The sequence below is a fragment of the Trichosurus vulpecula genome, chromosome 2 (assembly GCF_011100635.1).
Source record: "Trichosurus vulpecula isolate mTriVul1 chromosome 2, mTriVul1.pri, whole genome shotgun sequence".
NCBI classification, from domain to species: Eukaryota; Metazoa; Chordata; class Mammalia; order Diprotodontia; family Phalangeridae; genus Trichosurus; species Trichosurus vulpecula.
Genome location: NC_050574.1, coordinates 219,138,932 through 219,283,110, shown reverse-complemented (window position 1 = coordinate 219,283,110; position 144,179 = coordinate 219,138,932). Strand labels below are relative to the sequence as shown.

Sequence of the window (144,179 nt, the reverse complement as noted above, 5' to 3'; positions counted from 1 at the left end):
GTACATGTATAGCCTTTATCAGATCGCATGCCATCTTGGGGAGGAGAGAGTAGAAGGAGAAGGAAAAAACTTAGAACTCAAAGTGAATGTTGAAAACTAAAAACAAATAAATGAAATTTTAAGAAAAAGAAAATTCACACATAGTATCACTGAATTGTAGTCTTAGATCTACTTCTCTATTTTATACCTCACTCTACCACTGGGGTCTTTATATTTCCAGCAACCTAAATATTGCCTTAATCACAAAGAGGCCAGCAGTTAACTAGATATAGATTAAAATGGGAAATAAGGTAGGGAGGTAAATGTTTACCAAAATGTTAGAATTTTGGGACTCCTAACTAGGGGTTGGGAGCAACTGTGGTTGTATGCCGAACTTTTCATTTAAAATAAATGCACTAAAGAAGGAGAAAAGGGAACCAAATGGACCATAATTTTTGCCCCTACAATAAAAATGAATTAATTATTATTACTGGGTTTTAAAAGTATCTTTTGTGTTTATTTAATTTTTAGATATTTTCATTCCCATATAGATAAGGCTTTGCATTTAGAGAGAGTCTGGAAGACATTTCTCTGATTAGAGTTGAGCAGACTGATTAAGCTATTGCTCAGTAGGAAACTAATTTTATGATTTCTCTCACTTTATGAAAGGCATTTCTGTACATCTCCTAAGTATCATCTGGTACAAAAAGTTGACCCTTGCAGTTTGCCACACTCTCAATTGCATCACAACTCAGATGAAAAAGTAATTGGAAAATGTTAAAGAAAATAAATAAAAATAAAATAAACATAGATGATATTACATTTAAAAAACTAAGTGAGTATGTGGTCCCCACAAATCTTTATGCATAGTTTAGTGGCCCCAACTTCTATTTGAGTTTGATGCTACTATCTAGTAAATTGGTGTTTTTTTCTTTTTGTTCTTGTGAGAGGCATGTTGAGTTTGATATTATTTTCCTTCTCCATGAAAAGTGTGTTACCTGATACTGATTTTAAGGTCCTAGGAGTTGTGGGGGCAGGGAGCATGTCTTCTGTTGCCTAGATAAATACGGAGCATTTAGATTTTTAGGTTTTTTTTTTCCTAAGCCAGATTCATAGTATTGATTTATTTCAGCCAAAGCAGCACATTATTGGAGGCAAAATAAATTCTACAATAAAGCTAAATGGATTCTTTATTTTTTCAGTTAACAAGTATTTATTTTCTCTCCCTCCCATTACCAAGCATTCACATAGTGGTCAGAAACAAGCAATACAAGGACACCCTCAAAGTCTCTTTTAAGAACTTTGGAATTGATTGTGTAACATGGGAGATACTGGCACAGACTCAACCAACATGGCATGCCCTCTTGAGAGAAGGTGCTGTGTTCTATGGGCAAAGCAGAATTGAAGTAGCTCAAAAGAAATATGAGATGCACACATTTAGAGAATCCACCACAAATGTTCACATGGACTATTTATGCCCAACCTGTGGTAGAGCATTCTGAGCTCATTGGTTTGATCAGCCACAACTGGACACACTATGACTTAACTGTAACAGTGATATCATTTTGGTCTTCTTCAAGAATGAAGGACGACAACCAGTTAATCATTTCTTTAAATATTAGTGATGTGGAACATTTTCAGATAGCTATACATAGCTTGGATTTCTTCCCTAGAAAACTACCAACTCATATCATTTGACCATTTGTCAGTTGTAGAATGGCTAATCTTATATATTCAAATCACTTCCTTATATATCTTGGAAATGAGACAGCAGAAAAATTTGCTGCAAAGTTCCTTCTTCCCCACTCCTAGGTAACTGTTTACCTTGTAATCTTAGCTGCACTGGTTTTGTTTATGCAAAAAACTTGAATTTTTTAAAATCAAAAATGTTCATTTTATCATCTGTGATTGTTCATAAACTCTTCTCTGTATTCACAGATCCAAAGGATTTTTCCCCTTTTTTCTCAATTTCTTAAAAATGATGTAACCCTTATATCTAAGTCATGTATCATTTGAAGTCCATCTTAGTATATAGTGTGAGTTGTTAGTATAAACCTAATTCAGTCAGATTGATATCCAGTTTTCCCAAAAGTTTTTGTGTGTGTCTGTGTGTGAGATAGAATATTTACTTTAGTAGTTACTTCAGTAACTGTGAGTAGTTACTTCAGTAAATGCGGTCTCGGTTTTTCAAACACTAGACTGCTAGATTCGTTGGTTTGTGTATGTTGTATACCTAATCCTTTCTACTGATTTACTTTTCTTATTTTTTAACCAGTATCAAATTATCTTAATGATGCTTTGTAATATACATTGAGATCTGGTACTACTAGGCTCGCTTTGTTCCCACTTTATTTTTTCATTCTTTCCTTTGTCATTCTTAACCATCTGCTTCTTCCAATGAATTTTGTTATTTTTTTCTAGTTCTTTAAAGTAATTCTTTTGTAGACTGCTTTTACTCATTTTTATTATTGCCTAAGTATACTTATAAGAAATTAATATTTCTCTAGTTATTTAGTACTGTTTTTATCATTATAAATATTTTTATAGTTAAATTCATATATTTCCTGTATTTATTTTGTAAGTGGCCTACCAATATTGTATATATTTTGTAGTTATTTTAAATGGAATATGTCTATTTCTTCCTGCAGAGTTTTGTGGCCAATATACAGAAAAACTGGTAAATTTTATAGATGCATTTTACATCCTGTAACTTGGCTGACATTATTAATTATTTCAGTTAATTTTTACTTGTCACCTTAAAGTCTTCTAAGTACACCATCATATCATCTTTAAAAATGATCATTTTGTTTCTTCGTTGCCTAAATTTATTCCCCCAATTTATTTTTTTTTGTTTCAGTGCTATAGATAGAATGTCTAGATCTGTATCTAGGTAGTGGTGATAGCAATAGAAATGTTTACTTTATCTCTGATATTGGAAATGACTCTTTCATTCCCACTACATATGAAACTATCTCTTCGATTTAAATATATAATTCTTTTATTAATGAAAGATCTATTTATTGTTATTTTCTAATGTTTTTAGGAAAAATGGGTGCTGTGTGTTTCCAAAAATGTTTTCCTGTATCTTTTGACATAATCATGATTCTTATTATTCTTTATATTAATATGGTAAAGAGTTTTTGTAGAATTCTTAATATTGAACCAATTATTCATTTCTGATAAAAAGCCAAACTGTATACTCTGTGATACATTGCTATAAGCTTTTTGCTAATATTTTCTTTAAAATATTTGCATCAATATTAATAGGGATATTGGTCAATGGTTATCTTTTTCTGTTTTGACTCTACCATGTTTAGGTATAAAGATCATATGTTTATAATATTAAGATTTGGGGGCAGAGCCAGGATGGTGGAGTAAAAGCAGGGACTTGCTTGAGCTCTCCCCCAAGCCCCTCCAAATATCTATTAAAAATTCTAGAGCTATGGAACCCACAAAATGACAGAGTGAAACAGATCTCCAGCCTAAGACAACCTGGAAGGCTAACAGGAAGGGTCTGTTGCAGTAGGCTGGGAGTGGAGCTAAGCCCAGTGTGGGCTGCTCCAGCACCAACAGGGCTGGAGCGAGCCTTAGGGGATTGAATCACTAGCAGTTGTGGTGGTTTCCAGACTTCTCAACCCACAAATGCCAAAGACAAAGGGGGAAACTCTGTTGGACCTGGGTGAGAGGCAGCAGTGGCTGGGGGATCAAGTAACTGATCAGAGAGAGATTGCAGAGATCTCTTTGATGGTGCTGAGGCAGGATTCTCTTGCTTTGCCCTGCTTGGATTTGGATTGCAGCCCTGCGTGGCCCTCTTGTGGTGAGGAGGAGTCCTTGTGTGGCAGAGCTTATGGCAGCAGTGGAGAGGGAATCCTCCTTACACTTCCAAGGCATAAAAGAGTGCTTGTGGTTACTCACAGAACAGAGCAAAGGCCAGGAGAGGAGTAAACACCTCCTCTTTGATCATACCATCTTAGAAGAACTGAAAATTTACAGGTGCCTGGAAGTATTTCTAACAACAGCTGCACAAAATCCCTGAACCTTGGGACAGAGCACTCTACACTCTGGAAACAGAGTCCTACCTTAACAAAGAGCTCAAAAGTCATGTAATTGGCTAGGAAAATGAGGAAACAGCATAAAACATCAGACTATAGAATCATACTTTGGTGACAAAGAAGATGAAAACATACAACCAGAAGAAGACAACAAAGTTAAAGATCCTACATCCAAAGCCTCCAAGAAAAACATGAATTGGTGGAGGTCAATGGAAGAGCTCAAAAAGGATTTGGAAAATCAAGTAAGAGAAGTAAAGGAAAAATTGGGAAGAGAAATGAGAATGATGCAAGAAAATCATGAAAAATAAGTCAACAGCTTTCTAAAAGAGACCCCAAAAAATACTGAAGAAAATAACACCTTAAAAATAGATTAACCCAAATGGCAAAAGAGGTCCAAAAAGCCAATGAGGAGAAGAATGCCTTGAAAGATAGAATTAGCCAAATGGAAAAGAAGGTCCGAAAGACCACTGAAGAAAATACCACCTTAAAAATTAGACTTGAGCACGTGGAGGCTAGTGACTTATGAGAAATCAAGAAATTATAAAACAGAACCAAAGGAATGAAAAAATGGAAGTGATTTGTGAAATATCTCATTGGAAAAACCACTGACCTGGAAAATAGATCCAGGAGAGATAATTTAAAAATTATTGGACTACCTGAAAGCAAGGATCAAAAAAAGAGCCTAGATATCATCTTTCAAGAAATTAGGAAGGAAAACTGCCCTGATATTCTAGAGCCAGAGGGTAAAATAGAAACTGAAAGAATCCACCAATCACCTCTGAAAAAGATCCCCAAAAGAAAACTCCTAGGAATATTGTCGCCAAATTCCAGAGCTCCCAGATCAAGGAGAAAATATTGCAAGCAGCTGGAAAGAAACAATTTGAGTATTGTGAAAACACATTCAGGATAACACAAGATCTAGCAGCTTCCACATTAAGGGACTGAAGCGCTTGGAATATATTCTGGAGGTCAAAGGAGCTAGGATTAAAACCAAGAATCACCTACCCAACAAAACTGAGTATAATACTTAAGGGGAAAAATAGACATTCAATGAAATAGAGGATTTTCAAGCATTCTTGATGAAAAGACCAGAGCTGAACAGAAAATTTGACTTTCAAATATAAGAATCAAGAGAAGATGAAAAGGGAAACAGGAAATAGAAATCATAAAGGACTTATTAAAGTTGAACTGTTTGCATTCCTACATGGAAAGATGATATTTGTAACTCATGAGACCTTTCTCAGTATTAGAGTAGTTGAAGGGAATATATATGTATGTGTGTGTGTGTGTGTGTGCGCGCGTGTGTGTATGTATGTGTATGTGTGTGTAGACAGAAGGCACAGGGTGAATTGAATATGAAGGGATGATATATAAAAATAAAATTAAGGGGTGAGAGGGGAATATATTGGGAGGAGAAAGAGAGAGAGAGAGAGAGAGAGAGAGAGAGAGAGAGAGAGAGAGGATAGTGTAAATTATCTCACATAAAAGAGGCAAGAAAAAGCTGTTATGATGGAAGGGATGAGGAGGTAGGCGAAAGGGAATGAGTCAGTCTTACTCTCATCAGATTTGGCTTAAGGAGGGAATAATGTACACACTCATTTGGGTATCTTACCCTACAGGAAAGTAGTGGGGAAGGGAATAAGAGGGAGGGATGATAGAATGGAGGGGGATACGATGGAAGGAAACATAGTTAGTCTTTCACAATATTATGGAAATGTTTTGCATAACTACATGTGTATAACCTATATTGAATTGCTTGCTTTCTCAATGAGAGTGGGTGAGGAGGGAAGAAGGGAGAGAATCTGGAAAAGTTTTAAAAACAAATGTTCAAAATTGTTTTTACATGCAGCTGGGAAGTAAGATATACAGGCAATGGGGTATAGAAATCTGTCTTGCCCTACAAGAAAGTAATGGGGAGGGGAATAAGGGATGGGGGATGGGGTAATAGAAGGGAGGGCAGACTGGGGGAAGGGGTAATCAGAATGCATGCCATCTTGGGGTGGGGGTAGGGGAGAGATGGGGAGAAAATTTGGTACTCAAAATCTTGTGGAAATGAATGTTGAAAACTAAAAATAAATTAATTTAATAAAAAAAATTAATTTCTACTAAGGAAAAAGATTTCAGTAGGGTTAGGTTAGGATTTTTTTTAAGTTGCATGTTCAATTCCTTGATCAATACCTAAAATTCTGATATATGGTCTCATTGTTGTCATTATATTTAATAAAATTACATCTGTTGTTTCTATGATTTATATTTTGATCTGTCAATTCTTTAGGATTAGGTTTAGTCACTGGTTGCTTCTTCTTTCTTTCTTCATTGGCTTTTATTGACTATTTCATTGCATTGTGATCAGTAAAGCATGTGTTTAATATAATTGCTTTTGGATATTTGTGAGGTATTTACATGTCCTAAGATAAGGTCAATTTTTGTAAAGTTCTTTGCATAGTTCAGATTATGCATGGCCTTTTTAAATCCCAGTCAGTGATCAACAGAGATGTAGTATAGCTAACTTGTAGAAAATAGTATTTGGGTCCTTAATGTTTTCTTGTTTATTTTTTTTTATTTAGATTTGTCTGCCTATGAAAAGAGTACATTAACATTCCCCATTGTTGTATTTTATTATATTCTTCCTGTAACTCATTTTGTATGTCCCTTAAGTATTTAGATGCTATATCATTTAGTATACATATATTAAGTATTTAGATTAATTGATTGTGACACATTTCAGCAAAATGTAGTTACCCTTTTTATCTCCTTTAATGGGGCTATTTTTGCCATCTCCTTGTCTGAGTTCATGATTGTTACTCTTAAATATTTGACAGTAGCTGAATGAAGTATTATAATAGATTTTGCTCCATTCCCTTATTTTAATTCTGTGTATCTTTATGTTTCAAGTGTGTTTCTTATAAATGATAAATTGTTGGATTCTGATTTCTAATCCATTTTGCTATTCTCTTATAGTTTGTGTTTGGCTTTATCCCATTCACATTCAGTTATGATCATTATTTATATATTACCTTCATCTTGTTCTCTTTGATTCTTTTTTCCCTTTCTTTACTCTTTTCTTCCCCTCTTTATAATTAAGAGAGTCATGGGAGAAGAGTGTTCTCAGCACTAGTGTTCTGTGGTTGATGCAATCTACTTCCACTCCCCTGTCCTTCTTCTCCACATCCATACTCTAATCACAGCTTATTGCCCTTCTGTCCTTCCCTTCTCGCTCCTCCCTTCTTCCTTCTCGAAATATGAGAAATATGTGTGTATGTGTTTGGGTGGGGGTTACACTGTACTCTAATTACACTGTCTGAATATGTAGCACACATCTGAGTATTTGTTCAGAAATGTAAAAAAAAAATGTTGCTGACTTTGAATTGCATGAAGTATTTTGAAGACATGCTTAAATTCATGTTAATGATACCCCGGTGTGAAAAATATGTGCCAAAACAAAAAACAGCCATGCAAAAAGTATTAGCAAAAGTGTGCTGGGCTCACTTAGTAAGAGATAACAGATACAGTGGAATGTTAATTATAAAAATCATGTCCTATGTTATGTATGAGGAAAGTGGAGATCAGAAAGGTAAAGTGACTTGTAAATTCAAATACATCAAATACATCAATATGCAAATACAAATCATCAAATACAAATTTTTAGAATAGACTTTACTATACAGGATGTTGTAGATACATTTAGGCCGAAGAACTGGAAGAGAGGAGGAAGGAGAAGGAATTAGAGGGAGGGGGAAGGAGAAAGAAGCAGGTGGAGAAGTCAGGGAAGAGAGAGAATGCAAAATATCCTTAATATCTTAAATCTTTGATAGTTCTGAAATACAATAGGATTCTGATTTTTAAAGTAATTTTTTCACTCTATAGCATGACTCTCCCTATCATTACAGAGTACCTCATTATCAGAACTTATAAAGCATCAATCACCGTATATTCTAGCCCAAACTCTACAAAGCCAGATTGTCCTATTTATAATAGGCATCCTTATTTCACCCATGTCCATGTGACTTTTTATTGCCTCCCTTACTTCTCAGTATCTAATATAATGTTCTCTGTTTGGATAGATTATTCCTGAAATCCTGTTTGTTTTTGTACTACCTCAAAAATTCCATTGGTAAACAACAGATAAACAACAGGATGATCCATGATCCATAGCCTCTACCTAATAGGTTTCTTTTTAGTTAATTTATTTATTTTTAGTTTACAACATTCAGTTCCACAAGCTTTTGAGTTCCAGATTTTCTCCCCCTCCCTCCCCTCACCCCTACTTAAGACGGCGTACAACATGATTGATATATATGTATATATATATATATATATATATATATGTGTGTGTGTGTGTGTGTGTGTGTGTGTGTGTGTGAGTGTGTGTGTGTACATATATATGTATATATATATATATATATACACATTCACATTACATATGCATCCACATTAAACATATTTTCACATTAGTCATGTTGCAAAGAAGAATTATAACCAATGGTATGAACCATGAGAAAGAATAAACAAAACAAAACAAAACAAAAAAGAGAGAGAGCAAATAGTATGCTTCGATCTGCATTCAGACTCCATAATTCTTTCTCTGGACATAGATAGCATTTTCCTTCATGAGCCTTTTGGAGTTGTCTTAGAATCAAAGTTAGTGTAATAGTAATTAAGGTGGGACTTTGTCCTTTTCTTCTCTTAAGTGTCTTTAATGATTCTGGCCTTTGTTTGAAGGGGGAGATAAAGTGGGATCTTTTAGTCTTGGAGTATTTCTCAGCACTGAGACAATTGGGAGTCATTGATTTGTATATGATGTTATCCTGGGGATGGAGAACTTTCCCAGACCCAGCCTGGGTGAGGTCAGAGCTCTCAGGGCTCCAAACTGGATATAATTGAGGAGAACTTGGCATTTGATTTTTGGGGCACACTCATGGAAGGAGTGTTGAGACTCTGGGCAAGCTGCAAACTGCCCCCCAGCTTTGCAACCCAGATGTTGGCACTGGTAACTATGTATTGTGATTTTAATCAGACAAGGTCTGTCTGTTAACGTTTGTAGTTTCTGTTTGTGTTTGCCTTGAAGTTCAGGGGGCTGATCTTTTCCCCCTGAACTGTGAATGATAATTGTATGTTTGATTAAACTGAGATTGTTAACCCCTTAAAGTTACTTTCCTTGGTAAAGTTGATCAAAGAACCTGAGACTGTTAACCCCTTAAGGTTACTTTCCTTGGTAAAGCAGATCAAAGAACCTGTGTGGGCAGCTTTCTGGGTGCTGGTTGTTGGTGGATCTTAGACCCACAGCAGCTGCTAGCAAGATCGTTACAACAGTTAGTCATCATACAATGTGACTGTAACTGTGTACAATGTTCTCCTGGGTTCTGCTCCCTTCATTCAGCTTCAATTTATATGTCTTTCCAGGTTTTTCTGAAGTCCGCCTGCTCATCATTTCTTATAGCACAATAGTATTCCATTACATTCATATACCACAACTTGTTCAGCCATTCCCCAATTGATGGGCATTCCCTCAATTTCCAGTTCTTGGCCACCACAAAGAGAGCTTCTATAAATATTTTTGTATATGTGGGTTCTTTTCCTATGCATATGATCTCTTTGGAATATAGCCCTAGAGGTAGTCAAAGGTTATGCACATTTTTATAGCCCTGTGGGCATAGTTCCAAACTGCTCTCCAAAATGGTTAGATCATTTCACAACTCCACCAATGTTGCATTAGTGTTCCCATTTTCCTGCATCTTTTCCGGCATTTATAATTTTCCTGTTTTGTCATGTTAGCCAATCTGAGAGGTGTGATGTGGTACTTCAGGGTTGTTTTGATTTATATTTCTGTAATCAATAGTGATTTAAAGCATTTTTTCATATGATTATAGATATCTTTAATTTCTTCCTCTGAAAAGTGCCTGTTCATATCTTTTGACAATTTATGAACTGGGGAATGACTTATAAATTTGACTCAGTTCTCTATATATTTTAGAAATGAGGCCTTTATCAGAGACACTTGTTGTAAAAATTCTTTCCCAGTTTTCTGCTTCCCTCCTAATCTTGGTTGCATTGACTTTGTGCAAAAACTTTTTAATTTAATGTAATCAAAATTATCCATTTTGTATTTCATAATGTTCTCTAATTCTTGTTTGGTCATAAATTCCTCCATTCTCCATAAATCTAACAGGTAAACTATTCCTTGCTCTCCTGATTTGCTTATAGTATCAGCCTTTATATCTAAATCATGTACCCATTTGGACTTTATTTTGGAATACCCTAATAGTTTTTCCAATATTTTTCCAACTTCCAAATGAAAGTTAGTCAAGTGACTCAAGACACATATGACTAGAAGTTAAGTTGTATGCCTCAAAATATATGCCTATAGAAGGAAAGAAAAGAAGGTGATGGGGAGGTGTGGTGCTATCCTATAAAAAGTGTCAGACATATTAAACTTACATGGGGAGGAGGATGGAAAGGAAAGCTAAAGACAATGAAAAGGAGTGTTTTCTTTTTTAAGCTCTAGTTAGGAAAAGATCAAAGAAGGGATGGATTTGGGGCTCTCAGGGGAGAGAGGATAATGATAAATGAAGTCGGGAGAAGGCAAAGCTGCTTAACTTTATGGCCAGTGTCTCTGATAAAGGCCTCATTTCTCAACTGACTAAAATTTATAGGAATACAAGCCATTTTCCAGTTGATAAATGATCAAGGAATGTGAACAAGCAGTTTTCAGATGAAGGAAATAAAGCTATAAGCATATGAAGTGCTCTAAATCACTTTTGATTAAAAAAATGCAAATTAAAAAAACTCTGAGGTGCCACCTCACTTATCAGATTGGTTAACATGACAAAAAAGAGGAAAATGATAAATATTGGAGAGAATATATGAAAACTGGGACTCTAATCCACTATTGGTGGAATTGTGAACTAATCCAACCATTCTAGAGAGTAATTTGGAACTATGCCCACAGGGCAATCAAACTGTGTATACCCTTTGATCCAACAATGCTGCTAGTAGGTCTGTATCCCAAAGAGATCATAAAAAGGGGGGAAAATACCTACATGTACAAAAATAATAACGGTCCCTTTCATGGGAACATATTGGAAATTGAGGGGATGCCCATCAATGGAGGAATGGCTGAACCAGCTGTGGTACGTGAATGTGATAGAATACTATTGTGCAACAATGTGAGCATTAAAATTGTCCAACCTACAATAAAAGAGACTGGGGCAAAGCTCTGAGCCATTGGTGCTTTTATTAAAGGTTCTTTGGTCCCCTCTAATGAAATGGACTTCAGATCTTCCTCACAATCTGGGATGCTGCCTTCTTCCAGGACATTATATTTATAGAGTTTGATACCTCAACATTCTAAAGTGACTATACAAAATTAAGAATAATTCCATTGGTGGACATATGATGCATAAGCTAAAATAAGCAAAAATGTCTTGTCAGCAGGGTCACTAGCTGGCTGAAGTTAAGAAATATCTCTACTGACTAGGTAATCACAAGATGGATGGGCTCCTCCTTGGCTTAGGCAGGAGTAGATGGTATAAGATATATATATACTCCAAGAACATATCAGAAGGGACTTTCTGTACCATGCCACCACCCATGCTTGGTTTGGTCATGGAATTTGAGCAAAAGAGGATGGAGATATCTTTGTCAGCATTCCTATGGTTATGCAGGTGAGCCTCATAACTTGTCAAACAAGTAGTGAACATTGCATTAAATTTTATGCCCACTATGAGAACCAATCTGTCCCTATATGATTTATGTAGACTGTCAAACTAATTAATACTGATTGGAATAGAGTACGGATCCAAATGACTTATTTCTCACAATAGGAAATGATGAACAGGCAGATTTCAGAAAAACCTGGAAGGACTTGTATGAAGTGATGCAAAGTGAAATGAGCAGAACCAGGAAAACATTGTACATGGTGTAAACAACATTGTGTGATGATCAACTATGAATGACTCAGCTCTTCTCAGTAAGGCAATGATCTAAGACAGGTACAAAGGACTCAAGAAGGAAAATACTATCCACATTCAGCTAAAGAACTGATGAACTCTGAATGAAAACCAAAGAATACTTTTTTTCATTTGCTTTATTCTTTTTCATAGTCTTTTTCCTTTTGATCTGTTTCTTCTTTCACAACCGTGACTAGTATGGAAATATGTTTTACATGATAGCACATGCATAACCTATATCAAAATGCTTCCCATTTTAGGAAGAAGGGAGGGGCGGGGAGGGAGGTAGAAAAATTTGGAACTCAAAATCTTGTAAAAAAATGAATACTAAAAATTGTTGTAACATGTAATTGGGGAAAAAATACTGAATGTTTGTGCCCTAGGGCAAAGCTCTTCTTCTTCCTCCCTCCCCCTGCCAAAAAAGCAGTGTAATATAAGAAACAGATGGCCTCAAACAGAACAGAAACTCCTTGAAAGCAGAAATAGCTGCTTTCTGTCTTTGTTTCCCTAACAGCTTGCATAGTGTCTGAAATACAATGGGCAGTTATTAATTGAATTGTTAGTTGGTTGTTAATTGGTTGAATTCAAGTCATTAACCTCAAATAATCGACATCATCATCATCATCATTAGCTGATAGTTGCAATATGTTCTTGAGTTTGTAAAATGCCTTGCATAAATTATCTCAGAACTTTACAACAACACTGTAAGGAAGATACTCTTTATGAGGTGTGAGGTCTTTAAGGACAATAATCATATGATTTCCACAATCTGCAAATCTTTTATGGGGTTTGTTATGATGTCATAAAACTGTGAATACTTAGATCTTAGAGTTACTGTGTTTTAGAGTTAGAAGAGGACTCATAAATTATTCATTCTTTTTAATATGAAAATGTTTTAGGTTCAAAGAAGAAACATCTAATACAGAAAATCATAGCTATGTCCATTAATTCAAATTATGACAAATTTCAGTAAAATATTTTAAAGAAGAGTTGAATTTGTATACTCTTCAAGTTTTTAAATGATTAAAATGTCATGTCTATGTGAGTTGATTTTTTGAATTTGTAACCAACCTATAAAACCTGTAGCAATGGATTACTTGTATTTGTCATTGCGCTGGAACATAATGGGAAAGTCAATATTTTGTTCTAAATGTAATTAATGTTTTATTTTAATTGATGTGGGAATAAGGGAAAGCTGGAGGAACATAATTACCTTTAACCCTTTATTGCATCCTTGCTTACATTGTGAGGCCCGTTATTTTGACTCAGTTGATTCTTATATTTAGCTTGAAATTGCTAATATGAACCTAAAAAAAGAAGTGGATTTTAGTTCACTCCCTGCCTGTGTGTGATGGCATCAGATCAAATACACTTTCTCCAAATCACCATTTCTTCGCTGTATATTCTCGATTGTTGTGTCCCAGGTGGTGTCTGATGCAGTCATAGAGTGGCGCCACTCACTCCCTTTAATGTTTCATACTGCTTGGGAATCAGGTAGAATCCCATTTGGAGCCATTCTATCAGCTGGGTGCTTAGACTTCTACTCTCCTTGTTTTTATTTGTCAAATGTAATCTTTTCTCAGAAAAAAACTACAACTTAACTGGCAGAATACAAAACAAAGAACAAAATCAATGTCAAACTACACTCAATTTTCCTTAGAACATCTGCCCATGTACTGTATTTCTCAACAATGATTTCTTATTTCAGATATATAAAGGTATCTGTTATCTCAGTTTTCATGGAAATTCCCTTTTATATACTTGGGCCTTTTTTGTCTTAATTTGGAAAGTTTTGACAAAGAAATTTTGTAAGAGCAAGCAAACTGGGATTTTTTTGCTGTTTTTTTTCTTTTGGAGTTAAGTTTCTGTAACACATTAAGTGCTTAATGTAAGGTTAATTTAATTAACCATTAATCCAATTAAGTGCCCGCCCTCCAAACTTCTAGGCACTAAGCCAATCAAGTGCCTTTGATTGAGTCTTCCCTTTAATTGATTGGAAACAGAGATTGAATCAAGAGTCTTTGATTGGAAACAGTATATATTGGATTGCTTGGAGGGAGAATGGGATAGAGAGAAGCCGACCTGAGAGACAGAAGCAAGCTTGAGCAGTCTAGGGGAACTTGCTTGTGGGGAGGCCTAACAGAAAGAATGTTTTTTGATGTGTTTGTTTCTGTCTGTTGGTCTGTGTTAATTTCTCAGACAGAAGTCCTGTCAGTTGGTCTGTGTTAATGTGTTAATGTGTTGATCTGTGTTAATGATGGTGCTGGTAATGTGTGTAAATAGTTTTGTAGCCCTGTTAAGCTTTGCTTTCCCAGAAATAGAAACTTTGGTCAGGAGCCTCCAGAGCCTGCTATCAGGCAGAAGCAGGAAGAACTTAGAGTGGAACAGTCCCCGTGAGCTGAGCAGGAGCAGAGAGTTGCCTCCGTGTGAACCCAGGCAAGAGCTGGGAGCAGTAGGCCCATGGAGGAAGAGCCAAGGGCCTTAGAAGTCAACCTTCAGTCAAGGTGAAAGAGGACTTTACTTGGACACTGTATTTATTGAGGAGATTGTAACTTACTGTGATGTAGGGGTAGATGATATTTGTATTTTCTGCTATCCCTTAAGGATGATATGTTGTGCTAGGGAAGACTCAGGCCTATGTAAACAAGTATTTTGATGATGCAGTTATATATGCTGTGTGAATATTCTGAGGAATGCTATATCTGAATGATATCTATCACTGAATGATATGTTTTGTTTAAGACTATGTGGCCACCTTAGTAATAAGTTGTTATGTTATTGTGAATGTTATGCTTTAGCTTCCTGAATAAGGTTTAGTTTTGAATAAATAGAGATTTCATTATACTATGCGATTAGACCCTTAAAGCTATTCACAGCAGCAATCCTCAAGTGTGCTGCCATGATTGGCATTACATTTTGGCTTTTTGGTGCTGGGATTTGGCTTTCTAGTGTTTGAATAAATGTTTTGGTTCTGTTTTCCATGGACAGAGTCTGTTATATTTTGAGATTCAGCATTAGGCCAGCATATTCATAGCATTCGCTGTGGGTATTGCATTGGTGCTACAGATTATCTAGTGAATTTCAAGAAATTTAGATGAAAAATGTGTAGAGATAAGAGACCAGTATATCTACGAGGCCATTTATAACCCATGCTTTAAGAACACCATTTTAAAAACAGCATTGAGGATATTGCTAAGATAGCTTCAGGATTTCACTTTCCTCAGTGATTTTCTATTCTTGAAAGAAATCTTTATTTTATAACTTTTTTTTCATTGGGGGGAGGAGGCCTATTCAACTAGAATGAGCTAAGCTTCAGGAATACAACAAGCTATCATCTATAGATTGTTGACTTGACACTCAGGGATGCCCTTGAGCAAAATGCTGAAGTTGACAAAGTTTGCCATTCCTCCCATGTGTAATGACCCCTCTCCTCCATTAATTCGATAAGTTCATCTCAACGAACATTTATGAATCCCTTACTAGCTTCAGTGCACAGTGCTGGTCCCTGGGGAAGATAGAAATTTTACTTAAGACATTATCCTTGCTCTAATGGAACTTCCGGTCTTGTATATAGATGCATAGACAGCAAAGAAAGAAAAAATTCTGGAATATTTCCTCTGTTATACAGGGAATATTGCGTGATAAATGCATTAATAAATCAATACATATGTGAGCTAATTAATGTTGATATTCCTTGCATTAATGAAGATTGCCACCCATACTTTCTCAACAAGGGTATTTAGTCAAGTCACCAAATATTTACGGAGTGCTTCTGATATATTAGGCACTGACCTAAGCACAGAGATGCAAAGAGAGGCAAAAAAGACAGTCTCTGCCCTCAGAGAGTACACCGTGTAATGAGGAAGACATGAAGACAACTAACTACATAAAAGATATAGACAGTAGAAAATGGTACTCTCAATGGGGAAGGCATCTGTAGCTGGTGGATTACCTTCTCATGATAATCCCTACTAAGCAATAATCTCCAATTTTTTGATAGCTCCCCCATCAATAAAATTTTCTGAGCATACCTCCAAAATAGATATATTTGTAATTATGTACAAATAAAGTCAAATGTATTATGGTATTGAAATTTTACATATGCAAATATAATGAAACATAAAAAATAGAAATGAAAACAGAAGAGATAAAGATTAAATTTTGTAAAAATATCTTTGAATTAATGGTTCACAAAAGTCCTTTTTTTCTCTCTGCAAAACTATTAACACTAACCAATCAAAAGCCAATCCTCTAAGGAGCCTCTTAGAGTTGTGAGATGATTAGTGGAAGGAGGGGATCTGATATGCTAGAAATGGGGAAATTTTCCTAGTAGCACTTACTGAGGTTTCTGCTATGGGTACCCAGGTTATGATTAGGTTATAACTTCAGTAAAGTGCTAATGACTGTCTCAGAAGTGGGAGAATGCGAGCTTGCATATCAGTGGGAGGAGGGTGAATGAAGGGGATAGTGAGTGAAGGTTAGGTATGGTTGCCTGTTGTGAAAAAAGCATGATGCAACTCATTTTCCCACGATTATATTCATTAATTATACATTCCTTGGGACCTGCGGTGCCCACTTTTAAGACCTATGTATTAGGGAATTATAATGCAAAGTGTTATATGTGGTCTGGGATAGGGAAACGAATAAATAAAAAAAAAAAACATTTATTAAGTACTTAATGTATTCCAGGCACTGTGCTAAGCCCCGGGAATACAAAAACAAGCAAGCAAGAAAATCACAGCCCTTAAGGACTTTTTGTTGTTCAGTCATTTTTTTCAGTCGTGTCTGACTCTTCATGAACCCATTTCCCATTTGTGGTTTTCATGGCAGAGATACTAGAGTGGTTTGCCATTTCCTTCTCCAGTTCATTTTACAAATGAGGAACTGAGGCAACCAGGGTTACGTGACTTGCCCAGAGTCACACAGCTAATAAGTGTCTGAGGCCAGATTTGAACTCAGAAAAATAAGTCTTCTGGACACCAGGTTTGGTGCTCTATCCACAGTGCCCCCTACCTGACCTCAAGGAGTTTAACATTCTATTTTTAAATAGTCTTTTATTTTTACTTTTCGAATAACAAGTATTTTTAAATTAATCTCTCCTTCCTATTATTCAGCTTGTAGAGGAATTTTTTTTTAAAAAAAGGGAAAAAAAAGAAAAGAAACAGAGCCTTCATTACATAACTTCATAGTATAACAAAGCAAATTTTTACACTAGCCATCTCCAAAAATATGTCTGATTTTAAGTTCATCATCTCTCTATAAGGAAGTAGAATATTTCATCTTCATTTCTTCAGATTCATGGTTTATTATGTTGATCAGAGAGTTCTAAAGCCTTTCTGATTTTCTTTAAAATGTTATTATTTTATAAATTGTTCTCCTGTTTCTGCTCACTTCATTCTGCATCAGTCCATAATTTCCTTCCCAATTTCTTCTGAAATTGTGTATTTCATTATTTCTTAAGGTATAATAACATTCGATTACTTTCATATAGTATAATTTGTTTAGCCATTCCACAACAGGAGGACACTCCCATCATTTACAATTTTTGGCTACCACAAAAAAACCTGATATAAATATTTTATCATGATATTTTTCATCCTAATCTTTGATTTTTTAGATACATCAGCCTAGTAGTGCTGCTGGGTCAAAGGATATGTATATTTTGTTAACTTTCTCAGGATAGTTCCAAATTGCTTTCCAGGATGACTAAATCAATTCACAGTTCTACTAGTTGTGCATCAGTGTACCTGTTTTCCCATAACGTCTCCAATATTTGTCATTTTCCTATTTTGTCATTTTTTACAGTCTGATAAATATGAAATGGAATTTTAAAGCTAATTTAATTGGAATTTTTCCATTAATAAAATGAAACATTTTTTCATTTACCTACAGATACCTAGGTTCTTTGCTTTGAGAACTGCCTGCTCATATCCTTAGAACATTTATCAATTGGGAAATGGCTGTTATTATTATAAATTTTAATTGGCCCCTCATATACCTTGAATAGAGACTTTTATCAGAGAAATTTGTTGCAAAGATTTTTTTCTAGTTAATGATTTCACTTATAATTTTTGCTACATTACATTAGTTCGAAAACATTAATCAATACTCAATTTCATCTTGTTTGAGCCTCATTGTCACTTGTTTAATCATGAATTCTTCCTCTATCCATAGATCCAAAAGATAATTTCTTCCCTGCTCCTCTAATTTGTTTATAATGTGACTTTTTATATCTGGATCACATATCCATTTGGAGCTAATTTTTCTGTTGTACAGCTTTCCCAGCAATTTTTTTTTTCTTCTATTTAGTGAGTCTTGTCCCCACTACCTGGGGTCTTTGGGTTTATCCAATACTGTGCTACTCTGTGTGTGTTTTACTTCTTTGTATTGTGTGCCTAATGTGTTGTACTTTATTTTTTACTGGTGCCAAATCATTTTAATCATTCCTGCCTTATAATATAGTTTTAGATATATTACTAACAGACTCCCTTTCCTTCGCAGTTTTTTCAGCATTTCCCCTGAGCCTCTTGATCTTTTGTTCCTCCATATGATTTTTGCTACTATTTTTTCTATTTCTATAAATTATTCCTTTGGTAGTCTGATTGGCATGGCATTGGAATGGTCAATTAATTTAAGTAGGATTGTCATTTTTATCATATTGGCATATGGTGGTGGAGTGTCTGGAATAATAAGATAATAAGGTAAGACTAGAGGATGAAGCTGGCAGTACCAGATAGCTATGAATGCCAGGCAGAGGAGGTTAGCCCTCAGCCCCTTATTTTTTATGCAATAGAGAGCTACTGAAATTTTTAAGTAGAGATGTAACATGACCATATCAATGTATAAGGAAGATGGGTCTGACAGCTGTTTCAAGGAAGGTGAGTTTAAGTAGGAAGATTTGTTAAGTGATTATCACAGTAGTACATATGGATGCTAGTGAGGACCTGTACTATACTGGAGCAGTAGGAATGGTGATGAGGAGAGAGGCAGCATGGATGGGAAAGATGTTGAGGGACTAAAGAAGAGGGAATAATCCATTCTCATGTTTTCCTTCACCCTTATATCATCCCTATTCTTATTTTAATGCAAAATTCACATAGAAATTTTATTTAATTTAAATTTCATATTACTAATACAAAATATAAATATATTTTGTACTATATAGCATCAGGATTATAAAGTAGATAATCATAAATATTAAAATGCACCTATTATAAATTTTTACAAAATTTTATTAAATATATAATACTTAATTTTAGACAGGTAAAAGGCATAACAGTGAATACCACCCAAATTTCTCTTCTCTTGTATCTTTTCTTTTGTCTTCTTTTCCTCTACCTCACTGTATTCCCTGGAGCTTCTTTCTATCCCTAGAAGTCCTCTCTCTTTCTTTTCTCTTGACATGACAGATAAAGCCCATATAATGATCGTTCAGTCAATATTTATCGATTGAATGATCCTTGCCATGAAGTATCAAGAACAAGTGGTACATGTGATTTGGAACAAGAAAGTGAAAGGATTACCTTATGGTGAGTTATAGACTGGTATAGAAGGAAAAGGATGCTGTAACAGTGCACTTTGAAGGACTATATTGTGAAGCTTCGGTCCCATCCCACTGGTCCCTAAAATACCTTCAGTTCCTACTTGGTCTGGAATCAAGCCATTTGTTTTTTCAAACTAGAACAAAAAAGAGAATCAGGTATAGGCTCTTAAAAAGTGAACACCTTACACAAGTGTGATATCATAAGATTTATCAGAGAGGTGACTACTTTCAGATTAGCCTAGCTCTTCTATCTGTGCAGAGGTTGGTGGCTTAGGTGGCTTTCTACATTTTTCGATGGAATACTCCAGTTTCCTCATCTTCAGTGTTCTGGCTGAGATCCAGATGGCACCAGAGCTCTGTTGGTTAGCCTCAGCAGCCACTATTTGGCTGCAAATACTGGTTGCGGTTTTTGTGGGCTCCAGTTTCTCAATAGTCTGGTGTTCTTGTTGTTGTTCAACCGTTTCAATTGTGCCTCATTCTTCATGACCCCATTTAGGGTTTTCTTGTCAAAGATGCTAGAGTTGGATTTCTTAATTCTTCTGCTATAAATGATGTCTTTGAGTAACTTGTTCCTTAAATTCCATTTCTGGTCAGAGTAGGTATTGGCAGGATAATCCAGTAATTTAATTCAGCAAGCATTTATTAAACATCTATTCTGTATTAGGAACTGAGAATTCAGAGACAAAAAGCATTAAGTCCTTTTACTCAAGGAGCTTATATTTTATTGTGGATATACATATATACACAGATAAGTAAATACAAAGTAATTTCAAGAGGAGACTTAAATATGGAATAATTTAAAAATACTAGGAGAATCAGGAAAGATTTTATATGGGAGGTGTCATCACTTTAGTTTCCATTTTGGGGGTGCCACCTAAAAGCGCTGTTATAAATACTTTTATACGTAAAGAACCATTTCTTCTTTCTTTGATCTCTTTTGGGTATAGGTGTAGCAGTAGTATCTCTGGGTCAAAGGGCACACACTGTTTAGCAACTTGTGTGTAATTCCAGATTGCTTTCAAGAATGGTTATATGTTACGAGCTTCCTAAGCCTCGTAACTATGCTCGGGGTTCCCCCCAAGCCCCAGGCCTTTGCCTAAGCAAAGGACCTGATCTCGCAGACAATGAATGGGGTGGGAGCCGAAAAGATGGTGAGTGACTCTGTTTATTATTTCAGCAAGCAGCACATTTATATCTTTAGTGACGTAGGTACATTCTTTGGTTACATGGGTGAAGGACAGGTGAAAATTCAATACACCTGGGTCCTGGGACTGCCCCGACTCCGCCTACTCTCCTCCCCTTCTCTTCCCACCCTACCTGAAGCTCCCTGCGGGCAGGCAGTAACGGGAAAAGAACCGGAAGTTCCACATGCTCTGCCAGAGAGCCGGAAGTTCCACGTGGTCAGGCAGGTCAGGCAGGTCAGGCAGGTCTGGGCACGGGCAAAGACCTGGAATTGCCAGGGAGGCAACAAAGGTGAGACCCCTCCTCCTGGCTCCACCCCCATCCCAAAGCCCTGAGTTTATCTCAGCAGGCCCCTGGGCCTGGAGGTCCGAGGAGGACAGGGCTTGGCTCCAACTCGGCCTGTAACAGTTATACTCATCCACACGTCTACAAACAGTACTTCAGTGTGCCTGCTTTTCCTATAGCTCCTCCAACACGTATCATTTTCCTTTTTTTTTGTTATCTTTGTCATTCTAATAGATGTGAGATAGAACCTCAGATTATTTTAGTTTGCATTTCTCTAATTAGCAATGATTTGGAGCATTTTCCCTAGTGTCTATAGATAGACTGAGCTTCTTGTCTTGAGAACTGTTTTTTTTTATTTATTTAAAAAAATTTAATTTTTTTTATTAAAAATTTTTTTTTATTTTTAGTTTACAACACATGGTTCTACATAATTTTGAGATCCAGATTTTCTCCCCTCCCTCCCCCTCCCTCCCCAAGACGGCATGGAATCTCACATAACTACCATGTATAACTTCTCATTGAATTAATTTATACACTAGTCAAGTTGTGGAGAAGAATTATGACCAGTGGTGTGAATCATGAGAAAGAAGAGACAGAACCAAAAAAAAAAACAAAACCCAAAAACAAAAACAAAAGAGAAGAAAAAAGGCGAGCATGAAGTGTGCCTCGATCTGTATTCAAACTTCACAGTTCTTTCCCTGGATGGAGATAGCATTCTCCATCGTGAGTCCCCTGGATTTGTCCTTGCACCTTACATTGCTGAGAAGAGCAAAGTATGTCAGGGTTGGTCCTCACAGAATCCATATATCTGTGGTTGCGTACAATGTTCTCCTGGCTCTGCTCCGCTCACTCAGCATTATATCGTGTAGGTTTTTCCAGATTGTTACAAAGTCCGTATCATCCCCATTTCTTATGGCACAATAGTATTCCATTACCTTCATATACCACAGCTTGCTCAGCCATTCCCCAATTGATGGGCATCCCTTTGATTTCCATTTCTTGGCTACCACAAAAAGAGCCGCTATAAATATCCTTGTACATATGGGTCCTTTTCCCGCTTGTGTGATTTCTTTGGGATACAACCCTAGAAGTGGTATTGCTGGGTCAGAGGGTATGAACATTTCTATAGCCCTTTGGGCATAGTTCCAAATTGCTCTCCAAAATGACTGGATCAGCTCACGACTCCACCAGCAATGTAGCAATGTTCCAGTATCAAAAATGAAAAGGGTGAGATCACCTCTAATGAAGAGGAAATCAAAACAACAATTAGGAATTATTTTGCCCAACTGTATGTCCATAAATTTGACAACCTTAGAGATATGGATGAATATCTATAAAAACATAAACTGCCCAGGTTAACAGAAAAGGAAGTAAAATTTCTTAATAACCCCATCTCAGAAAAAGAAATTGAGCATGCCATCAATGAACTGCCTAGGAAAAAATCTCCAGGGCCAGATGTTTTTACAGGTGAATTCTATCAAACATTTAAAGAACAACTAATTCCTATACTTTGTAGACTATTTGGGAAAATAGGTGAAGAAGGAGTCCTACCAAATTCTTTTTATGACACAAATATGGTACTAATACCCAAACCAGGTAGAGTCAAAACAGAGAAAGAAAATTATAGACTAATTTCTCTAATGAATATTGATGCAAAAATTTTAAATAAAATATTAGCAAAAAGATTGCAGCAAATCATCACGAGAATAATACACTATGACCAGGTAGGATTTATTCCAGGAATGCAAGGCTGGTTCAATATTAGGAAAACTATTAGCATAATTGACCATATCAACAACAAAACTAGCAGAAACCATATGATCATCTCAATAGATGCAGAAAAAGCCTTTGACAAAGTACAACACCCATTCCTATTAAAAACACTAGAAAGCATAGGAATAAGTGGAACCTTCCTCAAAATTATAAATAGTATCTACATAAAACCATCGACAAGCATTATCTGTAACGGGGATAAGCTAGATGCATTTCCAATAAGATCAGGGGTGAAACAAGGATGTCCATTATCACCCCTATTATTCAATTTGGTACTAGAAACTTTAGCTGTAGCAATAAGAGGAGAAAAAGAAATTGAAGGAATTAGAAAAGGAAAAGAAGAAACTAAAGTATCACTTTTTGCAGATGATATGATGATTTATTTAGAGAATCCTAGAGAATCAAATAAAAAACTACTTGAAATAATAAACAACTTTAGCAAAGTTGCAGGATATAAAATAAACCCACATAAATCCTCAGCATTCCTATACATTACTGACAAAGCCCAACAGCAAGAGATAGAAAGAGAAATTCCATTCAAAGTTAATATAGACACTATAAAATATTTGGGAGTCTATTTGCCAAGACAAACCCAGGGCCTATATGAGCATAACTATGACACACTTTTCACGCAAATAAAATCAGATCTAAATAAATGGAAAAATATCAGTTGCTCATGGTTAGGCCGAGCTAATATAATAAAAATGACAATTTTACCTAAATTAATCTATCTTTTCAGTGCCATACCAATCGAACTACCGAGAACTGTTTTTTCTTAAACCATTTGTCAATTGAGTAATGACTCTTATTCTTATAGATTGAATTGGCTCCTTATGTATCTTGGATATGAGACCTTTATCAGGGAAACTTCTGCAAAAAAATTTTTTTCCCAATTAGTTTCCCTTTTTGTCTTAGCTTATTAGATTTCTTTGTGTAAAAAAAAATAATAATTTTATATAATCAGTCATTTTTTTCCTGGATCCTCTGTATTCTTCATTTGATCATAAACTTTTTCTCCTATCCATAGAACTGATGGGTAACTTTTTTATCTGTATTTTAAAATACTGATAGGAATTCAGCTAGGGAGTGAATTCAAGGTACAGGGAACACCATGAGTAAAGATGTAGCAGTCAGAAAGCTCAGGGTGTAACTACAGTCAGAAAGATAGTTGATTTGTGGAGCAAGAAATCAAAAGTTACTGCTAACTAACATAATGGGGGCATCAGCTCCTCTCCTACTCTGAAGGTGTCTGTAGGCAGAACATAGAAAGCATAAAGAGTCTGGATATTTAGACTGGCTTTCATGTTGGTCCATTCTATTGTGGTGGTTGGATGATGTGTTTTGGAAGGAAGGAGAAAGCAAGAAAGTCAGGTGACACTTTGCAGTGGCAGAGCAGGGCAGCTCTGGGGAGTCTGGTTACCTGGGTGTCTTTCCCTGAATGTCTCTGTCTATGTTCCCTTGAGCTGTTAATGTCCCTGAGTAAAGTCTTGTGCATTGAGCAGCACTGTGAAATACTTAAGACCTCAGGAATGGAATATACCTAAGGACCAAGCAATGGTGACTATGTATGACAAGACCAACAATAGCAATATTATGGGGTACTCTTCTTGAGTCCCTTCCCGGTTGTCCCCAAAGTGACTCTTTGAGGTCCTGAACCCTAGCAATCAATGGGCACAGAACACTTGTATGAGGAATATGAGGGAGACTAGTTATTTGGTTGGAGCATAAAGTATGTGAAGGGGAAGAATGTCAGAGAAGGGTAAGGGGGGTTCAATGTCTGAATAAGGATATGAAACTTGACTAGGCAGACTGTAAAGATCTGCTTCATAATTTCCAACAGAAAAATGACATTACCAGATTTATGCATACAAATTACTAGTTTGGCAGCTGTGGCAAATGGGCTATGGGGAATTGGGAAAGGGAAAGGTATGTAAGAAAGGATGGAGAGGGACCCAACATCCCCCACCAAAAAAAAAAAAAACAGCAAGTGAATAGGCTAATTCTAGGTCATCAGTTGAGTTCAAGATCTAACAGTGCTGGTTTTCCAGAATTTGCGTATTTAGGAGCTTGGGGTCTGATACCGACCTTTATGTTCATTAGCTCACAGTATTCTCTGAAGGGGCCCCTCTACTCTGTGAATGATAGACACCTACAGTTACACCTAAAATGATACCATAGTACAATGCAATAATTTGTAGCTAAGCCATCAAGAGGTTAAAGTTTAATAAAGTAGGTTAGTGGAGATATATTAATAAAATATATGCAAAATCAAAATTTTGAGGGATTATAAAGGAAATAAATTAGAGTGAAATATTATCATTTTAAATAATTCACAGAGGTTACAGTCTCCTGATCTGAAGGGAAATAATCACAAACCATAATAATGTGTGAACTTTGGGTTGATTTCATTTGCTTTCAGCTTTAAAGTCAAGTTTAGTGGAGAATTCACTTGAAGCTCCCAATCCTAGTTTTAAATGTATATATGATACTTCATATTTTGGGAAAATGGTGCTTTTTTGGTTATAATTAAAATATTAACTTGATTTCATGAATATTTTCTGCTCTTACCTCCTACCCTATCTCATGCAGGCCTCTTATATAAAGAAAAGAAAGAGAATTAACATTTACAGGATGAAAAGATGGCAATGTTGCCTCCTCCAGGACCTGAGAGCTTTGTCTACTTCACCAGACAGTCTCTTGCACTCATTGAACAACGCATTACTGAAGGAAAATCTAAGGAACCTAAAGAGGAGAAAACAGATGAGGAAGAAGAAGGCCCAAAGCCAAGTAGTGACTTGGAAGCTGGTAAACAGCTTCCATTTATTTATGGGGACATTCCTCCAGGGATGGTGTCAGAGCCCTTGGAAGATATGGACCCATACTACATGGATAAAAAAGTGAGTATTTACTGTAACCCAAAAGATAATGTTTTGGTTTCACTCTCCATACAGGAAGAAATTTTAAATTAAGATTAGGGAATTTGATGAAGATGGAGGTGGGAGGAGTTTATATTAATGGTATGAATCTTCACTGTAAATGCAATAATTTATTAATGAGTATTTGTGAGAGAGAAGTAACAGGACTGCTAAGTTCCATTCAGAACTTAGACGAAGCGGGATAGTAAGAATCAGTAATGAGCTAGGGCTTTGAGTAGGGCTCATCCACTCATTCAATCAGTCATTAAGTAAGCATTTATTAAGCACCTGCTGTGTGTCAGGCACTGTACTAAGTTGTTAGAATACAAAGAAAGGCAAAAAGTAGTTCCTGCTATCCAGTAACTCCTAGTCAAGTGGATTAGACAATATGCAGAAAATATATAGGAAGAGTTGGAGATGATTGTAGAAGGAAGGCACTTAGATTGAGGACCGACAAAGGCTCCTTGTAGAAGGTGGGTATTGAACTAAAACTTCAAGGTGCCCAGGAAGCAAGGATGTATATTGTCCCTAAATATCTCACATTATTCACAGAGTCTTCAATTCAATTATTTCAAATTAACCCTTTAAAGTATTTATCATTCCTTTGTTTTCAGTGGTTCCCTATTAAAATACACATGACCTTAGGAATTACCTTAAACCATTATCAAAAGTAGGGATTAGTTTCAGATTGCTCTCTACTGCTGGCTAATTAAGAATAAAACCTTGTGGGAATGGGACACAGGAGAGAACCCAATGTGGCATCTGGGAGCACCAGTCAGGAAGAATAAAACACTCAATATCTAGATATTATGAGGAATTCATAGTGAGTTGGCCAAAATGATGTATTGCTTGCCTTTTCTTTTTTTCAATCTGATCGATTAGTATAAACTATCAATAAGCATTCATTATAATATAAATGGCATCTATTATAGTATATATAGTATAGTAATATAGCATGTATCTAAGTATATTATAGTACTTAGCATGTGTCAAGTACTGTGATTAGCACTTGGGGATATACAGGAAAGCAGAAAGAGTCCCTGCCTTCAAGAAGCTTACATTCTAATGGGAGAGACAACATGACATAAATAGGTATATAAGATGCAGGGTAGAAACAAGGTAATTTTATAGGATGGAGGGATCAGCAGTTTGAGGGACTTAGAAAGATCCTCTTGCAGAGGGTCACATTAGAACTGAGTCTTAAAGGAAGCTAGTAATTCTATAAGGTAGAGGTGAGGAGAGAGAGCATTCAAGTCATGAGAGACCGTACAAAAGCATGAAGTGGGGAGGTGGAGCATAAAGTGTGAGGAACCCCAAGTAAACAATGTTGTTTGATCATAAAGTGTTTGCATAAAATCCTGGGGATACAGACACGGGCAAGGTTGTGAAGAGCTTCAAATGCCAGATATATTTTTATTTGATCCATAGAGCTAACAAGAAGGCAAGGGGGTTTATGGAATAAGAGGGAGACACAGACATATATTTTACAAAACCCGCTTTGGAAGCTATGTTGGAAGGTGGATTTGAGTACATAATACCTTAGGAAGGGAGGTCCATTAGGATCTTATTGAGTGAGAGTTGATGAGAGCTGAATTAGAACAGTGATTGTGTGAGTGGAGAGAAGGGGACATACAGAGAGGTGCTGTGGAGAAAGAAATCAGAGCTCAAAGCTAAAAGGACATCTGAGCCAGTTGTTTTGTAGAGGGAGCTAGTGCAATGTTTTGAGTGCTTGAGTAGGATTCAGGAAGACCCACATTCAAATCTAGCCTCAAATACTTGCTAGTTATGTGACCCTGGGCAAATCAATTGAACTCTGTCTGCCTCAGTTCCCTCATCTGTAAATGGGATTAATAAGAGTCTACCTCATAGGTTTATTGTGAGGCTCAAATGAGATATTTGTAAAGCACTTTGCAAACCTTAAAGTAGACAAATATTAGCTATTATGAGCATCATGATGATTGAGTACAGCATGAAAATATTTTCAAAGAGGCTTGCAAAATGCAGCCCCTCACTTTAAAAAATAGATTCTTCATTATATGTCATAGAAATTGTGCAGCATGCATCCCTTTTCTAGAGCAAAGAGCATAGAGTGATTTTTTTGCCTTATTGTTAATGATGCAGAAATCCATGGACTAGACCTTAAGGAAGCATTTTAAACTGAGCAGGAAGAAAATTATGCAAGGTAAAATAAAAAAATATAAACACCAAGAATTTCTAAAATGGTTAGAGATTAAATTTAAGCATATATCTAATGGTTTAGATATACTCTTGTATTTAATCTAGTTAATGTTTTGTTACAGTTTGTGTGTTAAATGATCTTAGAATCTCCAAGACTATTTAAATTGCAGAAAAGTTGAGAGGCAGCACCAAGTAGAAGATTTTCCACACAACAACTCCCTATATCCATGAAATTTTAAATCTGTTTAAAAAGGAAAATCCTTGTTACCAAATGAAAGAAGGAAAATAGAGCATTGTTTACATTCTGAGTAAGGATAATGAATTTATATTTATAAATTTTCGGTTTTCCATCCAAATTGCAATAAAATGTTCTACAACCATGTTGATTGTTACCCCCAAAAACCTGTTGGAGGAGGTATGATTGTTTTTTGTCTAGTGATTAAAAAATGAATTTTCTAGGGAATTTTGAAGAGGTTAAGTATCAGCTTCTGGTAGCCAAGCACTAAAAATCTATGAATTACTCTCTATAAAGTCTGGCCCAAATGTGTGTTTTAGCATGCAGAATAAATGTTGTTTTATGGCAGGACAAACATAAGCACAATATTTGTGGTGGTGGGGAGCAACAAATTAGATGACAGGTCATAAGATGACAATTTAACTTAAAAGGAAGCACAAACCTAGCACATTATTTAGAAAGGAAAACTCATACATCATAGAAAGACCTGAAAACATTTAAAAAACAAATATTTAAATTTAGAAAGCATTTTAGAAGAAACAGTGGAGAAGCTGGAAGTGTCAGTATGTTTCCTTTTAGCAACTGCAATGATTTGAATCTTGATAGAATAATATATTAAAAGGTAGAGATGAATAATTATGACTGTTTTGTAATGAGATAAAATCATTCAAGGTCATTGAAATGAAATCTTAACCAATCTCATTAGGTTCATAGTCCATATAGACATTAGGACAGTAAAGCTCTTTTCCTTTTTGAATATGGAAAGTTACCTAGTGTTTTTATATGATATCGAAAAGAAAATAATGTAACACCATAACTGAAGTTCCTAGAGATGGGAAATAGAAAATTGGATCAAGAACCCTGATCTATCAAGAGGATATAATGATGATGATGATGGTGATGATGATGATGTTTTCTGTCATTATTGTTCAGTAGTTCCAGTCATGTCTGACTTTTCATGACCCCATTTGAGGTTTCCTTGGCAAAGATACTGGAGTAGTTTGCCATTTCCTTTTCTAGCTCATTTTATAGATGAGGAAGCTGAGGCAAACAGGGTTAAGTCACTTGCCTAGGGTTACGTGACCTGTAAGTATCTGAGGCCGAATTTGAACTCAGGTCTTCCTGACTTTCAGGCCTGGCACTCTATCTGCTGTATCGCCTGTTATTATTGTTAATAACAACAACTATATTGTTAATGTGTTGTCTCTAGTCTAATCAGCTCACACTATTGAAATGGTAATATAGAGCAAGCTTGCTGATTACTACATACTTGTGTTTGACTGTAGAAGACTGTGGTACCATGGGGTAAGGACTATATTGTGAATGATTTGTCCATTAAAGCTGGAGTTAGCAATTTTTTACCTCAGCTGATTCTCATTTTACAAGTGTTATGACCCAAGAAATAAATTGAAAGGCGTATGATGGAAGAGATGTTGTTTGGGTTACAGTGAAATTAATCTGCTGATAGGGATTTTTTTTTGCTTTGTCAGCAGTCCAGGAAACATTTATTAAGCAATTGCGGTATACAAAGCATTGTTATGGTGGCAGGCATAAAAAAGACAAAAATTAAACAGCTCTTGTCCTCAAGAAACCATATTCTAGTGGAGGATACAGTACATATATAAATATATAAATATTGAGGCATATGAAGAGGAGTTCAGTTATTTTTCAGTTGTGTCCAAATTTCTGTGACTCCATATGGGTTTTCTTGGCAGAGATATTGGAGTGCTTTGCCATTTCCTTCTCCACCTAATTTTACAGATGAAGAACTCAGGCAAACAGAGTTAAGTGATTTGCCCAGAGTCACACAGCTAGTCATTGTCTGAGGCCAGATTTGAACTTCAGGAAGAAGGAGGTAGGATCAGGGAAGACTTGAAAGTAGAAGTAGTGCCTGAAATGAGACTGGTAGTAAGATAATGATTACTTAGGGAAAGGTTTCTATTCTCTGGGAAACAGGCTGACTCCCTTTTAACAAGAGAGAGATGGACTAGGTAATTTCAAATGTCCCTTCATGATATGACACTATGTGATTCTATTCCAACAACCTTTCCCAGTATGCTCTTTATCATTCTCATCAAATTGGAAACAAGAGAAGTCTGGTGAAGAAAGGGGAAGAAAATAACCAAAAGATGAAAATTTTTAAAATGATAAATCTTACCCTTACACCATTCTCAATGATTTCAGGGATTGTGTAGTAGGAATATATTTTCTTAGAGAAGAGGTTAAGTGTAAATATTTTTATTGTGAATATTACATTTGTTGTATTTTTATCAGTATATTAATATGTTTAAGTACTTTCTGTCCAATTAGTATTATTTGATTTTCTCTTAAGACAACTAGCCAAATAAAGTTGGTTAAGAAATTTAATCTCATTTTCTTCATCTGAAAAAGAAGGTGTCTGGTCTAAGGCAATCCAACCATCTGTAAAATACCATGAGTCTATGAAATTTTAATTTTACATAGATGTTAGATTTAAGGTACATCATTAAGAAGAAAAATTACTTTTACTATTAATCTAGCCATATAGAAAGCTTTTATTGGCTTTTCATATAGCTATTCTCTAATAGTATATATAATGCTGCCATTTTTTCATTAAGCATCATTTTTTAAATTTTTTTATTTTTTTGCAGGGGGGAAGGCAGGGCAATTGGGGTTAAGTGACTTGCCCAAGGTCACACAGCTAGTAAGTGTGTCAAGTGTCTGAAGCCGGATTTGAACTCAGGTCCTCCTGACTCCAGGGCCGATGCTCTACTCACTGCACCACCTGGCTGCCCCTGCATTAACTTAATATATTATGATTTCAATGATACTTGGAATCCTACATCTGATTAGTTTTTCAAATAAGGAAGAAAATTTTCTTCCCATAATTCACCCCAAGAATAGCAATATACCATTGCATCTTGATTTTACTTAACTTTAATTTTCATGAAAATTCAGCATATATTTTTCCTTCAAAAGTACAGCTCTCTGTTCTGGCCCATTGATAGGTATATGGCTAAAATCTAGTTGGTTTATCTGAATATGCCATACTAGCAGAGAAGAAAGTTGCATGATAAATTTAAATATAATCACTTTAACCACAAGTCATCAAAACTGATTTGAAATATAAGGGCATATCAGTCAATATCAGTAAAAGGAATCAGGGTACCGATGGAAGTTCTCCTTAATTACTATCTTGTTCAGTCCCTTCATTTTATAGATATAGGAACTGGAACCTAGAGAGAAAAGGGCACTTGCTCAAGGTCCCAACACTAGCTAATCAAGTGGAATGATGTAGACAACCTATTTTGCAAACTTTAAAGCACTATAAAAATGTCAACTGTTACTATTGTTAGTGTGATAGCTGGTGTTCATCCAGTATTCCTTAATCTACACTACCCATAGGTTGGGAGACTGTCAATGATTGAAACACATTGTCATGAAGAAATAAAAGCAATGTAATTAATTTAAATTTTTAATTTTCAATTTCACACCATATTCATTTTTCTCCTACAGACATTCATAGTATTGAATAGAGGGAAAACAATTTTCCGATTCAGTGCCACCTCTGCCTTGTACATTTTAACACCTTTCAACCTGATTAGAAGAATTTCTATTAAGATTTTGGTTCATTCATATCCTTTTCTAGTGACTTTTTTGAGTGTGTTTCTTTTAAAAACCAACTTTTACTGAATGAATAGAATTCTCTTTCAATCTTCAAATGATGCTTTTCTACTTTGAAAAAATCACTTGTTTTAATTTTTCCACTTGATTGAATCCAATATATTTCCAGATATGCATTTACATAGAGATTAAGTCAGCATTTAGAGACTGTGCAAATATTTAGCACTGTATATACACAACTGTGTAAGGTGGGGGAAAGAGGATCTTTGTGGGAAAAGTATTTCACCAGAGATTTTAAATTTTCATTAATTTAGACAATTGTCTTAATTGAATGCATATAATGTATCTAATACGGCTTATTATACTACATTCCTTGATTCTGACCTACCTTATTCAGCATGCTCATCATGTGTACCATCCTGACTAATTGTATATTTATGACGATGAGTAACCCTCCAGACTGGACAAAGAATGTTGAGTAAGTTTGCCCCCCAAAATGCAGATTTTAAATGCTGAATATTCCTTAATTTATTCTGAGCTAGAATGTTCTTTATCCCTTTAGGGAAGTCATTATCTTGGTGTTCATCTCTCTTTATGTTACAGTTTTATAGCTGTTATACTTTTTTTGCCTTTGAGAAATGAGGATTATTATAGATGTCATTGAACTACTCAGAGAGTACTTCATGGGATCTAAGCTTGTGATGCTGTGAAACAAGGACCAAGTTGGTTAGGTTCAGAGAGGCTCATCATCAATTTGGCCAGAGGGTGATACATTTGTTGCCTATAACTCTAAAACAATGTACTAAGTTATAGAGAAGTTTACAGTCTTCCTTGGTGATGAAACTAACAGCATATTCAATAGATTGCCCATCTTTGGCTGTGGCCCATTTTAACAGAAAAAAATGAATACTACAGTGATCCCATAGAATGTCTTGAGTGTTAGGTTTCTACTCTAGGGAAATTATTTATATAGATTCACACCAATTCCAGCTCCTTTGGTCACAGATGTTATGCTATTTGGGGTTGTAATGCTCTTTTGGATACTTACCCTCAGGTACACTTTCACGGGAATATATACTTTTGAATCACTGGTAAAAATCCTTGCAAGAGGATTCTGTATAGGGCCATTTACTTTCCTTCGTGATCCCTGGAACTGGCTTGACTTCATTGTCATTTGTTTTGCGTAAGTATTATCAATTTTTATTTTGAAATTACGTGTATATCTCCCAAAGATCTTCAAGTTATTTGTATTTAATTTTCAGAATCTGATTCTAAAGAAAAGTAGGAACTAGGCTTTATCCATTTTTCTTAGCTAAAAGAGTAATGCATAGGTTACACTGTTCAGGTTCATATACAAAACTGGAAAATCAATCTACCGAAAAATTTAACTAGGCACATTGTTTGGGTACCAATAAATGCATAAAAATTCAAGACAAAATATTTTAATAAGAAGGGAAGTCTCTCCAACAGGTATCCCTCTGAATCAGTCATTCCAAATAAGCATTTATGAAGCAACTATGTGCCGGACATTTTATGAGGCACTACAAATAAGAAGGAAAAAAACAATAATAGTTGTGGAGTTGTAAGCATAGAGTGATTACATTCTCTGGGGGGGATACATGTACATAAATAAATGTGATAAGATTTTGGGGGAGGATGGGCATCAGGAGCAGCTGGGATGAGCTTAAACGCTAATCTCTATCTTTGTCTTTCTCATTCTCACTCTTTGTATATGTGTATACATGTATACATGCATGTATAGCATGTATCATATACCTACGGATGTTTAAATACATGTGTATATATGTATATGGTATTTGTATATAGGCTTGAGCTCCCCCAAGCTACTAGTGCTATCCTCCTCAAAATAAGTACCCTGTATTTATGTTGTGTAGGTATCCCTCTATAGAATGTAAGCAACTTGGGGTCAAATACTGTTTCTTTTTGTCTTTATATCCCCAGTCTCTAATGTAGTATCTGCCACATAATTGGTGCTTAATAAATGCTTATTGGTTAATCAGTTGATTGGGATACAATGTTGGAGGCTCGGCTTCTTAACTAAAAAACTCAGACGTACACAGACTTGTAAATGTTTAACAACTGGCTCTCCAGGGTGGGAAATGTGCCCACAACCCACTTCTAAGTTTTGACATTCTTTCCATCACTCTCTTAAGTCTAGAGTTCTAGACAATTCACAAAACAATAAATCAATGCCTGATTTTCAGCATTTGCCAGTTTCCAAGTTATAAATGCTCACATTGAAAATTTATCAGTTGATTTTTGCAAACTGCTTTGAGCTGGCTCCAGCACATTCCTGTATATATATATATATATATATATATATATATATATATATATATATATATATATATATATATATATAACACATAATAAAATAACAAGAAAACATCACAGTATATCACTTCATTTGGAAATGAAAGTATATTTAACAGGAATGTGGGTATGTACATATCTATATATAGGGTGTTCCAAAAGTCTCAGTGCAGTTTTAGACTATTAAAGCATGCATACATGTATGTATGTGTGTATGTACATACACACACACAGCAAGCATGTACACATGAATGCTACATATATAATTTTTTGCATATATGGTCATACATATACATGCAAACATGTATATTATTTGTGTGTACTAACACATCATAATACATTTCCATATTATATATATGTCATACATATAATAGGTGTATATATGCATGATGCATGAAAATTGTGTTGTGTGATTTTATATATACACAATGTGTATACACATGACACTATACATTTTCATATGTGTGCATATGGGGTGCATGCATGTTATTGGCATGAACATTTTGTGTGCACATGCATGCTGCATATATATATAAATGTATGCATATATGTATGCATGCTTTAATAATTTAAATTTTCCTTAGGCCTTTGGAACACTGTGTGTATTAATAAATATACATTATGAGGTGTTCCCTCTAAATACTACATGCCCATATACACATATGCATAGATACACACAGCTTAAAACTGCACTAATACCAAGCTTTTGTGACAATCTGTATATCCATACTCACACTCCTTTTTAATATTCTTTCTGTTTTAATTTCAAACGAAACAGTAGTTTTAAGATGTTCTTTATTGGTATTTGAAATGGTAGCATATTTAGAGTGTTCTGTGCTGAGACTTTTCTCTTTTTAATCAAACCCTCATAGTTGGCATTTCCTAAAATGCACTAGGACTAAAATACTGAAAATTAACTTTCTTCAGCTCTATCTATTCAGCACAGGAATGGGTATAAAAGAGGATATCCTAGCTTTCATATGGTATATTTTTACAGATAAAAATATTTTTCAAGAAAATTAAGTTGTCATATTGTTAGCTCTTTGAGGCATATAATTATTCCTATTCAATAAATTTTATATGGTACATGATGCATAAATAGTTATATGTTCGTTTTCTCTCTATTAAAATCAATTTCCTTGGTGATAATGAAAGAAACACCATCTGTGCTGCATGTAAAATATTACTGAGTTTTTAAAAAAATGAATTTCAAAAGCATAAGAAGGTCCTCATAAAAGGCATGGGTAAGTAACATAAATTGTCTAAATTCTGAATAACTCTGGTTTAATTCTACAGGTTTTTAACAGAATTTGTAAACCTAGGCAATGTTTCAGCTCTTCGAACTTTCAGAGTCTTGAGAGCTTTGAAAACTATTTCTGTAATCCCAGGTAAGAAGTGGTTGGTGTGAAGCATTAGGCCCTTCATATCTCCAACTGTGGGTTGTTTTTTTGTGTGTGTGTGTATGAGTGTGTTGTCATTGTGTTTGTGTGTGAACTCCCCTATACAGATATGTGACAGAGTTTGTGGATCTGGGCAACGTCTCAGCGTTGAGAACATTCAGAGTTCTCCGAGCGTTGAAAACAATTTCAGTCATTCCAGGTGAGAGTGAGATTAAACACCGAGGCTGATTTTGATGTCACTACTCATAATACCTAAAATCAGGAAGCAAAGAGCCATACATTTTTAATGAGAAATACTTTTCAATGCACTGGCTTTAGAGTCAAAATCAGCCTTTGAGTTTAATCAATTATTGCATGACTTTTGCAGAAGGTATGCAGCCCTTTGGCTCGCATCTCCATTTGAAATTTTCTTTCCTTCCAAAATTCTTCCCTTTAATGTACATGCAGGATTGAAAATTTCAAATAATTTTCATACTTTAGCTCTTAGTAGAATTAGGAAAATAAAAAGATGGCACAGTATTAGCATGAGGTATTGCATGACATAGTTTTATCAAGATGCTTTTTCTCTACAAACAAGTTCTTAACTGAACATGTACATGTTATTATGTTATGTCAGCATCTTTGTTTCTGAATTATTAATGTACAATTAAAGGGAGTCAGTTTGTTTGAAAAGCATTGATAAGGTGATGATTTTTCTTTACCTCAGTTTTGTGATGAAGCATGAACAAATCAGTTACTCTTTTTGGCATTCTAACAAGCATTTGGGACTATCTTACCCCACTTGTAATCAAGCCTTCACAGTTAACACGTAGACAAAAATATTGAGCTACACACTCACCTATCTGAACTATTCATGTGAACAAGATGGCTTCACTGATAAGGGAATACTGCATGTCTCCTACAACTTGTGGGAGAGTGATTTTGTACTGTCACAGTAGGGTGCTTGATTTTACTATCATTAACACCTCTGTTTTCAGGACTGAAGACTATCGTGGGGGCCCTGATCCAGTCAGTGAAGAAGCTTTCTGATGTCATGATCTTGACCTTGTTTTGCCTGAGTGTGTTTGCTCTCATTGGGCTGCAGCTGTTCATGGGCAACCTGAGGCATAAGTGTGTGCGATGGCCTCTAGAGGTTGAAAATATAACACTAGAAAACATTAATGATCTTTGTGGAACAGAAAATTACAGAAGTAAGAAGTGCTGCTATTATCGAAATAAGACTTAAAGCATGTTGTCTTGTGGAAAATATGGAAATGCTGAGTTTCTAGCACTGTCAAAACTATTCGCATGCATTGACTAGTTCAGTCAACTCATCTGTGTTTTCCTTCCTTTGTATGTTTGATGATTAAAAATCAGAAAGGCAGTGTGCTGCAGTGGAAAGAACACTAGCTCTGAAAGAAGAGGACTTGGTTTCAAGTCCTGCCTTTGATATGTTTCTTCTTGCTCCCCTTCTTTCTCCTGCTCTCTTCATTCTCCCTCCTTCCTCTCCTTTTTCTTCTTCTCATTATTATAATATTTGAGAGGCAGCTGGTGGCACACTGGATAGAGCACAGAGCCAAGAATGAGAAAGACTTGAATTCAAATTTGACCTCAGCCATTTAAATAGTAGTGTGCCCTTGGCAACTCACTTAATCTCTTAGTCCTTCAGTTTCCTTAGTTGTAAAATAGGTGTAGTAATAACCCCCCTGGATCTGAGGGTTATTTTGAACATCAAATGAGATAACATTTGTTTAAAAACATTTGTTAAAAAAACAATTATCACAGTGTCTGGCACATAGTATCCACTGTGTAGTTTTTTTTTCCATTCTCCATTTTCTTTCCCTTCTCTTCTTTCCTTCTTCAGCTCTTCCCCCCGCCCCCATTAGATGTTTTATCTTGAGCAACAACCCAAGACTCCATTTCATTTTGCCTCCTATAAAATGAAGGGTTTTACTACACGTCCTTCAAGGGTCCTTCCAGCTCAAAGACTATGATCCTGTAATTTCAGTTGCATCATCAGATACGTGATTTGGTCTTTTAAGAATAGAATTTGTACATACAGAGGGCAGCCTCAAAATGCTGACAAGAGAAAAGCCCCCAGAATCCCAACCAAGTGCCAGAGAGTTTCAGTCAAGATCCCACAAGACTTGGCAACTGTTGATATAAAGGATTGGAGTCTGGAGAATATGATATCTCCAAAAGCAAAAGATATAGGCCTACAACCAAGAATGGTCTCTCAGACAAAACAGAGTGTAACCCTATAGGAGATAAAGAGATATTTAATGAAATACATGATTTCTAAGCATCCCAGATGAAAAGACCAGAATTGAGTAGACACTTTTGAATGAAAATTTAGGAATCAAAAGAAACATAGAAAGTTATACATATTTGATCAAATGGAAGGAATTATTTGGGGAAGAATTATTTATATGCTAATAGGGGAGAAGAAACAAAGGTCTTCTCAAAATCCTGTTATCTGTAAAGAAAGTTGAATAGCTAGGTAGATGGCTGGAGGTGAATTTGTTTTGACTGTCATCCATCCCTCCATCCATTTATCTATCTGTCGGTCTATCTATGTATCTATGTATCTATCTATGTATCTATCTATCTATCTATTTGTATTTTGATTTCTTAGAAGGCAGAAAGTGATAAGTGATTATCCTCAGGAAGAAATGAGGAGTGAAAGTACTCACTATCTCACATGATAGAGACATAACATAAAGAATATTCAAATACAGAGAAAAGGTTATGGGGAAAAAGCATACCATAAACCTTATTTTCATTTGGAACAAACAAAAAAAAAAGATTGAACACACAAACACATTTAGACACAGAGCATAATGCAGAAATACACAGATACAAAAAATATATGAAGGTGGAGAGATGGAGGGAAGTTTAAGAAAGGCAAGATAGGTCAGAGAATAGTGAAAAGAAAAAGAGACTCCAACTTGAGATGTGGGGAACATGATGGGAATAAAAAGAAAAGAATGAAGAGTAAGGACTCTTATTCCCTATGTGACTTTAAACAAGTTACTTAACCTCCATAGGCCTCATTTCCTCATCTGTAAAATGAGGTGGTTGGAATTAGGTGGCTTTGTCCTTTAAGCTCTTATTTAAAACTGTTAAAATGAATAATTGGTTGATTCACTGTCTTAATATTCAAGATACTTTTTGATTTGAGAACCTGTCAGTAATGCTATTTTTTTCAGATAAGTTCTATAGTCCCCCAAAAGGAGCAGTTGTGAATTCCCAGTCTATAAAAGCCATGTGCTGTTAGAACAGAGGCTCATCTTTGAATAGTCAATATATCACCCCTCAGGATATGACTCCATTTAAAAACATCAGATTATGCCATTTTTCCTTTTATTTTCTGTTCTTTTTTTCAGAGACTCAACACCCCAAAATGTATTCACCTATAACCAGTGATCAGTTTACCTTTAACTGCAATCATGCTTTACTTCTCCCCTAGTAGCTTGAGTGATATAAACAAAAACAGAACAAGTAAAGAAGGAAAAACACCATCAACAAAATGACTAAACTTATAAAATTACCATTCAATGAAAATATTTGAGAAAACCAAAAAACTATCTGGCTATAGTACCAACAATGTTTCCAGTGTGGACTGGTCAGCTTTTGAAAAGAGGAGAAAATCTACAGAATGTGGACTTCATCCTGTGTTCTAGTTGTTGTTCTGTCATTTTCAGCCGTGTCTGATTCTCTGTGACCCCATTTGGGGTTTTCTTGGCAGAGATACTGAAGTAGTTTGCCATTTCCTTCTCCAGCTCATTTTACAGATGAGGAAACTGAGTTGAATAACTTACCCAAGATGACACAGCTAGTAAGTGTCTGAGGCCAGATTTGAACTCGGGAAGATGCGTTTCTTCACTCCAGGTCCAGATCTCTATCCACTGCACCATCTAGCAGTCTATCTACTGTTCCACCTAGCTGCCTTATGTTCTCATTACCAATATCGTAAGAACCTAGTTTATATGAGTATAGATTTATATCTAAAAGGTACTGAATCTTACAGATGAAGAACTGAGGCATAAAGAGGTTAAAGTGATTTACTAAAAGTCACAGATTAAGTAATTGAGTCAGGATTTGAACATGGATCATAGGAGCATTGATTTAGTGCTGGGAGTGACTAGAGAGGTTATACTTTTACTCTAATGCTTTTCCCACCACACCACAATGAATCCATATAATCCTTTCCATAATGAACTGCTAATACTCAAATAGCACAAAGCCTGACAATAACATTTTCATATTTCCACTAGATCTGTGATCCCTAGAAATGAAAGGAAACATAAATAACTGGCAAACAATACATGGAGGGCAAAAGACATTGTGAAAATTAACATATATAAAACATATATATATAATATTGCATATATGACATGTGTGTATATTCTTGACTTGAAAGGGAACATTCTTGGTTGCAGTAGGGTTGTTTAAGATAAGCTTTTTGTTTTGTGCTTAAGAAAAATTACTTAATATAATCCCTTGACACTTTCATCTTATCTCCAACTGACATTTGTTTTTCTATATTAGAAACTTACTGGGCAAGACAGTTTTTTTCCCTCTATATTTCTAATTCTGTTATTTGCTCTGAGAAAGTTCTCTCTATATGTCTGCATTTCCCTCTTAATTTTCTAGCAACTTATTTTCTCCATGTTGGTTCTTGAATTTTTAAATAATAATGTTTAAATGGTTAATTTTTAATTGTGATCTTCTAACTGAATCCAAACTAGAAAATAGGGCATCATAGAAGAATGGTTTTGACAGTGATTTGTTCAAAATAGACCAAAATGGTCTAAGTTTGCCCAATTTTAGTCATTCCCCACTCATTTCATTGATACTTTAGGTTTGACAGATTTTTGTGCAAGTATATTTGTATAGAATTAGTACCATATCCTTGGCCTCCACTAAATTAATTTTGAATTTACATTGCATGATGCATTGTCACTTGTATTCCCACAGATGTAATAGTTAATTTTAGGGACCCACAGAGTTGTATAGTGCATTTAAAATAAATTTATATTTTTATAGGTATTCAAGTCATGGTCTTCTACTTACTGTGAAGATGAAAGAGATGTACCAAATCCTCACTTATTTCATGCCATAAATATCACTAAGGCCAGAAAGATTTGATGCACTTTCAAAGGGATTGATTTTTTTTGTCTACTAATAGATCACTTTGCAATATCCAACTCTTCCTTTTTTCCTTGAAAAGTAATATTGCAGTTAATTTTTTTAATTCATTAAAACTCTCATGGGACCAATGATAAATGATTCTTAATGACTATATTTTTTAGGGATTATAATGAAATGTTCTGACCGATTTTAATTACTCTAATTTCTCTGGTTCATCATTTTTGCATTTAATCTAGGAGCTTTATTTCAGTGATAGATTTTCTGCTAGTGATCAGCAATTATTTTTTCTCATCCTAGAGTATTTATGGTCCAGTTAATCCTGAATTGCAACTTAAATTCACACTCCTTGAAATTATAATTATGTAAAATGTGGTCATTGGTTATAGCCTGATGGAAATAAGCAGTGTGAATTTGCACCTTACCTCCTAACTACCTGGTTTGCAGATGCCTAGAGTTCCACATTTACAGTTTCATTCCTTTTGGATTAAACTAAATGGGATTTGGACCTAGTTAAATACATTTGGAAGAAATAAGAGTATGCTTTATCAGTCATCTATAGTAAAGCTCATGTTATTTCTCTTGCTAGAAAATTTTCAGTGCTCCTTGTTGCTTAAGGAACTAAAATTCTTTAGCCTACCGTGAATGAAATGATCAGATCTTTTCTAGAAAATAGAGTTACATATCTTTGTCTATGGGCATAGCTATTTCTACATCTATAAACAAGGCAGTGTAGCATAGAGGGGGCCTTGATGCCAGATAAGACCTGGGACTAAGTCATGCACCTGACGCACACTGACTGTGTGGCCCTGAGAGAGTACCTTAGTTTCTCACTGCTCTAGACAAATCTCTAAGATTATTATTGCCAAAAAGAGGCTATAGCTTGTATAACCAATGTAGCCATTTTGGTAGAAGGGATTTCCTTACCTTCAAAAGTTCATTCTCATTCTCTCTCAAGCCTCTTTAATCTCAAATGAATTGTGTGTGTGAACACACATATAGATATACATATGTATATGCTATTATTATATAGTATATAACATACGTTGCACATATAGCCATACATGCATGTGTACACGAACATGTACATACAAGTGCAGATATATACATTCACATACCTGCATGATAGAGGGGAACTTGAATACATAGAGAGTGGAGCTATGAATTCATTGGTACCTACACATATGAACTATGTGCATGTATGTATGTAGAGAGACTGTTCACATTTATATGCATGTGTGGACATGTACATAGTCAAACAAATGTGCATATATTATGTGTGTATATGTATGTTTATGTATGTGTGTATATGTACACATATCCATACACACACAGACCTAAGGAAAGAGGCTGAGGAATAAATATCAGCAAAGAGGAAAAAGAAAATGAGGTCACAACCTCAGAAAATAGAACTTTGCCCATTTCATGTCTTCCTTCTTGCACCCTCCATCTCTGTACTTTTGTGATATATTAACTCTGCATACTTATTTAGTTAAGATACTTTTTAATCTTCTTCCTAAACAGGCTATTTCTATCATTTGGAAGGACAAAAGGATGCTCTTCTTTGTGGAAATAGCACCGATGCAGGGTAAGTGACATCAAATTTTTGTTCCACAAGCTACAAGTGGACATACAATGAAAATCAGTCTGGGGACCAGAACCAATGACCAGGTCCCCGTTATGTCATTCATCTAAGGTTCTACTGAATAAAAGTCATAAAAAATAATAAAATCACATGCTTGAAAATTATACATCTAGGTGATGCTTGAAATAAGATATAAATTATCTCCCTTAATTTATTGTTATATTTTTTTTCTGCCCTTTACTTGGAGGGCTGAGAAAGTAGGGCAGAATCCTGTTGTCAGAGCATACTCTGAAAGGTAGTGATGTGGTTTCAGACTCTCCTTGAAAGAAATGGGAGGGTGTCTAGGATAATTATAATTATTCTTCCCACTTCCTGGCCCTGATTTAAGGATTGCTTCTGTGGGCCTGACTGCCATAAAGCTATGCTTACTCTAAACAAATGGAAAGCATGGCTTTGGGTTAATGGCATTTACGAATAGAGACCATGGTTTTATGCTTTTTCCATCTTCTTATATACATTGTACAGTGTAATACACATAGAATGCACATAATCAGTTTGTTGAATTGCCTTTCTATCGGGTGCCTCAGCACTTGAACCTATGGTAGTCCAGGACAGCTTAATAAAAATTTAATGCACTTCAGTACATTAAGTCTGGTATCAGGCCTATACTTGAATCCTTTCCCAGCTTATGCTGGAGACAGCTGGCCTAACCTTCAAGAAATTTTAAAGGCTTGACAAGAACCTTCATGAGGGAAATGGGTTACTTGAACATCTCTATGAGGCATAGATCACTCTCATCTCTAATTCACTCTGAGTCTTTTGCTGTTAGGGTTCTGCTTTGGGTAGAGGCATATTTATTTAATTTCTATGTAGCTGTTAGCAGATTTCCAGCTTCGGATAGAGATTTTGCATTTGTATCCTAATTCTGGGGTATTCATTACCTGTTCCCTGAACATATTCTGAAGACAGTCTAAAATTTAATACCTCTTTTTTTCACATGTAGCCAGTGTCCAGAAGGATATATGTGTGTGAAAGCCTGTTCCAATCCAGACTATGGCTACACAAGCTTTGACACTTTCAGCTGGGCCTTCTTGGCCTTATTTCGATTAATGACTCAAGACTTCTGGGAAAATCTTTACCAACAGGTAAGAGCCTGGTAAAGCAAACATTGTATTTTGTGAATGACATAAAAGGGAGAGGGAACTGGTTCCCCTGATTGAATTCTTAAGGAAGGTACTTTATGAAATTTTAAGGCAGAATTTACACTCTTAATAATATCTCATTACAATTAGGCTGGTTTTATTTTCAATACTGATGAGCTGAATAAAGAGCTTTTTTCTAAGCCCTAATTCTTAGAAAAAGGGATCTGCTTCTTACCTCTTTTGAGAATTTTGTGATTTTCAAGTCCTTCAAAATCTTAATTTTCTCTTACCTTAGCATAACATAGTTGGAAACTTATTAGGAATGGAATTTGAGAAATGGAATAACTACTGTGTCACTTAGGCAGCTCGGTAGTACAGGGGATAGAGTACAGCAGGAGGACCCCAGTTCAAATCCTGCCTCAGGCACTTATTATCTATTGGATCACAGTCTCAGTTTCTTCATCTATAAAATGGGTGTAATCATAGCACCCACCTCCAAGATAATGTTGTAAAGTGTTTGTAAACCTTAAAGTGCTATTTAAATGCTAGCTCTCGTCATTATTAGTAAATAGAGTTCCCCCCCCCCCACCCCAGAGCACTTTTAAAATGAAGGCTGATGTTGTGTAAAATGGTAAGGAAAATAAAAATCATCCACTCCTATTCCTTATCCAAAACAGTTGCATCAGAACCAAGATCAGTAATAACTGATGGGAAGCTTTAGTTAGCTTCACGCTAGTTATAGTTCTGAGTTTCACCATCAGTGGTAATTCCAGTTTTAACTTATAACAAAGTGAAGGAACAGAAGATAACATGACAAGCCGTTGAAAAAATCTACTGTAATGCACAGCGAAAGGAAGTTAAATTTATTTTTATTGTTATTATATTGGTTTTAAGGAATTTCCTTATTTTTATAATTAATTTATTTATTTTTAGTTTTCAACATTCACTTCCATAAGATTCTGAGTTTTAAATTTCCTCCTCCACCCTCCCCTAGACAGCGTGCCATCTGATATAGGCTGCACTTATACATTTATAATAAGCATATTTTCACATTAATCGTGATGTAAAGAAGAATTAGAACTAATGGGAGGAATAGCGAGAATGAAAAAACAAAACAAAACCACAAAAGACAAGGAGAGCAAATAGTATGCTTCCATTGCATTCAAACTCCAGATTTCTTTCTCTGGATGTAGATAGCATTTTCCATCATGAGTCTTTTGGAATTCTCAGAACCTTGCATTGCTGAGAAGAGCTAAGTCTATCAGTCAGTCATCACACACTGTGGCTGTTACTGTGTACCATGTTCTCCTGGTTCTGCTGTCTTCACTCAGCATCAGTTCATATAAGTCTTTAATCATCTCCTTCTTAATACAATCCAAGTAAGTTACTAAATATTGAGTGAATGACACCCTCCCCTTATATGAAAAGTCTAGATCTCTAATATTTGGACATTCAGTTCTGTAAGCACCAAGACACCAGAGGTTAGATTCTGTCCAGGATTCTCAGATTCACTCAGGATAGATTCAGACCCTCCTAATAATGGCCCCAATTGAATTTGTCAGTAGAGTGAGGAAACTAGGAAGTCTTATTCACTGTATACCATTATGTACATTATTGTCACATGGATAATTAGTAAATTGGTACTTCTCATTTTAGTTTAGTGACCAGAAAGAGTTCTTATAACTTCCCACATTTATGTAACTGAATTTCTAGGAAATAGTTTACTTGCTCGGACATCCTAGTTTATTATGTAATATTTTATGTATTTAAAAAAATGCCAGCTAATTCAGATTTGGAAATGTTTTAGTAAAAATGGTAAACAAAAACATTCTGACATTTTGGATTCACTGCATATCTGATACGTTAGCCAGAGACCTAAATAACATCAAAGTATTAATTAGTCACTACTATTATCTCCTTCATGTTTGTATATTTCTAATAAATTAAACTTTGTAGGGTACAGGAAAAATGTATAAATCAGAATAGTATAAATTTGTTTTTGGTGTTTTTGCTGCACCTATGACATCATCTGTGTAGGGAGTTCCTAGTGAGGAATTTTCTATACCTATAAACATTGGTAACTTCTTTTTAAAGTCCAGTCTTAAACATTACTTGGGTTACTGAGAGATTAACTACTGAGGTAGGGTTAAGTGTCCGGGTTAGGGTCACACAGGTAGTGTATGTATTAGGTGCTATAAATGAACTCAGGTTTTCCCAACTCCAAAGCCCAACCTCTATCCATTATGCCATGCTGTGTTTTTTGTAATGCTTAATATATTTCTGTAGTAATTTAATGTTATCTATAAAGTAATTATTAGGAATTGAATGTTAATTCAATGTTAGTGTAAAAATGTTTTTTTTCCCTGACAAATAGGCTACTAAAGTTAACTCTATAGTACTAATTATTAGGTGCACAGAGGTTTAAAAACCAAGTTACAGAATAGAAGGATGTTTCTGAATGTGTATGTGTATTGGGGAGTGGGGAGAAAACAAAGAGAAAATCATCAGCAAATAAAATTAAGAAGATTTTTCCATAGCAGAGATGGGACAAAACAAACACCTCATCACTGGGTTTAATGTTGTTTATTTATCCCCCTCCCCTATTTGTGTGCCCTGTTTTTTAAAAACCATTTAGTTTTTTAAATAGTATGAATCACCAATAGCCACATACCACCTTTTAGATACTTCCATGGCTTCTTTTCCCCAATTCTACCCAGTTACCTGCCTGTTAAGCTGTTTTTGTAAAATTTTTGTTCAGTCGTTTTTTAGTCATGTCTAACTTCTCATGACCCAATTTGGGATTTTCTTAGCAAAGATACCAGAGTGGTTTGGCCTCTCCTTCTCTAAACAGATGAGGAAACTGAGGCAAACTGGGTGAAGTGACGGTCACACAGCTAGTAAATGTCTGAGGCTGGATTTGATCTTGAAAACATAAGTCTTCCTGACTCCAGGCCCAGCACTCTATCCACTGAGTCATGTACCTGCCTGTAAAATGGTTACCAAGTACATTTTAATCTGTTTCCTTCTTCACTCACACTGTGGAGTTTGGGGAGCCTACTGTGACTTTGACTACCTTTCTCTAGCCTAGAGAACCTAGAGATCTAGAGTTATGCCTGAATACAGTATTTATATGAGAGGTAGGCACATGTTTGTGCTATACACATGTTTGTTTTAGTACTAGTAGTTTTTCATTGAGATAATTTATTCCTGGAAAAGCACCTAACATGAAATTATAACATATTGACATATTAAATTGCTTGTGTTATATGCATTGATTTTCTTCCTCTTATGGTTAAAAATGACTTTGCTAACAAAACTTTGCTGCGTTAGGTTGTCTGCTTAGTAGAGCATAATCTCCTTGAGGACAGATCCTGCCTCATTTTTGTGTTTGCCTCCCTAAGGCCTTATACATGGTGGGTGTGTAATGCATGAATTGTAAATGAATTATAAATTGAACCTAAATAGTACAACTATGTTTTGTTTTTTTTTCCACTCCTCCAGACCTTACGTGCTGCTGGGAAGACTTACATGATATTTTTTGTCGTGGTGATTTTTTTGGGCTCATTTTATCTGATAAACTTGATCTTGGCTGTAGTCGCCATGGCCTATGAAGAACAGAACCAAGCCACCATCGAAGAAGCTCGGCAAAAAGAGCTGGAATTTCAGCAAATGTTGGAGCGGCTAAAAAAAGAACAAGAGGAGGCAGAGGTAGCATAAATCTAACTTTAAAAGCTTCATAGAAATAGAATTCTTTAAGTTACTTCCAGAACTCCTATTCCCTGACTCCCAAAGAAGGTTTTTCTAATGGCTTCCTTCTCCTAAATTGAATTGTAACTCACTGTGATTGAAGCACAATTTGAAGAAAACAGGATGTTTTAGAGAAAGAATTGCCTATTCCCAGTTTCCAGCTACCCTGATTAGTCTACTTTGCTTCATTCCATTCTCTATTGAGCTGTCGAAGTGCTCATCCTAGATCCAGGTCTGACTGTGTTCTTCCCCACCCCTACCCTGTTCACTAAAATGCACTGGCTCCCTGTTATCTTTGGGGTCAAATGTAAAAACTTCTGCTTGACATTCAAAGCCCTTCATGACCTGCCCCTCCCCCCAGTCTTTTTACTTATTATAAGCCTCCCCTCCATTGACACCAGCCCCTACTAATCCACTGCCAGTGAGATTGGCTTCCTTGTGATGCCTCTAACATGAAACTTTATCTCCTGACTCCAGGTATGTTCACTTACTCTTTCCCCCTTCACCTCTACCTTCCCTGGCTTCCTTCAAGTCTCAGCTAAAAGGAAGCCTTTCTCAGTCCCCCTTAATTCTAGGGCCTTTTCTCTGTTATTTCTAATTTGTCTTGTATATAGCTTGTTTATACATATTTGTTTGCACATTGGTTGTAAGGTTCTCAATGGCAGGCACTGTCTTTCCTTTCTTTATATGACAAGTTCATATCACAGAACCTAGCATGCAGTGGGTACTTCTGCTTATTATTTTTATTATTTGTTAATTGTATTATCATATTTTATGCTAAAATTAATTAATATTATTTGTAATAGACTACTTAATAAATGTTTATTGGTTAATTGATTGATTGACTAAACTAATTGTCAGGGTACTTCCTGCCTTCTAGGCGTTGGAACTTAAACTTCCCAAACATGGTAGATGTAGTGGGAATTTTTCTGCAGCCTTATAGTATTGCTAATTAAAAGTTCTAAGACTTCCTTAATCTCACCTTGATCTGCAGTCATGAATTTCTATTATCAGTTAATTCCAGACTTTATATTCTATATTATTTTATTTTTCTTGAAGCCTAGACCTCATTATGTGTACTAGAAAATATTATTTGAATTGAATATTAATTGAATTGAATTGATGTACTTAATGAATATATCGTTATTAACTAGAAAAAAGTTTTATCTATCCTACAAATGTGATTCAAGACAATTATACAAGTAATAAACTATTAAGCACTCAGTTGCATCATACTAGTTCAGAAAACAGGCTGCAGCGTATCATTTATACAACACAAGTGTGATTGTAGTCCACGTTATAAACAAATTCCCACTAAAATCCTGTTCTAGCGCCTCAGTTTGGCACCAAAAGAACACTGGATTCCAGCTGATGAGAGCCCAACCTCTAGTAAGTCCCACATCTCTTGAATGATGCTGAGGTACGAGTCTAGCTAAAACCGGAAGCAAGGATAATTATCTCTTTGGCTGTGGGGTGATGAGTCTTTGGTCCACTTGAAACTCTCAGAGACATCCACTAAATCGTGGGAAGATTTTTTTTTTTATTTCACGACAATGAAATAAAAAAATCCATGAAGAGTTGAAGACCTGAGGAAAGAAACATGATACAGCGGAAAGATCAATGGCTGTAGAGTGAGAGGATCTGGGTTCAAATCCTGTCTCTGGCACTTATGACCTACATGACTTTGGGCAAGTTATTTAGCCTCCCTGGCCTCAGTCGCCTCTTCCATAAAGTGAAGTGATAAGAGTGGACGGCCCCTGTCGTCCTATCTACCTCTGTATCTATGATTCTGTGAGAGAGAATAACACCCTTATGGTATGGAGCTGGCACACGTATAGCATAGAGATCGCTAAACATGAAATAAGACCTGAGTTCTGATTCTGCCTCTGATATTCATGAGCTGTGCGACATTGGGAAAATCGCTTCATCCCTCTAAAGCCTCAGTTTCCTTTTTGTAAAATGGGAAGATAAGACCTGTAGTATCTACCTCATAAGTGTGTTAGCGAAGGGGGGTGAGGATCAGATGAGGTGTTATGTAATTTATAGATGTTAAAGCACCATACAAACGTCAGGCAGGTAAATGGCATAGTGGACAGAGCACTGGACCAGGAGTCAGGAAGACCTGAGTTCAGATTCCACCCCAGAAACATATTAGCCGTGTGACCCTGGGTAAGTCGCTTAATTGCTGTCTGTCTCAGTTTCCTCATCTGTAAAAATGGACATAACAGTAGCACTTGTGTCTCAGGGTGGTTGTCAGGATAAAAGAACATTTGTAAAGTGCTTCATAACCCTTAAAGTGCTATATAAAAGCTAGCTATTATTATTATTACTGACTTTTTGAAAATTTCTTGGTTTGGCTTCTAACTCTATTTAATCCCCTCTTGACCGCACAGGCAATAGTAGCAGCGGCAGATGAGTATACAAGTCTTGGTGGAGGCAAAGTTATGGAACTTTCAGAAAGTTCTTCTGAAACATCCAAACTGAGTTCAAAGAGTGCTAAAGAAAGGCGCAACCGAAGGAAGAAAAAGAATCAGAAGAAACAGGCCAACGGGGAGGAAAAGAGAGACAACGAAAAAGTATCCAAATCTGAATCAGATGAGAGCATCAGGAAGAAAAGTTTCCATCTTGGTGTTGACGGACATAGACGATCTCGAGAAAAGAGGATGTCTTCTCCCAATCAGGTACCACCTACTTAAACATTCATTCACTGATCGACAGATATTTTATTACATGCCTACAGTGGGCGTTAGAAATACGAAGATCAGAAATGACAGTCTGCACTTTCAACCACCTTACATTCTACCATTGTTGGTGCACCATGTAGGCAGATAAATATCCGGGAATAAATAGAAAATTTAAGCAAAGTATTCTGGAAAAAAATGGAGAAGGAACAGAATACTTGCACCTGGTATCATAAGAAAAGGGTTCATTGAGGTGATCAGTTCTGAGCTGAGATGAGCCTTGAAGAATCTAAACAGGTAGAGACAAGAGTGCGGTGGATGTTAGACACAGGGCATGACTTGCACCAACTGTCAGGCTGTCAAGTCCAGGTCAGGGACCAGCTACTTATCTGGCTTGACTGGAATATAAAATATGTGAAGAGGAATAATGAGAATTAGGCTGTAAAGGCAAGTTGGTATCAGACTGCAGAGAGCCTTACATGCCAGATTAATGAGTTTACTTGTTATCCTGTATGTGATAGGGCGTCACTGATAGATTTTTGAGGAGGGGAATGACATAGATCTGTTCATTAGGAAAGTGATTTGGGGAAATGTACAAAGGACATAATGAGGAAGGAATAGACTGGAAGCAAAAATACAAGGTAGAAAACTACTGCTGCAGTTCAGGTCAGAGATGATATGAACCTGAACTAAGATGATGGCAGTGTGATTCTCTAAAAAGAAGAAGATGCATATGAAAAAAATTGTGGAAGAAGAATTGAAATAATTAGGCAGCTGATTGGCTGTGGAAGGTTAGAGATAGGGAAAAGTCAAAGATAACTGAGGTTTCCAACCTGAATGACTAGAAAAATAGTGGTACCCCTCTCTCTTTTTCTCTCCTTTCTCTCTCTCTCTCTCTCTCGCTCTCTCTCTCTCTCCCTCTCCCCCTCTCCTTTCCCCCTACCTCCCCCCATCTCTCACTCCCTCCCTTCTTCCCTCCCTTTCTCCATCTCTCTCCCTCCTTTCCTACTTCCCTCCCTCGCCCTCCTTTTCTTTCTCTCTCTCTCTCTCTCTCTCTCTCTCTCTCTCTCTCTCACACACACACACACACACACACACACACACACCCACAAGGAGCACACAATCCAGATGAGTAGGAGAAAAATACATTAACTTGAGGGAAGTCTGGTAGAAAGAATAAGTTTAACAAGGCAATACATAATTACAAAATGAGTGGTATGGACACTTCGTTTCTACTACAGAAGATGGAAGGACTGCTTTGAACTGAGCTGATCAGGAAAAACTTCATGGAGCTGAGTTTACAAGAATTGTTTTTGAAACTCAGAGACCATGTAATATTGAGAGGAACCTGAGATCTGAAGGCAGAGAACTTGAGTTTAAATCGGGAATCTGCCACTTAACTGCATGTGGCATGAGTAAGTAATTTAGGTTGGTGTGTCATCTGCAAAAGGTAGAGACTGGACCAAATGATCTCTGAACTCTCTTCAAACTATAAATTTATGATACTGTGAACTCTAATCATTCATTTACAAGAGTTATTTCCTAAAAGATTTCTGATTTTGGATCTTTCTTTTTTTCCTAATTCAGTGAACAAGGATGCGTTCTTTGGATGAACAATTTTAGTGATAAAAAATTATGTGTGTGTATATACATATATACACATATTATGTGGGTGTATAATTTTAAGAACTTCAGAAATATTTGCTGATATTTGCTTGTCTTTCAGTCCCCCCTTAGCATCCGTGGCTCCTTGCTTTCTGCGAGACGAAGCAGTAGAACAAGTCTTTTTAGCTTCAGGGGTCGAGGAAGGGATATCGGATCAGAGACTGATTTTGCCGATGATGAGCACAGTATTTTTGGAGACAATGAAAGCAGAAGAGGCTCTCTGTTCGTGCCAAACAGGCATAGAGAACGGCGGAGTAGTAACATCAGCCAAGCCAGTAGGTCTCCTCGGATGCTTCCGGTGAATGGCAAGATGCACAGTGCCGTGGATTGCAATGGTGTGGTGTCCCTGGTTGATGGTCCTACAGCCCTCATGCTGCCTAATGGACAGCTTTTGCCAGAGGTGATAATAGATAAGGCAACTTCTGATGACAGTGTAAGAAAGTTTTGAATATTCCAGGCATGACAGGCCAATTACTGTTGCATCAACTGATTACTCTGCTGATTGGGCCTTCTTGAGAATCACTGCTCTGCACAATCCCAGGATCTTGCAATGCCTTTATTTTAAAAAAGCCATTAGCCCTCAGTCTTTCACTAAGCCCCATAGTTCTTGAAGTATACAATTCAGCATACTTGTAAAATAGAATGATATAAATACCAGATAAAACTAAATACATATCAAATGTCTAAATAGCAATTTAATGATGAGGGAGGGAGGGTAGAGAGTTGGACTTGTGGTTTCATCAGTACAGGGACCTTCCAGTGTGAAAACTCCTTTAATGATACAGATCAACAGTTTGTTAGGTATAATCTTAGAGTTGCATGGGAGCACTGAAAAGTTAAGTGATTTGTCCACAATCACACAGCTAGCATCTGTCAGAGGTAGAACTTGAACCTATGTCTTCTTGACTTCTATGTTAACTATTACACCATTTTACCTCTTTTGATACTTAAAATTTATAATTGTGCTGCTTCATGATAATATAAAAGTGCATTCTTAGCACATGGAGAAAGTTCACTGAATTTAGTTAGAAGATCTAGGTTTAAATCATGGCTCTGACACTAACTGTTTGACTATGAGCAAATCATTTAACTTGTCAAAATCTCTTTCTATGGCTGTCAAGTGGGGACAATCATGTTCTATGACCTCACAATTTTTTTTTATAAGGAAAGCACTATACAAACCTTATAGTGGTATCAAAATGTGAGCTACTATTACTGTTGAAGAACATCAAATGCTATTGCCATTGGAAAATAGCCACTCAAATAACTTTCAACTTTGAAAAAGGAATTTAAATCATTTCCCAGCTTCCCAATGTCTTTATTTCATGTCTGGTTTCCACCACTTATAACTAAGAATATGATTGCATTAGAATCTCCCTCTAGGAAGAAATTTCCTTCCCTAGAAACATTCTAGTGCATGATATAATGCATTATTCCCCCTAAAAATAAAATATAAGCATTTTCCTCTAGGGTTTTCTTATTGAGAAAACTCAAGAGTGAAATAATTAACTATAGTGCTCTATAGTTCTGAGAGCTATATAGTACGTCATTAAATATCAGTAGTAACTTTGTTCAAGAAAGCAAAACTTTGTTTGCTTCTTACTTGCATTTATGCTGCATGTTAGTAGATGGTGTTATATTCCCAGCAAGACTAAACCCAAGGAAGCCCAAATATATCCAATGATTTTATTTGTCACTATGTGGGTTACTAGATTGCAATATGCATGTGTTTAAGTGGCTTATTATATATTTTTATCAATTTAAGAGAAAATGTTAGTATGCCATGATCAAAATAATATACTTTCCTTGTGGTTGCTTTTAAACTTTAACACTATTAATAAAATGAATCAACTAAGCATTGATTCATTTGACCTTAAAAATAACACCATGGGTTTATGAGTATATTTTAGGTGGAGTATGCCCTGCATGCTTGCATGGTATGGCTCATGGTAGCTCTATCCCATTATTTTTAAGTATCCAATGTCAGACTTTTTCAGTTTGTTGTATTTTTTTATTTTTGGCTTATTAGTATGGGAACAACTTCTAAAACATAAAATTAGTCTTACTTATAATTGTATAAGCTTATGTTTTTGTTATAAATGAATTACAAATTATTTTCCTTGTAAATCTTTATTTTATGAAAAAAAATAAGTCCTATAATGTTATTGTAAAAGGAAAAATCAAGAGGAAGATATTCTGTGGCTCATATAAAGAATACAATGAGTAAGAAAAGTCTGGCATGGTAGACCGCTTAGCTCTGAAAGTGCATGAGAAAAGAACATAACCTTTATGCTTGAATCATGATCTGGATAGAAGAAAATCTGTATTAACACAAGGAGATTATTTGAAACCTTTATTACCACTAAATTCTACAATTTTAGAAAGTTTAGCTGAAGGATTATGTAAATATAGAGGTCTCTGATAAAGTTCCTCACTATAACCCTGTAGTTAAATTTGTAGAACCACAATCTGAAATTCCCCTGACTGTTCAGTCGCTTGGATACGTAAGTAAGCCTGAATGGGCTTACTTGACTCTTTACATGTGTGACACATATAATTGAAGTGCATTGTATATCTTTAGATGACTGCTTTCTTGCCTGCAAGGATGGATTCTAAGATTCAGGCTTAACTATATTACTGCTCAAACAGCCCTTCCAAGAGATAGATCAAAAAGTTACAATAGCCTTTGTGAGAGAACTCCATTGATTCTGTTAATTCAATGAGAGAAAATACTTAAAAATCACCAGGGACTGCCTAAGACTTCACTGTCCCTGTCCCCCATCTCTCTGTAAAACAAACCAACAAACAAAAATAAACGTGCACCTTTTAGCTATTTTTCTTTTGAAAAAATCTGTAATCCTTCCAAACAAAATTATTTAAAACCACTGGAGATATAGGAAGATGGGGATAGTGAGGCAAATTAGATTAAACCAGATTAGCAGGACCTGTCATTTATTTTAGAGTTAGTAAGCAGTTAGAGATGAGGCGCTAATTCTTCAGATTTCTTTGCAGGGTGGGACAACTAAAATAGACCCAAATAAAAGACGATCAAGCTCTTACCACATTTCTTTGGATTTGTTGGATGACCCCACTGTCAGACAGAGAGCACTGAGCATAGCCAGCATAATAACAAACACAATGGAAGGTATGTGGTCATATTCACCTTCAAAGTTATCAGGCATTTTTCTCTGTTTTTAAATAAATCAAAACCAGCTCTAACAGCAGCATAAAGTATTAGGGAAGACTATAATAAGAGGAAGAATTCTATGAAAATGTGGTATTCAAACACTAGGAGGGAACACCAAAATAGAATCATCTTTTTTATCTATAAATTAAAATTATAAGATGGGAGTGTTCAAATCTGAACCAAGCAACTTCCCAGGATTCTTTCTAACGCTTTTATTCTGTGATTCATATGTGATTCTAACCCAATCCATGGGTTGGATATAAAAATAAAAGTTTTCTTGGCTAAAGACTGTAGCTTTCTATGTATTTGAGTATTTCCCACCGAAAGAATTCTTAATTCCCATGTCTATTATCGTGGATTGGTATTTTCCTGAGGTAGATGCACCTGTATTTTGTTTTCTGTTTTTGGTTTGTCTTATTTACATATTTATATCCGATTAGGGAAAAAATATGATACATGGGCCTTTATGGCATAACACTATACTTTAATTGGCACAGGACTATTTGGTCTGCAAATTCTAAATCAGAACTTGGTTTCAAATTTCTTTCAGAATATAGGAGCTGAATAATGAAAGTGCAAAATAATCAAACATCTGATTTTATTTATCACATTCTTTCCCTCCAGAGCTTGAAGAATCCAGACAGAAATGTCCACCTTGGTGGTATAAGTTTGCTAATACTTTTCTCATCTGGAATTGCTCACCACATTGGCTGAAGTTCAAAAAGTTTGTCCACTTAATTGTGATGGATCCATTTATTGACCTTGCCATTACTATTTGCATAGTTTTAAATACACTGTTCATGGCCATGGAACATCACCCAATGACTGAAGGATTTAAAAATGTGCTTTATGTGGGAAACCTGGTAAGTCTTTCCCAATGTGCATATGTCACTTAACTACAGTTTTCATTCTGATCATCACTCTTAGTTTTATTTCACATAGATCTACCGTATAAGTATTGCAAATACTTTGCTTAATGTATCCATCATTCATAGCCCTATGTGTTCTTCCGATGTTTTTTGCATCTATTAGTAATTGTTTAAATTTGTTGAGCATCAGTATTGGGCTGTATTCATAACCACCAACACTGAGACAGATTTGGAGTCTAGTCTTTTGATTGAGGATGTTTGGTCACTTACTAACAAAATTTTGAACTGACATCGTTACAAAGATTTATCTCTAAATATTGAAGGCAATGCCATCAAATTTTGGTCTTTTTTTTTTTAAATTAAAAATTGTATTCCTTAACACTGATTAATGAATTAATAGAATTGTACTGTCTAATGTGAAATGGTACTTCTGTAGTTTTCTGCTCCATTCAGACTAAATCTGGAATACTCTATTCAGTTCCAAATCACATCTTTGGCAGCACAAGCTTGAGGAACATTCTGAGGTGGTTGATGGATCACTCTGAGGATATAGTATGAGGCAGGAAAAAAGTAAGACAAAACAAGAATGCAAAGTCAAATTGTGGAAAGCCTAGAATATCAGGCTAAGTGGCCCAGGTTTTATTCAGTGGGCAATAGGATGGAAGTCACTGGAGTGTTTTGAACAGAGGAAGGATACTATTAGATCTGTCAATGAGGAAGTTTAATCTGGGAGCTTTGTGGAATATATATTGGAAGGCAGCAGGACTGGAAGAGGGAGCAGATAAAATAATCAAGGGAGAGAATATAGATATAAGAGAGGACTGGGCAAAACTATGGGGAGGACTTCTATTAAAGGGATGGAAGAAGGGAAGGATCAAGTGAAAAAAAAGATTCAAAAGGAACATTCAGGGAATGGGAGGAATAACCCAGAAGAGTATTTCAGAAGCAAAAAGAAGGCCCTTTTAAAAAGAGGAGGTGTTCAATATGGACAAAATACTACAAACACACCAAGAAGGGTGAAGACTAAAAGGATAGTTGAATTTGGCTCTTAAGAGATCATTGGTGACTTCTGAAAGAGTGGTTTCAGTTATGTTTTAAAGAGCAAAATCCATCTTGTGAGGTGTTGAGGATGAGGAAATGCATTGGATATGGCCAGAGACCCTTTGTGTTATTTAGTTTGTCTTGAGAGTAGGGGAGACCTGAATTTGGTTTTATACTATGCAGATGGAAGAAGTCATGAGAGAGGAAGAGTATGAAGATGCATAGGAGAGAGATGATGAGGGATAGAATAAAAAGATCATGAAGAAGAATAGAATGGAAGCCAAAGGCAGAAGAGATTTTCTTGGTAGTGAGAAGAACACATTCTCCTCTGATACAGGAAGGAAAAAGATGGGTGAAGACACAGAATTTTGAGATACACAAGGAGATTGGAGAAGGAATTTACATCAGGCTAATGTACACATAAATTTATAAGGGAAGGTCATCTGCTGTGATTATGTAATATGGAGTTGCGATTGAGACCTTGAGAGATGAGAAGATTTAGAACAATCCCTAGGGAATGTGATTGGGAGTCAAATATTGAAGAAAGTGACTACAAAGCAAGAGCGAAGATTCAACTGAATTTATACAGCATGTATTTATAAGAGACAATAACAGCACAGTTATGTTTTGTGGCCTGAGTGGAAATAAGAAGTCAGATTCTGGGGAATTTTCGTAGTTGAGGATTACCAAAGTGGAATTGGCAGAAGTTCAAAGGGGCAAGTAATTATCTGAATTGAATTGGGTCATGAATGGTTAGGGAAGGAAGCGAAGTAGGAATGTAGGGAGGAGGAAAGACACTGATGGGCCCAGTAATGTTGAAGAGTAGATTCAGTGGAATGAGTAGAAAGTCAAGAGGTTGTGGTCAAACAATAGAATTTCATAGTGAAGGATCTTGGAGATAGTGGTATCTCAACACATAGTGAAGCCTAAAGTATACCATGTTTATGTTTGACTAAAGGGGATGGAGATGAAGATTGTTCTTGGGAAAATCTAAAGTCAGAGTCTTAGAAGGATTTGTGGTAAAAGACAGATCAAGGGGAACAGACAGTCCATACAGGTGATATCATCATTGTACGCAACTCTCAGTGTGGAAGTCTCCTCCTCCAACAATGTTGAATGACAACATATTTCGAATATATGGTCTTAGAGACTGGCCCATGTCCACTGGCTAGGCAAGTGGATTGCTTATAGTCACACAGCTAATGTGTTTCAGAGGCAGGATTTGAATCTAGGTCTCCTTGACTGCAAAGCTAGCCCTCTATCTGCTGTGCCATGTTACTTCTCAATTAGAAGGCTGATAAGCATTAATATTAAAAATTGTTGAAGATTATTGTAGGGAATGAGTTCAAAAGGAAAAGAAGGCTGATAGAGATGCTCAAGTCAGTGAGGAAAGCTATTCTCTGAGAAGATCTTGGATGGTATGTGACAATAAGAATTGGTAGAAGGTAGTATGATTAGATTGTGTAATTTTTAAATGAGAAAACCATATTTCTATCTGATGGCAGCAGAGGGAGAAAAGTATATACCCAGCTCTCCTCCTGGTCTCATGGGTTGAAGGATTCGTAATAACATTCTCTAGGTTGTCTTCTGGGAGAAGCCACACTTCAGTTCATTCAGTAAGGTAAAAGTATTTCAGGAAAAGTTTGAGACTAAAGTCATATTTCTTTAGTATAGAGTAAGGGTTCCAATCAATACTTTGGAAGGTGATGTAGTGAGGGTTATTCTGGTAAATGTTTAATAACTTCCTCTGGGGGAAATATGTACACTTTTAAATTATATCTATATTATTAATTTTTTTCCATCAATTTCCTAAGTCTAAATGATCAACAAAGCAATAAACCATGTCCTGTAGTGTTTGCTGATTTCCAAGGTATAAATGCCCACATTGAAAATTTAGCAGTCTCATTTCAAGAAGGTTCACACTAGCTCTCTAGCTCTAGCTCTATCTGATAGGACTAGAGCACAATCCAGAAAGGGCGAGGTTCATATGGAAAGAGATATGGGAAGAGATTAGAGGGAATGAACCAACTTTTTAGTATTATAGTAACAGTGGATACTAGGGATTAAAAATTAATAGATTAGAGATTAATAATAAATGCAGAGGTAATGCTGAGTAGGTAAAAAGTAGCTAACAGAAAAGCTTAAAGCACTAGCCAGACCCAGAGTTCAAATTTGAGTGTTTGAGAGAAAAAATAAGTGAAACCTACAGAGCTTGGTTCTCAGGTTTCACAGATTCCTGGTGAGGCATGGAAAGAAAGAATTCCATTAGTATTCTCACTGACCTTGCACCCTCAGGTAGTAAGCATGGACATTCTGACCCTGGGGAAAGGCACTTTCCAGTCCAGCTGACTTCAGGTGCATCCTTTCTGAGTACCTAAACAACCCAATAACTCAACATTGGGGCTGATTAAAAAAAAAGAGCAGATTTGTCGTTGGCATAAATTTACCAAATGCGATTGAGTTCAATTTAACACGATACTGAGTTATTTGGAAGGGTCTTGAAGCCAAGTAACTTTCACATAAAATAATTATGCCATGTCTGCTCTTTCGTAATGATTTACATGCTATTTCTGCTTTTGTGACCAATTTTTAAAGATTACATTTGTATGCTAGAAAAATTATTCTTCCTACTAAGATTTAAATAAATGTTATAATTCAAGAAAAAAAATAAATTTACCAAATATCAATCATGAGGTTCCTGAGAAAAGTGTCTTTATAAATTTTTTTCTCAACCTCAGCTTAAGTGATTTGCCCATGGTCACCAAATTCATGAATCAGAGGCAAGACTTGGACCCTAAGCCTTTTTTTTTAAATCTAAATCTGGCATTCTATCCACCATTTCCACTTTTTATATTAAAATCATAATTAATGATGTCTTACAGTGGGCTTCTTTGTCAGAATTTGGTAGCCTTACTTTGATTTTTTCCTCTCTTCTACAAATTAATCTATTAATAAGCAATTTGTCACAGAATTGTTCTTTTTTTTTGTTCTCAGAGAAATTTATTCACAATTGTGAAGGGAGGGGCAGGCCTTGGTAAAAAGAAATAGGAAACCATGTTTCATCTACTTCTCCTGCAGGAAACTACAGATCTCAGGCAGGATCACTCTGTCCTAGAATATCTGTGGGTCTCTTTCTTTCTATCCCCCTGTTGTGGATAGTCCATTGGTGTGGCTGAGTAGTTGATGGGAATGAGTGGCTTTGCTGTAGAAGCTGCCAATTTTGTCATCATCACTTTGTTATCATCATTGCTTCTTTGATTCTGTGGGGTGGGCTTTTCCTACAGGGTCCACCAGTATGACTAACTTCCAACACGCGATACTGATGCCAGCAACCATCTGGAAAATGGTACCCGGGCTGGGGACATAGCCAAGCTTCAGGGGCGGCTGGGCTGTCCAGTACACATAGCCCCCCGCCCCCAGCAGCCCTGATTCCAATAAGAGGCGGCGGCTCAGGCAGCCCATTAATGGGTTCTTGCCCAGAACTGTGGCTGGGGCCAGGATGACTGCTGGTGATGAAGACATGCTGGCAGCCATTATTAGGTGGGAGGAGCAGAAAAAAATAACCCTAGAAGCCAAAATTGTTATTTGGAATACTAGAGATACTCACACTGGAAGATAAGATAGTGTCAAAGGTTTGTCACTTTCAGAGGGAGGCAGTGTAATACATTGGAAAAAAGCACTAAATCTGCAGTCAGAGGATCTAAATTCAAATCTTGCCTCTAGTGCTTATCACCTGTGTGATCTTAGGTAAGTCACTTTAAGTCCTTGGGCCTCCATTTCTACACCAGTTAAATGGGAGTGCCAAACTGGGTGGCCTCTGAGGTCCTTTCCAGCTCAAGAGCTATGATCCTTCTGTCATCTTCCAAAAAGACTTTGCCTAATTCACAGCAACACTGTGTATACTTTGTTAACATTAAATTGCCACAGAAGATTTGGCCATCTGTAGTGTAAAGATTCTTGTTTTTGTTTTTCCTCAAAGCATAATCTTAACATGATGCGGCCACTTTGCGTACACCAGTTGTGTGAAGTCTACTCAAGAGATAAATCCTGCTTTTTATTAACATAAGAATGTACGGATGCCGCTAGTTCTGGAATAACATACTGGTTTGCCTTTAGGTCTTCACTGGGATTTTCACTGCAGAAATGGTTTTAAAGCTCATTGCCCTGGATCCATACGAGTATTTCCAAGTAGGCTGGAACATTTTTGATAGTGTCATTGTCACCCTTAGCTTAGTGGAGCTTTTCCTGTCCAATGTGGAAGGATTGTCTGTTCTCCGTTCGTTCAGATTGGTAAGTACAGATTAGATCTACGCTTGAGAAAGAATAAAGTAAAGTAGCATTTGCCTGGCCTTTTATTTTACATAATAAAATGTTGCTTTTTAAGGTGAACTAAGAACATGACCTTACAAGATATGGGGAAAGTGAAGGAAATTCAGGAATAATGTATTTGAAAGTGAAAATGCAAAGTTAATCTTAAGGTTCTAGAGAAACCCAGAGCCTCCAATTTGATATTTGTGCCTGGGATAGAAATGAGCCATGTAACACTTTTTTTTAAGTTGGGGTAAGGATTAAGTTATATTGCCCAGCAGTTCATCAATCACTAAGCATTTATTAAGTGCAATCTATGTGCCAAGCACTGAATCCAGTAAGTGTTAGAAGTTGGGGGTGCCCCAAATGGACAAATACTTTTGTATTTCTAGGAGCAGCTAGGTGAGTAGAGCAGCAGTCCTGGAGTCAGGAGGACCTGAATTCAAATCCTGCCTCAGACACTTGACACACTTACTAGCTGTGTGACCTTGGGCAAGTCACTTAACCCCAATTGACCTGCCTTCTCCCCTCAAAAAAAAAAGAAAAAAATTAAAAACAATATTTCTAGCTTGACTTTATTATTATATGTATTAGGAGCAGTTGGGAAGCTAATACCTCCTAAAATAGCCATTACATACCATAAAAAACTATTATTTTATTACTTATACAGTTATTTATAAAAACAGCTGTTGATATTTGCCCCAAATTGAATATTATATCAGTACCTCAACATATTAAAGACATATGATTTCATCAGTGTAGAAACTCCCTTCAACACTGATCATGTCATATAATAAAACTTACATAGTCTTAGAGTTTTCTAAGACACAGAAAGGTTAAATGACTTATTTGCGCTGGATTGTAGAGTTAGTTTCACAGATAGCACCTGAACCTAAGCATCTCTGACCTCAAATTTGTCATTTTATCTTCTATGCTATATTGTGGCTATGTTATAAAAGATGTTTTGCAAGGGAATAGAGGTAAACAATGTTGATATTATTCCTTAAATAAAATTCCAAATTCCTAAATGCACTAGATTTCTATCTTGTAGAAAATAGTGTTATAATATGGATATTGAGAATCAGTGAGGAATTACATATATTAGGTAAATTTTCAATGAGTCATGCTGATGACAGAAGCTAACATTGATCTTGATTTTCTTATTTTTAATCTCTTATTTTTGATAACATGTAAAAACAATTTTAATATTAGTTTTTTTTTTTTAATTTTGAGTTCCAAATTCTTTCCCACCCTCATTCCCCTGCCCCGTATTGAGAAGCCAAGCAATTTGATATAGGTTATACATGTGCTGACTTTGATTTCTGAACTTGTACTGACTATAATACTGAGGACTTTAAAAAGAAAAATCTTTATCTTAATTAATGTGGATGGTGCTTTGTTTGCTTATTTTTTAGCTACGAGTTTTCAAGTTGGCAAAATCTTGGCCAACATTGAATATGCTGATAAAAATTATTGGTAACTCAGTAGGCGCTCTGGGAAACCTGACCCTGGTGTTGGCTATCATTGTCTTCATTTTTGCTGTGGTTGGCATGCAGCTCTTTGGCAAGAGCTACAAAGAATGTGTCTGCAAGATCTCCAGCGAATGTACACTTCCACGCTGGCACATGAATGACTTTTTTCACTCCTTCCTAATTGTATTCCGGGTGCTGTGTGGAGAATGGATAGAGACCATGTGGGACTGTATGGAGGTTGCAGGTCAATCTATGTGCCTCATTGTTTACATGATGGTCATGGTGATTGGAAACCTAGTGGTACGTAATCAGAAGACTTCAAACATTCATTCAGAAAACTCCCATAAAATTCCATGGTGTGCTGTTATTTTTTTATGATGCTGAGTTCTTAGTATTCAACAGTCTTTAAGCTAGGTTAACTATAGGTATGTTAATTGTTCTTGTTTGTAATAGTAATAAGGAATATTTGTACGACAGTAGAATTTACAAAGCATTTTTATTACAACTATTCTGTTATCTACATAATGTAAGTATTCTCCCCAAGTTGCTGATGAATGTGGCGTATAAAAAATTCAAGAGACATAGTTTCTGGGTAATTTTAATCGTTTTACTAAAAAGACTAGTATGTGTATTAATTAAAAAAGAGGTCAGTAGTACTTTCTAATGCCAAAAACCCCTCATGGTGGTGGGCTTAGAGTTTATATGCTCTTGGAAGAGCAGGGGTTCCTGGGGGTGGCAATCAATTCTGATTGGTTAACAATTAACGAGAGAATGGATATTATAATGGAAGATGGCCTATATTAAAGTGTGGGTCTTAGGATATATGACTTCACCCAAGTCTTGGTCAAAGAGACCTCACAATTTCCATATCACCTATCTGACAAAAGGGAGAATCTATATTTTCCAAGACCTGTCTGAGTAAACACAATGAGCAGGAATCCTCCCATTAGACTAAACTTAGAATTTATTTTACTGTTTGGTTAGATGCCTGGGTAAGACTTTGAGCAAGATTTACCACACTGGTTGGTTCTTGGATGAAGAAGTAGAAAAGGGGAAAAAACTTTGGCCCTGATTAAAAAGTTAGTTATTAATACAAGAGAGAAATAGTCATTTCACTCATGAAGAAGCTAGGACTCAGGTCAAGTGGTCAAGTGAATTTCTCAAAATCCATAACTACTACGTGTCAGGGCTGAGATTCAGTGCAACCTAGGTATGACTCCTTTGACCCAAAGTTCCATTAGTCTTTCCACTATAGCATCCTAAGACAACACTATCACTTTATCTAGTTAAAAATGGTGGCATCCTATGAATAATGCCTGTAGCATTTACTTCTCATTGGTGAAATTCTGTCATTGTTGTAAAAAATGAAAATGGCTGTTAAAGGCAAAGGATGTTATTTAGGCTTATCAGTTGTTGTTGTTCAGTTGTGTCCAATTCTCCATGACCCCATTTGGGATTTTCTTGGCAAAGATACTGGAATAGTTTGCCATTTCCTTCTCCACCTCATTTTACAGGTGAAGAAACTGAGGCAAAGAGAGTTAAATGGCATGCTCAGGGTCACACAGCTAATAAGTGTCTGAGGCCAGATTTGAACTCAGGAAGATGAGTCTTCCTGACTCCAGGACTAACACCCTACCTACTGTACCACCTACCTGCTCTCAGGCTTATCAGTACTTCTGTGCAAACCTGAATGGTTAGACTGCATCATCTTTCTTTTTGCAGGCATTTATGCTTGCATGTTGCTTCTTCAAGCCCTTCCTCTCCCTTCTCTTCTACTTCCTGTTGAGACATTTGAAGCTAATTCCCATGAAGACCTGGGACTAGATTCCCCTCTACCATGAATTCCTATCCTCCTAGTTTGATGGTGTCATGTGGAATCAACTCAATTGTCTCAGCTTGCCTTCAGCCCCCTCATCAGATAATCAGGTTGCCCAGCTGAGCCACATGGAATTTTAGTGTTGAAAGTACCTATTTTGATATTACCTATTCCCTGCCCCTTCCTGAAAAATTAAACATGGCAGAACCTCATTTGTTATAATAGTGGTACTGCAAGGAGACGACTTGAAGATAGACAGAGCTTTGATATATATGTGTCTACCTCCAGCTGATGTGTGAAGCACTTACTGGTGTTAGGGTTTTGTCATTAACAAATACCTTTCCAGCAATTATTGTTGTGCCCTAATGGGAATTAAGTTAATCATCCTTCTGAGAAATATTTGGTAAGTGATTTTGAGAACTAGGCTTGTGTGCCACTTATTTTTACATGCCTTGATCATATTGAAATGTTAATAACAAATGCATTTTCTGTTTGATTGTTTTCTAAACACTATCCCCTTCGGACAAAGTAAGGGAGAGAAAGCATTCCACATTTAGTTTTATCTACAGGTCAATTTTCTGTCCTGGATTATTATCTTTATGTAGATGTGGATTGACTTGCACAATTTTCTTTGTGCAAAGGTTGGCACAGAATCATATTAGCTCAGTCTTAGAGTTCCTGAAGCCATCTAGTCCAGCCCTCTACATCCAGACCGTTAAGATGTTAGTATCTCCATTTTGTATATCAAGAAACTGAGTTTCAGAGAGGTGAAATGATTTCACCAAGGTCATACAGGCAGTAGCTGTAATAGGACAAAACTGAATTCTTTCCATCAAGTACAGTTTTCCATCTTCCGTATCACTGATTTCCTTCGTTGATAAAACAAAATAAGGTGTTTTTTTAATACTCCATTCATTGGCAGTCTACTAATTTCAAATTTTAGACTATAACTATTAGAATTTGTTTTATAGTCTGTAACCATCTTTTCTTCCCATTACCTTTTCCTTTGGTGTCTCTCACATTGGTATTATCTAATATGATACAAGGACATCCAATAATCATTAGATGGTGATCGTGGTGATAATAGGAGAAAATAAGAAGCATTACTGACAAGATATATAACTTATTCAGAAACAAGTAAGGCTGCAGGTATTGAAACTTCAAAAGGAGCCTTTAGGAATCATGGAGTTGAGTGGTGTCAAAATGCACAGATGTGGAGCCAGCAACTCACTAGTGCAACCAGACCCAGATTAAAATGTGATTGGGAAATATTTAATGAAATAATTAAAATGAAGCAAGTCATAGATAACACTACATTTTAAAATTTAGTTGATATGTCACAAAACAAAAATGGTAGTCCATCTTTCTCATTACTCATTAACATTTCTCCTTGGAAAAAAACACCATACATTTTCAAATAAATAATCCATTCTCATTGCTAAAAGAGAGAAAAAAACCGCACAGAGCTTCCAGATACTTATGTATGTACCAGGAATCATTCTGTAAGATTTTCCCTGTTCTCACCTCCTTTTCAAAATCTTTAAAAAAGGTTGCTTTTGGCAACAGAGATTCCTGGCCTCCTGCTATATACAACACCCAGAGATACTCTTAGTAGTGACATATTAACAGTCTTTCTTTATGGGTGTGAATAATTCCATCTCCTTTTGGACACAGGGGATAGCCCATCAAGAGACTGACTTAAGACCTAGTCCCATCGACAGTGAGAACTGATGTTTGTCCAGTATGTAAACAAGGAAAAGTTTTTTGTGGCAGATCTGATTTTTTATCTACAGATAAAAAAGAGAACTGGCTTTAAATATATACACATTTATGTGTGTATATGTATATATGTGTATACACACATGCATTTACATGTATATGTATTATGTGTGCATACTGATGTCCCTTCAGAAAATAAAAGGTACCCTTGCACTTTTTCCTTCCCTATTTATAGGTGTTGAACCTTTTTCTGGCTTTGTTACTGAGCTCATTTAGTTCAGATAATCTTACAGCAATTGAAGAGGATACTGACACAAACAATCTTCAGCTCGCAGTGGTGAGGATCAAAAAGGGAATAAATTATGTGAAAAAGAACATGCGGGAATTCATTCAAAAAGCATTCATTAAGAAGCCAAAGATTTCAAATGAGATCAGAAGAGTGGATGATCAAAACATTAAAAAGGAAAATTACGCACCCAACCGTACCGTTGCTGAAATGAGCAAAGATCAATACTTCCACACCGATAGAGATGGGAGCAGCATGGAAAGATACATGATGGATGAGAGTGACTATCAATCTATCATTCACAATCCTAGCCTCACAGTCACAGTACCAATTGCCCTTGGAGAGTCTGATTTTGAAAATGTAAATACTGAAGAATTTAGCAGCGAGTCAGATGTTGAGGGCAGCAAGGAGGTAAGATTATTTTATGCATATTTTTGATGTTATGAGATAGTAAGACTGGATACTCATTCATAAAGTTTTTGTCTTTATATTTGTCTTCCGTCAGTAATTTCCTAACAAATCTGCTTCACTAATTAGTATGAGAAAATGAATTTCACATCTCATAAATTATATAACAAATCCAGTTGATTAGCACAGAAAATATCTTTAAATTTGTCCTTGTAGGAAAAAAATAATTATTTTACTTTCAAGTTCTATTTAAGAAGATTATTTCTGTTGCCTTAAGTCATGTGATAGGAGACTTTTCAAATCATCGGGTAGAATTGAATATGTACTCGGTAGGATTCACAGAAGGTAAGAGATGGCCTCATGAGTTTAAAGTTTAGTTAAGGATAAAAGACTGACATGTGAAAAAAATCTCAAAAATTACTTTTAATGAAATGTTGAATCGTGATGGACAAATGCTGTGAGAGTTCAGAGGACAAGGAGCTAAGCGAGGACCTCAGGAAAGGTTTCATGAAAGAGCTAAAACTTGAGATGGGCCTTGAAGGATGGGTGGGAACTGAATCAGTAGAAGAGAGATAAAAAGGAATTCTAGGAAGGGGAGAACCTATTAAAGTAAAACTATTTTTCACATAGTATGATGATTTAATTTCATTGGAAGTTATGATAGATTTATTTAAGTGAGAGAATAATTCATAGAATTTTTTAAAATTCAAACTAATAGTAATAGCCATTATTTATATGGCTTTATGGAAGGGGTGGAGAAACTGCGGCCTCAAGGATACATTGGCCTCACTTAAGGACCTAGAGGATCACATGTGGCCTTGAGACCACAAATTCCTCAACCCTGCTTTATGATTATTCAGCCTTTATATGTTACATACTAATTACATATAAATTAAGAAACTGAGACTCAGATTAAATGATATGAATTGTCACTTAGCTAGTACATGTCAGGGGAAGTATCTGGACTTAACATCTTTCCTGACTCCAATTATAGCATACTTTCCACTGCACCATGTTGCCTATTAGTCCTCATTTCTGAGAGATCTTTTGCTACCCTCTTATAACTCACCTATTCAAAAAGGATATAGAATTGAAATGGAAAGAAAGGAATCAAAAGCATCCTTGTTTGATTTTTTTCAGTTTGGTAACTCTATGTAGAAAAGACATCAGGATATTATCACATATTCAAGAATAACGAATGTCTTTTTTCCTGCAAGGATTAAAAATGCAGTTTTACAGAAATACTTATTTCCTCCCTGGAGCAGTTCTTAAAATGTGCCTTCTTGACACATGACTGATTCTGTGGCTGGATTGTACTAACTGCCTTGTGTTGCTGCTTGAGTGAAACAGACTTCAAGAGCTGAACATGTGGTGAAATTTTAGATGCTATTAAACACGCAGCTTGTAAGTTATTTTTTTTGTTTGTTTAAATAGGAGTAGTCACATGCCTCTCAAAGAAGCCTTACCAGTGAAGCAGTCCAAAACCCTTCTGGAATGCTCTTAAAGAAAGGGAAAAATATTTTCCCTATATCTGGTTGTTTTTGTTGTTGTCCCTTTTGTTGATGGGCCCATAACTGATTCTTTTTAAGATCCATTGGGCTGGAAGATTTCTTTGGTCTAAGTTGTAATTTTCATTTTTAAGCACTAAGGGTATATAAATAAGTAGTTATATGGTATGGCAGATCAAGCGCTGAACCTGTGATCAGGAAGACCTGAGTTCAAATTCTGTCTCAGATACTTATTAGCTCTTTGACCTTGGGCAAGCCATTTAATCTTTCTGAGACTCAGTTTCCTTATCTGTAAATTGGGGATACTAATCTACCTGTCTCCCAAAATTATTATGAGGATAAAAAGATTTAATATTTGTAAAGTGTTTTGCAGATCTTAAAGCAGGGTTGTCCAAAATGAGGCCTGCGGACACAGTGCGATTTATGCAGCCCGCCTACAAGCATAGAAATTTACATAAATGCTTTTAGTAAACGAAGGGGAGCTACTGCAGAGTTCTCACTAAATGGCAAATCAAAATATATTGTCTGTTGTTTCAATAAAAACATAAGGTTGGACAGCCCTGCCTTAAAGTACCAATAAACGCTAGTTATTACTTGGAAATTTCCCCTATGTATTTGAGAGAGGGGAGGAGTAACACTATCCTGGCCTTCCCAGAAACTGCCAGAACCTGGAGATGTAGGAATTTGCCTAACTTGCTTTGTGGAATAGTTCAGCCCTGGTCCATTGACAGTTGACAACCAGGCAGGTTTGTTTGTTGATTACTGGTTTAGCTGATCTACGTAGAGAAAACAGTGAAATATACTTGTATGAACTGTAATTAGGTTCTTCATTCTGTGCTAATGAACTGTTTTGGCTAGCAACCTTCTTCCAATATTATTGCAGTTAAATTGAAGCAGAATGTTTAGCTGTACTGCCATTCTGAATCAATCTGGTTTAATTCTGCAGACGCCAGTGTCTGTGCTTGATGCAAGGCTACTGACCTAATGTAGACACAATTTATGTCTCCTGCAACTAGAAAGCATATGCTGTCATCTGTGGTTTAACCACTAGAGTATAGCCACTGTTACAACTATTCAGAACACAGCGATGGAACCACCTATTAGATCCCAGAGTGCCCACCTCTAGGCCTAAGTCAGAATGTTATTGCCACAGCACAACAGTCATGACATGCTAAATTAAACCTACTGAGAAAATCCAGTTTTTCACTCATCACAGTGATTCACTATGTCATCAGGATGACCAAGAGTTCTTAGAAATATAAGATCCTTTCATGTAATGTACAAAATTCTAATTTATTTCTGAAACAAAGACATATACCCTTGCCATTCACCCAATAATAGATTACTTTCTCCTCTATTTAAAAGACACATCAAACTGTCTTACTAAAAGCATTTTAACCTTATTCTTGGGATTATATATAAGAATAAGAATAATAACAAAACCTTGCATTTTAGTGCTTTAAAGGCTGCAAAGCAATTTACAAATATTCTATTTTACAATCAAGGAAACTGAGGCAGGCAGTGGTTAAGTGACTTAACCAGGGTCATACAAGTAAATATGTGAGGTCACATTTGAACTCAGGTCTTCCTGGCTCCAGGCTCAGTGTACTATCTACAGAGCCACCTGCTTCCTTAATAAAGTTACCTCAGCAATCAAATGAGATAATATATAAATGCTATCTATAATTATTGTCATGATAATAACTAATCATTTAAACACTTCTTTTGTCTAAGTTTAAAATCTTCAAAATGATGATTCCTTCTAAAACACAGAATACAAAACATTACATAGTAAACGATATGCTGAAAGTGTCACACCTAAGTTATACTTTTAGTGAAGTATACAGTGCTATAATATCAAAATCAGAGCCTTTTGTTTTTAATATGATTATTTCTTAAAATAATATTAAGGTCTTCACTCTGAGTTTTCTGATGTGATTATTTTTCAGCCACTTTTCTAGGCAGTCAGTCACTAAACATTTATTGAGTGCCTACTATGTGCCAGGCACTATGCTAAGTGCCAGGGCTATAAAAAGAGGATTAAGGTCTCCTACATCAAGGAGCTCACACAACAAACAAATGCATATGTATGCAAACAAACAAGCTTTATACAGAAAAAAAAACAGGAAATTATTAACAAAGGAAAGGCACTAGAATTAATAAGGGTTAGGAAAGGCTTCCTGTAGAGGATGGGATTTCAGCTGGGATTGAAAGGAGGTCGGGGAAGCCAGGAGGCAGAGATGAGGAGTGAGAATATTCCTGGCATAGAAGACAGCCAGAGACAGTGGCTGGAGCCAAGAGACAGAGTTTCTTGTTCAAGGAATAGCCTGGAGGTCATTGTGACTAGACTGAAGAGTATAGGGTGGGGAGTAAGGTGTAAGAAGACTGGAAAGGTAGAATGGGGGGAAATGAGGCTATGAAGGACTTTGAAAACCAAACAAGATGTTATATTTGGTTGGAGGCAACAGGGAGCCACTGGAGTTGATTTGAAGAAGATGACATGGTTGGACCTGCAATTTAGAATTTTAGAATTTAGCCCAGAGTGTTGGTTTTTATCCTTTAAGCATGGTAAATTTTAAATGACTCATCGTTTATTCTACTATTCTACTGAACTCATTTTAAAAGCTAGGGAGAAAGGATCTTTTCAGGATGGGAAGACGATTCCCTTTTGACCTATTTATTCTTTGAAAAGTGAGCTGGCTAGAGTTAGCAATGGATTAGAAAGTAAGATGACAAAGTGTATGAAGATCTCTTCCAGCACGAAAATTTAGTTTAGCATCATTTCAATGTTTTTGATGTCTGTAATTACTATATCAAGCCAAAATGGATGTAATTGTGTGCCAAAACCCACATGTAATTTAAGATCAAGAAAAGTACACAATTCCTAATTATTTCTGAAAAATTCCAAAACTATTCCAAGGGGATTTTTTTTTGGTTTCATTTGTTTTTAGTTTGAAAAATAATAATATTTACCAAGCTTATTTTTATTATTGTCTATAATATTCTATTTATCATTCTCTGGAAGTAATTAATAACATCATAGCATTGGAATGTATACTACTAAATATTCTGTTCTTGACCCCTGTAAGTTTCTAATCTGTTTAATATAGATAATAATTTTATTCCTGTTTTTAAGATCCCTGGAACAGAGATTCTTGCTCCTTTTTTAAATTTTGGTAACTAGTAAAAAATAATTATCTCTAAGGAGAATAATTTGTTACTTTTTGCACTTCAGATTCCTATTAATATAACCTAACACTACATATATATAAATATGATATGCATATATATTTTTTACAAGAATACTACATTGCTGCCTTATTTAGTATGTTTGGTGTGTTTTAATTTCCAAACCTTTGAAATATCTAGAGAATAATTCTTCATCTTCCATCACTAGCTTTTACTTTTTACCCATAAATATGCTTCCATATTTAACTTTATGGAAATTTTGTCATCGAATGATTCCTTTTCTATGAGACGTAAATAACTATATCTCATCTCTAAATAGTGCTTAACACCATTCCTTGAGTATAGTAAGAACTTAATAAATACTTTTTGATTGACTAAACAAGGACATCTGACAACATCATAAATACATTCAATTACTTCATCTAATTCAGCAATAAATGTTAAATTTATATGAGCATATGCCAGGCATCTATTGGATACCACTAGAACCTTCCCCAAAGTTGATACCAAATCACTGAGAAATCACCTTCTAAGGGTAATTATTAGTTGCTTAGTGGTAATATATCTGAACCAGCTCTTCCCAACTGTATGGGTTATTGATCCCTGAGGACCATTGTTTGTGTTTTATGTTAAAAGTATAATGTCATCTTTTCCCCTTTGTAAACTCTACATTAATGTCTCCAGAGAGTTTGCTCACTCTGTATGAATTCTTAAGACTGCAGTGACTCTCCAACAGTGCCCATATTTGTCTTTCAGATTTGTCTTCAAGCTGTACTGTTTGTAATGATTTTGGTTTTCTTAAGAGCTCATGAAATATACTAGTATATATTGATTATTTCTCTTCCAATCATCTTTTCTACTCTTCTGATTCAAAGGATAATTACTCTGGCTGATTATTCACAACTAATGTATATGAAAAAGATTTAAAAAAATAGAGATACCCATAATTTAAAGATTTGGCATGGTGTTAGCAGTCATTTTGGAAAATATGAACCTGGCTTAAGATTAAACAAAAACTCAAGAGAAAAAAAGTTTATTTCATTAATAATTATGATGAATATAAAATTTATTGATAATGCCTCCTTTTAGCAGTAAATACCATATCCTAGCTATATTCCACTCAGTGACTTATTGTCCCAAAGTGACCATCATTGTGATCTTACTTCTTGCCTGTATGCCCGGGGAACTAGTTTCAATTGAACAAACATTCGTTAAGCCCTTACCATGTTCAAGATACTGTACTATCTACCGGTAATACAGTGGTGAAAAATGATATCCTTGCAATTAAGGAAGTTCCACTTTACTAGGAAGGAACATGGCCAGGGAAATGAAAATTGCATCATATAGGGATTAGTTGAAGGAACTGAGGGTACTTTTATCCTTGTTGTTCAGTTGTTTCAGTCATGTCTGGCTCTTCATGACCCCATTTGGGGTTTTCTTGGCAAAGATACTGGAGTGGTTTGCCATTTCCTTCTCCAACTCATTTTATAGATGAGAAAACTGAGGCAAACAGGGTTAAGTTGACTTGCCTGGAGTTACACAGCTCGTAAGTGTCTTAGGCCAGATTTGAACTCAGGAAGATGAGTCTTCCTGACTCCAGACCCCAGCACTCTATCCACTGAACCACAGAAAAGTAAAAACTTAGAGGTGGTGGGCGAGGACTGATAACTATATCCAAATATCTTAAGGGCAGAAAAGCAGAAGTAGGATCAGTAGGTTAATGTTTCAGAGAGGCAAATAATGGCTTCGGAAACTTCCTCACAAGTAGTACCACACAAAAGTGGATTGGATGACTTGGGAGGTCCTCAGTCTAGTGTTAGCTAATTTGGATAGGGGTAAAGAAGAATGGAGACATGTTATACAATGCGTTCTTAGCTAATTAGGTACAATTTGGAATAGATGATCTCTGTGGTTGATTTTAACTCAAAGATTCTGTGAAACAGATAAGAGCATATGCTGAGGAAAGTAAAGCTCTGAATATTATTTCATCCACAATCTTAAATATTTGAAATAATAATTAACTCTATATATTTGTTTTGTGTGTCTGTATTTCATTATGCTTGTTTACCATGGAAAAATATATTTCATTTTAGTGTATTCTCTTTGAGAAGAAAAGTAAATATGGAACCTTACTATTTGGTTCCATATTTCTGTTGCTTCTTTAAATATTCTTAGAATTTAGTGTAAATATTTTGATCTCAGGGTTATTAGCTAGTTCATGTTTGGCCAGTAGATTCTGTAGTCAGTGCAGGCTCAATCAGTGGTATGAGAACCTTCTCTGTGGAACAGAGAAAGCTTCTTATAGGAAAAAGGATGCTCTATAGATTTTGACTTGGATAACTGATTTCCACTCATCTGATGCTAGTTATTTGTGACTTTTTTAAATTATGATCAAATGTTTGTTCAGGTACCACAGAAATGGAAAATTTTCTGCCTCCATTATTAAACATCCTCATTGGGTTGAATAGGAGAGAGTCCTGGGGAGGAAAGGAGAGGAATGATACAAGTATTTATTATATAGCACTGGCTAGGTGTCAGGCATTGTGCTAAGTCGTGGTGTTAATGTGATTAATGATCTTCCCTGCCCATTAATCCTAGTAAGTTCTCAGGTGGAGCTAGTTAAGGGAAGCTTGATTAGGAGAGGCTTGTTTGTAGGAAGGCCCACACCCTTTTGCTAATTAGGTCAGGAAGGTTGTAAAGCCCTTGACCCCTAAAAAGGGTATATATACTCTGAGGGTAGCTGTTAAGCTCTCTCTCAGAACTGCAGGAGGAGAGGACACAGGCAAGCAGACAGCTAGTATTTGTGAGTGAGTATTTATGGTAAGGCCCTAACAAAGGGGAAGGTTTTGGGATGGCTTGACTCACTGCTGTGATATTGTGTTTTAAGTTCCTTGCTGTTATGATAAAGTGGGCTTACTGGTTTGGGGATATAATTGCTGCTATGTTGACTTGGAGTTATTGGTTTGGGGATTTGATCCTCTGGTGTCTGAATAAATGTTTTACTTCTGCTTTCTCTATGGAGAGTCTCTTATATTCTGCAGTATGGAACTATACAGGTATATTCATGGTCACCATCGATATTGTGACACTTGCCTTCCTGATAAATAAGTGCTTAACAAATACAACCTTATTTATCTTCTCAGCAATCCTGTTCTATTACAATGCCTCATTTAACAGTTGGGGAAACTAAGGCACAGAAAGGTTTAGTGACTTTTTCAAAGTCACAGAGCTAGTAAGTATCTGGGGCTGGATTTGAACTCAGGTCTTCCTGACTCCAAGTCCAGCAGTCTGTGTATGTACCACCTAGCTGCCTTGAAGGTTATAAAGTATTGCTTCTAAAGCAACACTCGAAAAATGTTATACCTATGTTCATAAGGTACTTATATTACCAAGTGATGATATTATATGGTTTCTAAGCCTACTTCTTTTTTTCTTATGTGAATTATCTTTTAACAGTATGTTGAGTGTCTCTTCATGTTGAGTGGGTTTCAAATGACTTTCTGAGTTTTCTTCAAGCGTATAATAAGCAGCATTATCATATGTTTCAGGTGCATAAATAATCATAATATCCAGATACATTATCTTCTTTATTTTTCAGTCATGCTGAAATAACTACTCTGATTCTAGAAGCTGAAGCTAATACGACCACATGTGTAACCTTCGTTACCTTACATTCTTACTTCTCACAGGGGTAAAAAGCAAGGTGGATAAATCAAGGAAGCAGTTCTGTGGTTTTAAACCAGGCAGAGACAAATGTGACAACTTTTGCACAGGTTACCTAAAAAAAAAAAATCATACATATATGATATTTTTTTCAGTGTCTCTTGTCTTGCATGCCAATAAGCTGAATATATTTCCTGCCAAGTCCATTGCAATAAAGTAAAATTCCATAACCTGGATTGAGGCTCTTATCACAGCATGTTCTTGGGGCAGTGCATCATTTTTTCATGATTCTCTTGCTGACAGTTTTCTGATACATCTGTGTAATACTTTGGCATCCTCAACTGCATGTTCAATCGGTTTTTATCATTTGGATTATAAAAGTGAGAAAATAGGTGTAACCAAAGCCATTAAAACATCATTGAACTTGAAGACTTCGGCCAATTAAACCTTTTTTCCCATTTTTGAATGGACTATTTATGTTATCACATCACTTTTCCAATTGATATTCGTTGACATTTTGTTTCCAAAGCAACACATCTTTGGGAGAAAAAAAAATCGAGTTCAGTTTTTAAAAAATTTTCAACCAGAAAGTGTTATAACTTTCATTTTAGATATAGAGGATTCACATAGTTGGTATTTTAATTCTGATACAGCTATCCAAAAAAAATGTAGTTTAAATTCCAGCACAGACTGGCTAAAAAGTGAAATAATTTTAGGAAATTTTAGTTGAATCTAGAACATACCTGGCTTCCTGGATACAGCCAGATATTTTCAGTAAAAAGAATAACTCATCTTTATATAGCACTTTAAGTGCTTATAAATTACTTCTCTCATAACAAACTTTTACCAATGTTATCACCATTTTTCAGATGAGAATACTGAGGCTCATCTAGTATAAGGAACTTGCCCAGGACTGTGTAATTAAGATGTGTCAGAGAAGGAACTGGGTAGAAGTTACAAAAAAAAATTAAATTTAGACTTGGTATCAGGAGGGAAGAAAAACTTCCTAAGAGCTACCCAGAAGCAAGAATGGTCAGCCTTCAGAGACAATGGATTCTGCCACCTCAGAGGTACTTAAGTAAAGGCCCAATTGACCATTTGTCAGCCATGTTGTATAGTAGGGAATTCCTTTAAAATGGATTAGATAACCACTGAATACTTTACAACTCTGAAATTCTGTGATTTAAATCTTCTGAATCTGAAACCAGCATCACAGCTAACCTTCTCAGAAAAGAAAACTGTAGCAACAAGCTATGTATGCCATTTGCCCCAGGTCAAAGTGAGCCACTGGTGGGGGATTATAATATCTGAATGAAGGCCTTCACTTTCCTCTAGATTCCCTTTATGAAGGAAACCAAGGATTCGTGTAGTATTTCACCGTTGAGTAAAATGCAATAAATCTATTTAAAATGCCCCATTTTAATCAGTGGAAAAAATAACAATTTAAAGTATAACTTTATTGTGTTTCTCAATAAATTATCAAGTACAGTGAAAATTAACATGATGCCTTAGATAAAACTGTTTACTTCATTTAATTATTACTGCAACTTTATAGAAACCTAATGTATTTTCATGTTAAGACAGCCTGTGAGTTACAGTCCTAGTTGTAATTTGAATGGTCATAATAAAAAGTGACTTAGATCACTCCTTTCTTCTTAGTTTCTCAGATACTTATAAGTCTCATGTGTTTACTCTTTTTACAGGTTAAGACCTATCCCAAGATATCTCAAAAAAGTTTTAAACTTTACTAAAACTTTTGAGGCACATTAGGTTTATATAATTTGCCAAAGCTGCTATAGATTTCTTTATACAATGCTGCTACATACAAATATGACAAGAAAACATGAGTATTCAGCTTAAAACTCAGTAGACACTTTTGAGTATTTGAAATATAATGGCTTTTTTCTTTAAAATAAGTGTGTTCTTGAAAATATTTGTTTTATAATCCAGTTCATGACGTCAATATAGCCTGTCATTGCTGTGACATCTATATCACTACAATCCATTGTGGAATGATGAAAGCAAAACTCACTCAAATATTTATAATGGGCAAATAAAAATACATGCTTCATACAGTGTTACTTAATAATAATAATAAAAAACGCATTGGTGTATTCTGGTTTTTCTATTTACTTCTACCTCTTCTGATATAGTTTTCCATTATATTTATCTGCACTAAAATTGAAATGACTTAGAGGCAGTATTCCATTCAAAAATAATTTCTTTCTAAACTATAAAAAACAACCTACAATTGGCTGAAACTTTAAAAAAAACCATTGCTGATTCTACAAAAGCCGGTACTTCTGTCAGAAATTCAAGTGAAAAGATCCCTTTTCATTGCCAACTTAGCATATAGAGCCTTTGACAAAGTTAAGCATCTTTGTCAAGGTGACAAGAAAGAATTTAAATCACTTATATTCGAACATACATATTATTTTAACAAAATACCTTTGACTACCTTACTAAATCACTTTAAGAAAATAGGAATCACATTTTTATGAAAGTCATCTGGTTAAGAATTTGAAAATTTGGTAAAACTTCTTTATGAATAGCTCTTTAAAATATAGCATTTATATGCTATATTTTATATAGCATTAGTTTAGCATATAGTTTATATAGCATATAGTTTATCTCTGCATATTTACAGAAAATTGGACCTAGTGGGTTTGATAATAAAACTTTTTAACAGGAATCTCTTAAAAGTGGCTTAAGGTGGAAAATGCCAAAATTCTGTGACTGTAGTTGCCCATTTTTACATTATCCTGATTTCTAACATTGTGAACAATATGCAAAATAAAACAGTCTTTAACTAGAGTTTATCCTTACCATGCTTCACAATCAAAGATCGTGGCCAAATTGGTCACTAGCCATTTGTACCCATGTGATTCCCTCCCTATATTTTACAACTCAGATTGCTATTTAAATAGTTGAATTTTGACTTTACTTTCCCTTTGCTAGGTTCATTATATTTCTTGTGTGATTAGTCTATTGGTTACTGTCATTTCCCTCTATGTCTCAGTCTGTCATGTTTCACTGAGTTATTTTCTGATTCCCATTTTTATTCATTGTACAAGAGTGACTTGGATAGCTATTCCCTGGTCATGGTCAATTCAGCTGAGTTTTGGTGCAACATATCACTTCTGTGCCAACATGGAAATGTTTTAGTTTCTCCAGGGATAACTTGGCCATTGGCCAGGATTGTATACTTTGTACCAATACTTAAGTCAATCTGTAATTCTTTGCATTATCGTCACTCTTTTCCACTCTGCCTTACTTAGTGACCAAGTGGTAAAGTGAAGGAAAGTGATTTAAAAGTAATTTAAGTGAAGAAAATTAAATAGCATAGAGGGCTATTTTTATATTTTATTTTTTAAATAGGTTAGCATAATTAAAAAACTATCATCTTGGGGACCAACCTTCCAGTGATGAGCTTTATTGAAATTAGCTACACTCTTCCTCAGATAACAGACACTGTCACCACGCCCAGACTAAAGGCTTTTCCCTCTTGATAGAACCTGCCACCTGTCAGTAGTCCTCTGCTGTCATAGTCTTGGAGAACCCCAGGTTAACCCCATGCCCAAATCAAGCATCAGAAGTCTTTTGTGGGGGAAAATTGGCTTCATTTTAGTATGATTTTTTCCATTTCCTGCTTTGGCCCTTTACATCATCTGTGATTTAATTTCTATGATTACTTACTCCATTCATATCTACTGAGACCCTTGAGATACCTTCTTATCCCTGGTGATTCTTGTTCTCATTTTCTACTAAATCATCAAACCACGTGATAATAGATTTGGAATAGAAAAAAAAATTAGCAATTAAATAGTTGAATCCCACAGTTTTAAAAATGAGAAAACATGCAAGATACTAATTAGAGCTGGGATATGAACCTAGATTCATTACTACATGTTTTAGTTTTTCTTTATGTAAAAAGATACCCTTCTTTTCTTTCTTAATTGATATAGATCATATGGGATAACATTTGTAAGGCACTTAACACAGTGCCTGGCACATAGGTACTTAATGAATGCTTGTTCCCGTCCCCCGTTCATAGTTATTATGGTGATCAAACTATATCAGTGTGACCAGTGCACACATATTGAATGAACATTTAATGTCATGTATGGGATTAACTTCTTTACTATGTAAAAACAAGTTGATTATTCCTCATCAACGTATTTTATAACATAGGCATAACAAAACAGTGACCGCTAAGCAAAAGATAGGATTAGGAACAGCAGAATAAACAGTTCCTTTTCCTTCTGCAAATGTTCATATATCTGTATATATTAGAGCATTACTATAGTAGATACTCATCTGGCGAAGCTAGTAATCTACTGTTGATTTTGGAAAAGTAAGGAGAATTATCCATTTAAAAGGTGCCTTTTAGCAGAATCAGTGCTATGTATGATACATTCTCATTACTAATCATTTTGAGTTTTTGAGATTTAGTTTTTATTCCAATAAGTAGCACTAATGAATAGTCCTGATTGATATCAGCTCTCAGTCAAAGGAATTCCTACTGTAATTGATTAAAATAATAAAACTTGACCAAAAAAAGAGATTTTTAAAATGTGCACACTACCTTAAAAGAAATATATTTTACTCTCTTCTTGAATTATCTTATTTAGGATATGTTATATTTCATGACATTTATGAGAAGATCAAGAAGAATTCTCAAAACTGCCTTTAAATTACTGAAGTCAAATTCATTAACCAGCATTCAGCAATTCTTCCATTAAAAAAATATACTTACATCTCAAATGTTAAAAAAAAAACACCTTTATTTAAACTGCATAGGGTTTAGCATCAGGGATTCTTAACCTTTTTGTTTTATTTTTTTCTTTTGATATCCTCATGAAGCCTATGAACTCCTGAATTATATTTTTAAATGCATAAAATACATAGTATTACAAAGGAAACCATTTATATTGAAATACAGTTACCAAAATACTGAAAACACAAGTTTATTGACCCCAGGTTAAGAACCTCTGGTTTAGTGGTATATGTATATGAATGGTTATATGTATCTCTCTCTATATATATGTATTTATATATATTTATATACATATATTCACCTGCATGTTTTTGTGTGTACATATGTGTTTACACTTGTGCTGTGACCAACTCTTCCCTGTGACCTGTTTGACACCATACTTTCAGGGTCTAAGGGCCTTAGGTTTAGGAAAGGTATGAGTTAGTCCCACCATACATATGTCTCACATGCCTATGGCAATTTGCTTTACTACAGAATGGGTAGTAATTGGTCCCTTTGCACAGTCATGGTTCTATAGAAAAATTCATATGGATATGTGTGTGTGTATATATGTCAAAAATTATTTTTGTTACTCATACAGACAAAAATTAGATTCTGCTCTATTATTATAAAGAAATCCCCAGCATTTGGCACAGTGCCTGCCTTATAGAAGGCACTTAATAACTGACTGTTGACTAACTGTTGACTAGTTTTTGCTTGCTTCCCCAAATCTTTTGGGAAATGAAAAAAAAATTTTCTCTAAAACCACTCAGTTTCTGAGTATATCTGAATATTCATTCATGTAGCTCCTAGATTCCTAGATTTTCATTTGCTTCTAAATTATGGCTTTCTACAGCATGCTAGACTCCTATTATTGATCTCCCAAACCAAAGTACAGCCACCTAGTGGGAATAATGCCTCTAATGCCTATTATAAAATGATAAGTACCCATACAACTGTTCTTCTGATCATTGTAGTTTTATGAGGACTATGTCTGCTTACATCATTCCTCCCTCATACAGGATTTTATCTGTGTAGTTTTCACTGATGTCATACTCTGTGTGATAACAAGATTGTAATAGTCTAGCCAAAACATGCACTTATAACTACTGTCATTTAATATAGTATTTGCAACTGACTCTAAAAGCCATCAAGAAATAAAAAATTGAAATCTTATGGCAAATATTAAATACCAAATTAGATTCAGCTAATGTAAGGGTTTTTTTAATTCTGTTTGGGAGTCACAGTTAACACTTGATTTGAGATGCTCTAAAAATTAGTTATAATTTTCACTAGACTATTTAATGTGCCACATTGGCTGATACTTTTAAAATGTTCATACATGTATGAGCAAATGAATATGCAAAAAAGAAGCTACTGTTCTACCTTATATAAGGTCTAAATTAGAAAATTATATTTTAAAAGTTTTTCTATCCTTACTAATACATGTTATTTCTAACAAAAAAGGTGGGTTTTTAAATGTTCTTTGAAGTTTAGGCATAATATAGGAGATGGAAAAAATAAACTGTCTCTTTGTCTTAGAATTAATTTTATGACCATAAGGAAATTAAGTACATTATTCTTATATGTAAGTCTATCATGTTTGATTTCATTGAATCTTTAGTGCAGGGTTCACATGTGATACTCAACTTAGTGTACAAGCTAGTGTCTTGACTTTTTGTGTAAATGATTTTTTGTATAAGTGCTTTTAAATGTTATGGATCAGATAGATGATATTGGAAGAGAAAATTTAATTGGCTTTTTGAATTCTGATTTAATGCTATTTTCAAAAATTCTATTTCATATTATCCTGTTATACATGTCCTTTACATCAAAGAAGGGGGGATTAAAAATTGTTGGAATTTTCTCTTGCTTTCTTCTGCTCTGATTTTTTTTATTCTTAACTATTTAAAACATCTTCACTTATCACCAGCTGATCAAAATTAATTGAGTTTTCAGTTAAAAGAGATAGAGGTAGTATGAGAACTGGTGAAATGCTATGGATTTTACCATCTTGATGGTCCTAAAATATTTCTAGTTGCTTTTTTAAATGCAATGAAAAATAAAGCACAGTAAGACAATGGACTTAAATACAATGCCATAATGCAAATAGTATAGTGCTAGTATCAGAAAGTTATTTTTCTCTATAAAGGTAATTTTAACAAATAAAATGTGCTGCTATTTTTTAAAATATATATTTATTTTACAATGTTTATCAACAAAAATAGAAGCCACACCAGGATGTGGGTAGAAAGATGAAGCAATGACACATTGCAAGGTTTCTCAACCTTAATGTGTGCTTATACATTTCTATGGCCGCAATATTGTTGTGTTTTGCATAATGTGTTGCATGCTTCTCAGTATGAAATTCTAAAGGCACTCTGTTAAATTAAGTCTAAAATTATTTTTTTTGTGGCTGGGTTTTTGGGTTTGTTTGTTTGTTTTGTTTTGTTTTTAGCGAGTACATCGATCTAGCTCCTCTGAAGGCAGCACGATTGATAATGCTATCCCTGAGGATGGAGAAGAAGCAGTGGCTGAACCTGAAAATTCCGATGAGCCAGAGGCCTGTTTTACAGATGGTAAGAGGGAAACTGACACCTGTTCATGGTAATTTGGCTATTGTTAGTAGACTTCATTTTAAAAATGATGTCGTGGATGAGACTTTTTTTGTTTCAAAACATTCTAGTTCCTGGGAATGAAGGCTGGGTCGTAACATGAACAGGAATCCTAATTAAAATCACATCAGTAGAGCATGTGCAGTGAGTGACCTTTCCAGGTGCTGTTTCCATTCACACTCACCTTAGCCTTACACAACATGCCCCTCACTTGTTGACTAACAGCATTTACTTATGAAACAGTTGCTTGGAGGAAAGGATTTCCATGAAAAAGAATGATTCTGCCTCACCCGAACAGGAAAAGAGTAATTAAACATTGGACGAGTTTTGGTTGTTGTTTTTTACCAAATCATCTGAAACCTGTGATTAACCAGACCCATTAGCTGAGAGGTGGACACTCTTATGGGGGAGGGAAAATTCCCTATGACTTGGCTTTTTAAAAAGAGTTCATCCCTACAGATTGGCTTTGGGGTATTACAGAGTTGTATGGGGCTCTGGGATGTTAACTTACTTAACTCACAGTGACAAGGCTAGTATGTTGTTCTTTGGTGGTTTTTCTTGGCAAAAATACTGGAGTAGTTTGTCATTTATTTCCTTCTCCAGCTCATTTTACAGTTGTGGAACTGAGGCAAACAGGGTTAAGTGACATGAGTATCTGAGGCCAGATTTGAACTCGGGAAAATGAGTCTGCCTGCTTCTAGGCCCAGTAGTCTATCCACTGTGGCACTAGCTGCCCAAGGCTAATGTGGATCAGTGGTAATACCTGAGCCTGAATCCTTTTAACTACTAAATTACCTCCCAAGGTAGCATTCACGTGCCTCACCCCTTCCCTCAGATGTTACAATTCGATTAACAAGTCTGTGAAGAAGAACAAAGACTGTGGTCAGGTGATTGCAAGGAGTGCTTCACACTTCTCAAAATGTGCTGTTGGACTTTGATATCCTTCCTTTAACAAACTTGGATCCAGCAGGCAACGTGTGCAGGTACTGCTAGCCTTGGAGCAAGGAGGCGGAGCATAGTGAATAGAGAGGACTTGAGTCAGAAAGATGTGGATTCAGATACATCCACAAACATGTAATAGCTGTTATCATGAGAAGGTCAGGAAATATGTCTGAGCCTTGGTTTTCTCATCTGTTAGCAATTCATGAAATATGCACCTCACAGGGCTGCTCTGAAGTTCAAATAAGAGAATGTATGAAAAGTACTTTATGGGTCGTTTTTCAGTCGTGTCTGACTGTGACTCCATTTGGAGTTTTCTGGGCAAAGACGCGGGAGTGGTTTGCTCAAGTTACAGATGAGGAACTGAGGCAAACGGTTAAGTGACTTGCCTAGAGTCACACAACTAGTAATGTGTCTTCCTGACTCCAGGTGCAGTGCTCTGTCCACTGTGCCGCCTAGCTGTCATAAAGTACTCTGCGAGCCTTCAAACATCCCATAGCTAGGCTCTGAATGAATCTTGGGAAGTAATCACATTATTGGAATTCACACTGCATTATTTCCATTGGGCTCCAACCAGTATGAATTCCAATAATATGACCACTTTTCAAGGATTGTTATTTGCACTCATCATGACCCAGCTGCATAAATATCCGCATTAGTCTGTATTATTAGTAAGAAGATAGAAGATTGTGAAGTCCCAATTCATATCGGTTACCATGAATATGATCAGGAGTCATGGATTTCAGCTGAGTTACAAATTTGCCTTTATAATCTCAAATGAAAGTCAGTACTACAGAGGCAAAGATTAGAATCTAGAATAATGAGCTGTCTTCCCTCTGTGAAGGTGATGTTAATAATGCCTTTGTCGTTCCATATATACCCTGTATAGTACAGTGTCTGGCTTTTGGCTTCTTGATTTATATAGCCCACCATCATTGGGATGTGAAATTTGAGTCATCTGAGGATAGACTTCATCTGGTCTCTTCACACTTGTTAAAACTGATTGTCTGAAATAAAAAGGAATCTGAGGACAAAGTTACAGAGCTATCTATGATTTAATTTGCAAAGCCAGAATTTAAACCAGGTCACCTGACTCCTCGGAGGTCAGAGACAAGGAGTGATTTACAGAGATGATTTTTATAAAAGAGGTATTGGAAAAAATAATAGACTTGTTTTGAATGTAATTCAATTGGACAAGACAGGTCACCTGACTAGTTAGCTTTTCCCAGACTTTCTTAATCCTGTGCCAGATGTCCTTTCCTCCAGTGGGTACCTTTTGTAATCAGTGGTTAGCAGTTACTCTCCCCACCCCCACCCTCGTCCCCCAACTCCCCATTTTCCTTAGCGGAGTCCATTAATCAACTTAGACTCCAGCTAAAGAAAAAGGGACTTAGCCATTAAGACTGGGGTGGGGTAGGACAAAACTTGATCTCTAGCTAACCTTTCTCCAATTGCCAGAAAGGGGAACTTAGCCTCTACTCAGTGTTCCTTTCTGCTGGAAAGGGAGATTTAGCCTTTTGAAAAACCATATAATCTTATGATTATTTTAATCTTCTAAATTATCTACTACTAAATGTCTTCTCAGTGTATCCACTAAATCTATATAAGTAACCTAGACTTAAAGGACCGTATTAGTCTGGTTAATTTAAGGCTAGCTGTTCCTAAAGAAGGGACCTAATCCTATAATCAAACTAAAAATAAATCAAAGTTATCAAAAAGAGCTGATTTCTTTTTTGTACTTCCTTGCCTGACCTCCTTCTTAAATATCTTGATGTAACTGTAAATTTTAGGGATGTTTATTGCCGTGGAAAACTTTATGTTCTAGCACCCTAACTTTTGCCTAGTGTATGTTCAGTCATGATGATGATAATAATAACCGATGTTGATATAGTACTTCCTGGCTTGAAAATATAGATTGAATATGAATATTATAAATATTTTCTCATTAGAGCTAACAGAGAAGCATAATATAGTAGGAGTCACATTCATTTATTACCTCGCCTACCCCATGTGTTTTTTGGGATATTTATATAGTAACAGAATAATTGGAAGATAAAGGTATATGCAGGTTATTATAAAATGCCCAAATTTCCTGAGCAGTAAAATGAGGTCATTTGACTCAATCCTCTGAAAGTATAAAGGAATTTTAAGTAAATCTTTTTGCTTATTTTATTTTACTGGAAAAGTGGTAGAACTAATAATTATGAAATACTAACAGTTTTCTACTTGCTCTTCCATCATTATATGGAAAAGATGGCATTTACCCTCTCCAACAGGGATTAACAAGCCTTTGCACTGGCTGCACAATTTGTATTAAATAAAATCTGTAGTCCTGGCCAAAAAAAAAATCTTTCCAAATGACTTTTTAAAAACACTGACCATTAACACTATCAAATTGATGTAATGTTAATTTAAATTATAAAAAAAAACCTTTAAGAGCACTTTTATTATGGCTCTAATATGGGCATCTTAGAAGAAGATGAATATTCAATATTAATAAGTATTTTATAACTGAGAACACTATTGGATGGTAGGGATAACCTTGCAAGATATTCTGCAACAATTTTGTTCTTCCCCCTCCTTTTATTTACATAGATTGGTATCTGAGGGCATTGTTTTAGTTCATCATATTTTCACTTTAAAATTTCTATAGTTTTAGTGGTAACATAATTCTCATTGTATTAAGAATGCTGGAATAAAACTCCAACTGAAGCTATCTGTAATTATATTGTCATTTATTTTGTATATGGGATTTGATTCTTGAATTAGGCTCATGGATGTTTATTACCTCATCAGTAAGTAGGATTATAGGATTTAGTGACAAAAAGTACCAAAGACATCATTTAACCCCAATTTTTCATTTTCTAGATGAAAAAAATAGTCGTGATTTTTCCAAGGTTATACATACAGATAATAACAGAGTTATTATTCTAACTCAGGTCTAATGAGCTATCAACGATTTTGGGTTTTGTTTCATTTATGCTTTTTAACTTTGCCCAATTATCTATTATGATCATTATAACATTTATTATAACCATTACAGAAATAATGATAGTAAATAGCTAGAAAGAGTATTGGCATTGAAGTCAAAGAATGCATTCTCAGATTGAGCTCTTCCCCTTACTACCTTTGTGACTATAGGTATGTCATTTAGTCTTCTTCTGCAAAATGCCAAAGTTGGTTAAGGTGGGCCTGCAAGGTCTGGTCTTGCTCTATGATCCTATGCACGGGCATATTGTTTATATGTGGAGGCCAGATGTTCCATATCATATGGAACTGGCAGGAGAGGTGCTACCACTGTTCAGACTCTGGGAGCAAAAGAAGTATTCATAAGTCAGGGAACAGTGAATAAAGGCTTATTTAGCCCCAGATTAAAGGATATACACGAGAAGGATACTATGACACTTGGCTTAGATAGATGCAGTCCCCCTCAGCAGGAGAGGGTATGTTAACTCACGTAGTCTTTAGATTTCTGACAAGTCAAAGAAGTCCCAGCTCCATATGAATAGAACTTTTACTGTCCTTTGCTGACCAGGAAGCTATGTCATGGGAGATTAGGAGCCAACCAGTCAGTTTCTGAGGACAGCTCTGTTGCCTTTTAGTCAAAACTAATCCCTGCCTGGTCTCGTCTCAGATAGACTCTGGCCAGACTCATCCTTAGCATTTTCAGGTTGAATTTAGATTAATAAGGCTGATCACAATTAATTTAAAATAATCAATCACTCGTGGCTCTGCACCTCAGGTAAACACACACCCTGTGCATGGGCAATACAGAAATCACAGCTGATGATTTTTGCTATTTGGTGTTTGTCAAACACTACACCTTGTTTATTCATGGACCCCCTTGGACTGCTTCACAGAGCTCCCAGATTCAGATTGCTTTGAGCTACCTTACCCTGGGATAACACCATTTTAATTTTCAATGGGAACATATTCCCTAATTTAAATTACAAGGCTACATTGCTAAATTTTATCACCTGGTTTACGTCATTTCATTTTTAATTGCAAATCACAGGTTGAATGCTTCAGATAGGCACTGAAGGTATAACGGTGAAAAACAACATAGCTCCTACTCTCATGAACCTTACAATGTAATGCAACTAGATTTTTAGTGTAAAGACCTGGGTTCAGAATCCAGTTATACTTCTTGTCAACTGTGTCACCTATGAAATGAATCAGTGAAAGAGACTGAGCAGGAAAGACTGTCAGGCAAAAAGAATCAGAAAACTTATAACATTAAGATCTGGAAGTGACCCAGCCCCATCACTTTGCAAATGAGAGTAAACTTAGGTCTGAATAGTCTCAAGTGATGTGTTCAGCATCACAAATTGATTAAATAGGAAAACTGAGATTTGAACCTAGTTCCTCTGACTAGAAGGGAAATGGATAGAGCCCCAGGCTTGAAGTCAGGAAGACCTGGGTTCAAATTTGCCCTCAGACGCTTACTAGCTGTGTGACCCTAGGCAAGTCACTTAACCCTATTTGCCTCAGTTTCATCATCTATAAAAGGAGATGGAGAAGGAAATAGGAAACCACTCCATTATCTCTGCCAAGAAAACCCCAAAGGGGATCACAAGGAACTGATGTTCAGTCTTTTCAAGACTGAAAAGATTGAACATCAACCACCTCTGATTTGAAGGGACTAATCTGTAGAGGCAAATGAACTAAGGAAGGTAAATACTGAGAAAAGACTGAGAATTGGTAATAAAGCCATCACTGGAAACCTTGAAGTGTACAGTTTAAGGAGAGTGATTGAAAGTGAGGTTAGACTGCAGATGAATTGAGCAATTAGTAGATAAGAGAGAAGAGTTACTTGGGGGATTATTCCTCCATTCCATTTTATTGTTCCATTTCTAAAAATTGATATATTTTGTTTCGATACAATAAATGACTCCTAAGAAGCCTCCAAATGAACTCCCCTACAAAGCAACTTCTCTGAAAACAGTTAAATTCCTCTAATAGAAAGATTTTTGATTTATGGCATGTTGCTTTTTACTTTTGTAGTTTGTCTACTGTTAACAGAAAGGATGGATGTGTTCTAATCTGACCTGACTACTTTATCTTCTATGGCTTTTTTTTTGACACTTCTTCTTGGGTCTCATTCTCTTTGGCCAGCTGATCCTTCTCATTCTCCTTTGCTGGATCATCAACCATGCCCTACCCCCAAACCCTCACACCTTCTTCTTTCTTGGTGATCCTATCAGCTTTTTTGCATTTAGGTATTATATCTATGGAGAGGACTCTAGAGACATTTATCTAGCCCTGGTCTCTCTTTTGAGCTCTTATCCCATTTTGACTACAAGTCCAAAACAAAACTATGATTCCCTCAAAACCCACCCCAGTTCCTAACTTCTGTGTTTATGGTGCTACCATCCTTCCAGTCACCCAGGTTCATAGTTTCAGAGAGTCATTCTTGATTTTTTATCCTCCTGCATCTCCCATATCTAGTTAGTTACTAAGTCTTATGGAATCAAACCCTTTGACATCTCATATCTGTCCACCTTTCTTTACACAACAGCACAATCACCCTGCTCCAGGCCCTCATCACCCCTTTCCTAGACTGTTGAAATAGTCTGCTAATTGGTCCCCTGACCACCAGATTCTTCCGTCGCCAATCTGTTCTTCCCTCTGCTGCCTAAGTGATGTTCCGCTACCCAAAAAACTCAAATTGCACTAAAAATAAAATATAATATCCTCTATTTGGCAGCAGTCACCTCCTTCCATGAATTTTACATCCCAGACCAACTGCCCTGCCAGATGTTCACTTTACATAGAGCTCCATCTGTGTTCACACCTTTTCACAGGCCACCTTGCCATCCCCAATTCAGATTCAACACAAATTTTATTAAGTACCTGGTACATAAAAGGTCTTGGATAATAATCCTTGGCATTTTCAAAATGCTTTATTGTTTTTAGGGCATTTTAATGTATATTATGACATTGCATCTTAACATAAAGCATTTTGCACCCCAACTCAACTGTATTAACAACACTTAAATTCTATGACTCCATGTTGGAAAGCTAATTCTAAACCAAATGATTTGCTACCACTTCCTAAATAATTGTTAATACCCATCAACTTTTCATAATAAGATCAATTTAAATAATTCAATATCTAATGCTTGGGTTTTAAAAAGTTTTTTAAAGAAAAAAATTTTAACTCTGATTTTAGAAAATCTTGAATTTTTTTTAAAGTGTTGAACCAATGAATAGTTATTTATTTTGGTTTAAGCTTTTGTGCTAAATTTTTTATAATAATTTTTTATAATGTGCACATTTTTTATAATAATTTTTTATAATGTGCACATTTTTTATAATAATTTTTATAATGTGCACATTTTTTAAAATCTGAGAGCTTTAGTTAAAAATGATGAAAGATGATATAGCCATCATGTAACATATCATCAGAGCAACCTAATGGAGCCACCCATGAGAAATAGTTTTTCCCTTTGGTACTCATTAAAGTGTTTGAGAGGCTCTCTTCTATGTTTACATTCATTTAATAGGTTTTTATAAAAGGAGGTATGATAGCATTGCCAACCAGGTAGGTTCAGATTCTCTTAGGATTTACTTTTGTCTATAAATCAGCCAAGTGGCTGAGTATTCTGGTCCCACAAGAAGAGAATGAAACTCTCTATAGTGAAATAAACCCAGAGGGCAATATTTATGAGTCTTCATCATATGAAAAGTTTTCTTACTTTTCTAATTGGGATATGTATAAGGGAGGAGAAAAGGCACAGGATTGTGTATGTTTCTTGATTATAGGATCAAGTAATACATATTTTCTCTCCCTTTTAATCTCAACAATACTTCAAGGTCTTGCTATCATATCTGTGTAAGATCCTATGTACAGATCAAAACCCATGTAGAACTTCCTATATATGTACTTCAAAAGTTACCCAGCATTCTGAGAGGTAAAGTTACCTGCCCATGATCACATCACTAGTTTCTGAGGCAGGATTTGGTCTTCCTGACTCAGGTCTAGCCATCTGTCTAATATATCACATTGCCTCTCAAGGAAACAAATATTAATCTTTTTTTAATTAATCAACATAATGATTTTCTTCTATGGGATTTATATATGCATATATATATAAAACAAGTATAACTAACCCTACACATGAGCTTTTTTCCACATTTAAGTAGAATTATGATAAGTTCCAAAAGCTAAGATACTATAAAATTTTCTAATCATATTTTCTTCTCATCTCTACATGTGCCCTGGTACATAAAGTCTCTAACTTAAGATTGCTTTTCAGTACTGACTAGTTGCTATTTTTGTAACCTCCTGATTTTTTTACTTCATAATATTTTTTCAATTAAGTTATATTTTTGGAAGAAAATAACATTGTTTTTAGGATTGCCCTTTCTTGGTAATCCTAACTATGATTGACTTCATTTTAAGTTTATTCATATGTATATATATATATACATATATATATACACATATATATATACATATATATAATACGTGTGTGTGTATGTATGTGTGTATGTATATATATATATACACACATATATATACACTAATAATCCATCTTATTTACTTTTCCATTGCCTTTGTAACTTTTTTAGAATTCAAAGAGGGAAATATTTCTAGGGTTATAATTAAACATTTGTGTATACCTTTTTGACAGAGACTTTCAAGACCCATAGGACTCAGTTTACTTTGAGAGATATTTTACTCTCTTGGCTCATATCTCCTACCCAAGAGACTTGGGAAGATGTATGCTTGTTACTCTCCACATGCTGAGACCAACTTCTTGTTTGCAAGACATTCTCAGTATTGCAGATTTTATTTTATCCTAGGTGAAATAGAGTCACTGAAGATTTTTGAGCAGTGAAGTGACATGGTTAGACCTGTGGTTTAGGAAGACTGGCAGTTCTTGAATGGAGAAGTTTGGGAAATAGGTGTATTGGAAGATCAGCTTCACCTATCTTCCCTCTCTCTCCCCCAACTATTTAACAAATGCTCTCAAAATGGGTGATTTAATAATAATCCAGTGGCCATACCAGGAGAATAAAAGACATTCCATGCAAAAAAAGTATTTGAAGCCTAATTTATTGAAATGAATTCTGGGGGTACCTTTGACTGTTTGCTAGATCTCCCAGAAAGAAATAAGAGCACAGCTACTGAAAATGGATCCTCAGACATTCCCAACAAGGGCACATGTTCTGCCAGACCTTAAGGGTATAGAATGAAGAGAGAGACACTTATAGGAGAGATGGAAAATATCTATTATGATTTCCCATGTTTCATGTTTCTAGGACTACACAGACTCAAGTCTCGGCTTCCTTCCAACTCCAAAATCTTTCTCCTTTTCATAAGGGTCCTAAGTTTTTTTAGAAAACAGGGCAACAAACTTATCCTGTCTAATCTTGATAGTAATGAATGGATATGGCTGAGAATCCACTCACAGTCCCTTGAGGATTGCTGAGGGGATAGCAGTATTTCCATTGACTTCTGGATTAAGTCAAGTAAAGTCATTGATGCTTCTTACTTCTTTCATAGAAATGTCTCCTGGAGGAAGAAATGCATTTTACTCTCACACGTGTGTTATGCTATGCAATGCTTTTCTTGAGTTTGGTTTGAATGTTGACCTTATAATATGACTAGTTTTACATGAATATGTTCGTATTGAATAGTGTTTCAGAAATATATTGGGGAACAATAGAGAGATGATGACTACATGTGAGCAACTTATTTTTATCTTTCAAATTATTTTTTCATGAAAATTCCATCCTATTAGGTTGTGTACGAAGGTTCCCATGCTGTCAAGTCAGCGTCGAATCTGGCAAAGGAAAAGTTTGGTGGAACATAAGGAAAACCTGCTACAGGATAGTAGAACACAATTGGTTTGAGAGTTTCATTGTCCTCATGATCCTTCTCAGCAGTGGTGCTTTGGTAAGTGATGGACTATGTGTATGAAAACATTTCATTTAAGAATTTAACTGATGCAGAAAATTATTGCAAATTACTGTTTTCACCAGAATTAAAGGATAGGTTCTCCCTGAGTTGTAGAAATCCAAATTAGGAATATGTACAAAATTACAATTTGCATACCACATGAAGAACAAGGTATTCCTAGAGCCACACTAATCTCTCCTCTCTGCTAAGTCCTGCCTTAAACCAAGCAGCAGGCAGCCCCTCAGTGGCAAGGGACAAAACATTTCCAAACCATTGTCTTTTCTTTTCACTTATCCTAAAAGGTGCTTTCATTTAGGAGCAATATTATATATTCATAAGATAGGAAACAGACCACTGAATTGACTCAGAGGATCTGGGTTGAAATCCCACCTATGACTTAAGCATAGGGGTCCAACTCACTTATCTGTCCTCAAGCTCAGCTTCCTCATCTATAAAATGAGGTATTTGACCTGGATGGCCTTTGAAGTCACTTCCAAATCTAGATCTATGATTCTATGATCTTACAATTAAATGGGGTTCTTAGTTCACAGGCTAGATTATAGAAAGCTATATAACTCACAGTGTAGTTGACAAATTTTTCACTGCCGTGAGACTGGTACACAGGAAAGAGAGACAGACATTCTCAGTGTCTGTTCAGGTCTTTGGGTAAGGGACAGAGGAGAGGTGTGGACCAGTAGGAAGGTGACTCCTGTGGGCTTCCAGGTGAGAGGGGAAACGTATGGTCCAGGAAGAGTGGCCATAACTTAGGGGCAAACTTGTAATTGCAGAGGGTTACACTGGACAGTTCAAATTATTTTTTAAAAGTTCATCCCTACACTAATCCTAAATCTGTTGCCCTCTAACTTGAACTCAATTGTTATTATTCTGTCCTCTGGAGAAACATGATAAGGCTTTAAACACTTAAAGGAAGTTATCTTGCCCCATCTTCAAAACTAATCTTCTTCTGATAAAATATCCCTTGTTCCCTCAAACATGCATCAGATAATAGATTTTCAGATACTTATCTATCTCTTCTCCCTCTCAGAATGCTCTGTACTTTTTAGGAACCCTCTTAATGTCATACCAAGAAGTGAATGTAAAGCTCTAGATGGGTGTAAATAATACAACTATTCATACAACTATTACTTTACTTGATCTGTATAATATACTTATTATTCTTTTAAATATAAGATTTTATTTAGATTTTTAAAAATATCTGTATCATATCATTGGCTCATGTTGAGCTGGTAGCCAATTAAATCGTGGAGGATCTTTTTTTTCACAATTAATTGCTTCATTTAGTCAGGTATCTCTCATCCAGTTGTTGTTTAGTTGTTTCAATCGTGTTTGACTCCTCATGACCCCATTTGGGGTTTTCTTGGCAAAGATACTGGAATAGTTTCTTCCCCACCTCATTTTTACAGATGAGGAAACTAAAACAAACAAGGTTAAGAGACTTGCCCAGGGTCACACACCTAGTAAGTGCTTGAGGCTGGATTTTAACTTAGGAAGATGAGTCTTCCTCACTCCAGGCCTGACACTCTATCTACTGCACCTTCTACCCTCCCCTTCTCTCCACCCCCCACCACCTCCCACTCCGCCCCAGCCCACCCCACTCCCCATCCACTAGTTATACACGTATTTTTCTTCACCTAGATAGAGGATTTTATAATATCCCTGTTAAATTTCATCATGTTGGTTTCAGTCTATCAATCTAGCCTGTTGAGATAATTCTGAATCTTGATTCATCAGGAATACTAGCTAATTCTCAGAATTTTAAGTCTTCTTTCTGTAGTACTAAATCAGACCTGGGTATAAGTCCCAAGTCTGCCTCTAAGAGGCTATGTGAACCTTAAAATAACTCAACTTTTCTAGTCTTCTATTTTTTTCATCTGTTAGAGAGTGTGTATTAGTTGGACTACATACTTGTTCTTCCTATGCCTAGGTTGGCTCCTAGTGATCACCTTTTTTTGTAGAGGAGGTGGTGGTGGTGGTGGTAAATGCTAAGAAATCATTTGCTTAATAATAAATTCTAGAATTTTGACAGGTAACCTCCTTTCCCCCTGAGATCCTGAGAAATAAGATTTTGTAGTTTAGCCAAGAAAGGTGCTCTCGCTATTTGTGATAGAAAAAAGAGAAAGAAGGAAGAAAGACAGACAGACAGTATACCATAGTTCTGGGGTTAGATAAGAGCACCTGAATTTGAATACTGAGTCAGCTAATTACTACCTGTGTGACTTTGGATAAGTCAGTTTATTTCTCTATGCTTCTGCTTCCTCTTCTGTAAAATGAGGGAGTTTTCTTTGTATCCTGAGCACTTAGCACAGCTCTTGGTATGTAGTAAGTGTTTAACAAATGTTTATTGACTACTCACTGAAACTAGGTGATATCTAAGGTTCCTTTCTTTTATGGATGCAATGAACTTAGAAATGATCTTTAGGGACATAATTTTTTTTTTAAGTTGCAAGCTTCCTATACTTTGAAAAATCAGGGGGCAGCTAGGTGGTGCAGTGAGTAGAGCACTGGCCCTGGAGTCAGGAGGACCTGAGTTCAGATCCGGCCTCAGACACTTGACACACTTACTAGCTGTCTGACCTTGGGCAAGTCATTTAACTCCAATTGCCCTGCCTTCCCCCCTCCAGTAAACAACAACAAAAAAAAGAAAAATTGGGAAGCTGCATATGTAGTCTCCATTACTAAAGGATTCTACAAGATATCTTCTTGGACTCTTGTATTATATTAACAGACATATTCAAAACTATATATTCAAAACACATTACTAATGTCAATAGCAAGCATGGATTTTATAAGCTCTTTTAATCATTTTTTATGAAACTTCACAGGTGGTTTATGTCTGTTATGTGGATTTTTGAAGCAAAGTTATTTTCATACTTGATTCGCTTGGTTTTCTTCAGCAAAGAATAAGTACCAAGGCAGTTAGGTGGCACCAGTGGATAGAATTCTGGCCCTGGAGTCAGGAGGACCTCTGTTCAAATTCAGCATCTGACATTTACTAGCTATGGGACCCTGGGCAAGTTCAAATAAAGCTTGCCCTTTGCTTATATTTTATTAATTTTTGTTACGTTTTCATCAGGTTTTACAATAGCAACTATTATTATATTTATTCTAAAATTTTACATAATTTATTCCATTTACACTTTGCTTCTTGGAAGGATTGAGGTTTTCAATATTGAAAGCCAGAGAAGTCTTATTTCCTTTTGAAAGCAAGAACTTGATGTGGACAAAAACTTTCTTTAAGACTCACGATAAGGTGCTATTCTTTAGACGCCAATATGCTAATGACACACCATGAACTTTGGGGTTCGTTTCTAGTAGCACCAGTGGATTTTGGGTCCTCCATCCATGCTCTCTGTGCCTGTGCCTCTGATGATTCATAGATACATGTGTAAGATGACAAACTAGAAATAAGGAGATTATCTGTGGCTGTGAAAGAAAGCACAGAAAACTAGCTCATGTGAACTTGTCCTTAGCTTTATTATCACCATCTAATCTACAGAAATCAATTTTCTTTTTCATTCTATACCCCAAATCATGTTTCAGGGTTAGATAGCATTGAAATTTGGATTTTGTCTCCCACAGGCTTTTGAAGACATATACATTGAACGGAGAAAGACCATTAAGACTATACTGGAGTATGCTGACAAGATCTTCACTTATGTCTTCATTCTAGAAATGCTTCTAAAGTGGGTAGCCTACGGTTATAAAACATATTTTACCAATGCCTGGTGCTGGCTGGACTTCTTAATTGTTGATGTACGTATTTTTAAATAATTTTTTATAGAGGGCTCCGGTGCTGCCTCCAACATTCATTATTAAATATGAATACTTTCATAATGGCTGAAATAATGTGGGCAGAAACACTAAAAGACGTTTTACTATATACACATTTGTGTGCTATGTTATGTGTATATCTTTATTTTCTGAATGTACATGTATGTTATATACCATTATGAAAACCATAATAATTACAATAATAATGATGATAACTAGTATTTAATGGCTAAGTAATATTTATATGGTGCTTTAAGGTTCGAAAACCGTTCTACATATGTTCTCACCTAAAAACGTTAGGTGTGTGTACATAAAACATACAATATGTTCTCAACAACCATCTAAGGTAGTGTATTATCCCCATTTTTACACATGAGGAAACTGAGGCTTGGGTTAATTCAGACCATCCTGAATCCAAATCTAGCACATTCTCTTCTAGCTGTCTTGTTACCTTGAAGTTGAACATATCTTACTCTGTTTTGGAAATATTTGTATATGGACATGTTTATGTATACCCTGCCTTTGCATTTAAATAGTAATGGAGATTTATTTTCTATCTTACAACATATGGTTGTGTGTGTGTGTGTGTATAAATACACACACATACACATATATATACACACAGATTGTGTATATATGCATATGTGTGTATAAACACAGAGTTAACTGGTAGCTAAATGCTAAATCTCTGTATGTGTACGCATGTAATATATTCATATATATACCACTCTTATGTATGAAAATGTGTGTGTGCATATACATTTGCATGCACATGTGTGTGTGTGTAGCCTTATAGAGAATAGTGTCCAGTGTGTATACTAATATATCACATACAAATAATTTTAGATAATTTAGCCACTTGTTGACCAGACCAAGCATTACAGTGGAGAAACAAAGGAATACCTTGAACTTTTATTAGACATCTTTAGACAAATATGTACAACCCTATGCATTATCTTAAACTATAAAATAAAAAAGCTCAGCTTAATATAAAATAATCATAGCTATAGTTAAATAGTTTTTTTCTACATTAGTTGCTTTGTAAGTGACACATTTATACTTATGTATTGTGAAAATAACTGTCAGAGGAATGTGATCTGTTTTGTTTAACATGTTTTTCTCATTTCCCTCTTTAGGAGTCTGATTTTTAGCATGTATTAATGGTGGCAAAATATTTTGATTTTTTTTGTGAGCTACATCTTAAAAAAAATCTTTTGGTTAGTGAAAATAAACCTTTATGTTCTACAGTGAGTGCTAATGGTACTACTTATAAGATAATTCTTTCCCTCTTATAAAAGTCTGTCCCATATATTGAGAAGCATTAAGGTAAAGTGCAAAGAGTTTTTGGAATTCAGGGGACCTCAGTTCAGATTTCAGCTCTGCAATTTACTACCTTTGTGACCTTGGGTAAAAGTACCTAACATCTCTGAGCCTCAGTTCCTCATCTGTAAAATTAGTGTATTTCCTGGATGACTCAATCTATGAACAGAAGATTAGTAGTCAGGTCAATTTTTAATATCTTCTTCATAATCAGATTGGAACCTTTTTTCTGTCTTGGCATTAGTTACTTAAGTACCAAACCAGATGATCCTGCCTCCATCAGCAGAATTCATTAAACATTCATTAAGCACATATCTTCCCCCAAAAAGTTTGTATTCTATTAGGAGACTAAGGATACACATACAAATAGCTTGAAAAAAAAGAAAAAATAGAAAATGAGAAGTGCCTAAAAGGGATGCTAACAAGGTGCTTCAAGAGTCTTGGGGAGGGAGAGATCATTTCCAGTTGGGAAAATCAGGGAGGGTTACATGAAGGATATGGTGCTTAGGAATTGAAGGATAATTAGGAGGAGGATCTGGAAACAGAGCATCTAGCAACCAGAGACAGTAGCACAAATAATGGCATGAAGATTAGAAAAAGTCAGCCAGTTTGGTGGGAGAATGGAGTATTTCTTGCAGGACAGTATTATAAGGGAAAAGTAGCTTGTGGTCACCTTGTATAGGGCCTTGAATAACAAGCAAAGGAACTTGGCTTTAATTTGGAAGGGACTAGGGAACCAAAGGAAATTCTTGAATAAGGGAGTGACATGGCTAGTTCTGTCCATCTAGTACTGAGTATGAAGGATGGATTTAATGAGGGAAGGTCAGAAATGGAGGAATAGGTTAAGAAACTACCTTATACATGAGGTAATGAGGGTGCTGGATTAGGGAAGTGGCAAAAGAAAAGCCAGCAGCAGATGTACACAAGAGATCATGGGTGGGTAAAACAGGAAGGATGTGCATGCTCAAGGTATGGATCAGGGCTGGGGGTGGCGGAGGAGGGGGTGGGAAGGGGCAGCCCATCTGCTTATTTAGACTTTGAAAGTGGTTTTCCATTGATAGGCTTTCCCAGTTAAAGTTGTTTAAAATTTTAGTATTTCTTTTGAAGGCAGTCAGGGTAAAGTGACTTGCCCAGGGTGACACAGCTAGTTAGTGTCTGAGGCAAGATTTGAACTCAGGTACTTCTGATTCCCAGGCAAGTGCTCTATCCACTGTGCCAGATAGCTATCCCTTAAAATTTTAGTTTTTCAAAAACTTTTTCAAGTCTTCAGTTTAGCCATCTTCCAGTCTCTATCTTAACAACTGGCAGGTTCCCTACCCCTGAGTATAGTTCCAATCCAGTTCTTGCTGTTAGACATTTTATCCCATTTTTACATCTATACTCCATATATTTTTTTAAAAAATCCATTCAAAGAGTATTTACCAAATCCCTGTGATATGCAAAACACTGTGTTAGGTACTGAGGATGAAGACAGTAAATGGTATATAGTTACTACTTACAAGGAACATATAGTGTATTAGTGTGTGAAGGTATGTGCAACATATACATCACCAAGAATAGTGATGGGTAAAATGCAATGAAGGCAAAGGAAAGGTTCAGCCTCCTGTGAGAAAATTTGAGAAGGGAAATATCACTGTTAATTAAGAGAATGAGAGAATGGTACATGAAGGTAGTCACACTTCAGGGGGGTCTTGAAAGATGAGAAGAATTCCAAATGGTAGAGATAAAAAGTGAGCACATCCTAGACATGGACATTGCCTCCAATGACACATAGAGGTTGGAGAGGGCAGGATGGGATCAAGACATGATGACTAGCCAGTATGGTGGTACAGGAAAGGCAGCAATGTGAAATGATGATTGAAAGATAGTTTCAAACCTAATTACATGAAGCTTTAATTCAAGGTTTAGGAGTTTATATTTTACCCCATAAGCAAATAAGGGAAGGATTTTGAGAAGGGGAGTAAAATGGTCAGACCTGTTGTATAAGGGACATTACTTTGGCACCTGTGTGGAAAATAGTACAGAGAGAAGAGAAACTGGAGGTGGACATTAATATGCAGGATTTAATGAGGGTTTAAACTAGTATGAGAGATGCAAGAAATGTTGTGGAATTACAACTGAAAGGACTTGGCAACTGATGAGAAGAGAAGGGTACAATACAAAAAAGACTGAAGTTTGAAACATGATGTTAACATTCCTGAATATGTTAAGACATTCGTGTCCCAAGTTCATTAAAAATATTAGACACTACAGTTTTATAAAATCAGCATTAAATTCGGGTGGCTTGGGGCAGGTAAGTGACACAGTAGATAGAGTATCAGCCCTGGAGTCAGAAGGAACTGAATTCATATCCAGCCTCTTACTAACTGTGTGACACTGGGCATGTCACTTAATCTGGATTGCCTTCAAATTTAGAAAAAAGGAAAAAAAGAAAGAATAAAAAAAAGGAATTCAGGTGATTCTAGAGACAGCTCTAATTGGCTTACGAGACCTGATTGTCAAATTTTCAACATGAGCATTTAGCTCAGAAATCATTATAAATAAGGGCTTGATTTGTTATTTTGTTGATTGTCTAGACTTAATGCAGATAAAAATGTGTATGTGTGCATTTTTTTTGGTAGCAACTAGTTCAGGGGTGGGGAACCTGCAGCCTCAAGGCCATATATGGCCTTCTAGGTCCTCGAGTGCAGTCCTTTGACTAAATCCAAACTTCACAGAAAACCCCTGGCCCAGTTGTTAAACATTTACAAGTATACCTCTGTATTTCTGTATAAACATTGCTTAAGCTTAGTGGGAATTAAATAGAAGGTTTCGGGAATGAAGTCATCACCAGACTTGGAGGCCTGGTGGTTAATAATAATAACAGGCACATATAATGCTTTAAGGTTTGCAAAGTGCTTTATATCCATTATCTCATTGAAGCCTCATAACGCCCCTGCTTAAATTATAGTCAATGGAACATCAATTAAATTGCAGTCATTTATTGATCCAATTGACTCTTTACTCTTAATGAATTTTTGATAACTAGAAGCATGTCTTCAGTATCCGTTTTTAAGAAGTTGTAAAATACATTTAGGCCAGCTTGAAATCGTAGCATTTAGGGAAATAAGAGAATGTAGAAATCAGAAAGCTATCCGAATATTGTTCAATAATATATGTAGCTGGCTCAGACATTTGGCTCATCGGTGGAAGTTTTATGTGCAGGTATTGGCTTAGCTATTCATAAATATAAGCATGGTCTGGTGTTCCTTTCAGACTGTCTTATTATAAATTGATCTTAATTACAAAATTGGTCTCTCATAACAGTTTCCAATTAGCAAACTGTTACAAATGCTAACCATGAATCAATGAATTTAAAAACGAAAATAAGTCATATTTCTGTAGCACTCCTAGGTGTACAAAATGCTCTCAAAAACTCCATGAAGTAGGGATTGCATCTGTTAGTACATGTTTTACAGATGAGAAGAGTAAAGAAGTAAAGTTGCTTCCCCAAATAACTGTCATAGCCAGAATTTGAACCAATATCTCTTGATGCTAAATTCAGAGCTCTTTTTACTACACACATAACTTTTTAGGTGTATCTGTGTTTACCTGGAAATTCTGAATAAACTAGCCAGAATTTTTCATTAAAATAACTTGCTCTTTAACTGCATTTCTCTAAAAACCATTTCTTTATATATGTTTTCTTAGGCAATGATTGTGTGCTTTACATGATTTGGTTATTTATTAAGCACCTCTTGGGAACTCTGATTATTTTTTATATAATTACTCTAACTTGAATGTAGGAGTTTGATACAATAAGTGGGGGATTTTGTTGTTATTGTGTTTTTCTGATTTTTGGCAGGTATCTATAATTACCCTTGTAGCCAGCACTCTTGGATACTCAGACCTTGGTCCCATTAAATCTCTCCGGACACTAAGAGCTTTAAGACCACTCAGAGCTTTATCTAGATTTGAAGGAATGAGGGTAAGAAAATAATTAATTTGGTGAAGTGTTCTACCATGGAGAGGAAAAGGGGCTGTGTAGAATGTGAATAAAAAGTTTAAAGTTTGTATATAATTCCTAAATCATGTTTTTTGTCGTACTGAATATTTATTGTTGCCATACATAGTCTCACATCAAAATCAATGGAAATATTGTATGTAGCACCTCATTTATCTGGCAAATTTGGGGAATGAGATAGTCTAATAGGCGAATTTCTAGATAATTGCCACTTAACTGTTTGAATAGTCTCCAGTTATTTTGTGGAAATCTGTCTAAAATCTATCATTTACTTCTCAGCCTTCTTAAACAGCCTGTGAATTATAACTTAGTCTTTCATGAACAGATGGGCCATTATTATGAACATCAATTATTTTGATATAGTGACATCCTTTAGGATTTTTAAGGTGTATAGAACTATTTGTTCACCGCAATAAACAGCCTTAGACTGCTCTGATTTTCAAGACTTTTTTGTCTATATTTTATAGTTATGTTTTTCATCAGTATCCCCTCTGTTAGTTTTCCCTTCTTGCTACTATCAATATGATTCCTGTTGGCACATTAGCAACCCTTCCCCTATTTTTCTAATGTGTTTCTTTTCCTTTGATTTAAGCTGTAAAGCCAGATGTATGAAAGTTAGGCCCGAGAGTCCTGTAAACATACTGACCCTTTTCAATGCTTAGAGGTGTTTTCTTTGTACTTATTTTCTCCTTCTCATTCAATATATTACCCAATTGCCTCATGAAAACCTTTCCCATTTTCCCTTGCTCCTTCAAATTTATTCTTTCCCTTCTGTGAGTTGAAGAATAAGCTCAATCATAATTTAGAAATAGTAGCTAATATTTGTCTAGTGCTTTAGAGTTTACAAACAGCTTTAAAACCTGATTTAAATCTCTTTGTAACTCTGTGAGATAGATGCTCTTAATATTCTCATTTTAGTAGTAGTAGTAGCAGCAACAGAAGCAGAAAGAGTAATAATATTGTTATTATTAACAATAATAATAGCTAGTATAGATATAGTGCTTTCAGGTTTGCAAAGCATTTTACACATTACCTCATTTAATTCTTACAACAATCCTGAGAGGTAAATCCTATTTTTATCACCCCCATTTTATAAATGAGGAGACCGAGGCTTAGAGAGGTTAAGTGATTTGCACAAAGTAGAATTTGAATCCAGGCCTTCCAGATTCCATGTGAGCTACTCTCTTCACTGTGCCATCTAGATGCCTTCTTTGAAAAATGAAGAAATTGAGGCTTAAAGTAGAGATACAAAAATTGAGATAACATTCCACTAAAACTGTTTGTTTCCCCAAAAAGAGAATGAAGCTCCTCTTCTGGACAGCCATAATATTTTTTTTGCATTTTTGTTATGGTATTTATCATATAATTCCCTTTATTATAATTCAGAAATAAAAGATATCAATTTAAATTACTCAAAAGCATCATGTCTTTATATAATAAAATATTTTTTCAAAAAAGAAAATCATAAGGAAATCGAAATGGCAAGCACTGAATAATAATAATTAGCTTTATTTGGGAAACAATGTATATGTTATCTCATTTGACAACATTGATAACACCAAAAAAATTAACTATATTTTGATAGGTTACTGAAATTAGTCATTTAAAATCAGCTGTCTATGGATAGTCATGTCCAACAGTTTAGAAAATGTCATTGAAACCAATTCAAAAGAAACAGAAATAAAAGATGACAGTGTACTCCATCTGTCATCTTCTCTCCCTTTCTCTCCCTTTTTTTACACTCTTTGTCTCTATTCTTGTATGTCCCTTATGTCCCTCACACTTTTCTCAGTCCTTTAGAGTGGTTGATTATAATGCCAACAGTCTACTGAAACTGCGCTCTCCAAAGTTACCTATGATTCTTTAATTGCTAAATCCCTAAGGCCTTTATCCTCATTCTACTTGACTAGTGTTGCTGTATGGCCATGAATCATGAAACACCATACTATCAGGAGAAAAAACAATCAAATTTTCTGGTGACTGAATGGGAAAAGGAAAAGGTTCCTTTTTGAATGTAAGCATCCCATAGCATATTACCAATAATAGCTTGCCCACAAAAGACTTCATCATTGTGGTAATTATTTTATTTCAATCAAACTCATTTCTAAGAAATATCAATAATTTAAAATACTGTATAACTGGAAAAGGAGATCATGACAACCTCCTATGCATTAAACTCCAGTGGCTCTGTTATCTACAGGATCAGGGTGAAAATCTTTGCCCTTCATAACTTGACCCTTTCCTACCTTTTCAGTCTTCTTATATTTGCTCCCCTCTATGTACTCTTTGCTCCAGTGACACTGATCTCCTTGCTGTTCCTTGAACAAGACATTACACCTCCATTCATTTTCATTGACTGTCCCTATACTTGGAATACTCTCCCTCCTCACTTCAGCCTCCTGCCTTCCTTCAATTCTCAGCTAAAATCCATCCTGCAAAGAGGTTTCCTAGTCCCACTTAATGCTAATGTCTTCCTTCTGAGATTACTTTCAAATTATCTTGCATATACTGTTTGTACGTAGTTTACATGTTGTCTTCTCGATAGAATGGGAACTCGAGGGCACAGACTGTTTCTGCCTTTCTCTGTATCCCCAGGGCTTAACACAGTGCTTGGTACGTAGTAAGCATTTAATAAATGCTTGTCAAATGACTGAATGGATAAATAATACTGAGGGATAGAGGTGCCCAAATTTGGCACCAGAACTTATATAACTCAATGGCACTAATAGAGATGAAACAATTACAGACTCAGTGGAAGGCTTCCAACATGTGGAGAGTATGTTTTATTGAGGATTTATGGAATGGATGAGAATTTCAGAGTATTAGAAGTAATGGATGGGGGAGCTGCAATTAGTACTACCGGGGAGAATATCCACAACAATGAAATCATAGATTTGTCCTGTTTTGCATTTACCACATGAAATGAATTGCTAAATGGTTAAATTGTACTGATAGTCACAGAGAATCTAAAAACCAACATTCAAAGTTAAGAATTTCCATTCATGCCTGGGATTGAATTTTAGGGTTACCTTAAAAATCCATAGAATCAATCTTTTCCAATAAAACAAAAGGGTTGAAGGTGACTATTGTGTTAATGGTTACTGATTCCTAAAATATGACAATCTTTTGAATGCTTCCAAAAAGTCAAAGGATGTGACAAATTTTTTAAAGACAGCAATTTCATTTGGGGGCAAAACAGCAAATTGAGAAAAGGTTTAATTATTTTTGAAATCAATAATTATGTTTGCAGGAAGGCAGCCTTGTCCTGTTCCCCAAGAAGCCATATCACTGCTCGTTCCACATTTTAATCTTGTGAGTAAAATGACAAGAAATTGAGCCACTATTGATGTTTATTCCATTAAACTCAATGGTTATCAAGCAATACTACTACAACTAACAATGATAATCTTATAGTTATATTAATAATCAGATTTGTATGATGCTTTAAAATTTACAAAGCATCTTACAAATATTGTCTCATTTGATCCTCATATCAACCCTGAAAGGTAGGTGCTATTATTATCCCCATTTTACAGATGAGGAAACTAAGACAGAGGTTAAGTGTCACACAGCTAGTAAGTATCTGAAGCTAGATTTGAATTCAGATCTTCCTGACTCCAGGGCTCCAGCCACTGCACCACCTCCATACTATCTTCAAGGTATGTTAGACACAGGATACAAAGATGATGAATACACAGACCCTCCCTTAAGGAACTTACAATATGATGGGAATCAGGGACATTCTAAGATGTACACAAATAATCAATTAAAAGATAGGTTCAAAGCACTAGGAGTAATTTAATGAATGAAGATATCATTTTCAGTGAGGGAGGCAGGGAGAGGCACAGAGATAGGAAGGAAAGAAGCATGAAAAGACTTATGGAAAGACAATTTTCAACAGCATCTTGTAGGTTTTCTGTGAATATGCTATTACTCTGTGAAATACCTATTCTCAGAGGTGAGGTTTGATGGAAGGAAGTATTTTTATCTGATGAAGCTGGCGGAGAGGAGGAAAAGGAGAGAGTTTATTCCTGTTAGAGAGGACAGTATGAACACGGTGTCTGAAGAAAACAGATTATAATACAGTGTTGCTAAAATTTACAACATGTGAAAGGTGTGAGGCAAGGCTGGAAAGGTAGGTTGGACCCAGATTATGAAAGTCCTTGAATGCCAGCTTAAGAAGTTAAATTATATTTCATTTATAGTAGGGATCCCCTGATGCCCTTTCAATGGGGGGGGGGTGATGTGATCAGAATAATGCATTAAGATTACTTGGGTATTAATTATAAAGGATGGATTGTAGTGAGGAGAGACTTGAGGAGAAGAGGCCATGAGTGGAAATAAGGGCTTGAATTAGAGTATTTATGGGACAAGATGCTAGAAATGGACTCAGGACATGGTTACTGCCTATCAGGAAGAAGGAAGACTCAAAGACAACCAAGGTTTTAAGGTGAGGTGGCTGACTGGAAGGATGGTTTTAAAAGGTAAGTTCTGTCTGTTGCTATCAATTCAAGTCAATATGCAAATTATAATACTGGAAAATAATTTATAATAAGGGTTACACTGACTTATCAATCAAAGATTATGTTATAATCTCTATACCATGCCTACCTAGGCAGGAGAATGAGTGATATATTTTAGAAAGATTTCCACCTAAAAGAATTGAAATAACAAAATAATAAAAACTAGCTTTTATATTGTACTTTAAGGTTTGCAAATCACTTTACAAATATTAGTATTTTTGATCTTCACATCAACCCTGGGAGATAAGTGCTATTATTATCATCCCCATTTTACAGAATTAAGTATTGGTTCTTAAAACATTAACCTTAAATTAACCAGAAAGTTTTTTTTTTATTCCAGAATACCTCATTCCCCAACTATGTCAGAAAACTGTAGTGTTACTGTACCACTAAACTGACAAGGATAGATTGCCCCATTTTTTCCACATTTAAAGTCACTCTGGTTGCCAAGACTGCGTCCTCACTTTCAATAACCACTTCTCTAGATGAGCTATATATTTAAGTCACATATGTATATTTTCATATGGTCTGTAAGTTGCACTGATAAATCCCAATTATATTATTTTATCAAATGGCAAAGTTTCTGTCTTATTGATTAGTATTTGGTGGTCTCTGTACTTCCATCAAGTAAAACATTCTTCAAAAATCCCTATGTTGGTGGTGATGGTTTTTTAAAATTATTTTTGTTTTGTGACCGTTTACTATTACTATTCTTGCCTCCACTCTAGATCTTTTGAATATTGCTTAACATGAGACATGATCTCCTCTTTAAGGCATCCCATAACAATCATACCAAAATTAGCACTGTAACAATAACTATAATTGTTATTGATTTGTTTATAACTCAGAGGAGTTTGGTCTTATATGATGCTGATATATAAACCCCATTAGCAAAGTGATTTATAATAATCTATGTTATACATACTGTTTGCCTAGATGACTGGCTTTACTTTGCTCTTCCTCAATTTTTATATTATTATTATTATTTAGTATTAAATCTCAAAAGTGTTAATTAGGTATAATGGAAATAGCACAGGACTAAAAATACTAGAGACCAGAAGTCTCAACCTAGTTCTACAACCAACTAGTTGTCTGAACTCAAGCAAGTCACAACTTCTCTGGACTAGTTTTCTTAATAGTAAAATGAGGGAGTTAAACTAGATCAATCCACATGTCCCTTCCAACTCTGATATCTTTGTCCTTGAATAACATTAACAGTATATAGTCCCATTTGGACAAATGTCATCACGTACTTTATGATCATAGTTTGGGGCCCTTTCCTGTGATTTAATCAGTGTAGTTTAATCCTGGTGAGGAACTTCCTCTACACAGGCAGCCTGCTCATGGTCTCCACTGTTACGGTCATTGAGAGGTGCCAGTGAAACAGCTTGGCCAGGATCGCACAACTCCTGTGTATCGTAGGTGGGGTATAAACAAGTTAGGAATAGAAATGATGAGCAATTTTGTAAACTAGAAACTCTAGCTAGCAAACTACTTCTAAGTTTTATAAACCTTTTTTTATACAAATGCCTCACTCTGTTTTATAATATGAACCGAATCTTTTCATGCTTTCCTTTTAATTTTGTATATAATCTATATATGATAAGCTTTATAGTCTTGTTAGGAAGCCTGAGCCATTGTGATAATAGCTAGCATTTATAGAGAGCTTGAAGGTTTGCAAAGCACTCTACATATTATTTTATCCTTACAACTATCCTAGGAGGTAGGTCCTTTTATCATCCCAGTTTTACAGTTGAGGAAACTTAGATAGAAGTTAAATGACCTGTCCATGGTCACACAGCTGATAAGGGTCTAAGACTGGATTTGAACACTTGTCTTCCCGATTTAAATTCAGAATTCATATAGGTGCACAGAAATATAGGTGACTATTTTTCTTCTTCCTAAATAACGTCAGAAACCACCTGATCTAGTAGATTTGAGCCCTGATATCTGGCCTAGCTTTGTCACTGACCTAATGTCCCTTTACTTTTCTGTTTCTATATCTGCAAAAGGGGTGAAATAATGTTTTCTCTCTTTTCACTTTCAGTAGAGATAGGGAATATTTAAAAGCTAATGATGGTTTCTATAAATGAGATCAGAATGTATGACTCATAGTAAACCAGAGGTACACTAACTTCTTCAGAAGACTTGGACTTCCTTTCAGTGAGGGCCCCCAGCTTCCCCCAAATGTTGCAAACATCCAAACTACTGATGCATCCCGTTTCACAGCCCTGGTGGCCTTTTGAAAGATTCCGTAAAGGGGTCTGCCCACCAATAGCTCCCCTCCTAAAATGGTGTTTGAGCAATTAGTAATTGCTTAAAAGTTTTATCTATACCAGTGAGCATAACAGTATTTGAAATGTTAAGATACTATTAGCTAGTTAAGTTAAATTAGACTTTCTTGCTTTGGGTTGAAAGAGTGAAACAGGGCAGAAAAAGTTGAGATTAGATCATAGAGAAAGGAGAGAAAAGTCCTAGAACATGAACTATAAGCAATAAGATATTGTATTACAGCCCCCGTGCAGCTTCAGGGTGGATACCTGAAGCATTCTAATATCAGTGATGGTAACAGATCTGAAAACTGAGCTGAAAAAAGTATTAGAAAATACAACTCGCAATACAATTTTGCCAAGGGCCACCCCTGACTACATGTTTGCAAAGACATGAATCTACACATCTTTGTAAATATAGTAAAATATATGTAGAAATAGAATTTTAGAGCTAAAAGGGAACTTTAGAGATCACCTAAATGCCTTAAAAGATGAGAAAAATGAAGCCCAGGGATGTCAGTTATCTTACCCAAAGTCACACATCTGTCACATAGTAGAGAAAAACTATAGTCCAAACCTCTTGACTCTTCCAGAACAATGTCCTTTCCACTATACCCAGAATTTCTTACCTTCAAAATTAAAAAAATAATAATTATCTACATTAGCTTTGATATTTGAAGGCATGTGAAATGACAATCCTCAGGTCATGAATCTTTTTTAAGTGACTGTACAGCATTTGTGTTATGATTTATTACATTATTTAAACAGATATACTATATTTCATTTAATTTATTTTTCTTTTCTAGAGTATGCAGAATATATGACTTCAACTTACAAACATCAGGTTTCCATTTATTTATTTATACATTTTTCATTTAAGTTCCATTAACAATTTTAAGTGTCATTCATCACCTTTTGTTTTCATCTGTTGTTTCATGAGTACCATTTATCTTCTCTGTCACCCTAAACTTGAGGGAATGACCAAAGTATTATTCTACTTTATTTAGCACAGTGCTCACTGAGTATACTGTTAGGCACTTCATGTGTCTTCTTGGTTGGTTGGTTGATATAATCATTTCATAATTGGATTTCCTAATTCTGTAATATAAAATTTGGGATACTGACTTCATTGATATTGTCTTCATTTGATTTATCAGATGAAGGGATAGCTGAGGGATAGCTTCCTTTTTTGCATTTGTATCCCCAGTACCTAACATAGTTCCTGGGACATGTTAGTGTCCAATAAATACTTGTTGAATGATTAATTGATTGACCCAAATTTAAATGTGTTTATTTTTATTTGTGTGGTAGGTGGTGGTGAATGCTCTTTTAGGAGCAATTCCTTCCATTATGAACGTACTACTGGTCTGCCTCATATTCTGGCTAATTTTTAGCATTATGGGAGTAAATTTGTTTGCTGGCAAGTTCTATGAGTGTGTTAACACCACAGATGGCACGAGGTTTCCTGTGAGCAAGGTTGAGAATTACACGCAGTGTCAACAACTCATGAATAGTAGCGATGATGTACGGTGGAAAAATGTGAAAGTGAACTTTGATAATGTTGGAATTGGTTACCTTTCTCTGCTTCAAGTTGTAAGTGATACTTTTTTCAAGAAACGTATATATGTATTGTGTAATATAATAATATTTCAAGATAACCTTTTGTTAAGTTTGTAAACTAAAAATGAAAATGAAATTAGAGCCATGTTTAGATATAGCATTTTTCTGATTACTTAAGATACTATCCTTTTGATATGGGATAGAAAATTAAGTGCACACACATGAATTCTATAGATTTTTTGCATATCCTAGATATTAATGTATTTGCCCTGTACTGTCTGTTTGGTTTTTTAAGTGCAATTGACATAGGTTCAGTTTTAGTCAAAGAAATTAAGTTGTAATTGTGATATTTTAGATTTTCTGTGGGAAAGCTCTGGGTTTTGTTTGTTTTTTTTTAGTAGGAAGCCTTCGCATCCCTTAACTCATACAACCTAACAATCAGTTTAAAAAAAACCTGACTGAAGCAGTTTACTCCTCAGATTATATAGTTTTTCTCTCCTACATTTCTTTGTCCCACCTTCACCCCCTTAACCAAAACTCCCTTGATCCCAGTTTAAAAGACAGTATTGAACACAATTTTGGACCTGTCATTCAACTAATTCTATCAAATTTCATTCAACAACTATCCAAACTTTAATGGGACTTGGCAGGGGTTGGACATAGGAAGAAAATGGGGAATGACAGAGTGGAAGAAAGGCAAGAAAAGGTGAAGATAGAAACAGGAGAGATTCTAGTTTGAGTCAAACCTATTTCCAGCAAAGGCTTTATGCCCCAAATCAAAAGCAGCATTCATAGTTCATTCCATTCTCAATACATTAATGTCCATGGCACCCACCCCACTTCCACATGATATATACCTTTCAGAACCAATGGAGTACAGTGTAATAACTGTGGAGAGGGGGTTGTTCAGAGACCCAGTGTATTCTGCAGAAGAGGGGAAAAGTTCTCCCTCTCCTTCCCTAGAAAAAATGTATTGCCACTGTTAACAGATACTTACAGCATTTAAGTAAGAGTTACTAAATAGGAATATTATGAAAAATTTAACTTTATTTAATATAGAAAATTTTAACACTGAACTTTGGAGAAAGCAATAAAAATGAATATTTAGTATTAAAATAGTATTTTGAAACATCACTAGACTTACCAATCTCTTATTAATCAACAAAGGATTTTAAATGCCCTACATAAAAATAAAAACTTTTATTTGTTCTAAGGTATTAACTTCACATGCAAATTTAGTAAATGTCATGTTTTTGTAGGCCACATTTAAAGGATGGATGGATATTATGTATGCAGCTGTTGATTCAGTTAACGTAAGTACTGGACAATCTATCACCTAAAACCACAATATATCTTAACTGCTTCCCAAGCTGTTTGCTAGGGACCCTTATATAGGCTTTGGCATTATTGCAAAAACTCTGTCTCATTAATGACTCTGCATAATAAAGAAACAAACATGCTTTCCGTAGACTGAATAAATAGTATGTCTCAGATATACAGTACTGTTGTTCAAATGGATGAAGATGCTGATGTAATTTAATAAGAATTCATTTGAATTCTTTTTGCCATTATGTGTTTCTCAACCAGTTAAAAGTCCAGCTACTACCCTGTGAGAGTCAACAAACTTTTCTTTTACATTAAAAAGATGAGTATTCGCACATCAAAGACTTGAGAACTAATGGTTTACCTCATATCCCCAAAGTTCTAATGTTATTTTTGTAACTAAATGAAAGAATGCTGAAGATGTTGACTTTATTAACTTGGCAGATTTTGTTTAATAATGATCAATTCAAATTAAAGCCATGTTTCAAATCATTCACTTACTTATCACTTAGCAGCTCTAGGATTTGGTAGTATATTTAGAGTTTACAGAAATATTGAAGAGTTACTAAGCCTAGATGATGAAATTTTTTTTAAATAAACCAAGACGGAATGCTATATAATGCTTATAACCTCCAAGAATTATTTTGCCAATTGTCATTTTATAAAATTTAAGTTACTACCCAAACTTAGTGTCTCTATATCGCTAATTCTTGCTAATTTTGTAGATAAATTATCAACCCAAGTATGAAGAAAGCCTCTACATGTATCTTTACTTTGTCATCTTTATCATCTTTGGGTCATTCTTCACTTTGAATCTCTTCATTGGTGTCATCATAGATAATTTCAATCAACAGAAAAAGAAGATAAGTATTCCAAGCATTTTGTCATTGTCCTAAGTATGTGAGTATGTATATACAGAGTATCCCAAAAGTTTTCATGAAGTTTTAAGCTTTTAGTGCAGTTTTAAAAGCTCAAAACTTCATGAAAACTTTTGGGACACTTTATATATACATCATATATGAAATATGCATATACATATATACATGTATGTCAGCTTAAAACCTTCAATCTATTTAGTGTATCATCATGTGAAACATTGTCATTAAAAGACTCATCGCTTATTCAACTTACTTGTAAGAATGAGTAAAAGTTAATGTTATTTTATTCATTTATATGACAGAAAGTCTTATTCTCCTCTTCTTGTACACACTCACATAATACAACATTTTAAAAGATTATTTAACTTAATTACAATTCTAATTGAAAAAAAAAGAGGAGGGACAGATGAGGAAAGCATTCATGTCTAAAATCAAGGAATTAAACACTGAACAGGAACCAGTAGCCACAGCAGGGAAATTATTAGCAAATTATTGGATCATTCTTCTACACTTTGATTTGCAAAGCTAATTGTATATTTAAATGCGGTGTGAGAACTTTAGTTAGCCTTTAGTAGGAGTATCTATGGTTAACGTTTCCCAAGTATGTTTTAACTTCTAACCTTCTGTTTTATATCTGAATACCAATTTCAACCAACATTTGTACAGATTAGCACTTGTAATCAAGTATTTTATTTAAAGGAGTTAATCCTCCCATATAATTGAATTATAGGTGAAGGTCCAGACCTATTGTTCTAATGATAAGAATTACATATTTATTTCCCTTGAAAAAAGGTATTTGTTAGCAAAAGAACCATATTTCCCAAATTTCCTAATTATTCCTCCTTGCTATCAGCATTAATGAATATCACCAGCATTTCAGAGACATCCATACTTAGTTGCATGTCTGTAGCATACTTGATGTGTATTAAATTTTAAATGATTCAAGATGAAGTATTTGCATAGGCTCAGTGGCTATGTTATTTTGTATCTTAAATCCTGGGAGCATCTTCTAATACTGGGATTGCTATGACAGGAAGGACTATATGATGAGAAAACCAATGTGATTGGAGGCCAACTGGGAATGTTAGTCAGTAATTCCTAGATCCTCATTTTTCATTAAGTTGCCTTCCACTTTGCTTTGCTTTTGTAACTTCATACCTTCTTTTCCTAGTTCCTTTTTCTATTTGACAGGCTTTGGTCTCTTTCCTAATACCCTTTTAGTGAGGATTTTTTCCTTACCTAATCATTTCTACTTTTTAAGTTTTCTCCATCCCAATAACTTCACCTGCCTCCACTTCTTTCTAACAGTCATCTCTATAAATATTGAACTCTTTCCTAGGAAAATCAGGCATAATAATTCCCTGCATTTAAGTATGGAATTGATTCATTGACACCAGCTGCAAAGGGAAGGGAAGGACCAGCATTTATAAAGAACTAACTCTTTACCAGGATTACAAATAAAAACAAAACCAAAGACAGTCACTGCCTTATAGAACTTTCATTCTAATGGGAAGAATGTGCATGGCATATTTCAAAAACCTTTTGGCTGGAGAAGAGGCTTTATGCAGTGCAGTTAGTAGTGGAGATAGATTTAGACCTAGATTGGGTTTACATTGTTGAGTGCCTTACATTCCAGGTTAAAAACTTTGTATTTTATTCTCAGAACAGTGGGGAACCTTAAGGACTTTTGAGCAGAAGAGTGATAAATACAAGACAGCATTTAAAAAAAAACATGAAAAGTACATATAGGATGAATTGGAAAAAGAAGAAACTAGAGACAGTAATACCAGGTAGAAGACCACTATGATGGTCTAGGCATAAGGTGATATGGAAGTCAACCATGGTGGTTCCACTGGAAAGGAACAAATGATAGAAGTTGCAAAGGAATCTGTGTGCTCAATTCTTGAGAGGTAAAATAAAGGAGTTAATCCTCCCATATAATTATTTTTTATAAAAAAAAGTCAGTGCAAATATCAAGAATCATTATGGTATATTAGAACTCTCCTATCGAGTGTTGGACTTGAAATTCTACCTTTAATGCAATATGACAATGAGCAAGTTACTTATACTCTCCAAATCTTATTTAAATTAGTATTATTTGCAGCCCTCTTGACACAGTAGAGAATCAGTAAATATAAATGACTGATAGAGAAATCTCAAGCATGATTTAATATTAAGATAGTAGGAAGGCAGAGCTAATATGGTAGAGAAAAGGCAGAGACTCTCCTGAGCTCTCCCAAATTCCCCTCAAAACAACTTTAAATAACACCTAAAAACAAATTCTGAAGTGGCAGAATCCACAAAAAGACTAAGTGAAACAATTTTCCAGTCCAAGATAACATAGAAAGTTGGCAGGAAATGTCTATTGCACCAGGTAAGAGTGGAGTATAGAACGCCTGAGCAGGTGGCACCTCAGCAAACCAAGAGCAAGCCCTGGAAGTAACTAAAGTAGCCATGATCGCTTCAGGGGCTTAGCCCACAGATAAGGGGATCAAACAATGAGTTAGAAGGAGATTATAGGGGTCTCTTTTCTGGCGCTAGGGAAAAGACTTCGTTGTATCATCCTTACTCAGATATGGGTCACAGCCCTGGGGCAAGGAGGAGCACTACACATCAGAGCTTGTAGCCAAAGGGAGAGTGGGAACCCTAGTCACAGTTCAAGAGACAGAAAAGAGTGCTTGCGGTCACTTACAGACTACATACAGGCCACAAGAGTAGTAAGCATACCTCACCTTAGTTCATACTATCTTTTGCAAAACTGAAAGTTTATAGACCCACCAGAAATAGCTATGAAAAAAGCTGCACAAAAAACCTAGGGCAATGCCCCCTCCATCCTGAGCCCAACTTTAATATCAAGTTAAAAGTCAAGAAATAGTCTTGGGGAATGAGCAAACAACAAAAAAGATCCTGACCTTAGAAACTTACTATGATGACAGGGAAGATCAAAACACAAACTTAGGGGAAAAAAAACCAGCACAGTTAAAAATGCTACACCCAATGGCGTAAGGAAAAATATGAATTGAATTTGGGCCGTGAACTCAAAAAAAGACTTTAAAAATCAGCTAAGAGAGGTAGAGGAAAAACTGGGGAAAGAAGTGAGGGTAATGCAAGAAAATAATGAAAAAAGTCAACAGCTTGGTAAAGGAGGCACAAAAAAATACTGAAGAAATAAATTTCTTGAAAAACAGAACAGGCCAAATGGTAAAAGAGGCACAAAAATTCAATTAAGAGGAGAACAAATTAAAAGGCAAAATTGGCCAAAAGGAAAAATATATACAAAAATTTACTGAAGGAATTTTTAAAAAGTAGAATGCAGCAAGTGGAAGTTGATCCATGAGATATCAAGAAGCCATGAAATGAAATCAAAAAGACGAAAAAATAGAAGAAAATGTGAACTATATCATTGGAAAAACAACTTACCTGGAAAATTATATCCAGGAGAGAGTTTTAAAATTATTGGACTACCTGAAAGCCATGATTAAGAAAAAGAGCCTAGACATCATCCAAGAACTTGTAATTTCCCTGATATTCTACAACCAGAGGGTAAAATAGAAATTGAAAGAATCCACTAATCATTTAAGGACATCCCAAAATGACAACTCCCAGGAACATTATAGCCAAATTCCAGAGTTTCCAGGTCAAGGAGGAAATATTGCAAGCAGCCAGAAAAAAAATTCAGATATTATGGAACCACAATCAGGATAACACAAGATTTAGCAGCCTCTAGATTAGAGGATCAGAGGGCTTGGAATATGATATTCTAAAGGGAAAAGGAGCTAGGAGTACAATCAAGAATTGCCTACCCAGCAAAACTGGGTATAATCCTTCAGGGGAAAAAATGGATGTTTAATGAAATAGAGGAATTTCAATCATTCCTGATGAAAAGATCAGAGCTGAATAGAAAAAGTTGATTTTCAAATACAAGACTCAAGAGAAGCATAAAAAGATAAACATAAGAGAAATTGTAAGGGACTCATTAAGGTCAAATTGTTTACATCCCTACCTGGGAAGATGATACTTGTAATTCAGAAGAACCTATTCATTATTGGGCATTTAGAAGGAGTGTACTTAGAGACTGAGTTGAATATAATGGGATGATATTTCAAAATAAAAATAAGCGGTAAGAAAGAGCAATGCACTGGGAGAAAGGGAAGAGGAGAGGCAGAGGGCAAAATATCTTATATAAGAGAGCCACAAAAAACTTTTTACAGTGAAGGGAAAGATAAGGGGGGGTGGTACTTGAACTTTACTCACATGGGAATTGGCTCAAAGAGGGAATTTGGATATAGAAATCGATCTTAACCTTCAGGAAAGTAGGAGGGAAGCAGAAAAAAGAAGGGGGAGATGGATAGAAGGGAGGGCAAACTGGGGGAGGCAGAAATCAGAAGGAAAACACTTTTGAGAATGGCCATGGTGAAAAGAGAGAGAGTAGAATAAATGGGGGAAAGGGAATAGGATGGAGAAAAATACAGTTAGTAATCATAACTGTGGAAAAATTTTATAGCAAGTATCTCTGATAAAGGATTCATTTCTCAACTATATAGAAAACTGAGTCAAATTTATAAAAACAAGAACCATTCTCCAAAATGAATAGTCAAAGAACAGGCAGTTTTCAGATGAAGTAATCAAAGCTATTTATAGTCACATGAAAAAATTCTCTCAATCACTATTGATTAGAGGAGTACAAATTAAAACAATTCTAAGTTACCACCTCACACCTGTCAGGTTAGCTAATTGGACAGAAAGGGAAAATGACAAATGTTAGAGAAGATGTGGAAAAATTAAGACACTTATGCATTGTTGGTAGAGTTGCGAACTGATTCGACCATTCTGGAGAGCAATTTGGAACTATGCCCAAAGGGCTATAAAACCATGCATACTCTTTGACCTACTGTGTCTGAATCCCAAAGAGATTTTAGAAAAAGGAAAAGGACCTTATACGTATAAAAATATTTATAGCAACTCTTTTCCAGTCATAAAAAATTGGAAATTAAGGGAATACCCATCAACTGGGGAATGACTGAACAAGTCATGGTATATAATTGTGATGAAATACTATTGTGCTATAAGAAATGACAAGCAGGATACTCTCAGAAAAACTGGGAAAGACTCGTATGAACTGCTGCAAAGTAAAATGAGCAGAACCAAGAGAACATTGTACACAGTAACAGCAATATTATATGATAATCGACTGTGAATGACTTAGCTATTCTCAGCAATACAATTATCCAAGACAACTGAAGGACTTATGATGAAAAATGCTATCTGTCTCCAGAGAAAGAACTGATGGAGTCTGAATGTGGATTGAAATATATTTTTTTACTTTATTTTTTTCTGAGCATTTGGGGGGGGGTCCTGTGTTTTCTTTCACAATATGACCAACATGGAACTATGTTTTGTATGATTGCACATATAGAACCTATATCAAATTGCTTGCCTTCTCAATGGTGGTAAAGGAGGAAGGGAGGGAAAGAATTTGGAACTCAAAATTTAAAAAAAAAGAATGTCAAAAATTGTTTTCACACGTAATTGAGGAAAAAATAAAATACAAAATAAATTTTAAGAAACAGTAAGGTAGTAAGCATATTCTATCTCTAGTGATAGCAAAATGAATAAAAATGGGTTTAAACTACAGCGAAGAGGAAATTCATAATGTAGAAGGAATCACTAGACTCTAGAGATATGAACTCAGGATAATACATATAATAATAACACATACACAAAACATCTATGCACACATGCCATCTTTAGGGCAGAGCAATTATCATTCATCCCCTCTTATTCATTTTATATATATATATAGATACACATACATACATATAAACATGAGTGTGTGTGTGTAAAAAACACCTAGAATCATCACCAACAAATACTCTAGGTCTTCCCACTTTCCAAATGTAATTCCACATGCTTAGCAGCTAAGTGGCCTTGTGAAGAGCTCTGGACTCGTCAGGAAGATCTGAGAATGCTTGTGAGTGCTGAGTTGGTAACGTCACAGATCCACTATGATCTCATTAATGTGTCTCTGTCTTCCCATTTTCCTCCTAGCATCTTGTTGATTCCTAGCCATTTGTCAAACACAATTATCTCTGAAACCATCTCTATCATAGAGTCCTGTATAATTTTAATACATACATGAGAGGAAGCTTATTTGAAGAGAGTCTTTATACACTTTGTTCTGCCAAATCAATTGTGATATTCTTAGCACTCTATTCTCACCCCTTTGCCACTCTAGCATTAGGATTGTTAACCGTTTTGTATTATTGTCCATTTTGTTGGTCACCTCAGCCAAAACAATTTATTGCCTGATGGCAAGACTTCTGGTGAACAAACTCTCTAAAGTTAGCTAGGTAGACCCATCCTTGAGTTCACATTCAGATTCTTTCCAGCTTGATAAAATTTGCTAGAACTTGTACTATACAGGCACATTTTTCAAGAACCCAGGAAAACTTTTGCAGTTATAGATACATCCTGCCAGTTTGTCTTCCCTACATTGCTCTAACATGCCAGAAGTGATAAATTAAATTCTTAGTTGCATATTGTGAGTACCATGTGCTAAGAGTTTTCCAACTTCTCCACTAGCAGCTCAAGGGGGACAGCAAGATTTCACAGTGATGCCAGAACTTCAGTATTTTCAAAATGATAAATTTGGACAATAAGATTACAAGATTATCACTTGGGTGTGATATAGTAGTGATGGGGAACTTTAATTATTTGGACATTTACTAGAGCATTTTCTGGCAAAAGCAAAGGAGTTGCTAATTTCCTGAGCTGCCTTAATGAAAGTTTCAATTTCAAAAGAAGTATAGGAACCAAAAGGCAGCCACTTTATCCTGGCACTGACTCTCACCAACAAGAAAAAAACTAGTTACTGTAGTGGAAATGATAGAAACCTTTGGGAAAAGTGACCATTCTACCTTGAAATTTATGGTAAAGAATGAAAAGAAAACTGGGAATGATCAAACATGCATCTTAGATATCAGAAGAACAGATTTCAAAGGGGAGAGTTGTGTAGGATTTCTTAAAAAATTTTGGTGAGTACAAAAGGAGCCATTGTCCCAAAAAAAAAAACCAAAACCAGATATTGATGCATAAGGAATTCATCACTTAACAATTATTTGTTGATTATGTCCCAAGTAATGTGACAGACCATGACCATAGCCAGTGTAACCACAGAATGTGAATTAATTCCCTCATTTATTTAGATCAGGGGTCTGCCCAACTCTGCCTGTTTTAATACACCTGGTGAGCTAAGAATGGTTTTTATATGTTTAAATAAAATTTCATTCTTATCTTAGCTCTCAGGCAATATAAAAACAAGTAGTAGGCCAGATTTGGCCCATTGATCATTGTTTTCTGACCCTAGATTTAGATATTATTTTATTGCTGTTAAAATATTAAAGACTGAGGTTTAATTTCTTTGTTAAAAATAGTTCAACATCTATATCTTATGGAAGTCTAAGTTCTTTGGATCCCACTTTCTTAATCTTTAAAATGAGAGGGTTAGATTATGTTTTTATATTTATTCATATTACTTTTACTTACATTTTATATTATAATATATAATTGTTTATACAATTATAATTATACATAATTATATCTATAAACAATAGTTTTATACATAACTGAAATATAATATACTTTTTTGACTTCCATTCCCCAGTTATTTATATTTCATGTCCCCAGACATATCTCATTAATAATGATAAATACAAAATTCAGCTCAGTGCATGAAATTATACATAGCTAAATTTCATTGTTTTTCTTTGCTAATAGAAATACAGTGTATTGCAACTAAACCAAGGCTTTACTTGAGCTACGGGTTTCAACTTCCTCTATAAATTTTCTAAGAACCATGAATGTGAGCCAAATCACAAAACTAGGGTTTTTTTTTGCTATTTTTCCTCCCTCTATCCTTAAGGTGGTATGGTATAGTTGTCACACCAACAGGATACACAGTATAGAAAGAATTGCTAAGCCACACTCCATATTACTCTACCACTAGGTATCTAAACTTACCATTATTATGTTCAGATTATAAATATCTTACATATGTATGAAGGCCATACATATCCTCATCATAAAAAATTACAAAAGAAAGAGATAGCAAGAGGCACTTTGCACATGTGTGGTAAGCAGTGTATATGTGTGTTCTACACCTGGAAGAATCTGTATATCAAAAATATATGGATCTTTAAAACATTTTACATAGAGATACAATATATTTAATGAATCCTATTCCTTAGGGGCCAAATTTTGTACTGTCATTGTTCTTGAAATGTTTATTAAGGATTTGGAGGAAATTAGGTCAACAGAGTTGGTTTTAAATAGTTTTATTTTATTTCTTTACCTTGGAGGCCAAGACATCTTTATGACAGAGGAGCAGAAGAAATACTACAATGCAATGAAAAAGCTGGGGTCCAAGAAACCGCAGAAGCCAATACCCAGGCCAGGGGTAAGCAAACTGTTATATCCCAGTTATCTGGAATTTTAGAAGACTTTTGGAGGGCTTCCTTTAGAGCTGGAGTTTTTAACCTGGGATCCATGAAGTTATTGTTTTATTTTGTTTTGTTTTGAAATATGTTCTTAACATATTTCCATATAATTATCTTCCTTTGTAATTTTATGTAATTTATGCATTCAAAAACATTGTTCAGAGATGGGCTCCATAGGCTTCACCAGACTGTCAGAGAGATCCATGACACACAAAAAAGGTTAAGAACCACTGCTTTTTATAGGATTATTTTTCTCTTCAAAGAATTAACGTGAGTTTTTTAAAAAAGTTTGAACAAAAAGCCTTGATTCTCTCCCTTCCTCCCTCCAAAAGAAAAAAAAAACAGAAAAACCAACAACAAAATACTGGGATATCATTGATGTGACTGTCTCCCACAGTGGTAGCGATGTGATAATAGTTTATATTCTAGTACCTAGTGAAGCTAAACTTATAGTTTATCACTTGGTGTAGTGACCTACAAAAAGGCCTATATTTGTTTTAATCGATGTCTTGCTTGTTTTAGGATCCAAAATCAGTGACCATTTTAAAGTTACTGATGAATAAATATCCATTATTAGTAAAGAAAACAAATATTGAAGTGTGCAGCACTGTGTATTGTAATATCTGTAAATTCTAAAGTTTTCTATATGTATAAATACATGCAAACGTGTTTTTAATCTCAACAACATATTCTTTTATAATAGAAGTTGCTATAATTTTATATTCTAATATTCCAGTGAAAATCACCAGGTAAACATGAGGATGAAAGTGACTAAGGGGTGACCCATGACTCTCTCTCAGAAGTGGGATCAAACATGAATTCCTTCCCACTTGTGGAAACAGTACAGCCCTAAAACAGATTCTGATTCTTGGTCCTAAAAAAGACAAAATGTCTTCTGTCTTTTGGGTACATTAACTTTCTGAGCATATTTGAAACTGTTATTTGATTCTTATCTTCATAATTAGGCAGTCAAATTGTTGGTACTTTTAATGAGTCCAATGGAAATATATTGACTAAAGAATCCTGGTTTTTAAAAAAAGAGCTAGAGATGTATTTTGTGTATGTGTATATGCATGTAATAAATATGTATACATACCTATACCATGCATAATATATGTTATGTATATATGCACATATATATGTTCTAAACCTAGAAGAGGTAGGAAGATTATGTAATGTTGCATGACTGCACACGTATAACCTATGTCAAATTGCTTGCCTTCTCAGTGATTGGGGGAGGGGAAGAAAGGGAAGAGGGAGAAAATTTCAAACTCAAAATTTGGAAAAAAAAAGAATTGTAGTAGATGTTTTTACATGTAATTGGGAGAAAACAAAATACTAATTTTTTTAAAGATTATGTAATGATGGGAAAACCATAGTATGATAGCACTACTTGTAGGAGGCTGAGATGGGAAGTTATCAACATCATCAAGCTGTGACTACCAGAAGCCTCTAAGTAAATGTTGCCTTATGATGCTGAGATCTTAAAGTCAACATTAATATATTTTAATACAGTAAACACTGGAACACGTGCCTATATGCTAAAGGAATTCAGGTCAACTTGTAGATATTCTGCCATTCTATTGTTTCCATATAGTTTTCATGAAAATTGGTGATGAAAAGGGTATCTTTAATAGAGACAATGATTTTATTTCTCTGGTCATATATTGGCTTAGTGAATTGAAGCACAAATATTTTTAAAAAGATAATGTGGTTACTTTAATATATGGATATGATGTCCTTGTTATAACAAAGCCTGTGAAAAGAAATTAAAATTTGTAAAATGAGTCCGTTAGGAGAATATCTTTACATTTTGAAACATTAATCAAAAATGAATAATATATCTTACTTTGTATTTAAGTTTTAATATTTAAGTTTATAATACGTGTCTTTTTAATTTCTTATCCTATATTTAAGTTTTAGAAAAATAAAATTTAAAAAATTTATCATATAGTTTCTTTTAAAAACAAAGTCATTTTAAAATCACCATAATTTCCTCAGTCCTATCTTCTTTTTAATATATAAGGTGTCCTAAAAATCTTAGTGCTTAGTGCTGTTTTGAGCTTTAACAAATTCAGAAGTATAATTTCTACAAACTTACAGAAAATTAAAGGTAAATTGTTTTAATTTAAACATTGGTATGTCTTATTAAAATTCAGCATAACCACCATCCTGTGCAATATGTCCCTCCAGTGATTTTCAAACTTTGTAAAAACTTTCATCAGCTGCAACTGCTCAGGGACTGAAAGGATTACATTTGTAATCCTAGGCTTACAATCAACCAGAAAATGAAGTTTTGATGCATACATGACAGTTCTGACAGAATTCCACAAGAAAAGATCTAATGGAGGTTAGGTAATCAAAGAGGTCGAGCAAGATGACTTCTATGGATCTGTGATGGAGAAAATGTCATCTTGAAACTGTCACACACAGGGGAGCCCAGTCTTGTTAAAATTAAAGTGAAATTTTTAATATAAAATTTGTAATACTAAATAAATGTAAAAGAAATTTAAATAAAATTTCAAGTTGTGTTTTTATGAGTATTAATTTATATTTCTGAATTTTATTAAAGTTTACAAGTGCACTGGAACACCTTGAATTTTTTTGATGTTTTTAAAAAGATCTACATCTATATGTAGAGATACAGATATTAGTGTCATTTATTTTTATATGACCATAATTTCCCCCAGTAAATCACCCCACCACCCCAAGAGCATCTTCTTAGCAAATATCTTTATTGACAAAAAAAGTAAAAGAAAAAAGTATTGGGGAGAAATCAGCATAACTAATACATCAAAAAAATCTTGTGCAACATAACACAGTTATGGACTTTTCACCTCTGCAAAGAGAGAAAGGAGGAAAGGAGGGTGGTGTCTTCTCATTTTTTTTCTTTTTCAAGCCATGCATGTTCTTTTTTATTTTTGTAACATTTACTTTTGGTGTTTTTGTGGTTGACTTTATTTTATAGTTACTGTGCATATTTTTTCTTGGCTCTGTTTATTTTGTATCAGTTCATGTATATCTTTCCATGCATCTCTATATTATTAATATTTATCATTTCTATAGCACAGTAATATCCTGTCACATACATCTTCCATAATTTTGTTTAGTCATTCTTCAGTTCATAGATACCTACTTTGTTTTCAGTCCTTTGCTATCATAAAATGCATTGATGGTGTAGATTTTCTTCTTGTCCATGGTCTTCTTGGTGTATGTCTAGCAATGGATTCTGTAGGTCAAAGGATATGGAGAGTGTAGCCACATTATTTGCTTTCCAGAATTGCTGTATTGATCCACAGCTCTACCAATAATGTACTACCAGACCTATCTTCCCACAACTTTTCCATTGTTGAATATTGCCATTTTTTGTCATGTTTGCCAGTTTGCAGGATGTAAGTTGAAACCTCAAGATTGTTTTGAATTGTATTTCTCTTATTCTTAACAATCTGGATCATTCTTTAATATGGTTTTAGTAGTGTGAAATTCTTTTGAGAACTGTTTGCTTATATCCTTTGACCTATTTTGATCTATTTTTGATCTATTGACAAATGACAAGTAGTTTCCTTAAGAGATATTGGGTACATTTAAGTGTTTATTTATAGATCATTAAATAAATGTCAGAGAAGGTAATGAACAATAGGAACTTTGTGTATTAGGAAGCTTTACCATTTGGAGATTAATGAGTACCTCTACCATTATAAATATTATTTTATTATATAATATAAATATTACATTATTTATACATTTTCAATCTATACTGTCTGTAAAGAACACATCTTATCGGATAAAGTGAGTACAACTCTTTGTGGACCAAGTCATTGAAATTTGGATAGGCCAAAAATGTTTTTTGTATGCTAATAGCTATTAAATCTTATTTGTAAGATTGCTATACAATTTATATTCCTCTTCATTTTACAGAACAAATTCCAAGGATGTATATTTGATATGGTGACAAAACAAGCTTTTGATATTACAATCATGGTGCTTATCTGTCTCAACATGGTGACCATGATGGTAGAAAAAGATGAACAAAGTTCAACCATGACCGATGTTTTATATTGGATAAATATGGTTTTTATTATCTTATTCACTGGAGAATGTGTGCTGAAGCTGATCTCCCTCCGTCATTATTACTTCACTATTGGATGGAACATTTTTGATTTTGTGGTGGTCATTCTGTCCATTGTAGGTAAGAATCTTTACTTATAATATCAGGTACTAATTTTGATCATAAAGGAACAGGAGGTCAGAGGATCCCTATGTGGCAATCTTTCTTTTGAAAAATACTCTCAGTTAATGTGAAGGACGAAGGACCATTTTAATTTGTTTCATGTCTTATATTTTTGTTCCTGTAGCACACGAGAACCTGCTTACAAATGATTGCTGACCTAAGGTCAAGGTCATAATAAGTATGGGTAAATTTCCATGCAAAAAATATAGCTCACAGTCACCAACCAATGTGTTTCTTTTATGAGTTTCCTAGAGGACTTCAACACAAAGGGCAATTAAATTGCATAGTTAGAAAGTGAATGAATGAATTTTTAAAATATTTTAAATACTTATGTGTCAGTCACAGTGTGACAAGTACTAGGGATTAAAAAAAATAAGCACTCTCTGCTTACATTCAAGGATCTTACATTCTGATGGAGGGAAGACAACACACACACACACACACACACACACACACACACACACACACACACACACACACACACATATGGAAACTAGAATTAGAAAAGAAAATCTCTTAATTGCCAAATCTAAACTTTGTATCCATGGATATATTTTATGGGGCCCATAAACTTGGATGAGAAAAAAAGTGACATCTTTTTCCCCACTAATCTTTGGCTTCCTTTGTAATGCTATGTTTTTCTTTTTCTTTTAATTATGCATTTAAAAACATGATTCCAATAAAGGACCCATAGGTTTTACCAGTCTGCCACAAGTGTCCAGGACACAAACACAAACACACACACACACACACAAAAAAAAGATTAAGAATTCCTTACCTAGAAGATGGTTTTCATCACATTGGATAAATCTTCTGTAGAAGACTTATGGAAGGATAAGCACAAAGATTAAATGGAATGAGAGAATATGCAGGGGTGGGGTTACTACCTGCCCTGATAGAAAAATTATCCCATAGGATTGAAATTATAGATTCATCCAGAAAACAGAATTGGGACAACTGGTTAAAGTGAAATATGTTTGTCTTGATACGTAGGGTGTCCCTAAAGTCATAATACACTTTTAAGCTTTAGTAGCTTAAAACTACACTGTACCTAGAAAAAGCACTAATAAGACTTTGGAGACATCCTATATAGAATTTATTAACAATGAGAACTATCTGAAACTTGGAGGAACTTCTTTGTAATTCAGTTTAGTTCAACAAACCAAATTAAGTGCTACTATGGGCAAGATAACCCCATTTTTGGTGGTGATGAAGAAGTTGGATGACTTTTAGGTATATAGTAGAATGGATACATGCATTGTAAGATGAGTTATACTAAATGACCTCCAATGTCTGAAAACTCTGAAATTCTAGGAGGTTATATGCATGGTACTATTATTATTTGTAAAGTGACATTTTTCCAGAATCTCTGGTTCCTGATTTTTTTCCAGTAACCAACACTGTAAAATTCTGGCCATAATCCTACCAGTGAAGGCACAAAATGGAAGGCCATGAAAATGCCCAGTCCTCCAATTTGTATTGATTGGGAGGCAGGGTGGAGGTTAGAGTTGGAATTCTAGAGGCAAGAGAAAATTCAATATTCTTAGCCTAGAGAACCAAAGATAAAAGGAAAAATGGTTTATCCTCCTGAGAATGTCATAGTGTGTATGACTATATTTAAATATTTTCTATTTTATGTTCTTTAACAGGTATGTTTCTAGCAGATATGATAGAAAAATATTTTGTGTCCCCTACCCTGTTTCGTGTGATCCGTCTTGCCAGGATTGGCCGAATCCTTCGTCTCATTAAAGGGGCGAAGGGGATCCGCACACTGCTCTTTGCTTTGATGATGTCCCTCCCCGCTCTGTTTAACATTGGGCTCCTGCTCTTCCTGGTCATGTTTATCTATGCCATCTTTGGAATGTCTAATTTCGCCTATGTTAGAAAGGAAGCTGGAATTAATGACATGTTCAACTTTGAAACATTTGGCAATAGTATGATCTGCCTCTTCCAGATTACAACTTCAGCTGGTTGGGATGGTTTGCTTGCACCCATTCTTAACAGTGGACCACCAGACTGTGACCCAGAAACAGTTCACCCCGGAAGTTCAGTCAAAGGAGATTGTGGCAACTCCTCTGTTGGTATTTTCTATTTTGTCAGTTACATCATCATCTCATTCCTGGTGGTCGTAAACATGTACATCGCTGTTATCCTGGAGAATTTCAGTGTTGCTACTGAGGAGAGTGCTGAGCCACTGAGTGAGGATGACTTCGAGATGTTCTACGAGGTTTGGGAGAAGTTTGATCCTGACGCCACCCAGTTCATAGAATACTGTAAACTCTCTGATTTTGCAGCTTCATTAGATCCTCCTCTTCATATAGCAAAACCAAACAAGGTCCAGCTCATAGCAATGGATCTGCCCATGGTAAATGGGGACCGAATTCACTGCCTTGACATCTTATTTGCTTTTACAAAACGTGTGTTGGGTGAAAGTGAAGAGATGGACACCCTTCGTTTGCAGATGGAAGAGCGGTTTGTAGCTGCAAATCCTTCTAAAGTTTCTTATGAACCCATTACCACTACTCTAAAACGAAAACAAGAGGAAGTGTCAGCTACAATCATTCAGCGAGCTTTTAGACGTTACCGCTTAAGACAAAATGTCAAAAACATATCAGGCATATATAACAAAGGTGATGAAAGAGTTGATCTGCCTATGAAAGAAGATATGGTCTTTGGTAAGGGTAATGAAAACTCAACTCCAGAGAAGACAGATGATGTGACTCCTTCTACCACGTCTCCACCTTCTTATGATAGTGTGACAAAGCGAGACAAAGAGAAATATGAAAAAGACAAAACAGAAAAGGAAGACAAAGACAAAGATGGCAGGGAAGGCAATAAGTAATGGAGAATTCAATAGTTTATAGCCTGGGAAGTAAACTATTATATGTCAGCAGGACTTTTTTGGGGGGGGTTTATGCCAAACTGACTGTTTTTTACATAAAGTCAGTTCTCCTAACAGTATAGTGACCCTTCATTGACTAAGAGTGATTCTGGAAGAAAGAGCAGCAAATTTGACAAGAGTTTCACTCTTTGCACTGTTAGCTGGTCCTGCAGCAGAACGAAAGGTCTTCTCAGACAATAGGGATTATGATTTAGGGGAAGCAGAATCTAAATTTTCTGCTTTTGGTTAAACACGTGTATTCAGAACAGTTGACAATTCTGTTATCTTTTCATATTTTTTTTGGTTTGTCATTCGTCATACCCACAAACATACATTAATAATAAAGGCAATTGCTCCAAAGGATACATTTCCATTTAGAAAAGCAACAAAGACAAAGTGTTTTCCTCTGATTCTCTATAACACCAGAACAAAAGTAGCCATGATGGCTGAGATGTCTACTTATACAGAAGAAAACCTACTGCTAAAAGTCTTGCAGTTAACTGTGCATAAAAGGATTTCTCCATTTTAAGGTGCTTGATTTCATTTCATGTTGCATCAGGACTAGCTGTTTTCAGGCCTGTAAAATTTCAGAGATGGTCCCTAAATATGTAGGTGGCTGACTTTTATTAATATATCTCTTATTTAGCCTAAGCAACAAAGAAGTCATCCCCAAAGGTTTGTGCTGAAGATCCTGTGTTTCTACTTATCCTGTAGTTCTGCACTTTTCACATGCTGTGAAAAGCCAGGGGAAGTCTGCATTATTCACATTGAAATGTATGCAATTTATAGAGCAAGGAAGCTTGCTTGAGTGTTTTCTTGATTGTTGGAATCAAATATTGCATCTAACTGCCCTAGGAAACCAAGAGTGGCCCAACTATAAATTGCTTTGTGACATTATTCACACCTTCTCCTGCAGTATTTCTGGTCGACCCTTCAGCTCTCACCCTTGCTGAGATGTGCTTGCAGATATATGCATAGTAATTTGATACCATGGTGTATGTTGAGCAAACAGATAAGTGACTTGGGCACCGTATTTATTGCTTCAAATATATACCGCCTGATACATAATTGACAAGCTTTCCATCGGCAATCTGTTGAGCTTCTAAAAGGAAGCAGGGAAGTAAAATAAATCATTTGCTTGGAAGTTTGAAGATTTTGGTTCTCTAATCCTGGCTCCTGCCACTAATGAGCTGACCATGACTGAGTCCTTTACCTAATCTGAGCCTCATCGACCTTTGCAAAATGAGTGGTGGGCTGACCGATTTTGGAGCTAAGCTACAGCTCAAAAATACTTTATCTGACTATATTCTATATTCAGGTTCAGTACAGTACTAGTAGTTTGCAGGTTATAAGAAATACACATTTGACTTGTCTATATTATTGCCATCTGTTTTTCTACTTTTCAAAGATTTGGCAAGCCCTATCACTAGTGACTTGTACCCCCCCCAAAAAAGTTCAAATCACTATGTTTTAATAACTTTAAACAACAGGTAAAGAATGATTTTCTTTTCTATCTAGAGCCACTGATCTAGAGGAAAATAATTGAGGGCCACAGGAGTTTTTAAAAATAATGTAATGCTTTGCTATTTGTTGTTGTTTTTTTAATAAGCGACATAGTATCTCTTTAAATTAATAGCAAAGAAAATAAGACTGTATTCAATAACCTGTCATAAACACAGATATACGCACATACATAGAGGACCACAAAGTTTTCTTCATAGAAGGGGAGACAGATACAATATGTAGAAATATGGACTTTCATGGAGTAACAGCCCCAATCCCATGCTATGGTCCTTTAAAATGATTACCAGTTCAGACTTTTACAGCTGCATTGTATTTTTGCAACTCTAGGATATAAAATATCACATAGGCCTGATGAAATTAAGCCAAGAGACAGTGGTTCCCAAACTTTAATTTAAGCAATTATTTCAGTAACTTTAAAAAAATAGATACCATGCAGTGTTTTCCTAAACTTCACAGGGCATTGCATACCTGCTTACCTTGTTAAAATAGATCAAGATAATTTTATAAAATAACTTACAAAGATGATCATTTTTAGTATTTTGTACATTCAAACTATCACCTTTTATTTATGCTCAAAGTTCCTTCTCTTTGTTTTAAATCCATATAAATATTTAGTTGAGAAAATTTAACACAAAATAAAAAGTTACATGTTTCTTTCATTGTCAATGTTCTTACATTGCACCATTTTAACGTGAACAACTTTGAGACTGGAACTTCAAATTGTGGACTTCTTGGAAGTCATGTTGGGAAAGGAAAAGTTTCAAAGTCCTTTTCTTTATTTCATAAGTAAAAAAAAACAAAACAAAACGGGTAGACTGTATGAATTTTTTTGTCCCAGTAATAGAGACTAATGAGAGGCACTATGGCATAGAGAATAAAGAGCTGGCCAGAAAACCAGGGTTCTGCTCCTGCCTCTAACACTTGCTGGCTTTGGGACCTGAGGGATTAACTTCTCAGCTCAGTGACCCTGGCAATTCTCTAAGACTATAAATTGGACAGCATGTGCCAATCTTCATTGGTAGTGGAAATAATTCACTGGGAGCTTCCTCTGCCAATGAAATCACAGGTCCATTAAAACTTTATGTACATCTATAGAAACGATATGTATGTTATATATATATACACACATGTATACATACATTTACATAGAGTATGTATACATTTGTATATATGTATGTATATATATGCACATATACAACAGTTGCCCTCTACTGATAATTGATATTCCCAGTTGAAGTTTTAGTGATTGTAGCACAAATAAAAACTAAATTTAGACTAATCTTTTAATTTAAACTATCATTTTTTGAAATGTTAGCTGCCTACAGGAGACATTGCTACACATACACCTAACCTATATTATCCTTAGACCGACTTAAAGAATCATGGCAACATCTTCATTACATTTTCTTGTTTGTTTTCATTTTTATCAAAATTAACATGACATAGTAAAGGAGCTACTGTATATAACAAAGTAACTTTAAATGGAAAGCAAACTGGTTTGCAGAATGAGGCTGTTCATCTCTAGAGCACCCATTTGAATATATGGCTAAGATGAAAGCAAGTAAAGCTGTTTGTTCTTCATGACTGACACAGGATTTGGGGAAGGAAATTGGTAATCTTTGTTCTCTCCTTAATGGATGTGTGTCCAAATCCCAGCCCCACCACCAAAGCTAATAAATTAGTATACTTTCTTGTTTTTATTAAAGTGAATAAAGGTGAAAAGGACCTAGTAAAATGACTTTTTAAAAGTACACTCAATGGAGCTGAGAACAAGATATCTGGCTAGACTAGAAGGCCACATAATATGTTGAGACTAACAGGGCAACAGAATTCAGAAATATCAACATATTCCTTTCATATAGGCATTATTTATTTCCATTATTGTTATGTTAAAATATTTTGGGGGCAAACAATGACGAGAAACAGTTTCATGAAAGTAATAAAATGGCCATGAACATAAAGTATAACTTATCTGTGCTGTTTACTTAGAATTATGAAATTTTCAAGTCCCTAGCTCTTTTTTAAAAAATGGCATTTGTCATCAGTAGCATAATAAGCCAATTGTATTTGGACTAACACATTGTAATAGAAAGTGAGAATAAAACCATTAGAAAAATTAAGTCATTTGTGTATAAATGTGTCTTCTATTCTAGCAAAAACAACTATAATTTTAATCAGTACTGTTTCTGCCAAAAAAGTTTGCTAGTACTCACAGAGGCATCTAACCTAACCTCACAGCCACTTCTGATTGTAACCTTAATCAGATTAAAATGTAATTGGAAAAATGTGTAACAAAATAAAAATACAATATAATATAGATGATGTTATTTCGTGGTCTTCTAAGTCAATATGTAGCCAGCAGAGATCCATTTCTATATGATCTGAAACTGCTCTTCTCATGACAAGAAATGGGGGAAATTAGCCATTTTGAATTTTTAAAATAAATATGTATTTTTAATTTACCTTAGGAACTAAAGAAGATGAGAAAAAATGTTGTTTTATGATTCATAATGGTGAATTTTAAAATGTTGGATAGAATATGAAACTAAGCTGAGCATCATCTACAAAATGCACATTAATGTCACATCAGTGGACTTAAACTAAATGATTTCTTTCTGCTCACTGTTGAAAGAAATTGATGAATGAAGAGAGGACAGGAAAAAAAATTTTGTAACAAAACCAAGCAAAAGAAATATATATCTGATTTGGTTAAAGGTATTCCTTCTTACTTCCCATTTAATATTAGTCTCAAAACTGAAACATTTAAAAGCACCAGTAGATACATAACTTGTGAAATGATTACCATTATGAGTACTAGTACATGCCACCATTAATAATCTATAGATTTGCTTTAAGGTAAATTTAGAGGATTTTGTACATTATGTAGCCACAGGCATAATCTGACTTGCTACCTTACTCTTGGATCTCAGAGGTCATGCTGTCTTACTCATCCCTGAGCAGTAATGTCTTTTAACATTAATCATTGAACTCCTGCTTAGAGATCTCAAGTGATGGGAAACTCAGTATCTCCCAAAGAAACCTATTCCACTTTTAGATATCTCAGATTGCAATGTTTTTCTGATCTTGAATCAACATGTATTTGCTAACTTTCACTGACTACATCTAGTTCTGCCCTTAAGGCATCAAAGCAAAATAATGACAATCTCTTTTCCACCTTCAAATACTAAAGATTACAGTATTTTCTAAATAGTTTCTTCTTCAGGTAGTCAAGCCCACTTCTTTGAATACTCCAGATGTGATCTAATCAGAGTGGCATGAAGCAAAATTATAAATTCCTTTATTTTCAACACCAAGCTCCTATCAATACTATCCAATATTGCACTAGCTTATTTCATCTGCCAGGTTGTACTATTGACTCTTCCGACAGCCTGAGTCATGTTTGACTCCTCCTTCATATATCTAATCTTTTGACAAAATTCGTCCATAACACCTGTCATATCTATTGCCTTCTCTCTATTCCCATAGCTGTTATCCTAGTTCAGGTTCATCACCTCTCATCTGGACTTTTGCAATAGCCTCCTAATTAGTCTCTGCTTTAAATCTCTCTCTAACCCATCCTTTACCCAGCTGGCAAAGTGATGTTCCCAAAACATAAGCCTAATCGTGTCCGCTACTGAATAAACTCTAGTGGTTCCCTACCATTTCAAAGATAATTATTATCTTGCTATTTCTTTCGAGTATGTTTATTCTCTATCCACATTTGTTTATGTGATCATCCTGTATACAACTATATAGAGGGGTCACATGCTGAGAGCAAAGGTTGATAGGTGGCCAGCCTGAGTGCTCTGTACGTGGATAGGTTCAGAGAAACTGAGGAAGTTCTCCAACATGTTGGGTGGATACCTTTTGGGAGGAAATGAATGAGGAACCCTCAGGTTGGGCAGGTATGGATGAATTGTGAACGTCCTCACTGGAGGGGATTTCCAGAACAATGAGATTACGGATAGATGTGAGTATTATTTGTATACATGATCCTATGGCATGTAAGCTCCTTGAGGGCACATAGGAGGTGCATAATAAATGAATGTTGATTGATTCATTGGTAAGCAATGTATAACAGATAAGAATAGGTGAGCTCTATTACTGTTCTACAATCTGTGGCTTTAGTTCCTTGGGACACTTAGAGCGTAAGGGATTTGTCCATGCTCACGTAACTTCACATTGTATGAGAGGAAAGACTTGAAATGAGGTCATCTTGATCCTCTCTCCCCAATGCCCTGCTGCCACTATTATCATCCTCATCCTCAGCAATGTTATTTGAAACATTTATTGTCATTTGGGGGGACTTAATCAAAGACTCTCTTCCAACACGAATGTCCTATAGGAATCAGAAGAAGCTTCTTGGACATTTTGGGGGGCCACAAATTCACTATCTCTTCAAAGTATGGAAAATCCCATATTTGTAGGTCATCCCTTTGCCCCAGATGAATTTGAGGTTTTCAATTAGTTTTCAAATAAACCCCCAAAATTACAGAAAATATTTATAGTAATTATAATTTTTAATCCAAATAATCATAGGCCAGAGGGTTTACTTCAAGTCTGATTAAGTTAATCCTTTATTCTGGTAAAGTATAATAGATCTTCTCAGGCAAATGCCGCTTACTCACACAATCACAGAATTTCAGAGCTGGCACCAGTGGCCAACTCATCCTGAAAAAAAGAATGCCTAATACCACACACCTGTGAAGTACATCATCCAGCCTTTGCTTGAAGACTCCCAATGTTGGAGAACCCACCACCTCCTGAAGTAGCCTGTCCCACTTTTGGATATGTTTAATGTGGAGAAGTTGGTTTTCTGTCATCAAATCTAAATTTGTTACTTTGACATTAAATTCCACTCATTTCTCCTAGTTGTCCATTCTAGTGAAAAGTTTCATCCTCTTGAATATTAGAGCTTTTCAAATACTTGGAGACAGCTGTCATGTCTCCTTTACAGACTAAACATCCCCAAGTCCTTCCATCAGTCCTTATATAACATGAACCCAAGGCCCTTCACCATTCTGAATGCCCTCCTCTGGAATCTTTTAGTGTCCATCCTAAAACATGGCGCCCAGAGCTCCAGGGGCAATCACTCTGGGTTCAGAGTCGGAGGACCTGGGTTTGAATCCCAGTTCTTTCATTTGATATCTTTTTAACCTTTCTGTGACATCATCTTCTCTCATCTGCAAAATAAATGGTTTGGAGTAGATAACTTCTAAGGTCCCCAATAATCTAAATCGATGATCCTCTATATATAATCATGATCTGACTAGGGTAAGATGCAGCAAGATTATCAGCCCCTAATTAGAAGCTCTACCTCTTTTCATGTCTATCTTTTTTAATTATTTTTTTAATTGTGGAATAAAACAAGCATTTCCACAATATGGTATAATAAAAAAGATGGTTGCATATGAAACTACAAATATATTACTTACAACTTGCTATTGCTTTAAGCAAATAATAAAGTTATCACGTTAATTTCTCTTTTTTCCCCACCCCACCCTAGAGATGGCTATCATTAGACACAAATACGTATATGTATATATACATATATATATATGTAAAATTACCTTATACATATTTCTGTTTGTCAGTTCTTTCCTGGGTGCAGATAGTGTCTTTCTTCGTATGTCATTTAGAGTTAATTTAGGTATTTGTAGTAGTCAAAATTACTTATTTGCTCAAATTCGTTCTTAAAACAATAATGCTGTTACTGTACACAGTGTTCTCTTGGTTCTGCTCATTTTGGTCTTCATTATTTCATGCACGTCTCTCCATATTTTTTAAATATTATTGAGCTCATCACTTCTTATAGCAAAGCACCATTCCATCACATTCATATACCACAACTTGTTCGGCTTTGGAAACAGACCTAGTAGTGGTATTGCTGGGTCAAATGCACTTAATAACTCTTTGGACATAATTGCCCATTGCTCTCCAAAAATGGTTGAATCAGTTTACACAATTCCACTAAGCATGAATTAGTGTCCCAATTTTTCCACATCCCCTCCAACCTTCCCCTTCAATCATTTTAGCCAAACTGAAAAGCGTTTTCATGTCTCTCTTAATGTAGCTCATTCTCACGTAAGCCTTTAGGGCTGCTTTATCACCATTTACACACATTAAGCTTGCAGGACTCTGAAACTTCCAGATCTTTTTTTTTTCAGGGAAATTATCTAATTATTCCTTCCCCATCTTTTACCTGAAGATGTAATTTTTGCTACTAAATTTTATCTTAGAGAGGAAATACAGCCTAGTGGAAAGTAGGGTCAGGCTGGGAGTCAGGGAGGCCTGGGTTCAAGGGCCACTCCTAAAACATACTGAATGTGAGATTCTGGGCAAGTCATCTAAACTCTCAGTGTCCCTGGCAACTCTCTAATACTACAAATTGCAGAGAAATTGTCAAATGCCACTTGTACAGGGGTTTTTTTTCATTGAATGCTCCCTATATAATATTATTAATAATAGTAAAAATATCAGCTAATATTTACATAGTGCTTTAAGCTTTGCAAAGAGCTTTGCAAATGTTATATTATTTTGTCCTCACAACAACCCTGGGAAGTACATACTGTTATAGTCCTCACTTTAGGGCTGAGGAAAGTGAGGCAAACAGATTTAAGAGATTTGTCCAGGGTGATACAGCTACTAAGTGTCTGAAGCAGAATCTGAATTCAGATCTTCCTAACTTCAGGGCCAGCAGTCTATCCACTGCAACATCTATCTGCATTGATGAAATTGCAATCCCCCATTTTCACCCAAATTTCATTTCATTAGATTTGGACTAATGTTTTTACTATAAATCTTTTTTTTTTTAAATTCTGTTATTTGTTATCTACCCTCCATCATGACCCCTCAGTTTTTCATGGCATCAGCAAATATGCTAAAGATGCCATCTATGCCTTTTTTTTTTATCAAGTTATTGATAAAAAATATAAGTAACATAGGAACATAGAACTCTAATTCTTTTGGAGACTTCCTTTCAAGTTGACACTGAAGCATTATTTGCGCTGTTGTTGTTAAGTACAATAGATGTTACTGCTATAAATTACAATTAACTCAATTAACCACATCTGTATTATCTGCAACATGATTTCGTCTTTCTTGGAATCATAAGCCCTTGCCTTGATTACTACCAAACTGTGTAATCAAGGACAATATATTTAACCTCTCTGAGTTAGAAGTCTTTATTTTATAACTAATAGTTGGCCTACCTACCTTCTGTTTTGTTGTTTTGTTTGTTTTGCTTCTTTAAAGAAAACACCTAGGCAACCTTAAAATGACATATAAATGTAAGTTATTCATAGTATCCTTTTCCCCTGGACTCACTAATCCACTTTGCCCCCTCCTCTTCCTTTAAACTAGAGGCTCAAAATAATTCAGTAGTAACTTAACAAAGTTTAATTGGGAAGGTAAATGTGACCTCAAAGTTTAAGATAAAACCCCAAATGCTTTGTTGATTATCTACCTCACTAATGCCCTCTTTTGGCAAAGTAAACGAGGTTGGTTAGGAAACCCCCCCCCCTTTTTTTTTGGTTTGTTTCTTTCTGGATTATTTATCTTTCCTAATATGCTAATGAAATTAATATACCCCAAAGCCAGACATTTGGTAGCTCTTACTCAGAAAGGTATCTATTTGTTCTTTCAAATGTTTGAATCTTGGCACCAGGAAAGAGTCTTGCTTTTCAAACCAATCAATCAACAAAGGTTTATTAAGTGCCTAGTCCCCATCAGGCACCATGCTACGTAGCAGAAGACAAAGACAAATAGGACTCAGTCCCAGGTTCAACACAAAGAATCCAGTCTTCTCTGCAGCCTAGGAACCCAGCCACCTAGCAGGGCTCTCCATCATAGCATGTTTACTGAAGCTGTATCAATGTGCTTTCTCACAGGGAATAACTACCATTTATCTCAGTGATATCTATATGATCAGCACCCCTCTCTTCCCATGCCCATAGATGCTTCTGTGATCTAATCCCTGGCCTTAGAATTTATGCCACAAAAATTAGTTTGTGGCCTGACAAACAGATCATGCTGCAGGTCTATGACTTGCAAGTCTATGTTACCATCCCTGGGGTGGGGGAGAGCTGTGGGCAGGCTTCAGGACACGTGATCTCTGCAGCAATGCCATCAAATGCATATGGGAAAGGAGACATGAATAATGTACAGTTATAAACAAGCGGCTGTATCAAACACCCCACACTTCACTATATTCCCTAATGCTTTGTAAGGGAAGTAATTGGAGACATCCATTAGCAATTGATCTGTACGGGAAGGAAGCTAATTTTAAAAGCACTGTGAAGCCTCAACAAGCTCCCTTTTCAACCAATAAATGGAAAAGATAGAGAAAATCAGGCTATCTTACTTGCCAGTGCAGGGTTTCTCCTGCAACTGAATTGCATGTTGCTAGAATCTACTCTCTCCTGTCAACTGATGATTGAATAGCAGTTTTGGTTTAAAAATTAATCTACACCTATAAAAGACTCAGGGACTTTGGCCTCGTCCTTTCAGCAGAAATGAGCCAGGAGGTTGCCCACTTTGTCCCTTCCCCTTCCAGGGCTTCCAAAGGAGCCTGGGAGCTGGTAAAAGCTTTAGGATCATTTGCATGACCCCTCTATTAGAAAAAGGTATGAGCTGGGAGTTGAAAAGCAAAAGGAAAAGGGTTAGAGTAAATACGCGCATCATGGGAGGCATTTGGAGGTGCTGCCTTGTGGGGTGGGACATGCTGCCTGAACCCTGATTCATGGTAGAAGCCAATGGAATTCACTCACTCTAATTCAGGTAAAATTAAGGACTAGACACCTGTAATGGTCATCAGGGCAGGATTTTTTGCTGTTCTCTTTTGAGATGCTAGGGCTGTCAAGTGCCTTTGATGAGTCTGGCCTTTGTTTGAATGGGGCAGGTAAAGTGGGATCTTTTGTCTTGGAATGCTTCTCAGCACTGGGGCGGGCCATCAAGAGTCATTGATTTGTATATGATGTGGTGCTTTCCCACACCCTGGATGGTAAGTCTTAAACCCCCAGGACCCTGAGCAGAGTATATGTGTTGGAAGGTTAGCATTTCACTTTTGGGGGTATACTCATTGAAAGAGTGACAAGACTCTGGGCAAGCTGTTGAAAAAGCTCCCCTGGCTGTGATAACCCAGACAGATGTTGGTGCTTCTCTGGTAACTGCATTGCTATGGATAGACTGGTTTGTGTTATTAGCTCTGTTTGTAGTGTATGCTTGGATTTTCTATTTGTATTTGCCCTGAAGTTCAGGAGGCTGATCTTTTCCCCCTGGACTATGTGAATGATATATGTATGTTTAATTAAACAGAGATTGTTAATCCCTTAAAGTTGCTTTCCTTAGGAAAGCAGATCAAAGAACCTGTGTTGGCAGCCCTTCTGTGTGCTCTTGTTGGTGGTCTTACACAGCCACAGTAGCTGCTAGCAACACTGTTATTACAACACCTTCCATAGGGAGAGGCAGAAGTTTCTGCCTAAGCAGCCCCTTTAGGGTCCTATGGAGCTGTTTAGTCTGAGGGGCTATTCAGGGAATGATAAACTGAAAAGCCTAAGCTGAGTGGAAGTCTGGCCTTCTAAAGAAAAACAACACTCCTCTTAGGAGTAGCTGCACAACAGGGCAAAGCCTGAAATGATGGCATCTAGGAAGCTTGAAGGGCAGAGTAGCAACTGAGGGCTGAAAGAACAGTTTTCCATCTATGATACAAGGGAGACTGCACTAAAGCCAAAACTCCTTCTCACATACAGCCTAGCTCCTCTAGAAGCAATTAGGTGGTACAGTTGTACAGGAAGACATGAGTTCAAATCCAGCCTCAGACACTTACTAGTTGTGTCACTCTGGGCAAATCAATGTTAACATCTGTCTGCCTCTGTTTGCTCAAATGAGATAACTGTAAAGCATTTAACACAATGCCTGGCACATAATAGGCACTTAGTAAGTGCTGGTTTCCTTCCTTCCTTCCTTCCTTCCTTCCTTCCTTCCTTCCTTCCTTCCTTCCTTCCTTCCTTCCTTCCTCCATTCCTTCTCCTCAATAACAAATGTTTGACAAGCATTTACTAAACAATTTCTATGTTTCAGGAATTTTGCTAGGCATTGGAGTTAAAAAGATACAAATGAACAGTCCCTGTCCCTAAGGAGCTTATATTCTAGCAGAAGGAAACAATGTGTATGCAGTTAAATTCACATAAATTATTTGTAAAGCAAATACAAGATACATACCCAAGGATTCTCTTCATAGAGACCATACCTTCTAAGGTCAATGTCTCTTTTTCGCTCTTCAATCTCCCACAGAAAGCTTAGGTTTGGCTTATGTCTCAATTTCCCCAAATGTAGCCAACCAGGTTCCCAACTCCAGAGGGCACTGGAGCTAGTTTTTACTGGCTCCCTATTGTTAAATTTTCAGTGTTGAGAATTTATTTTTCTTTCTCAAAAAGCTGGTTGTTAAGCATTTATCAGCACATCCCTGATAACAGGTATGAAAAACCTTTATTTCCTTCAACACAGAAAATGAATAAGGCACAAAGGGCTCACTGAAGTCCATAAACAAATGCAGAAACATAAAAGCCATTAGATGCTGCCCAGAAGGTAAAAATAATTTGGGAGATTGCTAAACAAATATGGTCCATTCCCCTTTGACCTGCATCACTTGAGCAGCTGTAATGATAAGTAAAGTGGGACTTTTTGTTGTCTTTTGTTTTGGAGTCCTTTTCAGCACTAAAGTAATCAAGTGCCTTTGAGTCTTGCCTTGTTTCATTCAAGAGTCTTTGATTGAATTGGGAGGCTTTGATGACCTACTTAAGTCAGGGGAAGGCTTAGGTCACATGGGTTTGAGTCACATGGTTTCGATGCCCTCTGACCATGAAGTGTATATACACTCTGAGGTTAGCATTTTGCCTGGGGCTCACTCACTGGAAGAGTGTCCTATGATTTAACCAGATGAGACTCTTGGTAGCCGTTAAAGAGGCCCCTGGCTTTGAAAAACCCAGATGTTGGTACTTCTCTCTCTCTGGTAACTATGTATGTAATGTCTTGGTCAGATGGCTAGAAGCCTATCTGTTGATCTGTGTTATTTTGCTCTGTTTATATAATTTCTGCTTGTAATTTCTATTTGTGTTTTCTCTGAAGTTCGGGGTGCTGACTTTTTCCCCTGAACTAAATGAATGACACATGCATATTTAATTAAAGTAAGATTATTAACCCCTTAAAGTTGCTTTCCTTAGAAAAGCAGATCAAAGAACTTTTGCTAGTAGCCGTCCTGCGTCCTGTGTGCTGGTGTTATCAGCCTTACACAGCCACAGTAGCGGCAAGTAACATTGTTGTTACAGAAGCTCAAAAATATTATGTATCTCTTAGTCTCTCATGGAATGACTTTAGTCCTTTTACTGTAAGCTGGACCTCAATGGAGGATCCTCTTTTTTTAAGAATCATGCTATAACTGAAACCTTCCTTGGAGGGGCCAATGCCTAACTCTCAAAATCTGAAACTCTTGAACTCTGGAAGATTCACAACTCAGAATTACCTGGAAACATTCATTTGAAGAACCATTAGTCTCTGACCTCTGCTCAGTAAAAGAAACAGAAAATCAAAAGAATGCAACCAGACACTGGAGCTCCAGGTACTACCCTTTGAAGCTTAACTGAGTAAAAACAGGCCATTTGCCATATGCTTCTCCTGAAAGTCACTGTTTTCTGCTCTCAAGGTAGAGACTTTCTTAGGGTCACATTGTTATTAAGTATCTGAAACAGAATTCAAACTCAGCTCCTACTGCCTCCAAGTTCAACATTGTATATACTATAACACCAGTCTGCTTTATAGACAACAGAGGGTCTAATTCCTCCAACAGCCTCCTCCTAAGCCTCATTCAATCAATGAGCAGGAGGCAGCCACAGTCTGTGAAGTCTGATTAGTAGAGTTGTCAATACACAAGTCTATTTCCATGGGAGGGGATCTTTAGAGACCCTCAACAAAGTCTACATCTTGTATAATATCCTCAAATTTATTTGAGGGACCCAGAAAACTGAACTGATAATCAGAAAACTGAGACAGGGAGATGTTTTCTGGCCAAAAGTATTTGCTATTGTCGTGGAGGATGTCCAATGCAAAAATTACATGGAAAAATTACAGCATAAATGATGATGAGGTCCTCCAGATGCTTCTGTCCTCGGCTTACGTTTAACTGCAACAAGCTACCAAAAATCACAATCCATTAAACGAGATCTAAAAAACACTTAAAAGAATTCAACCCAACATTTCGCACAGAAAAGAAGAGGATGAAGATCATCTGCAATTGTCCAGACTCTCCTATGCAATTGAATGTATAGCTCACTGACCACATATTTTAGGAATTCTTCGTGAACAATGTAATTCAATGCATAGGCCACTGACCACATATCTTAGACAGGAATTGTTAGTGGACAATGACCTTGGTCTAGAAATTGAGCAAAAAAGAGGAAAACAGTCTATGTTCCATTTAAGAGGTGCTTTCTCATGTATACGCTGGCCATATGTAGACAAAATATACTTGTTCCTACCACATACACCCAGGAAACATACTCCTGTACTTTTATTTTAGTATGTTTTGTTGATTCTTTTTGTATTTTTAAACTACTGTAATTTCCCAATAACACTTCAACAATATCAAAGAAAAAGAAAAAAAAAGCATTAAACAAAATATACAAACAAAGAAATTACATTTGACAGAATATATAACAATCTCTAGCTGTAGTCTACAACCTCTGTACAAAAATAAAATCGTGTTAAATCACTGTCATGGTATAGGGAAAATAGTGCAATATTTGGAGTTTGGGGACTGGGATATAAATCTTGGCTCTGCTACTTACTACCAGTATGACCGAAGGTAGTTCACTTAACCTATCTGGTCCTTGGTTTCATCATCTGTAAAATGAGGGGTTTAGACTACATGACTTTCATCTCAATTTATTATACTATAATAATTAGATGTTGGTTAATCTGAATTCTAGCATCTGTTAGTACTTTTTTCATTTACGTTGTTGTAATCACTGTGTACATTTTTTTCCTGGTTTTGATTTGCTCTGTAGCAAGTAATTCATACAAGTCTTCACACGATTCTCTGGATTCTACATATTTGGACATCTTATATGGCCTAACATTTTCTAAAGTCTCCAGCCTCTTCTCTTTCATGTTCTTCCTCTCCTAGCTGATGTCTCTGGATTTCAAACTGAAAAGATCTCCTGAGCTGGAAAGCTCTGGGACCCAGAAGGCTCCAAGTATAGATTCCTTGTTCTCCCTTAATTTGGCCTCAGTAAATTAAAAGCTTTTTCCAAAGACATAGGAAATTATGTATTTGGGTTCTGACTACTTTATTGAGGCGCCACACTTCCCTTAGCTGGAAGCCTTACTCTGAAACCTAGGAAAATATCTTCACTGGACAGCCAGCTTGATATTCTCACAGGCTCATAGATTTAAAACTGGATTTGTAACTGGAAATGATCATAAAGGTCAATTCCAAATTTATCATTGTACATATGAGGAAACTGAGGCCCCAGGAAGTTAAGCAACTTACCCAAAGTCACACTAGTAGTGGCAGAACCTAGATCCTCTGACTTCCAATGCAGGTCAATTTCCCCCTAACCACACTGCTTCTGACATCAGCTCCCTTACCTATAAGCAAGCTAGCCACTATTTATCAACAACCATTTGTTATTAAGACAAAAGAAAGGCCACAAACCTTAACTCATCTGCAACAGCCAAAACAGAGAAGTGTTAAATTCCATGATGTCTCATCATTGTACAGCAAATCCTCTTCCCCAGCATCGCGTAGCTGTCGCATGAAAAATTTGATTCTACAAGGAACTTATTTTGCCATGAGCCACACCGATGAAGTCTGATGTACCTTGGAGCACAAAGTCCCTTGTACTTTCCACCATTGCTGCGAGCTGATCTCATCATCCTCTGTGAAAAGGGGTTACTCCACCACCATGCTCTGCTCACTGCCTGCTGCTCTGTGTGTGTGTGTGTGCACATGTACACATGCTTCCCTTTTTGTCTTCATTCAAATTTCACAGCTATCTTGTCTCAGCCTTCAATAGACATGTCCAGCTTCTCTTGGTCACTCTGCATTTTAGCAGGGGAAGATGAGAACTAATAATCTAGCCAGTGATTAGAGACAGCTTTTTTTGGCAGAGTTGATGGTTCTATAAACTGTCAGCTAGATCAGCAGTATCCTCCTCATGTGGAAATGCTAGCTCTTTCCAGTTCAGCTAGTTCTTACTTTGGCCCTGAAACAGCAGGAGAATAATCAGCATGAGCTCCATTCTCAAGTAGGGAGAATCCAACCTCATCCCAACCCTGGCATACTTTTTGCCTCCCTTCTCCAAGGGGCTTCTTCCTAATTATCTAGGGAATGGCAGGGCATCCCAGTTGTCTCTCAGTTTGTTTGCCTCAGGCACAGGGTGCTAATTGTCCAAATGACAGTCGATCAGTGGTGAATGCAGGCCATCCTCATCCCATCCCACATTCTAGGTAGAACTGTCCCTTAAGAAGCTCTTGAAATATGCATACCAAGGGAAGGCGGATACTTGGGGAAGGACTTTCCCAAGTTTTCCAACTTTCCCAAATCTGAGAACTCAAGCAATATTAGAATTCAGAATTCTTGTACTAGCTCCTCTCAGTCTTTTATTAAATGTTTATTATGTGCTAGGCACTATGTTAAACAATGGGGACATATGTATATCATATAGTGATATTGCACATGTGTATATTAACAAATTACATTTTAATCTGATTTGGTAGCACTCAGGAGTGTTGTAGGCATGCTGCCCTCAGACCATGTGTTTGATATCTCTGATATTAGAAACACAAAGAAAGGCAAAAACAGTTCCTGCCATCAAGCAGCATACATATACATGAATGGGGGAGAGAGTATGAAAACAACTAGGTACATGCAAGAGATATGGAGAATACGTGGAATACAATATCTCGTGGAGAAGGCACTAGCAGCTATGGGGGCCAAGAAACACTTCCAACAGAATGGATAGCTTGAGTTGAATTTTGAAAAAAAGCCAGGGAAACTAAGAGACAGTGGTGAGGAGACAGAACCTTCTAGGCATGGTGGCATCTTCTTCTAGGCATCTAGGCAGCTCACGTAAAGGCACAGAGACAAGTGACAGAGATATAGTGTTGTATGTAAGGAACAGCCAAGTGGGTCAAGATGGCTGAGTCATAGACTACATGGAAGGAAGGAAGTGTAAGAAGACTAAAGAGGGAAGAAGATGTCAGGTTGTGATGGGCTTTAAAAGCCAAATAGAGAACTTTATGTTTGATCCTGAAACTAA

The 144,179-nt window shown here is 35.8% G+C and overlaps 1 protein-coding gene across 3 annotated transcripts; it reads left to right on the top strand.

Moving 5' to 3' along the window:
- The first annotated feature begins 25,402 nt into the window (after positions 1-25,402).
- On the top strand, positions 25,403-127,299 carry LOC118835676 (sodium channel protein type 9 subunit alpha). 3 transcript variants are annotated; one of them, XM_036742906.1, is made up of 26 exons: positions 25,403-25,660; positions 31,587-31,705; positions 32,083-32,172; positions 32,749-32,877; positions 35,536-35,627; positions 36,406-36,618; positions 42,083-42,146; positions 43,147-43,288; positions 46,787-46,993; positions 49,426-49,713; positions 51,440-51,778; positions 54,391-54,523; positions 55,190-55,428; positions 60,592-60,765; positions 62,199-62,555; positions 66,026-66,487; positions 82,059-82,179; positions 91,905-92,059; positions 95,663-95,836; positions 101,019-101,141; positions 109,282-109,563; positions 110,790-110,843; positions 111,579-111,716; positions 120,082-120,186; positions 124,145-124,415; positions 126,107-127,299. In XM_036742906.1, exons 1-26 carry the CDS (start codon positions 25,403-25,405, stop codon positions 127,297-127,299), a joined length of 5,922 nt encoding a protein of 1,973 aa, XP_036598801.1. The 3 variants fall into 3 exon arrangements, with proteins under 3 accessions (XP_036598801.1, XP_036598802.1, XP_036598800.1); XM_036742907.1 differs by lacking the exon at positions 35,536-35,627 and adding an exon at positions 35,325-35,416; XM_036742905.1 differs by lacking the exon at positions 35,536-35,627 and adding an exon at positions 35,325-35,416 and having other exon boundaries at positions 51,440-51,811.
- The last annotated feature ends 16,880 nt before the right edge of the window (positions 127,300-144,179 follow it).

What these genes read in the sequence shown, in the direction of transcription:
- LOC118835676 (XM_036742905.1), top strand. Translation starts at nt 25,403, where the DNA reads ATGGCAATGTTGCCTCCTCCAGGACCTGAGAGCTTTGTCTACTTCACC. An exon ending in TGGAACAGAAAATTACAGAA is followed by an intron (nt 36,619 to 42,082) that starts GTAAGAAGTGCT and finishes CTTCCTAAACAG; the next exon opens with GCTATTTCTATCATTTGGAA. An exon ending in CTAGATTTGAAGGAATGAGG is followed by an intron (nt 101,142 to 109,281) that starts GTAAGAAAATAA and finishes TTTGTGTGGTAG; the next exon opens with GTGGTGGTGAATGCTCTTTT.